Genomic DNA, 144,179 nt, shown 5'->3' with positions numbered 1-144,179 from the left:
ATAACTAATTAAAGGCTCAGCTGGCCTCACAACAAAGTTTTTAAATTTCTACTTTAGTTATTTGTTCCACTATTACCACTCAAATAATCTGTTGATTTTTTAATGTTAGTTGCAGAAATATTTATGCAAAGAAAAAAAATTAACTTTTTATTCATTATTTATCTTGAACATAATATTCAAATAATGAAAAATTTAAAATCCATTAATAGTGATTAAAGAGAATTATATTAAACAAAATTTATTTATACAACGCTTACTTATTTTGTAACTTAATTACAAAGAACACAATCAAGAATCAGGATACTTAAAAATACTGCTGTTCAGATAATAAAAGAAATGTCATAAAGCCTATACACTAATCATATTTACCTTCTTTACTCATAAGATATTATTACACATTTAATCAGAGTCTGTTTATGACTCTGTTTTGTTTTTAATCTGTTTGTCACCAGTTTGGAGGATCGTACAATTTCTGCCTGCCCAACATCTCCCTTAAGGAGACTTCCCTCCTGTTTTCATTCCATGTGATTCCTTTGTTTTCAAGAATGAAGTTGAGACCCAGCCCTGACAAATCAGAGCTCCACATATGCCCATAGCCGCATGGACCAGTTCAAAAGTGGTGTGTGACTCAAATCCATCCTATCCAGCTTTTGACGTTTTTCCAACCTAGAAAATGCTTAAAGAGTGGGTTCATGATGCAAGTTAGGCCATTTTAGGACTGGTGCCAAACCTTCTAAATAAAGATGCTTTATTCTCTTTGAATTTAAAATTGAGAAGTTGGACCTATAGCTGGTGAAAGCAACTTTGTCACTAAGCAGATCCTGAGAATAAAGTCAAATTGAAGGAGAATAGAGCCAAGAAGTAGAAGGAAATTGGGACCTTACAAAGTAATTTGGTTTCTACATCAACCTGTGACTGAAGTCTGGGTTACATAAATCTGATAAATTCTCCTCAAGCCAATTTGATGTTGATTTCCTATCATGGGCAACTGTAACATTTCTAACTAATGTACTTGGTTATCTGAGTTTCTCAATCCACACTAGATTAAAAGGATAAAGGAGAGAGAGAGAGAGAGTGAGAGAGAGAGAACAGTAAAGAGATATCACTTAAATAAATCCTTCCTTAACATCATTGATAGGTTCTGAGACTTTAAGCAACACAATATATAACAAAACTAATTTTAGCATATGCTAATTGGTATAAGTAAGAATTAAGTTCCTACAGCATCTCACCAAAGTTATAACAAAATGACATTATTCAAGGATCTGCTGTACTTCGGATAAACTAATAGCTTATAGCTTTAAAGTGAAGATGAAGACAGGTAACATGTAAAAAGAAAATAATTTTCAAATTTTTCAAGAATTTGAAGTCTTTATGTCAACTCCACATGGCATTCTGGGAAACCTCTCAGTCACAGGGAAACTAGAACAGTTGATCATGCTGCTTGGGGGTATGAGAATTTTGCAATAATTTGCATAAACAAGAAGATAGGAGTCATAGGTCATGGAGGACTCAAGGCAGGTGGTGTTGCTGTAGTTGTAGGGGCGAGGGTGGTAAGGGACTAGCAAGAAGCACACTGAATTCTTAGGTTCTCCACTGAGGTGTGCTGATGAAAATGGAATCCACTGAGAAACATCTGACTCCAAGTAATAAGAGCAAGGAGAGTGAAAATAGATGGGTCAAAGTATTGGCCATCCTAATGAACAAGTGTAGGTGCAAATATTTGGATTGATGTTAAAAAAAATTATTTTAGGATGCTATGATAAGAGAGTTTCTGAACTTAACATTTAAAAAGGAGTAATTTCACATGTTAGCAAGCCCAGGATATAGCTACAGAAGTGGTTGGGTGGGGAGTAAAAAAGGTTACTGCCTGAGTTGTGGAGGTCAAAAACTGATAGGTTGTGGTGCTGGATGTAGATATACAGTCATCCAGGTTAAGGACAGGAGATGACTGAATATCAGTTGCTGGAGTGTTCAGTGAAGGAGGGGTTTGTTCAGGTGGTGAGTTGATAATAGGAATGAGCAATGGTAGAGGATAATGTAGCCAGATGGCTCAAAGAAACAGGGGTAAGTAAGATGGTGGAGAAATAATGGTCTAGAGATGGGATATAGGAGTATGAAGGGCATGTGACCCATCTCCCTATCCTGAGATCCACAAACAGTCTCTGAGAAGGGTCTCATGGGGAAGTGGTATACCCAGAGAAGAGTTAAGTTTCAGCTTAGGGGAGAAAAGGGGAGGTTAAGAAGAGTTTATTGTGATTAAGTAGGTGTTCCAGAGGGCATGATGGAATGATTTTGAAGGAAGACTAAAAAGCAGAGATTAGGTCAGAGAGAGGCAGCACAAAGCATAATAATATTTCAAGGCAGGGAGGGGGAAAAAGTACACACATGATAAAAACAGATTTTAAGCATTAGAAAATTATCTGTTTTGCAGGGCTAACAAAATGGTATGTTCCAAAACTGGTAATGTGGGAATTTAGGAAGAGCCAATAACTATGATGTGGAACATGGGATTCTTTTTACTTCTGGGGTGAGGTGTGAGTGACAGATGTGTATCAAGGCAGTTTAGGGAGGCGATCAAAGAGGCTGCAGCCAGGACAGCGTATGGGTGGAATGTCTGTGGGACCTCATAATGGTAGGGACAAGCTATGAGGATATTTGGCTACAAGGAGGTTCAGGGGTGAGGGGCCAAACATTTTATTTTAAATCAGTGGAGAAGGAATCAATTACAGAACAAGTGGATTTGAGACAAGACTAGTCATTTAAAAATAACAATAATTGAGATAAACCACAGAACTTATATGTATGTACACATAACCAATGGACATGGACAACAAAGCCGGGGATGGGGTGGGGTGGGGATGGGGAGGAGGGTGTCAATGGGGTAAAAAAGGAGAAACATCTGTAACAAAAATAAAATTTAAAAATAAGTAAATAAAAATAAAATAACAATAATTAAGTTAGATTCCCTACTAAAATAACTTCCAAAGGATAAAAATTTTAAATAAAAAAATAAAAGACACCAAAAGTACTATAAAAAGTATAGTTGGATATTTTTACAAGTGGGAAAGTCCTACTCAAGCTTAACAAAATGCGAGCAGTTTTGACAGCCATAAAATGTATGTATTCTACAAAGCAATGTTCACCAAATAGTTAATGGAAAAAAAATAAACTGATTCAAAAATTGCAACATAACAGATATACCGAGTTAATATCTTTATGAATAGAAAGCTCTTGAAACAAACAAACAAACAAAAAGTCTTAAAAATAGGCAAAGAACATAAAAATAAATCCAAACTATGTTAAACATGTTGGCCAACTAAAAATATTCAGCCTCACTAACAATCAAAGAAGTACAAATATAAACTTTCTTATCTCACTGATTTCTAAATTTAAAATTTTTGAAACAGTATTGATATGTTAAAAAAAATGTTATCTTGAGTAGAAATTGCTATAAGATTTCTGAAAAATAAACTTTGCAGAATGTATCAAAAATCTTTAAAAAGTGAATATGCTCTCACCTAGCAATTCTATGGAAATTTATTTAAATAGATGTGTACAGTATATAAAGATTATGAATAGAATTACCTACTATGATATTACTTATAAAACCAAATTTGGGGAAATTCTGCGTACTTACCGATTGGAATCACATTAGTTAAAAATTTAATAGAACACTATTCAGCCATTAAAAGTATGATTATTTTCTAGGAAAGATATATTAAGATAATTTAGTAAGTGAAAACTAGGGTATATTTATGATATATCGCTTTTGTTTTTAAAAAGCTACGTATAAGCAAACAATTTTATAAATAATGGTGAAAATAAATATAGGTGAACTTTATTTTCTTAATACTGTTCTGAAATTTCTGATTTTCATTGTAATGTATATTATCTAAAAAACACATTCAAAATTTTAAAGTTTAAAACTTGGTATTTTAAGTGGTAAAATTACCTGCAAGAAAATAACATGTAGGAAAACTCGTTATAATGTAATAACAGGCAGGTGACAAAGGATGAGCTTGAAAGAAAAAAAAAGTCACTTGACTATATTTTCACATCTGTGATTCTTGGTGAAGAAATTACAAAAGCAAACACATATTGGCCTTGGAAAAACTGAATTCTACATTTGAACATTATCAACACTTAAAGCGATATATAATAATGATTTTGGTATATTTTTCTTTTGTTTTCTCATTTCTGTTTTAAATCATTAATTACTACAGGGTGCAAGAAAATTAGAATGTAGCTTTTTGGCAAACTGAAAAATTCTGTTTGATACCTTTAAGACCTAAAATTTTATAAAGCCAAAAACTATTTCATGGGTCACTTTATATAATAAAAGAATATGCCAGTTTTTAAAATTTTGCTCATTTTTATTTTGGTAATGTCATTTTAAGAGGAAAAAAAGGTAGGATACAAACAATGCACCACTATTACATTAATATAAAAATACATTCTTACAAATGTACAAAGACTAGAAGATATTTAATATTGAAGTGATTATGATTGAATATTAGAACTGAAATTTTAAAATATTTAAGTGTTCTTAATAGTGTGATGGTTTTATGATAAAAATATCCTAAAGAAAGAAGTTAAAGCAAACCTTTAATACTCATTTTATAAGATAATTTGAGATGTCCGTAGATATATCCTAAAATGTTGTCATTAGACAAAAATCCATACTTCATTAATCCATATTTCAAGTGGATCATATTGAGACAAAACCTACAAAATGAAGAACTGACTCAACTGGCTTATGAGACCAGTAATACTTATTGACAGATAATGTGTAAGGGTTCAACAAACTAGAATAAATGGAGATACTTTTTTAAAGATTTGGTAAAAATAAACATGCATGAGTAAAAAAAATTCTTTGCTTCCTCCCATTTTGCAGTTAAAACTGAAAGGTTTATATTTCTTTTCAAACCTAGAACCCAAAACATGGACTCAGAGTTGTAACAATGTATGCTGGGTTTTACTTGAAGCTTAATATTATTTGGCAAAAGTCACCATCTCAGGGAGCTAACCCAGATCTAAGATGGAAGGAAAGTATTCCTCTAGCCCCTGAAAACATACTCCTACTGCTCTCTGAGAATGAATGAATAAAATCTGTGTCCCCACCCCATGTGGTAAGATGGCCCCATTTCCGCCCTGTCAAATCCATGTGGTACAATAGAATGGAAAACCTGTAATGACCTGGTTTAGACATGTACCTTGTTCTGTGGTATAGGACTTTGACCGTGTTTTAAAACTGAATTATGGTGATGGTTTTACAATTTGGTAAAATTTTTATTAAGAAATTATTGAAAGGGGTAACTTTCTAAAAATCTAAATTTTTAATTTAAAATTGACTAAGGGGAAGAAAATTTTTTAAACAAAGTAATATTTGACACATTTTTAAATATCCTGCATAAGGTATTCCATTAACCTTTGATCTTTTGTTGGAAAAGTTCTGGTAAAAATAAGACTAAAATGTCAATTATTTAAAATTTTTGCAAAACTATTTTTTCCACAAAGTATACTTTGTTTCTAAATTAAATCATTTGATCTTCCAAAACACCTATTTTGAAAATAAACTCCTTAAAGATAGTGTCAGCAGAGGGGTACTGACCAGCAGAGGACATACTAACAGAAACAAACAGGATTTTCAAAACGACAATTTTAACCAGCCTTGATTCAGAACCTACTCCATTACGTCTTGTGAGCTTATTGCCATCAAATCTCATTTTAATAATCCAAATTCGGAGCTTTTGAATATGAAATCTCAGAATAGTTTTTGTTTGTTTGTTTGTTTTTAATGTGTAGCAAGCAATGCCAATAAAGAAGAAAGGCATCTTGGGTTTTGAATGTACATGTATACAAAGAGAAATGCAATACTCAAAGTACATCTAATCCAATACTTTTTCAGTATCCAAACCTTTAATAGAAGTTTTCATTTTAAAAAATTTTTTCAGGTAAATGTTTAAGTAGTCATCAGCCTCGAATCTCCACTTTCCAGTCCTGTACGGACTCTGGCTAACATCACCACCTGCGGTTGTTTTTGGTTTCTTTCTTCATAGGTATTTTTTAAGTGTTTCCCGTTTGCCCCCACTCCTGCCAAGCGCTTTTCCAAAGGAACCGAGTTGGGCTGCGCTCCCTAGGACAAACTCTACGAAGATGGGACTGGCCGGTCTCTCTCATTCTCCCTCAGCAGGGACTTGCCAGCCCCCACCAGGACAGTTGGTAAAGAAGATTCATTCCCCACACTTCACCCCCAGCCGGAAGGCACTTTAGGAGCTTCCCCAGGGGGTAGTAGCAGCGGTCCGTATTCATACCCTCCACCCCCTGAACCCCTGCGACCACGTTACATTCGGGTGTCTCCCTGGTGCCAGCCGCAGTCCTAGGCTCCGGTAAAATCCAACAGCTGTCCGGGCCCAGTGGGATCGTCCGGTCTAATCATCCCCATATTTTATCAAGAATGGACGGAGACTGGTGAGGTGAGGCGACCCGGCCAAAGACACGCAGCTTGAGGCTGGCAGAGCCGGCGAGAACTCGGGTCTCTGCTACCGCAGTGGTCGCGAGCCACTGCCTGGGTTTCTGAACACGCAACCCAAGGAAAACGACGTGGCATTGCCTGCGTGAGAGGTGAAGGACTCAGCAACTTATGACAGGAGGTCACCAATGTCCACCTTCGGGTCAGCGTGGGCAAAAAGCAAGTGACCAGACCTCCCTTGTTCTGCTTCTTGACCAGAGCGCCTCCTTTCACTCAAAGAGCACCCTAGTTTGCATGTGAATGGTGTGGTCGCCCTAGCAAAAGGGGCATCCGCTTTGAATTCTTCCCCTGCCCCCGTGCTGGTGTCCCCCAGGCGCAAAATAGGAAAGTTGCACTTACCACAATTTCGCTGGCTCGATCTCCCCAACTCCCCAAGTCCTTTCCCTCCATCCTCGCACCAGTGACACCCACTCCCGCAGCCCCTCCACCAGGTACCTACCAGCCGCGCGCAGAGCTTCCCGCCGAGCCTGGGCCAGGTGTCCTCCTGCGCTGGGGCTCGCCCAGCCTCTGTGGCTGGGAGCTGCGACGCGGGACCCAGCTCGCTGCCGCCTCTACAGTCCAGGGGATGCGGCGGCGACTGAGCTGTGAGGTGCTGGCGACTCCAGGGGCGGAGGGAGCAGCCGCGGGACCCGCCCTCGAGCTCAGAGCGTGGTTTCCCACCCGGCGTCAGGGTCTGCGTGCAGCCCGGGTCGCCGCGGAGCTCTCGCGCCAGCGCGACGGTGGCTCTTCCCTTTTGGCGCCTGGGGCAGGGCTCTGTTTCCCCGCGAGCGCGTTAACAGAGAACTAACCATCGTTGCTCATCACAGAACCCGTGCCCTCCCCATTCGCCCGCCATTCCCAGTTTCCCAGGGTGACTGTTCAGGTTAAGAACTTGCTTGATGTGACTGCGGGCATTTCGCTTCTCTCCCTGCTCCCAGATGCTGCAACTTGACCGTCCGACCTATGTGTGAGCAGACCGATGTGTGTGCACCCCGAAGTTTTGTTCTCCAAGTGTCATAAGGTTGCCCTTTAATCGAACGGTGGCTGGCGAAGGTAGGAATTGATTGCATAGTTTCCTCATCTGCACCTGGAATCTGGGTTTTCACGTTTATTAACAGATTATTTTAACGGATGGGAAAACAACATGCAATGCTGACAACTTTGGGGCAAAGCAAAGCGGAAAACAATGCATATTAAGTTTCACTTTCAGGTTCTCACATGGAAAATGAGATCCTTACTACTAAGATCTATCTCATTGTGTCTTCAAAAACCCTTATAAAATGAATAAGATACTGATGCAAAAATTAAGGTACTCTTTTCTGCTTCCTGAGGTGGTTTGTCCTCTGAATTCCTGAGATCTCTGATTTCCTAAAAGTCATTATTAGTGGTCAAAGTCTTCTGAATACCAATTATAACTGTGCTCTGGCTTCCTATTCAGGGCCTACTATATCTGCAACTTCACTACTGACTACTACCATATTCTTTTTTAGGCAAAGGCTAAATGAGATATGAAAATATAATTAAGCAAATGTTTTATATAAAGTATTTACTAATGGTGCTACAATCAGGTGCTTTAAATTGGTTAATATGATTGACATGTTTTAACTACCACCGTGTTAATAAAGCTTGTGATTTTCCAAACGACGACCAGTACATTTTATTTTCTAAAAACAGTTGCTTGTGTTGTAATACAGATATTAATTAAATAAATTGAGAGTTACTTATATGTTTAGTGTCACTTCAAAACTTATTTGGCATTATCAAATATATTTCTAAGGCCTATTATTTTATTATATAATATGTAATATCATCTAAGGCAAACTATTCTAAGATCTATTTATTTTAGAGAACCTACAGAAAAGAGTGAAGATAAAATGTTTGGATTTATGAGTTACGCTACTGTGATTGGATTTTTATGATTCTGCAACTGTGTTCTTATGCACACAAAATTGGTTTTGTAAAACTTACATTTTGGGGTAAATTTGATAAAATCATTAGCCTTCAGTGATACACTCTTAATTTACATATTTGAAATCATTAGAACTATTTGAATGTATGCTCCATGAAGGCTTTCTGTTCAGTACCTTTAGTAGTACCTGGACAAAATAGGTGCTTACTAAGAAGTTTTTAAGTGAATAACTATAATCTCATATCCTTCAATCGAGACAAAATAATGACTTAAGAAAATACTATTTATAGAATACTTTTGTTAATTCATAGTGGATTGAAGAGTTTTGATTGCCTCTCATTTCTATTAGGAAAGTAAGGGAGATGATGCAATCAGGTTAGTAACCTGAAGGTTTGCAGTAGCTGCTACTGGGAATGGTAAAGAGACCCTGACCATAAGTCCAAAGAGGTACTTCTAAATCAATTGGTAGTAGCAGTAATTCCACACAATCATGTGTATTTTGAAAATATATGACTCTAAATCAGAAAATTTAACTAATCCAACTTTGGGGTTTTGCCAAGTCATTTGATGGAAATAAAAGGAGAAAGCTTGGCTGCCATTTTTAAGAAAGTGGTTGAAGGACATGGCTATCAAGTTAATTTAAGATTACATAGGAAATTAGCAAAGACATAAAAAGGAGAGAAAAAGAATTTAAAGAACTATAAATCTCACTCAAATGAGAGAGAAATATTAGAAGTTGCAGTTAAGGTGGGATAGTTTTCTTGAAAGTTTTAGTAGTAGAATAATGGCATGGTTTACGGAAGAACTGTGGATGGGACTGGCTAATATAAAATGAAGATCAAGCCCTGGCCAGTTTGGCTCAGTGGTTAGAGTCAACCTGCAGTCCAGAGAGACCCAGGTTTGGTTCCCAGGCTAAGGGCACATACTTCTGTTGCAGTTTGTCCCCAGACCTGGTTGGGTCATGCGAGTGGCAACCACTCGACGTGTCCCTTTCACGTCGATGTTCCTCTCTCTCCCTCCTACTCTATCTGAACAAAATATGAAAAAATGTCCTCGGGTGAGGATAAAAAAATAAATATAAATAAATAAAATGAATATCAAGAAACTGGAAACTAAGGTACTGAAAAGGCTATTCACATGGATACTGAAGCTACCAACAGTGAGGCCATGGGACAGAGAAACATTCAGTCAGATACTAAAGACTGCTATGAATCTGGTGGAATGATCTGGAACTGAGTGGATAGCTGTGCAGAGTTGGGGCAGAAGGTACATATCCAGGGATCAAGAGCCTAAATGGATCAAGGGTCTGTATATAAGAGGTGGTACAGCCCTGTCCAGTTTGGCTCAGTGGTTGAGCGTCGGCCTGCGGACCAGAAAGTCCTGGGTTCGGTTCCTGCTAGGGGCACGTACCACAAAAAAAAAAAAAAAAAAAAAGTGGTGGTGCACAGCTAAGAAATAACAATGGAGAGTTACTCTCATGGTCCTAGAATGAGAAAAGGAGCATTCTACACTGAGGGAGACCTAGGGGAAACTATTCTCAGGAGAAAGTTGATTTTCACTTAAAGCAAGAAACATAGTGTAAGTGGGCTATAAAGGTAGTGGGATATTTCAATACTGAATAAGAATTCTGTAAGGTCAGAGTGGATATATTTCAGAGGCAAACCAGCTTCATGGGTGTGCAAACCTGTGCAGTAGCACAAGGCTCAACTTTTAAGAAGTCTCCATGCTTGGCTTAATACTCTGCTGTCCCTGCCTTGAAATTGTAAATAATATTAAACAAGTGACGCTACATTTTAAACTTGCATTGGACCCCACAGATTACATAGCTCATCCTGTTTGGAGGAAGTGGAAAAATGTGAACGTGGTTGACGCAGGAGTGTGGCTGCAAGGTTTCAAATGGCATCACCTTTTGCTCTCTTTAGGGCCAGGCTAGCTGAGACCTGGGCAGGAAAGGCAGGCAACTGTCATCATTGGCCTACTCCATGTTTCTGTATGCTAGTATATTAGCTTTCCTAGGGTTGTGGTAACAAATGACCACAAACTTGGTGACTTGGACAAGTAGCATTTTGTTTTCTCACAGTTCTGGAAGCCAGAAGTTCAAAATCAAGGTGTTGGCAGGGCAGTGCTTCCTCTGAAGGCCCTAGGGGAGGATCTTATTTTGTCTCTTTAGCTTTTGGTGCCTACAGGTAATTGTTAGTACTCCATGGCTCTTGTAGTTGCATAACTCCAATCCCGCCTTCACCTTTACACATTCTCTGTGTTTCTTCCCTACTGCCTGTATTCTCCTCTTATAACAGCGGTTCTCAACCTGTGGGTCATGATCCCTTTGGGGGTCAAACGACCCTTTCACAGGGGTCGCCTAAGACCATCAGAAAACACATATTTCTGATGGCGATTTATAACAGTAGCAAAATTACAGTTATGGAGTAGCAACGAAAATAATTTTATGGTGGGGGGTCACCACAACATGAGGAACTGTATTAAAGGGTCGCAGCATTAGGAAGGTTGAGAACCACTATCTTTATAAGGACATTTGTTGGATTTTGGGTCCACCTGATAATTCAGTATGATCTCATCTGGACCTTCTGATCTTTATTGTATCTTCAAAGGTCCTTTTCTAAATAAGATCACATTCACAGATACCAAGGTTAGGACTTGGTAATATCTTTTTGGAAACCAGCATTTCGTCTACTATCATGAGGTTGGATGAGGCTACGGGAATAGCCAGACTGGATGATACTGGATGCTGATAGCTTTTCAGGTCTATTTGGCAAACTAAGATATCTATAATAAATATGAAGCTTATTGATGTTTCTAAAGCTTTCCAATCATGAAATTTAATAAATATTAAATTCAGAAGATTAAAGGTATCAGAGAGGCTTTACATCCCTAGGAGTGGCTATATGTCCTTGGGGACAAATGGTCCTGGAGAGAGGAGTCACATACCTGAGGCAATGCCAAGTCTGGTTACAGAGAAATGAGGAAATGGGATTCTTGACCCCTCCTCTTCAGCCATCCTCTATTCTAGAGAACATATGTGGTGTCCTGGTACTAAAAAAGAGTCTAAAGGATGACCATATTTTATCCCTCCTTGAAATATAAGATTTAGAAAGGTTGGAAGAGTGACCTTGTGAATTTGTGGCAGAGGTTGAGGTAGCTTCCCAAGCCATGCTTGATAGAGGACAACCTTTAAAATCCTTAGAGAAATAAGAAAGAAATGTTGAAACTGATTCTAACTAGGCTACCCCATTCTTCTCCTCCAGCTGACCAGTACTCTGAGAAATGGTTCAGTAGCTGCCAGAGTCAAATGCACTCTCCTTAGAAAATATCAGTCTTTGGTCCAAGCTCCCCCTTGTTCACAATAGAATAGGAGCCATTAATTCCATCAGAGCTTCCATCCATTATTTTCTGGGTGATGACAGTAAGAGGATCTCCATTGTGGCAATGGGACAGCAGCATAACTGGGCTGAGGGTTCCAGAAGATTAGAGGAGCATTTATCTTAAGGTGGCATTGAAGGAAGTTGCCCTGAAACCAAGTTTGGATGATATAGTGGCCTGTGCCAGAAGAGATTAGAGCCTGAGCTACCTGCTGGCGATCCTGCCCCTACTGTGTGGCAGAAACGATGCCACAGACCCATATCCACCAAGAAAGAGGCTGGGCAATGAAAAGGCTAGGGCATGATATGCCCCCCACTGGGGATCAGGCCCACAACCTGGGCATGTGCCCTGACCGGGAATCAAACTGGCAACCCCTTGGTGCATGGGTCAATGCTCAGCCACTGAGCCACACCGGCCGGGCTGCTTTCCTCGTATTAAAAGTAGACATTTCCTAACAAAGTACTCCAAATTATTATTGTACTCATATGTCTCTCCTGCTCCTGGTCAATGGACCATCATTTTGCAAAGTATCTGCAAAATGGGAATCTTGAGTTCTAATCCCAAGTGGCAATGCCAGTAAAGATGTATAATCTCAGTAGTCAGTGTTCTCTAAAGGAAGAGTATAAAACTAAAAGATTGTCCTGCTCTAAAATTCTATGAAACTCTGAATTGGCTTTCTTATTAAATCCAAACTCAGCAAGCCCAACATTTAGAACACTTTACCCACCCTCCTCCATATCACTTCAATTTTTGTAATTTCCCAACACAACTCTTTTTTTCCAGATAAGCTAATCAACTTGCCACTGTATGTGATGTCCTTATTCCAACATTCATAATTGTTGCAGGGGATATGCTTATTTTTACTACTTTCCAATCTTAAGCTATGTAACTTATTTTTTTCAAATTTCTATTTGCAAATAATCTATTTATGGAAGCCTATTGATGAATTTTTCTATGTCTGATCAACTCATTCAAACATATGCCAATTTGCTATCCAAATTTTATAGTTTCTTTCATGTGTTTGGAAAAGTATAGCAATTTTAAATTAAAGAAAAAATATTCTCTTAAGTTTTTGGCATGTCCTTAAAACTTTTTTTATGTATATTAAGCCTCTTAATTATTCTTATATTCCATAACAGTATCTTGTAACTTATTCCAGTAAATGAGATAACTCAGAATGTTTTAGGACCAATAAAAATATTTACTGACCATCTAGCCATCCACTGATACAGCATCAACAAAGTGCTTCGTCCAGAGTAGACATTTAATAAATATTTTTGTGTAACTATACAAGTAAAGTAATATACAACTTTCTACTAAACTATAATTACATTAAATACACATTAAAAACACCAAACATAAGATCTGAAAACAGCCCAAGTGTCCATCAGTAGATGAGTGGATTAAAAAGCTGTGGTACATATACACAATGAAATACTATGCAGCTGTAAGAAAGAAAGATCTCTTATCCTTTGAGATGACACGGAGGGACCTGGAAAGTATTATCCGAAGCGAAATAAGCCAAACCGAGAAAGAAAAGTATCATATGATCTCACTTATTTGTGGAATATAATGAACATAACAGTCTGAGGAATGGGGTAGTCCCAGACACGTGGAAGTGGGGTACAGACTGACAATCCCCAGAAGAGGGGGTGGTGTGGGAGAGATAAACCACAGAACATATATGCATGTATGCATAACCAATGGACATAGACAACAAATGTGGGGACCAGGCAGAGAGGGAGTGGGAGGAGGGTGTCAATGCGGGAAAAGGAGAAACATCTGTAACAAAAATAAATTAATAAAAATAATTTTTAAAAAATACACATCAAACATTCTCTCTTCTCTATATAACATGACTTTAACACCAGGCAAAACATCAAAAGAAATGAAAGACATCTAAAACTTAAATATATTTTTGTGATTTTTATCAGTATATAGTAATTTGTTTGCTCAAATAAGCTTTATCTTTAATAACAAAGATAAGAAATAGTTTAAAACATTTCAATATATTTGTATGAATTGCTTCTGTGTACAAATTCATAAAATCAGAGATGATACTTTAAAGATTAGATGATCATCATAATTAAAAAATTAACTTATAATTTCTAATGCATGGGATCTTGATGTCTAGAATTTCTATTATATTAGAAAATATACATTTTCATGATATTTATTATACTATCCATACAATATATTAATTATGTTCCCGAATTACTCAATAATTATAGATAATATAATGAATGCTAAACTGTCTTATGAAATGAGTTGTTTTTATTTTACTTCATTATTTTTTAACATAATTCAAGTATCACTGAGGGAACTTAGGGTGGGTGGAGTCTTCCAAAAAGGGAAATTTTTGAGATGTTCCTAGGGCATTGGCTTCTTATAAATTTTCTGAGGATTTAAACTTAACCCAATGGGGAAATTTTTTCCTTTTCTTTTTTTTAATTCTCCTTATACTGCATAAGAGTTAGAGATGTTGTAAAAATTAATACTAGCCCATAAATATTAGGCAAATAAAAAAAATATATTTCTTAAATCAAAGTATCCTAACAGTTGAAATGTAATCTTTAGCATTAACATTTCTCTGGGTTTCCTGGATTAGATGTATCTTTTTTTTTTTTTTTTTTTTATCCTCACCCAAGGACATTTTTCCATTTTTTGTTCAGATAGAGCGGAAGGGAGAGAGAGAAACAGCGACGTGAAAGGAACACATCGAGTGGCTGCCACCCGCGCGACCAACCAGGGCCGGGGACAAACTGCAACCGAGGTACGTGCCCTTAGCGGGAACCGAACCCGGGTCTCTCTGTACCGCAGCCCGACGCTCCAACCGCTGAGCCAAACCGGCCAGGACGGGTTAGATGTATCTTATCCATGATTCTCCTTACTCGTTGCGGGCCTAGACAAAATTTTAAAATAAGGAAAGCCTGTACCTATCTGCATCTTTTTTGTCTTCTTCCCAACAATGTGAGGTTCTCCTGTGAGCCATGAGGAGGTTTATAAACACACTGACCCTCTCAGTTGCTTTTTGTGTGACACCCTTTGGGGTTAGCAGTGGGGAAGTGAAGCAGAGTAACACACATTGCAGATGAGACCTTTATAATTAATTTCCAAAGGTTAGAGTTTAAGAACCACTTTGATACCTAGGAGTGGACATCTTTCTTTACAAATCAGACCTTAGTATTGCTGATTAATACATATGCGTAAGATAAATCTTCCCAACCTCATATTGATAAAGTAAGGAAGGGGGAGATGTGGAAGGAAAGAAGAGGGAGTGACAAGATTTGCCAGACAAAGCCATGCTTTCCTGACTGATTCTGACCTCTATAGTGAAGATTCCTTTTTTTGAGGAAAAAGAAGGACTTAAATACGGAATTCTAAGTTGAAAGGATTTTTGTACTTTAAAAAAGTAATTGTACTTCATCCTATGTACAAACTATGTCTTTTATCCTCTGTTAAGATTTTCTGTTATCAGTGATTTCAAGTAATTTTATTGTGCTTTGGGTAGCTCTCTTCATATTTCATGCAGTTGAGATCCACTGTACTTCAGTCACTTCTTCAAATAATTTTTCTGCCCAGTCTGCCTTGAAGATTCCAGTTAACATATATGCTTAAGCTGCTTCAAGATGTCCCACAAATCACTGATACTCTGTTCATTTGTTTTTGGTCTTTTTCCTTTCTGTGTTTTATTTTGAATAGTTCTATTGCTATATTGTCAAGCTCACTGGTTTGCTTTACTCTGTAGTGTTTAAGCTACTGTTAATTCTGTATAGTGTCCATCTCAGATATTGTGTTTTTCACCTCTAGAAGTTTGATCTGGGTTTTTTATATATCTTCCATGTCTCTACTTAATATGCTGACCCTTTCCTCTACTTTCATGAGCATATGAGATATAGATAGCTACAATAACTTTTATAATGTGATCACCTACTAATTCTATTGTCTGTGTCAATTTTGGATTGTTTCTATTGGTTGCTTTTTTTCCCTTTCACTACAGGTCATATTTCCCTGCTTCTTTATATGCCTGGTCAGTTTTGAATGGATGCCAGACATTATGATCTGGCTTTGTTGGGTGGGTAATGGATATTTTTGTGTTCCTATTAGTATTCTTGAACTTTATTCTTGGTCATAGTTAAGTTACTTGGAAAGAGTACATCCTTTTGAGGCTTTCCAATAAATTTTATGAGGTAGGATTACAGAGCAGTCATTAGTATAGGGCTTATTTTACTCCACTCCTACGGTAATAACTTTTTGAGTACTCTATCTAATGTATGTTAAATTATGCCTAAAATCCCACATACAGGAATATGAATAACTCTCAGCTCTGTGATTGGCCTTTGTCCTTTTTCAGGTGGTTCTTGTTTCCTTACATGAATAAACTGATCTGTACCTAACTGAAAACCTGAAGGGATCTTCTTGAGATTTCAGGAGCTCTTTCTTTGTGAAGTTGTTTCTGCCCAGGGACTCTGCCTGCTCTGTAGGTGCTCTGCAGATGACCAGTTTCATCTCTTCAACTCTGAGAGTTGACCAGATTTAGTCTTGGTTCCCCACCCTGTACTATTACTTGGAATCTCTCTTCAGACACTGGGCTGAGATAATCATAGTGCTTCCCTCATTTGTTTCTGGGATTACTATCCTGTGCTATTTGATGTTCAATATCTGCAAAACATTGTTCCATACATTTTCTCTGTTCCTATAGTTGTTTCAAGCAGGAGGGTCAATCTGGTCCCTATGACCCCATCTTGAATAGAAGCAGAAGTCCATTTAGTAATTTGTTTTTGCTATTTAGTTTTTGTTTTGTTTCATTTTTCATATAAAGGCTTTTCCAAAAAACACTTAGTAATAGTTCACAGCACACAATGGACATTTTGGATTTAATGAAGTAAATCTTAAAGAAAAAAGGGAAATTCTGTTCACTTAGATTTTCCTCAGAGGAAAATTTATCTGGAGTATTTAGTGGAGGAGCTCTGATCCTGACAATTTTTGCCACTTTAACTTTTTATGCCAATGTTTTCATATAAAAGGGTAATGGATGCTGATATTCTTCTCTAAAATTAAGAAACGTTTTTTACATTAGATCCAACAAGGACAACCTTAACTAGGATTACATTGAAATCTAACTATTTTGCTTTTGAAGTAATTTGACAATTGTGAATGTTATCTTTTATAAACTATTCATTATCGCCCTGGCCGGGTTGGCTCAGCGGTTAGAGCGTTGGCCTGCGGTCCAGAGAGACCCGGGTTTGGTTCCCGCTAAGGGCGCGTACCTCGGTTGCAGTTTGTCCCCGGCCCTGGTCGGTCGTGTGGGTGGCAGCCACTCTATGTGTTCCTTTCACTTCGATGTTTCTCTCTCTCTCTCTGTTCCTCTCTCTCCCTCCCACTCTACCTGAACAAAAAATGGAAAAATGTCCTCGGGTGAGGATAAAAAATAAAAAATAAACTATTCATTATCAAGAAGGGATCTAATACCAACTCATGCTCTGGAAATCATGTGATGAAGTGACATTAATAGCAACACTGAGGCTACATCTCAAAAAGAGGGACAAATAAAAAGTATTTCTTAGTTCAACAGTGATAATCTCAGCTTTTACATTAACTAAAATATTTAACTAATAAATGTCACCTTTTCCCCACAAAACAGTTATATGATAGTTATATATAAACAGCTTTTATAAATTTCTGTTTTATTTGACAAAAAACAATTTTTTTTGCTGCAGCTAAAACTCTTTTCCCACCCTGTCTCTAGTTCATTTCAAGCCATCTGAGGCATACAAAATATGTAAACAAAATTAAATTAAATAGCACAGATATGTGAAAGAATTCTGTCTTTACCTGAAAACCCATGTGCATAGATCTGTAGACACAGCTGGTCTGATGTACTGAAGATTCAGTTTCATTCCAGTAAACAAGTCCTCTCAGTAAAGAGACTAAAAGTTATGGATGAATATGCTAGCTTGGTACCACATACCTTCACCATCAATACTTTTAGTTTGTGAAAGTTGATGAGAACAGTGACCTCTAAATATTCTTAGATTTCAAATAAAAATTATTAACCTTACCTAACCCTAATTATCAGAATTATGTCCATCATTATGTGAGATTCCCCAGACCACAGAATTCGTACCATCTGGGAGCTTGTTAGAAATGTAAGATCTCAGGCCCCACCCCAGACCTAATTGAGTCACAGTGTGCATTTAACAAGGTTCCCAAGTTTTGTATACACTTTAGAGTTTGAGAAGCACTACTGTACATCACTTTGCATCCTTAACTTCATGCTTAAAGTTAATGTTTTGCTCTAAACTCTTCTCTTATTCTAAGAAAGTCCACACCTCTTGCCGTTATATAATGATCCCAGTGTTAAAGTAAATCTAATTTTTGTGATGACAAATGCAACTTTTTCCCTGAAAATCTGTCTCAGATTTCTTGATCTTGAAGTATCAGACACTGTATATAACTATGCAATATCAAAAATGTAGCCCCTTCATGATTCTGTCAATGATTAGAATTTTCCAGAACTTACCCGAAACGCTAATTTAAAATAAAACCAATTTTCATTCTTCTGATAGAAAGGTTAAATATAATTGTTCAAAACCCCATTCATAATAAATTTAGATCAAGAGAAATGCCAGGGGTTAGTCTCCTGTTTTATACCACTTCCTGTTGCATTTAATGGGAAGTAATTTGCAGTGAAAAAATGGCAGAACTCATTACGTATCGACATTATGTAACTGATACCCTGTCAGCTTCCAAAAGAAACTTATTATTACAAAGACTGTATAAATAAGACTGTTAGATTTGTTTGAAAAATGTATAACAGTATGAAATAAATATGTCAACCACATGACCTATGTTTACTGATACTAAACATTAAATTTGGTTCGCCCTTCCTGGAAATTAAGGCGAAAAAGGGAAACAAAACTGACTACATAGAAAGTTAGCAATTGCAATTTCATGAATGGAATGCACTTGAGGATATTAATTACCACATAGTTCATTTTTCTTTTTAAAACCTTCTATACAGATGATCAATTTTTTGAATCAGACTTTTATGTGAAGGGTTATATTTCTATAGTAAATGAAAGATGCTTAAATTGGGTTTAGTGTTATACTAATTGTTGAATAAGGACTAATATAAAAGAAATATCTAAATCTCATTAGCTAAATCCTAAGTAAATGAAACTGGTAAGAACAAAGATACAGTTTAATTTTTTTAAATTAAGAAATATAAATACTTTACTTGGTGTTTGATTCCATCTACCTGGTTGAAACCTTTTGGTTAGGTATCTATGGAACAACTAACTGTATTATGGAAATAAAGTCCTTTTGCCCAATAAAAATATTACTCCTTCCCCAGATGAAGACACTTTGAGAAGTAATAGTTTTCATGTACAGTACACTTGCATTGACTTATTTTGTGTCAATGTTGGTAGTAAGACCAGAAACATTATACTGAGTTTTTGACTTGAATTTCAACTACCACCTTGACAATTAACTTTAAGTTCAAATATTTGAGGAGTTATTTCACAAAGGGCGGTGAATGGATAATTTTCATTTCTAGTAACGAAAGCAATGGAGCCCTGGCCGGTTTGGCTCAGCGGCTGGAGCGTCGGCCTGCGGTACAGAGAGAGCTGGGCTCAGTTCCCGCTAAGGGCATGTATCTCGGTTGCAGTTTGTCCCCGGCCCTGGTTGGTCGTGCGGGTGGCAGCCACTCAATGTGTCCCTTCACATCGATGTTTTTTTTTCTCTCTCTCTCTCTCTCCCTCCCGCTCTATCTGAACAAAAAATGGAAAAATGTCCTCAGGTGAGGATAAAAAAAAAAAGAAAGCAATGGAATTCAGTCTATCAATGCAAAAATAATAACAATAAGCAATAATTTCCACTGGCCCTTAGTTATTCAGAGGAAAAGCATGTAGACAATGTACGTACACATTTTGGAAAGAAGGGCTGTGATATTTGTGTGTTGAGAAATAGAAATTAGATGAAAGAGAAACCTTCCCAATTATAGAATTATTAACAAGGAGAACCCATGAATTTCCTACCTTAGAGATAACTTTGAGAAGTGGATAAACCATAATCTGAGGGGTTTTTTTTTGTTTGTTGGTTGGTTTGTTTGTTTTAAGGTAAAGTTTGTGATAGGCCCATGAGGAAGTGGACAGTTCTAAAGGAACCACACAACTGTGTAGTAGTTTACCATTGGCAGATGTTTTCCACACTTTTATCTACTTCGATCTATTTTCTCCCCCAATTGTTGTCAATAAAAGTCAGTTATCATCTGTGAGCAAAGGACAGCCCTGTGGACAGAACACTGAGCACACATCATCTCCTTGCTATTACCTTTATCTCCAGACATTTCCCTGGTCATGTTCTAATTCATTTTCTTCCTCACCCAACCAAAAAAAATGTCTGATTGTTCTGCTTTTACCTAAAATCTGAAAAGCTTACTGTGGTGATTAGACTATCATATCTTTTGTGTCTTTATTTACCAGAATAACTAAACAACTAAATAATCTATACTTTGTCTTTAGAACACTAATAAAAGGCTATCATTTCATTGTTTGCCTATGTTTTTACACTTCCACCAGAGAAAGAATAAAGTAATTCTTCTTTAGTTTACTAAGCATGACTAAGCAAGTGCTTTTCTTTCACCACCTCATTTAGTACCTACTTAAAATAGTCTGTGAGGTATGCAGTATTATTTCTTTTAACAAAAGAGTAAACTGAGGCACAGATAGGTTGAATAACTTACCCTGGATCATACAACCTGTAAAAACTAGAATCAGGTTTCAAAACTTACACGGCTCAGCACTAAGCCTGTGATCTTAACCACCACACTACATAACTTCCCATAATAAACCTCACAAAGTTTCACTGTGAATCATATTCTATGTATACTAGAATTTATGAAGCTCTTCTTCCTAAATAAGGTTTCACTTTAAGATGACATATTTGCTCAGAGCTCAGAAAGATAAATATTTTAATGAGGTACCACTGGTCCTTAACACTAATTTATCATGTTTGTATATTTCACTGTTTCCCCTCAAGTATATGCCTAAATATCCCCCCCCTTTTTTTTTCTGATCCTACTTTTTACTCATTTCTTAAGTTTATATATTTCACCATTTCCCCCTAAGTATATGGCTAAATATCCCCCCCTTTTTGCTGATCCTGCTTTTTACTCATTTCTTCTGGTTTCCATTGATGTCAAAACATAAATGACAAGGTAACAAAAGATAAAATATTTTAGAACAGCCAAAGCCTGAAAATTATTATATTTTTTTCAGAGAATATCATATAGTAAATATTTGAGGGTCACTTATCTGGACTTGAAAAGGACTAGTTTATTATTAACTAAATTAATGCTTTGTTGATAAAACCATGATCAATTTTACTTTCCTTCATTATTGCCCTGTTATTCTTTACAATTTTTCTTTTTTCCTATGATAATTAAATAACAATAACTGATTTATATCTTCTTTATAGACTATGAGGTGGCATAGAATGACAACCTTCTCTTGCACATCTGCATATTCTCTCCCAGTCCCTAGTGTAAGGTAATGTCAAAATAGAAGCACTTTAAGTTTTTATTGGATAACGTGCTTCTTTTGTTTTTGCTTTTGTGCTCTTCTGACTGTACTTCAAGTTCTTTCCAAAACAAGGCCTTAGGAACTCTCTGGTTCAAGTATGCCTCTGCACTTGGTCCACTTCCATTTTGTATTCATGTTTAGGTATCCATTCATCATCATTAAACCTCTGGGTAGAAAATGTGACCAAGCAGGACCCCTCCACCATGGCATGAGTCCTTTGCTGATTTCAGAGGTGGTAGCAGTGGCCAACATGGAAAACACACTGGACTTTTCCTTTGGAACTGCCCTGTCATGAGAAGTGCCTGACAGAAACAGCACCATCTTTTCCCTGACCCTTCCTCTCCAGTTTCTAAAGATATAGCAAAAATAATAATAATAATAATCTTCTTTGAAGATACTGGATAATTCCAAAGAACAAAAACACATGCTTCCAATGCACTGGGCTTTCAGGTATTCTGTGTTTAGTTCTAGTTCAGTTGCCATATGAGCTGATTGATGCGTTCACCTCCATAACCAGATAAGTCAACCTCCTTGAGGAAGTCCACTCTTTTCTTGGTAGCCTGAGGGCCCAATGAGCAATGGAAAGGGCACAACAACCCTGAGATCACCTGGAAATTCTTCCCCAAGAAAGCAAGTTCATGAATGAGGTCTTCCAAGCAAATGACACCAAACTTACCCAGGTGCTCTTCAATCACTGTGTTGTCTGTCAAAGGGATGGTTTTATTCTTGACCTTGTCTTATCCACTTTCAAGATGAGTTCCCCGGCCGACTTCAGATTTGAAAATTCCCAGTTCACATAGGTTCCACTATAGGCAGTGTTGTTATGGCTGGGGGTGGGGGTGGGGGTGGGGGTAGGGGTGTCACTTTGACAGACACCACTTAAAATCTTCAGGCAAAGCCTTGCAATGGTCCCTCTGTACCATTAAACTCACTCCACGAATCCTTCGGCTGCATACAGCAAAGGTCAGGGAATGTTCACCTGGCACTTCCAAACCAAAAGGTTTCACTTCTAGGCGTCTGAGGCGCACGGTTACCTTGTTGCGGCCAGGCATCATGTAGGAACCATTCCAGCTGCTTAAACCTGACACCTTTTCCTTTCCTCTGCTCCTTCTTTCCCAAAAGTGCCTGCTGTGCCTGGGTGACTTTGAGAGCCTGATAAAACTTCCTCTTTTTCAGATTTTTCTGGAACTATAGGGATCTTTTTCTTTGCTCTTCCTCCGCCATCTTGCCGATGCGGCAACTACTGCACATGCGCAGTCCTACCCCGTGGGAGGACCCGCTCTGTTTACTTGCGCACAGAGACGTCTTCCAGCTCCCCAGGCGGGCGGCGAGCGCCCTCTTAGCCGCAGCCGACGGCTGAGGTCCTGCTAACCCCGACTCCTGTCGTCGGTTGCACAAAGCTTTCTTCGTAGTGCTCCTCAGCGTTTCAGAGCCCTGTAATCTTCAAAACCCAGCCCTTTTCAGGTAAGCTATATTTTCATAATGCTGGCGGCTGGGCAACAAAATGCTTCCCGGATGTCTGGATAACGTGCTTTAAGAAACATTGATTACATTACTCAAATTATTCTTGTCTACGTTCTATTTTTTTTTTCTTCTTTTTACAGATTTAAAACGTGGAGATGAAATCAAGCCACCTTTGAAAGCCACCTTCAACTTTTAGTCCTGCCATTCCTATAGGTAACTATTTCTGCTATAAATTTAACATATTTATTCCACACCCTTTGGTAATGCCTTTACATAAATGTCATATGGATCCAGAACTACTACATATATTGTTTTTTACACATCTATGTGTTTACATACTGTAGATACTTTATAACTTTCATTTCTTTTTCTACAGTGTCTTCGAATTATGTTGCTGTTACCAAACATATGTCTGACTCATTCTTTTGCATAGTATTTCATAGAATAAAAATATTAAGATGTATTTAACCACTCTTTATTCAGAAACATTTAGGTTCTTGCCAGGACTTTATTTTTAGATACGTTGCTGAAATGTTTGTTTTTATGAATCCTTATATATGTGTTTTATTCTAGTGTAGATACTGAAGTAGAATTGCTGGGTTATTACATATGTCTTACTCTAAGAGACATTTCTGTCTAGACAGTTACAGGGTCATAAAGGCTGAGGCACTAAAGTAATAACTTAATTCTAGAGTCCAGAGTTTTTAAAAGTTTATCAGTTTAGCAGCAGTTGCATTTTTCCAGTGGAAAACATATTGTAGTGGAAATCGAAGGAAATGGACACTAACCTGCTTCTGCTAATTAGAAATTATGCAACCTTTCCAGATTTTCATTTCCTCATTCTGTACAATTAGGGGACATGACTAGATTATTTATTTCTCAGAAATGTTTCAGATCTCCATGGTATATTTCTGTTCTTCTTTTATTCATTCATTCAACAAGCATAGACAAGGCAATACAATGTATAATGTTTCCATAAGGACTTAACAAGAAATAATGCCAGGAAACAAAGCAATGTATAAACAGATAGATATCATTTAAACAAATGTATCTAGGAAATAAAATGTGTGCTTCCTCCCTCCAAAATAAAGAAAGAGTACAAAAGATAAACACATCATTTGTTTAGTTTTCTGTGTCTGAATAAAGCAGCTGCTTGGTACAGCTTTATCTGCAAATAGTAAAATCCAGAGTTATTGCCCCCTCCCATCACTCCACTCAGGTGGAGGCATAGAGAGATTTGTTCTAACCTGTGCTTACACTGTGGCCCTAATGTGTCAATTGCCTGGAAGAGCTGTGGCCAACACTAAGACTTGGAGTTTCTTATGTTCTCAAGATTCTTAGCTCCCCAAATTCTGTCTCAAGACCTGTCTGATGGGTTGTTCTCCTAAATATATGTCCTTTCATTTGCTACATCATCAACTGTACATAGCATACACACACACTGAATCTAGAAAGGGTCAAGAAGGATGGACTTCCTAAATAAAAGACTTGTGAATATAATACTTGTTAAAGACCGAAAAGAAAAATACAACCATTTTATCCAAGTTTTTAAGATTCCTCTCTTTTAACACTGAGCCTGCATATCTCTTCATTTAGTTTAGCTTTTTTTTTTTTGAAGTTACAGTATCTTCAAAGACAAAAGGACTCTAGGAAGACACGAAAAGATAAATGAAAACATAGACAAGGTAAAGTAATTCAAAATGAATTATCAGTCTGTGGAGAGGACAGCCAGAAATAAATTATATAAAGTATAGTTATAGTAAAATGAGGGAAACACATGACAATATCAAAACTGCATTTAACAATTATAACACAAACAATGAAAAAGCTAACCTAGGACAGAAACATAAATAGGTTGCTGTTTGGCAATGCCATCCTTGGTCCAATAAATCAGTTTACTTTCAATTTAGACTGTGTCTATCCACACAAACTGGCAAAATTGAAATACTGTCTTAGAGGGTGATTTCACTAAGCCTTTGTCAATTCTGTAGATCTGGCTAAACTTAATTAAGTTCAGAGAACATTTATTATACACATCAGGTGACAAAATATGATCTCTATCCAAAAGAGTTTACATTTCATTGTATTTTAGAGTTCTCAAATCTCAAAACCAAATTAATTTTGAGTGTGTCATCTTTAAACAAAGAGGGTAAGAGAAAGGTAAAATATATAATTTGCAAGGCCTCAATATGATTAACATAATAAAAAAGTAATAGCTCTAAAAACATTAGAAATTACTGGTCTGGATAATTTAAGGGAATTTTTTTGGACCAATTTTAACATTTCATTAGAAATTGCTTGGGAGAAGTAGGATAGAAGCATGGAAAGAACACTGGACTAGAAGTGAAGAAACGAGGTTTTAGCTATTGCTTTTTCATTAACTTGCAGAGTACTTACATAATTTAATTTCACTTCTGTAGACTTAACTTTCTTCAGCTGAAAGAGAGGGAGAGAATTAGATCTATGACCCCTTTCAGCTCTAACCCAACAAATTAGTCAGCTATTAGGCTTCCAGTTGTTTGTGTAGAAAAACAGCAGATAAAGGCTGCCCACTTAGGTCAGTTCAACAAAAGCCAAGTGAAGTAGAAATGTGTTCAATTATTCAGTAGACCATATGCCGCTCTTTGTATAGTTTACCTCACTGTATTGGACAAATGCTTCTCCCTTGATCATAATACTTTGTGAATAAGTTATATAATGAATTTAATATTTTGGAACAACAGTGAGTTCATAGGACACCTTATATTTAAGTCTCAACCTTCCATTTTAAAATCATTTCCTAATAGACTGAGACCACGTCTCTCATAGTGAATAAATAATATGGTAAACATAATTTAACATTTCTTTGGTTCTGTTCATTGTTAAAACTATATTTAAATCTCTATGGTGTAAAAGTTAGTAATATCTTAGATAGAAGACATTTTTACATCTCTCTTCTAAATATCGAATGTAGAAAAAAATCCATTAGATTATTAATCAGTGTATCATAGGCCTACAACTTGCTGCTATGCTCTTTATTTATTGAATTAATTTATGCAAAAATAAAACACCTGGTTAGAATTCTATTTATGGTTGAGTTCATCTCAGATTTATTATACTTTTCAAATGATATTTCACTTTGATTTGGCATATTTAACCTCTGATATATAGATATAAATTTTAATTAACATATATTTGATATTCCCATGAGATAAGAAAATTATACTTATTTGGGAAAATATATAACAATAAGGTGAAAATACTGCCCTAACATCTTGAACATGTAACCATTCTTACATTCTTCTCATTCTTAATATATTTTCTTTCTGATTGGAATGTAAATGTTTTCATTGGATCTTCTTTTATACTTAGAGTAAACCTATACTTTAAATAGGCAGTTGTCTCATTCATAACCATTAATGGTGTATAAGATTTTATAGGCAAGATTAGGTCCATTCAGACATAATTCTGTATATACTTAGTATGCTAAGTGGTTCATTTACACCAGACTTAGAAAGAATTCTACTTAAATCATTCATCTCCATCTCTTCCAAGTCCAATGCAGGGCCCAGCATTGTACATTCAAATGAGTATTGTATACTTATCAGACAAAAGCTCATCTCAGGTAGACAAGTAAAAGTATCAAAGATAGTTCAAGGCATAAATTTAATCTAATGTCTGACAGGGGCAGGCGTGGTGGTAGCAGTGCTTTTTAAATCTATTCCAGCAGGACTGCCATCTCTTCTTTCATTTCTCAAACTTTAAAAGGATCCTCTGACAAAACAGTTCATTGGCTATGGAAAAGCTAAGAAAAGTGTCAACTTAGCTGGCACTCCTAGTGTCAGATCCCGTGCATTCATACACTTCACACACTTCAGAAGAGGGGGCAGGGTATCACACCACAAGAACAATAATAGGTAAGACCTTCCCTATTCCTCTACAATTTCCAAGTTCGTATCTCCCATGCTGCAAAGACATGAAGGACTCTAGCTCTCCATCCAGGTGAAACAACCAGGTCTCACATCTGCAAGTCTGATAAGCCTTCTCTGCTTTATTTAAAAAGCCTTTTGGCTTTTCTGCTCTATTCTCAGTGGTCTCAGAGGATCCTAAGGAACTGTTTACCTGTCAAGTCAAGAAAATAATTTAAACTTAAGTCTATGAAGGTAAATAAATTAATCCAGAATGGATTACTGTTAATACTATTATTATTATGATTAATGGTGTCCATTAGAATTGGTATTTGTGCCCAGGAGAAAACTGAAAGACATACTAGGATTATATCTACATAATGCATTTGTGTATTTTTGTGTGTGTGTGTGTGTGTATGTATTTTTTTTTTCTTTTTAGGTAAAGGGTAGGAAGGAGGTGGTGCTAAGATAGCATCCTAAAGTAATAGCAGATAAATTTTTAATGGAATAACCTGGTAAGCAAAGAAAACTATAAGAGGTATTTCAGAAAATTATTTGTGAATAATTGTATTCTACAAGATGAATTATATATCTTATCTTTAATGAGAGTTATATTGATTTATTACCCATGTCATCATTAGAATGAAAATTCTCAATTCTAGGAATAATTCAATTTACTATTAAGAAAGTATAAGTTTGCCCAGCCGATGTGGCTCAGTGGTTGAGCATTGACCCATGCTCCAAGAGGTTGCTGGTTAGATTCCCGGTCAGAACACGTGCCCAGGTTGTGGGCCAAATCCCCAGTGGAGAGCATGCTGGAGGTGGCCAGTCGATGTTCTCACTCATCAATGTTTCTATCTCTCTTTCCCTCTCCCTTCCTCTTTCTCTAAAAAATCAGTAAAGAAAAAACAATTTTTTTTAAAGAATGTATACGTTCTTCCATAAAAATGCTTTGGCACACCAGTCTAATCATTTGCTGTGCAATAGAGTATACTATTAATATTTGCTTTAAGGCTAGTAATAAAATATACTTCAGAAATATATTTTCAAATAAAATTATTAAATACTCTATTAAATTTGCTCAAAATACTATCCAGTACTATGGCACTAGCTTTTGAGAAAAGTAAGCTTTATTTGCGAGTCGACCGGCAAGAAGACAGGAGCAAAAGCTCAAATCCATCTCCCTGATCCAGGGTTCGTGTGGGATTTTAAGGGGTAGCAGTTAAGGGTTCACAAGAGTTATTCCTGAGTGATGGTTCACAAATGTTACTTGTAAGTGATGTATCCAAAATTTAAACTTTGGATCCAGGTCTTGTTAGAAACAAGATAGGACCAGTTTGAGTTGGTTCTGCAGTTACAGTAAGTTCGGCTTGGTGAAAAACAGCACTGGATTCTCGGGGAGAACGTTAGGTTCAAGGATGACCTGGATGAATTTAGGACTTTAATTTTCATTATTAGGATGTTAACTGTTATCGTATCAGTTCCATGGGGATGACAGAAAACATATTAGAGTCCTTTCATCTATTCGAGAGTCACAAACATTTTTTGAACAACTCCCATGTATGAACCATGACCCATACATTGAAGGCTTCACAGTGGGAAAAGACAATCCCTGCATTCAAAAATATACAACAAAAAAACCATATATATATATATTTTAACCACTATGAAAAATCTATGGCTCATGGTTCACACATATGTATTCATGTGTGTATGTATATTTGTGTATATGTGTGTATGTATGCTTATATAGACATACATATGTTTATATATACATGATATAAATGTAAAAGAAGGGCATAAATATTTTAAAAATAGAGTGATGTCACAGTCCACACTGATAATCCTCATTCAGACCACTCTTGCCCATGTAGATAGAAAGTTAGAATAAAAGTTTAATAATTATTATGTATAGAAAGATACCATTCTTGAAAACAGATCCTCATGGCTCAATCAACTAATATTTATTCAGTAGTCAGAGATATCTGGCACAATTAAAAGTTTTCAGTGGCCTGCCCACAAAGGAGACCACAATAAGAAAAATAGAACAAAAAAATTACAATAAGTTTAGATGCACATGGATAAATCATGAAATTATAAGAACAAAACACATTAAAGGAGAATTAATTTTGTGTAACAAAGAAAATGAATCTTTTAAAACTTTAATCTTGATCCTTGAAATTTTAAAGATCTGGTCATTGTTTTTCAACATTTATATGGCAAATTAATTAAATTTAAAGTAGTCTGGCATCTTCCATTCCAAATCTATTTAAGTTCTTGAGAGGCTCTCTGACCAAGTAATTTACACGTTTTTTTCTGTCCGGCTATTCATGCTCGACATTGCCTGGTTTTGATAATAACTAGCAATCATAAGTCAAGATAGAAAGGAAAATCTTACACTGTAAAAGAATTGTGATAATAAAAACAACTTTGGGATAACTGATAGAGGAGAGGAAGTTCTCTAAACAGAAATTTTCATTTCCTAGGAGATCTTAAATTTTAATACCAAGAAACTGCTTTTTAAAAAGTCTATTCTAGCCCTGGCCGGTTTGGCTCAGCGGTTGGAGCGTCGGCCTGCGGTAAAGAGAGACCCGGGTTCGGTTCCCGCTAAGGGCGTGTACCTCGGTTGCAGTTTGTCCCCGGCCCTGGTCGGTTGTGCTGGTGGCAGCCACTCGATGTGTTCCTTTCACGTCGATGTTTCTCTCTCTCTCTCTCTGTTCCTCTCTCTCCCTCCCACTCTACCTGAACAAAAAAATGGAAAAATGTCCTCAGGTGAGGATGACAAATAAATAAATAAAAAGTCTATTCTATTTTCTATATAGAAAAATTGTGATAGGATTATAATGCTTCCAAATTACAGTGTGATGAAGTAATTAACTTTTTATTTCTAAAAAATGTCTAGGGCTTTTTGAGGAATGAGTTGATATCCTGGATATGCAATTACCATATGTGATGCTAACTCATTTGCCAAATCCTCAAAAATGTCTTGGTTGAACACTGGCTTTATTTTTGTTCAGAGGTACCCAGTCTCATTTCACTTGCAGCTGAAGTACAATTGATCTTCCTGGCTCTTATTATTTCTATCCACATGTCATTCTCACTCAAACAACATTTGTTAATTTCACATCAATTCCATTTCTCTTTTCTTTTAACACCATCATAAAATAATTGCTGCCCACTAAGTTTTACCTCTTTATCCTAAATTTTACAATGAAATTATCTTTCCCCCAAACTATGTTCTTTTCTGATTCTCTCAAGCTAATGCACTTTTTTTTAACTTTTTTTTTCTCTTCATTGATTTTAGAGAGACAGGGAGGGAGAGATAGAAACATCGATGAGAGAGAACATTGATTGGCTGTCTCCTGCATGCTCCCCACTGGGGATTTGGCCCACAATTTGGGCATGTGCCCTGACTGGGAATTGAACCGGTGACCTCCTGGTGCATGCATTGACGCTCAACCACTGAGCCACATAGGTCAGGTCGAGAGTTTATTCTTGTATAATTATTTATTAATTATTGTATTAATTTCCACACAAACAACTTGTATACCTACTTTTGCTCCACCCTGTATTTACATAAATTATACTTTTTCATCATATTGCCTTTGTGACTTTTTATGATTATGAAAGTAATGCTCTTCATGGTAAAGATTTAGAAAACTCCAAAAAGCATAAAGACGGCATTCATAATTCTACAGTCTAGAAATACAAATATTAATTTGGGTGAATTTTCTGCATATATTTTAATATGTAGGATCATAATTTGTGTACAGCTTTTATCCTTGTCTAATTTTTTCCATTTAACATCATATTGTGAGTATATTCTTTGTCATTAGACATTTTTAGAAAATATCTTTAATAGCCATATACTGTTCCTTTTGAAAATAGTACCATAATATTTTTTGCCTCTCTCTCTGTATATTAAGCATTTGGATAACGTGTAAATTTTTAAGATGATATATACTGCTGTAAGAAATATTGCTATAATAAAATGACTATTGGGTAAATAACTGAATGTTTACCCTATTCTAAGTTCTTAATTACATTATTTAATTTAATCTTTATAGTTTTCTTTAAGGTAAATATAATTATCCACAGTTTATAGATGAGAAAATAGGTTCAGTAAGAAACAAAGTAACTTACTCTAAGTCCCATAACCAGTAAGAAGTAAAAGAGTACTTGAATCAAGACGGTCTCATGCTCCAGCTTCTCTCTGAATATGAAAACTATAGCTGTTAATGGACCTATACAAGAAAGCCCAAGAAGGCAGATTATTGAGACAAAGGGGCCAACTTTCTAAACTGCTATGAGCACATTTGAGAATGTGTGTGCCTCCTAATTGGCATTATGAGGAATTAAATTGTAAAGCTTTGAAATATTCAGAGATGAGAATTTAAACTCTTATTTATTGTGCTTTTGATTACTAATGAAGTTAACTAAAAACTGGTTAACTAGTTTCTTACATTTGTAGCCATTTTTGTCTCCTATTCGAGAATTGTCTGTTCATATATGCCTTTGCCATTTTTCTGTTAGGGCCTTTGTGTTTTCTTATTGTGTGACCTCTATATACTAAGAACATCATGTTTTTCATATTTGTTGTAGTATTATAGTTTAGAAAATTTTTGTTTAAATATTTTACATGCAAAAATTCACCTTTTATACATTTAATAGACTTTATTTTTTTAGAGTTCCCACAGCAAAGCTGATCAGAAGGTACAAAAATTTCCCATATGCCTTCTTTCCCCACAAATGCGTAGCCTCTTCCATCATCAGCATTCTCTTCCAGAGTGGTACATTTGTTACAACTGACGAGTCTACGTTGACACATCATAGTCAGCCATGTACCAAGATTTACTCTTGATGTTGTACATTCTAAGCGTTTAGACAAATGCATAATAACATGTATCCACAATTATAGTATCTTAAAAATCTACATTTTTTAAAATTAGACAATTGCAGGTCCTCCTAACAGATAAAGTCCATTGCTTTATTCAAGTGTTTGTACTTTCCAGCCAGGTAGTGGGGAGGGGATGAATGGTCAACGAAAGACACTGATATATTGGGGAAAAACGTACTATAAACCACTTTTTTCTTTGTTGGTTAAAGAATAAAAACTTCATAATCAATATTGCACTCATAAAAGTATGATACAGAACTTTGATTGGTGTGGATCTGCACTTATGTCCATCTTCTCATCTTGTATGTACAGTGTATGAGTGCTGCTGTCATAAATGGGAAGCAGCCCTCACAGTAAAAACAAGGGTCAAGAAGGAAAAAAGTATTAACAAGAGGAAGTGCAAGAAAGCATTTTCAGGAGGCACCAGCTGGCCACTCAGTAGAAGCAGATGGTGTGCAGGAAGGTTCGGCTGCTCTTCTCCTCAAACTCCTGCAGCAGTTCATCAATCTTGTTTTCATGACCTGCATGTGCTAGATGTACTGGCAGAGCTCAAAGATGGGGAATGCCCCCAGGTGTTCTGCATGGTTGACCTGGATGTCCACATTCGCCTCATGCACCGACTGGCGGCTCTCCTGGTCTCTGGAATTCAGATCTTTCATCATCTGGTCATATACTCTCTCCTTGTTGAACAGGTCTTTGAAGTTCTGGAACCTTTCTGGCCTGGGCTTGATTTGCTTATTTCTGTCCAACATGTGCAAAATGCTGTTCTACATGTAGAGTTCTTTTTTCTTTCCTAAGGAGATCATTGTACATCTGATCATATGTGGTTTTGAAATCATATACATTGGGTTTATCAGGTGCTGATTCTGGAAGCTTCACCTGAGTCCCTGTCCAAAAGAACCAGATATTGAATCCCCCTTTGCTGAGGATGTTGTGTACCTCCATGCTTAGGTATGGGTGCTCGAGCAGATCACTGCTACCCACAGCGGAGATGATGGCATGGGGGCGGCTGGGTAGTCCATGCTCCTGCTCTGGACTCCTATCCAGCCACAGCACTTATACACCAAAAATTTACATTTTTAAGAGTCATTTCATCAGACATTTTTTTTCCTCTTTAATACTTGTAAAGTTTTTTTTTTAATATTAGGTGAATATTTCTTTATAAATATTTGTTTTTTATATAGTTTAGGTAATTATTTTTATATTTCTGATACAAAAAGCATATGGAACAATATAACTACACCAAGCTACAATGCAGCTGAAAAGATAAATACAAGCGTAACTGAAGCCTTCTATGTAACTCTTCTAATAATATTCCTTTTCCTTCTGTCATCTTTTATGACAATTGGTTTGGTGGCATAAGGAGCCCACAGTGGCCAGTTGTCAGTCTCAGCAACCAGTTTAGTGAAACCATTACTGTGTTGCCTTGGAAATATTTCTTCCTTGGGACCTAAGACCTCCAAACCCACAGAAATAAGAAGCAAATGATGCCAATAAAAGACCCCTCCTATTTCTACCCTTTGAATCCTAGCTGTGAGAGAAATTGCACCATATATTGATTTCAGATTCAGGTGCTATGCCTAATCCTGGAAGACATTACTGCAGCCCCGAAAGGTGTTGCTATCTGGTTGGCACCACAACTGCGTTTTCAAAAGGACATTCCATTGTTTTATCAGACCAGATTCTTCAGTTAGCATGCCAAGATCAGTGAATTCTTTATAGGTAGGTAGGTAGGAAGGAAGATAGGTAAATAGATAAGTAGATAATTTTTTTAATTGTTGACAGTATTACAAATGTCCCCAATTTTCCCCCTCCTCCCAGGTCTGCCCCACCCCAGGCCTCCACCACACTAATATCTGTGTTCATGGGCTATGAATACATGCATATAAGTGCTTTTATAAGATCTCTTTGTGTCTTCCCATCCCTATCCACTCTGAGATCTGTCACTCTGTTCCATGCATCCATGCCTCTAGATCTATCTCATTGATCAGTTTATTAGATCCCACATATGTAAGTGAGAATATGTTATACTGTCTTTCTCTAACTAGCTTATTTCACTTAGCATAATATCCCCTAGGTCCATCCATGCTGTTGCAAGGGTAAGAAGAGATCCTTTCTTTTTACGGCTGCATAGTCTTCCATTGTGTAAATGTACCACAGGTTTTTTATCCACCCATCTACTGATGGGTATGTGGGCCGTTTCCAGACCTTAGCTATTGTAAATAATGCTGCTATGAACATAGGGATGCATATATTCTTTCAATTGGTGTTTCAAGAATCTTAGAATGTATTCCTAGAAGTGGGATAGCTGGGTCAAACGGCAGTTTCATTTTTAATTTTTTTAGTAAATTCCATACTGTTTTCCACAGTGGCTGCACCAGTCTGCATTCCCACCAGCAGTGTACTAGAGTCCCTTTTTCTCCATACCCTCGCCAACACTTGTTGTTTGATTTGTTGATGGCGGCCATTCTGACAGGTGTGAGGTGATACCTCATTGTTGTTTTAATTTGCATCTCTCTGATGGTTAGTGATGTTGAGCATTTTTTCATATATGTCTTGGCCATTTGTATGTCCTGTTTGGAGAGGTGTCTATTTAGGTCCTCTGCCCATTTTTTTTTTTTTTTTTTTTTTTTTTTTTTATCCTCACCCGAGGATATTTTTCCATTTTTTGTACAGATAGAGTGGGAGGGAGAGAGAGAGAGAAACATCGATGTGAAGGGACACATCGAGTGGCTGCCACCCGCACGACCAACCAGGGCCGGGGACAAACTGCAACCGAGGTACGCGCCCTTAGCGGGAACTGAACCCGGGTCTCTCCGGACCGCAGGCCGACGCTCTAACCGCTGAGCCAAACTGGCCAGCTCTGCCCATTTTTTAATTGGGTTCTTTGTCTTCCTTTTGTTGAGTTGCATGAGTACTCTATATATTTTGGAAATTAATCCTTATCTGATGTATCATTGGCAGTGATGCTCTTCCATATAGTGGGTTCCCTTTCCATTTTGATGGTTGTTTCTTTTGCTGTGCAGAAGCTTTTGAGTTTGATGTAGTCCTATTTATTTTTTTCCTTTATTTCTCTTGGCCTAGGAGATGTATTGGTGAAAATTCTGTTACATAAGATGTTTGAGATTTTGCTATGTTTTCTTCTAGGATTTTATGGTTTAGCAACTTATATTTAAGTCTTTTATCCATCTTGAGTTTATTATTGTGTATGGTGTAAGTTGGTGATCTAGTTTCAATTTTTTTACATGTACCTGTCCAGTCTTCCCAACCCCATTTACTGAAGAGACTGCCTTTACTCCATTTTATGTTCTTGTAGGGACCTGCGAAAGGTTCCAGACAGCATCCCTATGTACCTCTGGCACTTCAAGAACCATCATATCTGCTCAGTTATATGGCCTAAGTTGTGGAGCAGCTTGTATGGAAGCCTGTATCTGATGATACAGAGTCTTCTCTTCCTCTGGTCCTGCTTAAAACTAGCAGCCTTTGGAGATACTTGATAAATGGGTTGGAATCTCATGTCCAAATAAGATATATATTGTCCCCCAAAATCCAAAGAGGCCCATAGGTGTTTGCCTCTTTCTTAGTGTTAGATGGAGTGAGATATAGTAACTTGTCCATCATCTTTAAAAAGGTGTGCCACCTGGCTGGTGTGGCTCAATGGACTGAGTGTTGTCTCATGGACTGAGAGGTCCTGATTTGATTCCTGGTCAGGACACATGCCTGAGTTGCGGACTCAATTACCCATATAGGGTGTTCAGGAGGCAGCCGATTGATCTCTCTCACATTCATGTTTCTATCTCTCCCATCCTCTCTCTCTAAAAAATCGATAAAATATATTTTAAAAAAATAAATTAAAAGGTGTGTCAACATGCTCTAGACCACTAGACCTCTAAAAATGTCACCAAGGGGGAAAGCCCCTAAACGTATGTGTGGTATTTCTGTGTTATACACATCCTTACATTTCCAAAGTGGTAAGGTTTTCTCTTACATGTTATTATGAGACTACTCTCCTCAAAAGTATTATCACTAGTGAGGAAGAACCAAATGATAATGAACAGGATCTTTAAACAAGTTATGAGTAGTGTTCTGAAAGAAAGCAGAGCACTAAGATAAGAAATAGAATCAGAAGCTAAAATCCTAATGGCAAATTGAAAGGAAAAGGCCTGAAGGATAGGAAACCATAAAATTAGTACATGAAATTACTCCCCATCCCGTACCCCAACACCCATCAAAAGGAGAATGCCACATTCAGGGATAATTCTGCAGGTCTTTGGTCTTCTTTATCTTCCTCACTTTCAGCACTTGGTATCTCATGTACTCTCAACCTAAAGGCTGAGTTTTATCCATTACCTCTGCCACAATCTATCAGGTTCCAGTGGCTCACTGATGCCTACAAGATAGAAAACAAACAATTCATAACCAAAAGGCTCTTTCAAATATGACCCTGAAAACTCCTTCCAGCCTCAGGTCCCTATACAACCTGTTCTTGAGCCATGCTGAATTCCTCACCTTTCCTAGATGTGTCATATGTTTTAACAACTTCCAGTTTTGCACACACTGGTTCCTCTCCTAGGAATGACCTCCCTCCTCTTATTCTGAATCGCTCAGTTCATACTCAAGACTCAACTCAAATATCATTTCCTCTCTGATTCCCCCATACAAGTGGCTCAGTCTCATCTCTGGGTTACCCTCAGCATTTGACTCATAATTGTTAGAGAGGTCACCGCAAGAGATTGTTATTTTTCTATCCATATTTGCCACTCAGTGAATCAAATACAGGAAAAACATATTAAATATTTGTTCAATAAATGAATGGATGACTTTATTATCATCTGGTTTGCCCAGATTATTCACCATAGCATTCCATCTGTTCACCTGCAATTTGCTGTTGATTTTTTAAAAAATCTTTAGAAGGGAATTAATTTTTCCAAAGCAGCTATGTAAGCAATTATCTAAAATCACTAACAGAATGTTCTTTTCAATGGATTTGTTTAGCAGTCATTTAGAAAAGTCTGGTATTTAGTGTTTAATTCATTGATTTGGGGGTGGGTGGGTGGCATGAATCTCTATATAAGAAAAAGAAGGAAGTGACCAGTTAATTACAATGTTGATCTTCTTTTTATAGTTTACTCTGTCAAAGTTATCTGCTTATCCTGGAATAGTGGGCATAGCCCTTGATTAAAGTCCTGTCTTCCAATATACTGAGGGTGTGACCTTTGATAGATAACCCCTCTACTGCTCAATAATTTTCCCATTGGAAAATAAACATAATAATTCTTGACTACCTTACAGATTTCTTGAAAATGTCAGTTTTTTAAGTGAGTATAAACAATAGTCAAATGCAAGTATTAGGAGTATTTTGTGCACCTAATAAACACATCGGTACATTTAGTGAGTCATTCCCAAAATAAATTGTGTACTCTAAGATTCATTTAATATATATCTCTACCAATGTGCACAATGTTTGAACAAAATAGGAACCTAATTAACTCATATTTAAATATCTGTATTTCAAAAATGATCACTGAGACAGTACCTGGGAAACTCTGGAATCTTTGCTTCATAGCTGGAGTTATTTTTTTTCTGTTATTGTGGCTAATGTCTTACATCCACCAAAAGAATCAAATAGTTTGTCATCATAGCAGTCTCATGTAGCAGTCCTAATGTCTAGGTAAAATTCCAGCCCAAGTATATTCCAGGTCAGTACTATTGAATTTTAAATTGGCAAATTTAAAGAATTTATGACATGCTAAATTCTGAAACATTTTTTGAGAACTACAAAATCTCCATTACACCTATTGACCTATAAATGTAAATGTTCACCAGAATACTGCAATACACTGACAATTTGTTTTATCTAAATTAGAAGTGTCACTTTACTCCAGCTAAAATAGAAATGTCACTTTGCCTCAAACTTATGAGTTGTGAAAAACACCAAGCTCATGCTGGCCTGACAGCTGCTTTGAAATAGCAGGTAGTGCAGGTGTAATTGTGGAGGCAGCGTGGAAATAAGGCTACCCATCAAAGGAGCATCATCCTACCTTTCAACATTCCCCCTCTCCTAAAAAATCTCACCTTGATTTTGCTTTATATTCATAGTTCAATTCTCTATGGAAGAAACTGTAAATTAGATTCTTGAAAAATTAAACACATTCATTCATTTAACAAAGGTTATTGAATTCTTAATATATGACAAAAGTGCAAGTGCTAGGTCTGGTAACAGAAAAAAAAGATAATGGACTTACTGTTAATTCAGGGAGACAGACCAGTGAATGGCTTGTGCCCTAAGGGAGCAAGAGTTAAAACAACTAATTTGAAGAGAGAGAAGGGATTGGGGAGGCTTTTCAGAAATGGTGGCATTGAGCAATGCTGACAGATGACTATGCTGATGAGTTAAGCTATTTCTAGAGTGAGGAAACCATGCATTTAAGGCCCAGGAATATCAGTCTGCTTTGTAAAACCTGAAAACCACAGGACATTTAGTACTTTTGGAAAAAACAATGAGTGTTTAGAAATAGACAGCAGAGTGAACAGCAGTCATGATAGCCAGGGGAATAAATGGATAGATGGTTGAGGCAGATGGAGAAGAGTACTGCATACCACACTATTATCCTGTGGGTGACAACCTCCTTGGGCTTGAAATACAGGTTTAAAGGGACTGTAGCAGTCAGGTCTGAATCACAATAATTTGGACAGGGATAGTTTAATATAAAGAATTACTAACCTTAACAAGGAATTTCAATAACCAGGGAATAGCTAGCAAGAAAGTACAAAGAACTCTGTGAGATACAGGAATAATAGGTATACCAAGCAGCCACTACCTTAGAAGGAGAAGAAAGTTCAAATATTCTCAAAGAAATAAGAGATATAAAGGAACATCTGAGAGACAGAAGAACACGATAAAAAGCATGATGGCTGGGTCAAATGGCAGTTCAATTTTTTTTTCTTTTTTTCTTTTTTATTAATTAATTTTTGTTACAGATGTTTCTTTTTTTTTCCCCCGTGATTCCGCCCTCTCCCTCCCTCCCTGCTCTGTCCCCAGCTTTGTTGTCCATGTCCATTGTTCATGCATACATGCATATATGTTCTGTGGTTTATCTCTCCCCCACCACCCCTCTTCTGGGGTTTGTCAGTCTGTACCCCACTTCCACGTCTCTGGGACTACCCCATGTCTCACACTGTTATGTTCATTATATTCCACAAATAAGTGAGATCATATGATACTTGTCTTTCTCTGTTTGGCTTGTTTCACTTAGGATGATCCTTTCCAGGTCCCTCCATGCAGTCTCAAAGGATAAGAGATCTTTCTTTCTTACAGCTGCTAGTACTCCATTGTGTATATGTACCACTACTTTTTTATCCATTCGTCTACTGATGGACACTTGGGCTGTTTCCAGATCTTAGCTATTGTAAATAGTGCTGCTACAAACATGGGGGTACATATATTCTTTCTGATTGGTGTTTCAGGCTTCTTAGGGTATATTTCTAGAAGTGGGATCACTGGGTCAAATGGAAGTTCAATTTTTAATTTTTTTGAGGTAACACCATATTGTTTTCCATAGTGGCTGCACCAGTCTGCATTCCCACCAGCAGTGTACTAGAGTCCCCCTTTCTCCACACCCTCGCCAACACTTGTTTGATGATTTGTTGATGGTGGCCATTCTGACAGGTGTGAGGTGATACCTCATTGTTGTTCTAATTTGCATCTCTCTGATGGTTAGTGATGCTGAGCATTTCTTCGTATATGTCTTGGCCATTTGTATGTCCTGTTTGGAGAAGTGTCTATTTAGGTCCTCTGCCCATTTTTTTTTTTTTTTTTTAATCCTCACCCGAGGACATTTTTTGTTCAGATAGAGCGGGAGGGAGAGAGAGGAAGAGAGAGAGAGAGAAACATCGACGTGAAGGGACACATCGAGTGGCTGCCACCCGCACAACCAACCAGGGCCGGGGACAAACTGCAACCGAGGTACGTGCCCTTAGTGGGAACCGAACCCGGGTCTCTCTGTACCGCAGGCCGACGCTCCAACCGCTGAGCCAAACCGGCCAGGGCCTCTGCCCATTTTTTAATTGGGTTTTTTGTCTTCCTTTTGTTGAGTTGTATGAACACTCTATATATTTTGGAAATTAACCCCTTATCTAATGTATCATTGGCAATTATGCTCTCCCATATAGTGGGATTCCTTTCAGTTTTGATGGTTGTTTCTTTTGCTGTGCAGAAGCTTTTAAGTTTGATGTAGTCCCATGTGTTCATTTTTTCCTTTGTTTCTGTTGCCTTAGGAGACATATCAGTGAAAATTCTGCTACATATGATGTCTGAGATGTTGTTGCCTACATTTTCTTCTAGAATTTTCATGGATTCATGATCCCACTTTTAGGAATATACCCTAAGAAACCTGAAACACCAAACAGAAAGAATATATGTACCCCTATGTTCATAGCAGCACTATTTACAATAGCTAAGATCTGGAAACAACCCAAGTTTCCTCAGTAGATGAGTTGATTAAAAAGCTGTGGTACATGTACACAATGGAATATTTTGCAGCTGTAAGAAAGAAAGATCTCTTATCCTTTGAGATGGCATGGAAGGACCTGGAGAGTATCATGCTAAGCAAAACAAGCTAAGCAGAAAAAGACAGATATCACATGATCTCACTTATTTGTGGAATATAATAAACTAAACAAACTGCTGAACAAAATTAACCCAGAGACATAGACTGACAAGCCTCAGAGGAGGGGGAGTTGTGGGGAAGAGGTAAACCACAGAATTTACATGCTTGTATGCATGACCAATGAACATAGACAACAAAGCTGGGGATGGGCCAGGGGGGAAGGGAAGGAGGGTGTCAATGGGGGAAAAATGAGAAACATCTGTAACAAAAACATATTAATAAAAAAAAAAACATGATGGAAACTTAATGTCACTTGATTGTGGAAATTGGAAAGGAAGTAGAGATGGAAGATTTAAGGAGATAAATCCTAATCACCATATTAGAAAGTCAATGGGTAACACAAAATTGAATAAAAATATAGGAATATATGCATAGTATTGAGAAATATGGACACCTATGAAGAAGAAATCTCTAAAAAAGTCAAAAGTTATTGCCTCTGGGGAAAGGAATTGGAGTTTGACAGAAATTACAGTACTTTGTTATATAAATATATATTTGACATAAACTAAGTGTATTACTTTTCCAAAAAATAAAATGAATTTTTAAATGAGTAAAATAATATTTTAATTATATATTAGTTATATATGTGTGCCTGGTTCACTGCTCTGAACTGGGAAAAAAAATTAAAGACAGTGTTAGTACACTTAGAGAGCTCACAAGGTTAGAAATTGACATAAGGATGGTAAGAGAAATATGAAACAAAGAAATTATAAGACATTACCACTAAATGCTGGATGTAGAGTATGAACTGTAGCACAGGGAATTCAGTTGTCTAAAATAAATAAAAAGAAAATGTTTTTTGAAAATAAATGTATTTATAGTTTAAAAGAGGTTAGTGCATTGGCTTATTAGTAATAACAGCAGTGCCCTTGCCAGTTTGCTCAGTGGTTAGAACATCGGCCCAAGGACCAAAGTGTCTTGGGTTCAGTTCTGGTCAAGGGCACGTTGTGGTTAGATCCCTGGCCTTGGTCAGGGTCGTGTAGGAGGCAACCAATCAATGTGTCTCTCTCACATCAGTGTTTTTCTCTCTCTCTAACCCTTTCTCCCTTCCACTCTATCTGAAAATAAATGGAAAAATATCCTCGGGTGAGGATTTAAAAATAATAATAATAACTAATAATAGCTGCTAGCTATTTTTTTCTTTTTACTTTCTCATATGTATAAGACATACATTCTAGGTCTTTTACCTACATCCTTTGATTTAAGTCTAACTTTAATGAGGCATATCTTATTAGCCTCATTTTACAAATGAGCGAATCATAGTAGCTTTAAGAATAGACCAGCTTTATATCTATGCAGATGGCTAACTGCACAGGGAGGGAATGAACTAAATTGTCTTCTTGTCTTACTTCAAGTAGTGTGTATTTACAGTGTATTTTTTATTGTAGGTTGTAGTCAAGAAAGTTGAAAAGACACTGCTGTAGGTTGCCAGAACCTCACAATAATGTTGAAATAGACCTGTGTGCTAGGACATGATGTCTTTTTCATGTAAAACAAAAAATTCAATGTAACTATTGATCACTACAAATATATGTGTAGTTACCAAAGGATTTATTTTTTCTCTTTAAATAAACTTCTTAGAATTTCCATGTAAATAATTTCAAAGCATAATCAAAATATGCTTGTGTTCTCTTCTTTTGTAGTTCCTAAAATGCTAACATGGTTCATTGTACTCAATATATTCTGAATAAAGTAATTTAAAATTTCGCTACTTAACTCCATTTTCCTGTCAATTTACATTGTTCACCTGCCATAGTTGTCTCTCTTTATAATCTAAAATAAAGGATGAAAACTGAATAAAATAAATGCTTAATTCTATTGTGTAATCATTCTCTCATCTTATTATTGAAACACTTTGAATACAATCTACATGTGACCTGTAAAACTATCAGAAAACTATTCTAAATTGAAATGAAATGATAAATACTATAAATATTTGATGTTATCTCTCCTATTATTTTCTATGTATACTTTCTATCTTGATGTCAGATGAGATTTCATATTTGTTAAGAGATGTATTTTTTTAATGCTTCAGAAATGTTCAGGAAGTCAAGAGTTCAGCCAGTGAAAGTCTACAAACCATTGCATAAATTATAGAAGCTTTTAAAATCCTTATCATAAGTCTTATAAAAGGTTATTTTCATATTTAAAATGCACTGTGAATTTATTTTTGATGAGGAAATTAATTGAAAGTTGTCTTTAAGCCACTATAATTCCCAGGTGTGTTTCTAATTAATTATAGAGTCATGTCAGAACAGGTCTGTTGAAATTAAATTACCTTCATCTTCCATTACAACACATTTCCAAATCTGGGAGAAAAGAGATTCAATAAAGCACCAGCAACAAGGTTCCTATTCTCTAAAATATCAATGGTAAATAAAATGTTCTAAAGGTAGCCACAGATCTATTTTATGGATTTAGCTTTTTTATTCACTGGTCTAAAGCCAACCTTTATGCATAAAAAGTAAATAAAAAATAATGCAAGGCAGTAGTCATAATCACTTCTTTTCTACATCTGTACAATACTTATCTGAGCCCTTCTACAACACTCACTACATCCTACGATGTATCGTGTAAGTCTCATCTCCCCTGCTACAACTAGAAGAGAAAGGCATTTCTCTTATTTATCTTTCTATTCCCAGTGCACATAGCTCTGACTTTGCACATATTTATTACTCATTATTTTATTATAGTGTTTTTTAAATAATATCTGTCCACTAAAGAATATTTCAAGAACAAAGTTTTTGTTTTTTTTTTAAATTCACATGAACCACAGTTTCTTCATCTAAATATACCAGAGACAATGTTTTGAAGTATTACCTGTCCTCTACTTTTTTCCTGTTTGTGGCCATTTTTATATAGTTATAAGCATAATGTCTGCATAATTTGTATATGAAGTTAGACATCATAACATGATCCGTCTCCATGTTATTTTAAAATCAGTAAAAAGTGAAGTGGCTATATGACATTTCTTTTAGAGGATATTAAAACATAAAATTATTCATCACTCTTCTGTTGTGGGGCATAATGATTGTTGCAAACTACAATGAGCCTCGAAATCCCCAGTGTTTTTGAAATGCTGTCAGTCATTTTGAGGATGAAGTGTGGCCAGCAATCTCTTAAGACCAGATCTCAAAATGTAGTGTTAGGATGTATTGTACCCAAGTAAGGGATCTTTGTGTTATCCACAGCTCTGAAATGTGAGATGCTGGGGTTCATCAGATATTATTAGTGGTTTTATTCCCCTAGTTTTCTACTTTTACCACTCAAAAAACTGACCTTCTCAAAAAGAGGAAGCAATTTGCCGCTTTTAGCAGATGAAGACCGACACTGTCTCAGTTCATTTTTAATAGACACTAAGTCACCCCATAGTTACACTGTTCATTGGGATGCTTTCATTAAAAAGAAATGAGCAAGCCTTTAAGAGAAGACCTCATTCCTGGGACTTCTTCACCATAGACAATACCCCTTAACTGTATACAAGGGCACCCACGGTGATCTCTCTAGGCGAAATGCCTACAGAGGTAGCCTTATACAAAATGTTAGGATGCATTTCTTATCATTCCTATTAATGGAAATATTTTCTAGAACTCATACCAGAGCTGATTACCAATTATACCTGATAATTAAGTAGAAGAATTTCATACATTTTTAAAAGTAATGCCATGTTTTAATAACATAATTTCCCACTGAATTGTATCTACAAAAACAACTTTTAAGGCAATATAAAAGAAATTATGGTTCAAGACATTAGGGCATCAAAATCAAAAACCTTTTGAAGCCTGTCAGTTGACTCAAAGTGCCAAGTGCAGTACTAGTGCTTTATAGATATTAGTTTAGTTACCTTTCAGATTAAAAACTGGACTGATATCATGAGTCTTCTTTTGAAGATGAGGAAACCAAGGCTTAGACTAGTTAGGAAAGTTTCTCAAAATGCCACCACTAATGGGTTAGAGCAAGGGCTTAAATTTAGATATGCCTTAATTTCCAAGACTTGATGCTTACCTTCTTGTCCATTTGCCTCTCCTATGTCCAGACAGTACAGCTATTTTGAAAAGAACAACAGTCAGCAGGTACAAGCAGGAGTAATAGAAGCATCTGAAAAAAGGAAGAAAGCATCATATTGCAAGGTGTGTGGACTTTTTAACCACACAAATTGTGGTTAGAATACAGGCTCTGCCATCATTACATATATGAACATCTAAGACTATGGAATAAAAATTTGGAGTTGCCATTTTAATAATTAATTGCACAATCAAATCAAACTTTACTAATAAAAAACTAGTAAAGAACAAAAGCAAATACTGTTTGACTGAATAGTGATTATAAAAGATAAACTCATAATTGAACTTTTTTTAGGGAAGATAGAAAAAGGAAGTAGTCAATGATAAACAAGGGATGTTTAAAAAACTAAATTTTAGCCCTGGCTGGTTTGGCTCAGCAGTAGAGCACTGGCCCATGGACCAATGAGTCACAGGTTTGATTCAGGCTAAGGGCACATACCTTAGTTGTGGTTAGTCCCCGGCCCTTGTCGGGGTTGTGTGGGAGGCAACCAGTAGATGTGACCCTCTTACGTTGATGTTTCTCTCTCTCTTTCTCTCCCTCTCTCTCCTTCCCACTCTATCTGAAGATAAATAGAAAAATATCCTCGGGTGAGGATAAAAAAGAAAAAACAAACTAAATTTTAAATTGGGTACTAGTACGTCAAAATTACTTGAAGAGTTTGTATCTGGTAGGTGAACATCCTACCTAGATTATAAAGTCCCTAAAGACAAAGTTAATTAAAATTTCATTTTACAAAGACCAAACTGGTTCTGCAGACATAGCTTAATTAAAAACAGATATCTAAATCTTCCAAACACTTATGGAGTTAAAAAAAAAAAAAAACACATCACACACACACACACACACACACATCTGACTGAGTCTTTTAAATGTAGAAGGGAAAAAAAGGAGCTTATTGAGGGTATTACAGTTGGCTCTCATTATCATGGTTAATCAGTCCCATACTCTACCGTGATAAATGAATTTCCAAGAATTAGGATTCTTTATTTATATACAGTCGTCCCTCACCATTTTGCACTTCGACTTTCATGGCTTCACTCTATATAAATGATTACTGGAGCTGAAGATGCATCTATTTCCACAAAAGAAGAGCTAACCATTTGAATGCATTACAGCCATTATGTAAATTCTGAATGAGGTAATGTATGTGTTGAAGGAGTGGGTATCACTAATCTGGAGAAACTATGGAAGAATATTCTCTGGAACTTTTTTGTTGGCATTGCTATTAATCTCACATGTATAAAAAAGGATCTGTATTTTTAGTTGACAGTTACACTTTCTGAATTTATTCCCTCATTTAAAAAGGGCTACAATAATATCGATCAGGGTAGCTGCAGGGATGAGCTGTGATATATATATTCCAGAACCTGGGCATCAATTAGCTTATTAGTGAATGTTATTACTTTTGTTAACAGAACAGAAATTGTTTGAAAACAAGAAATCAGATCACAGGAGAAATTCATATACAATGGTGAGATTATCAGTGAATATTATTATTGTTGTTTTTGTCAAGAGGAAATAGATTACTTGAGAAGAAGAAACTAGATCCCAGGTGACACATATATTGGCAGTTGGAAGAGAGCAGGTGAGTGGCCAGAAGGCTGCAAACACAAGACATGACAAGCATGAAAGGAGAACAGAGAAGACAGTTGATAGAGGAAACAAGACTTGAGAAATAGAAAGAAGACCTAGAGAAGGGGTAAGCACTAGAAGGTGTGAGGGTCATACATTATGACTGAGACAAGATTTTAAGATAAATCGATTGAAAGAGGTGGTAGACATACAAGAAAGAAAGCAGGAATCAGATATTATCTTAATAAGATCAGGCAATGTTTTCCTGAGTTAGTTTTATGGTTGTAAATTGTTCTTGTTACTTGAATAATCAAATTCAAAACAAGCTCACCTTAAAATATAATTGTTGTTATCCCAGGATTTTAAAACACAAGACTAAATATTCTACAAATGGGACAGTACATGAAGTCTCTTATGCTCTGAAATTAAAATGCATTTTAATGTGAAAAGATACAGAAAAACATTTTTTTACTTATATTTACAAAGTATTTAGATAATAAATTGGTATTGATGGTGGAAATTTAAAAATTAAATAAATTTCTATTTCTGACTATAACAGATAAATTAATTCTGGATGTGCCCTCCCACAATAAACAAATAGAAAATTTGTTAAAATATATAAATGCCTTCAAACACTGGTTAACATGAAGTCTATGATCCCTGTAAGAACTGAGACTATTCAGCTCTGCTTCACAATCACCCTGTTTATCTCTGTGGTAGCCTTATTTATATCACAGATTGGAGAGGAGGACCCAAACATAGCATGATGATCTCTCTGGTTGTGAAGACACATATTGGAATCCGGTTCGTCTGAGGCAACTGTGCTGAATGCTCAGTTATGCATGAATAATGTAAAACTTTATGAAGCTAAAAATAATTGGTCATTGGTAAGCTAAACAATTTCCAGAGTTCACATAGAGTGGACAGATTTCAAGTTCCTACGACCAGAGTAAAGAGACCTCATTGAATACCAAGGCATATGGGGTAGAGCCTGGGAGCATAACATCATAGTAGTGGGGCTAAACTAGCACAAGCACGGAGGCTACTCAAGGCCCACCTTATCAATGCTGAAAAACAAGTCTCAGAAGTCTCAAGCTGACTCAAACAACTTTATCTATCAGGTACAATACCCTCACTTAGAAGGAAAATATTCATACATAAATTAATATAACTTATGACTGCAGCATCAAATAAAATATATTAAACATGTGAAGCAGCAATAAAATGAGGTCCATAGAAAGATTTAAAAAAAGTCAAAAGAAAGAGATTCAGACTGATAGAGATGATGAAATGATCAGACAAGGACTTTAAAACAACCATTATTAAAAGAATATTTAGAAAGAACTCAGGAAAAGTAGGTAAACTATAGGATTAACAGGTAACTTTGAGATTATGTAGCCATAAATTAAACATGAGAAAAAGTCTACAGGTATAGTTATGGATTAGGCAAATATTGGATATAAGCAGGATAAAGACCTCACCAATTTCATCAGACTACTGTAACAAGAAAATCAGAAAAATTGCTAACTCAAATTTATATCCTTTAAGACACAAAAATATATGTCTTGAAATGGATGATTGCATAATCTAACACAAGCCACATGCATGAGTTTATAAAGTTGCAGTTTGTGCAGCATAATTGACCCTGATGCATTGTTAGGATCAAAGGATGCATGAGAAGTGTTTTAGAAGTCACCACGACAAGAATGATGATAGCATTGATAATTACAAAGTAGAAACTCAAGAGAAAAGGATCTATTTATGAGGCACAACCAATATCAAAATGGCAGTAAATACGTACCTATCAATAATCACTTAAATGAAAATGGCTTTAATGCTACAATCAAAAGACATAGGGTAGATGAATGGATAAAAAAACAAGATCCACATATATGCTGTCTACAAGAGACCCACCTCAGAACAAAGGATACACACAGACCAACAGTAAAGGAATGGAAAAAGATATTTTATACAAAGAGAAAGGGAAAAAAAATAGACTTTAAAACTGCTGGGACAAAAAACTTCTATTACGTCAGAGTAGAAGTAATAAAAGCCATATTCTCTATCTACAATATAGTATACCTGTACTTTAATGACAATAGCTTAAACAAAAAGGATCACCATTGTGCATGTGGAAAACATGTCCTAAATAATTGTTGGGTTAAAAGAAAACCAAAGCTACTAGTAAAGAATATTGGGAAAAAATGTTTAAATAAGAACTCTTTGTATTAAAATGTATACAATCAGAGAAACATCTGTAACAAAAAAATTTAAAAATAAAATGTATACGATATGGCAAAGCTAAATGCAGACAAACTCATAACCTCTTATACTTAAATTATTTAATAGAGAAAAATAAATTTAAAAATAAGCAATTAACAAAACACAAGCCAAGCTGTTAGAACAATGAAAATAGTAAAGGTAAAACTAGAAATTGAAAGAAAAAATGTAGTTTGATCTATGAAAGCAAAAACCAGTTCTTTAGGAGTAAATTTTATCTGAAAGAATATCTCTGATGGTCTAGTTTCATTTTTTTTTTTTTTTTTTCATGTAGCTGTCCAATTTTCCCAACACCATTTATTAAAGAGGCTGTCTACTCCATTGTATGCTCTTGACTCCTGTGTCAAATATTAATTGAGCATAATGTCCTGGGTCCATTTCTGGGTTCTCTGTTCTGTTCCAATGGTCTATATGCCTGTTCTTGTGCCAGTACCAGGCCGTTTTGATTACAGTAGTTTTGTAGTATAACCTGATATCTGGTATTGTGATCCCACCTACTTTGTCCTTCTTTTTTAAGATTGCTGTGGCTATTCAGGGTCTTTTTTGGTTCCATATGAACTTTTGAAGTATTTGTTATAGTTCTGTGAAGTATGTCATTGGTATTTTGATGGGGATTGCATTGAATCTATAGATTGCTTTGGGTAATATGGACATTTTAATGATGTTAATTCTTCCAATCCATGAACAAGGTATGTGCTTCCACTTTTTTATATCTTCTCTATTTCTTTTTTCAATGTCCTATAGTTTTCTGCAAATAGATCCTTTAATTCTTTGGTTAAGTTTATTCCTAGGTATCTTAATTTTTTTGCCATGATGGTGAATGGGATTGTTTTTTTCAGTTTCTCTTTCTGTGAGTTCATCATTGGTATATAAGAATGCCGTCGATTTCTTGATGTTAATTTTGTATCCTGCTATTTTTCCAAATTCATTTATTAAGTCTAGTAGATTTTTGATGGAGTCTTTAGGATTTTCTATGTATAATATCATGTCATCTGCAAATAGTGACAGTTTCACTTCCTCCATCAACTTACACCATACACAAAAATAAGCTCAAAATGGATAAAAGACTTAAATGTGACCCGTGAATCCATAAAAATCCTAGAAGAAAATGTAGGCAACAAAATTTTGGATATTATATGCAGCAGAATTTTCACTGATACATCACCTAAGGCAACAGAAACAAAGGAAAAAATAAACACATGGGACTACATCAAACTCAAAAGCTTCTGCACAGCAAAACATACAACCATCAAAATGGAAAGGCAACCCACTGTATGGGAGAGCATCATTGCCAATGATACATCAGATAAGGGTTAATTTCCAAAATATATAGAGTGTTATACAACTCAACAAAAGGAAGACAAAGAACCCAATTAAAAAATGGGCAGAGGACCTAAATAGACACCTCTCCAAACAGGACATACAAATGGCCAAGAGACATATGAAGAAATGCTCAACATCACTCACCATCAGAGAGATGCAAATTAAAACAACAATGAGGTATCACCTCACACCTGTCAGATGGCTGCCATCAACAAATCATCAAACAAGTGTTGGTGAGGGTGTGGAGAAAAGGGGAACTCTAATACACTGCTGGTGGGAATGCAGACTGGTGCGGCCACTATGGAAAACAATATAATGTTACCTCAAAAAATTAAAAATTGAACTTCCATTTGACCCAGTAATCTCACTTCTAGAAATATACCCTAAGAAGCCTGGAACACCAATCAGAAAGAATATATGTACCCCCATGTTTGTAGCAGCATTATTGACAATAGCTAAGATCTGGAAACAGCCCAAGGGTCCATCAGTAGACGAATGGATGAAAAAGCAGTGGTACATATACACAATGGAGTATTATGCAGCTGTAAGAAAGTAAGATCTCTTATTCTTTGAGATGACATGGAGGGACCTGGAAAGTATTATCCTAAGCAAAACAAGCCTAGCAGAAAAAGACAAATACCACATGATCTCACTTATTTGTGGAATATAATGAACATAACAGTCTGAGGAATAGGGTAGACCCAGAGACGTGGAAGTAGGGTACAGACTTACAACCCTCCGAAAAGGGGGTGGTGGGGGGAGGGAAGAGATAAACCATAGAACTTATATGCATATACACATAACCAATAGACATGGACAACAAAGCCGAGGACAGGGTGGGGGGGATGGGGAGGTGGGTGTCAATGGGGTAAAAAAAGGAGAAACATCTGTAACAAAAATTTTTTAAAAATAATAATAATAAAAGAATATCTCTGAAATCCCTTATTCTGGTCTAGGAGTTATTGTAAAAGATAAATCTATTTCTGGAAAAGTTACTAAAGATTTCTTTGGTCCCATACAGTTTCCTGGGAACTCAATGATAATGCTGATTTAGAGTCCAGATGTGGTCCTAGGTCATGTATCCAAAGTACACACTCCATACTTTCCTATAACTTGGATTCTATTTGCTTTTCCTCTATTTAGAGTTTGTGTTCCATGAGCACTACATATGAACAACTGGTGATTCTCCCAGTAAGCTTATAACTGATTCTTCTTAACCTAAGCATCAGGTAAATCTATTTATCTATCTGGATCTCCAACAGCAAGCTAGAATCAGCACCCTTGTCCTGCACCTCTCCTCACTGTTCCAGTGGCCCTTTTCTGCCTCCTCTTGGTTCTATGCAGTACTCTCTCAAGTACTGGGACAAATAGTTTAAAGCTTCTGAATAAACCTCAAAGTATTTCATAAGTAGCTGTGTAACCAATACATATTTGGTGGGTCTTTGCTTTAAGTAATATGAGAAAATTATAAAGGGTTCTCATTTCTCATAGTCCTCACATATAACTAAAGGAAATTTGCCAAATGTAAAAACAGAATATTTTTTACTAAGTCATTTCAGAAATTTAGTTCAAAGCTTTCTAGATTAACTTCGATTTTTCTAGATCAAAATAGTTAAGGTACAGACATAATAAACTTTCCCAATAATTCAGTGATTCTTTACATTTCTGAGTCATGAACAGCTTTGAAATCAAATGAAGACTATAGCCCGAAAGTACACATTCAGAGGGCGTCCACTAGGACTGCGATGAATTTCCATGATCCATGTTCAAGGAAAGACTTGTTGCACCAGCTATGCCAAGTGTTGTCTACAGATAGCCTTCAGAGATCAGCCCCTTCAGGAAAGCTTGGCTTGCCAAAGCCTTCATGGTCTTCTGAAGGCCTATATCAACAACTGATCAATGTCAGAGTATAAAGGCCTAGACTTCTTAGTCCCACTCAGGCAACTCTAAAGGGTCATTCTAGTTTCAGAGCTTCGCCATGGAGCCAACTGAAGCTGCAGGTGGGCCTGCATCACAGCACAATTTCTCCCTCTGCCCCCTCTTATTTCCTTCCCCTCCTTGCTGCCAGTATTAATCCCAAGGGCATTACTGAATGAATATCCTCATGCTAAACTCCATCTCAGAGTCTATCTCCTGTAGAACACAATATGTGATAACTTGGAAATATGTATAACTCCCAGATTCCACTTCATATCAAACACTGCCAAAACCAGATGACATTTATTGGGAATACCATGGAAACAAGAATTCCTAGAGAGAAATATCAAGAGCAGGGGCCCCGTGATATTAGATCTCAAAATGCCCCACCAAAAATATACTTCCCAAAGATAGTGGTACATTCTAAAGTAAAAAATATTATTTCTAGTTTGTAATCCTTTGTAGAAGGACTAGATAAATTGAGTTTGGACATCTTTATTACTAAGAAGAGGTAGGGTGCTATTAAAAGAATTATACAGAAAAGTCATATTTGCAGGAAGCAGCATGACTATGTAACAGAAGAAAAAGCCTTTGCTCTATAAAAACTAACAAGCCTGAAACTCTACCTTGTCCTCTTCCTCCAAAAGGAACCTCTTACTAATGACCAGACCAAAACAAATATAACTGATTCAATGATGAATAACACTTTAGAAGGACATAATTTATCTTTTTTATTTGTTTTGTTTTTTTTTTTATCCTCATCCGAGGACATTTTTCCATTTTTTTGTACAGACAGAGTGGGAGGGAGAGAGAGAGAGAGAGAGGGAAACATCGATGTGAAAGGGACACATCGAGTGGCTGCCACCTGCACGACCAACCAGGGCCGGGGACAAACTGCAACCGAGGTACATGCCCTTAGCGGGAACCGAACCTGGGTCTCTCTGGACCACAGGCCGACGCTCTAACCGCTGAGCCAAACTGGCCAGGGCTAATTTATCTTTTTTAAATACCATTTTTAAAAAGGCTCTTCCTCTTCTTCCTTCCATTCTTTAAAAATGTTTATTGATTCCTTTCACTTCCTTTACCTTGAGGCAACCAAGACCAATGAAACCTGTAGAGCCCAGGAGAATATCAGGGCTACTGAAGTGGGCAGGACATAAAAGCAAAAAGCTGGGTCTGTAGTTTATTACATACAGGAGGAATAAGCAAATATGTAAATAAACTGAGAATAAGGGGAACCAAATTTCTTCTTATTAGAAAAAGGAGTTACAAATATGAAAAGGCCAAAGGCCAGAATCAACCCTGTAGTACCGAAGTGTAATTTGAGTTATCACTGTGAATGCCTGATATTTGATAGAGAAAAAGATATAAATGTTTGTGAGTGTGGATGGATGAATGGTGGGTAGATAGACAAATGGATGGATGGATGGATGGATGGATGGATGGATGGATGGACGGATAGATGGATATTTCCTCTGCCTGGTGGGAAAAGAAAATCTAGAAGCAACTGCCTCCCAGGAGCAGTGATCAGACCTAATGTTCAGATCTTGGTTTCTAAATAGAATTCTTCATTACATAGAATGACAGCTCCTTGAAGGAAACAAAAGAACATTTTAAACCTGGGAGATCTTTTGCCAGAAAATAACAAAGAGATGAAAAGAATATGATGGGGAAAAGTTTAAATGACATAGGTTCCAACTTTGAGGGAGGGAGATCCCATTTGCCAATATGTAGCAAACTGAGTATCAAAATAAATAATTATAGCAATAAATTATCAACCCATCAAGTAAATAGGATTCTATAAGTGAGTATGTGTGTATGCACAAACATAAATAAAAGGGGAGAGAAAGCTATTACTTCCATCAGAATGCAAATAAAATGTAGAAAGGATGATGGAATTAGAAAATAACAATTTGACAACCTGCACAGTAAGAATATTTTGAGGAAATAACCTTCAATGGATGCTGAAATGAGTGGATAAACAATTATTGAGTAACAAAATGTTTATATAATCTCAAAATATATCTCTTCAAAATACTAAATACAATGAGAAAAGTGAAAACTTTACAATGGAGAAACTTGACTAATGTCACTTTAAACACTGGTAATGGGAGAAATCAACTTCATATACTTACTGATATGGTACAATGAGAACACAACATCACTTCTGTTATATCCTTGTCCCAAAAGTACAAGCTGAATCTGATTTAATGAAATATCAGACAAATCCAAACATGAAAGCCACTCTACGGATTAACGGGCCTGCATTCTTCAAAAAAATAATTGGGTCATGAAAGAAAAGGAAAGACTGGAGATGGGTTCCAGATTGCAGGATCAGATTTTACAAATCTATCTGTCTATCTATCTATCATCTATCATCTATCTATCTGCTATAAAAATATTATTGGGACAATTAGATAAATTCAAATGTGTTCTATAGAGAATAGTATTCTGCAAACTAATTTTTATTTGGTGGTTGTATTATAGTTATATAGTATAAACTGTCTTTATATATTTTTATTAATTTTTTTAGAGAGAAAGGGACAGAGAGAAGCATTGATGTGAGAGATACATTGATCAGCTGCCTCCATTACGCCCCCTACTGAGTATCGAGCTCCCAACCCAGCCATGAGCCCTGTCAGGGAATCAACCTGGGACCTCTCAGTCCATGGGATGACACTCAATCCACTGAGCCATACCAGCCAGGAAAATTGTCCTTATATTTTAATAAATATATGTAAATGTAGTTATGTGAGAGGGGCATTATGTCCACAACTTATTCTCAATTGATACAGTATAAATAGTAATTAGGTAGGAAGGAAGGGAGGGAGGAAGGGAAAAGAAAAAAAGAAAGAAGGAGGAAGGAAGGTGGAATGAAGAAAGGGAGGGAAGAAAAGAAAGAAAGCAAATATGGTAAAATGTTAACATTGGGGGAACCTGAATAAAGGATATATATAATTCTTTATAGTATTGTTATCACTTTTCTGTGCATTTGAAATGATTTCAACTAAGAAGATTTTAAATGCACTTTTAAAAAGCAAAATATACAAGTAAGCTGTTGTTATGGTGCAGATTAATACTGTGATCAGACATTCTGCAAAAATTTTTAAAACTTACCAAAATAAATCCTTCTAATTAGAAGACCACAAAGCAGTAATGCCAGAACTTGGAAATAAAATGGTAAGACAATAGGAGATAAAACATGAGTGGAAAAACTAAAAAGAAACAAAAAGTAGGAAAAGATTTTTTAAAATCACACAAAAAATAAATAAGAAAAATGGAAGATACATAATGAAAGTTAAACTGCTACAATATAGAAGGTAGAACTAAAAATATTAAATAAACCAGTTAAACAGAAATAAAGTCAAAAGATAACAAAATTATAGAAGATGAAAAGTCTGGATCAAGCAACTGTAAATGGAATCTTCAAAGAAAACATTAACATAATGAAACAGAACAAATAATTACATAATTTAAAAAATGTTCTACTTGCTATTCTAGAATGGACATAACAATTACTTAATTGAACCTGGCTATGGGGGACTAATGACTGCAGGACTTTTTAATATCTAATATGACCCAAAGTGATGAAATCAGATTCAAGATATCTTTCATTGTCAAAGGAAGAAGTAGCTTCGTGAGTTTAAAAGGACAGTGGTAGACAAAAATAAAGTTACTTTAATTTTACGTTTATGTGTTCAACTTATCAGTTATACCTTAATGTATGTCTTTGAATATATTCTCTAGAAGGAAGCAATAAACTGACAGCAGACGTTGCATCTGGGATTTGGAGGACAAAGTGGAAGAGAAGTTTAAATTTGGTGACCAAAAATTACTGCCATGAAAAAAAGACAAAGGGCAAGATGTAGGACAATATTCAAAGTTATACTGAATCAAACCACAATACTGAAGCAACCTCATTCATGATAAAGAAGACATTAACATTAACAGTTAAGAATTTAATCCTCAAGCACTCTTCAGTCTGCTGAAGATTTCTATCACCGTCTTTCAGGTCACAAACCTCCTGAACTTCATTTTCTGCTCTAACACTGCCTTTGATGTTTCTGCTGATACACTAGCCATCCATAACCATCTGCTCTCCTCTAGCTTTGACTTGGAATGAGTTAACCACTCATTACTTTATCCTCTTTTGCTATGTGTGATTTCCTTAGATCCTAATTTCTGTATCCCTGTCATAAACTACTGATTTTATCTGGACTCTTAATTATTCCACAGAATGTAATGTTGTTTTTATTGCGGATACCTCTAACTTTAACCTAGAGAATGATGCTACTTTAACATATTAGTTTGCTCTAATGTTTTAATCCAAACCCCCAAAATAAATACTTTACGGATAACTATCTATTCTATTTTAAACAACAGATTCTAATTTTCCTTTGGGAAATAATTTCAGGGTATAAATTCTTACTCAAACTCTTATATATCCCATGTAATAGATTAATCCAGTTTTCCCACTTTGTCTCATTTTATTCTCAATGGAAATAGAGACCATCGTGTTACCAACAGGTATATTTTAACAGTGTTTACCTAAGTATGATCCATGGGATGTGACATATGTTAATTGTTTTGTTTTGTTTCAGGAGAAAGTCCTGAGGTCATATTACTTTGAGAAACACTTGCTTAATAGGTTTACTACAGGATTTCTCAAAACCTTTAAAAAGAAATGTGTGCTATTAACATCTAATAGGGAAAATGTCAACCTTATTTAAAAAAGATCTTTTTTCTTTACCTACCACCCTTTATTTCAGGATTCAGCTTCTTCTTCTTCTTCTTCTTCTTCTTCTTCTTCTTCTTCTTCTTCTTCTTCTTCTTCTTTTTTAAAAAATCTTTATTGTTGAATGTAGAATGTATTACAGATGTTCCTCATTTTTCCCCCATTGACCCCCTCCTCCTCACTCTCGCCCCCCTCCCGCCTTTTCCCACACTATTGTCTGTGTCCATTGGTTATGCATATAAGTTCTTTGGTTTATTTCTTCCCACCCCAAACCCCTTTCCCTTTGAGGTTTGTCAGTCTAGCAATGAATTTGTACTTCTTAATCCCTTCACCTTTTCACCCATTCCCCCAACCCCCCTCCCATCTGGCAACCAACAAAATGTTCTCTGTATCTATGAGAATGTTTCTGTTGTACCTGTTCATTTTGTTTGTAGATTCCATTGTTGATAGATATGTATTCATTGCCATTTTGTTTGTTCATATATTTTATCTTTTTCTTCAAAAAGACCCTTCATCATTTCATATAATAACGGTTTGGTGGTGATGAACTCCTTTAACTTTTCCTTGTCTGGGAAACTCTTTCTTTTCTGGGAAACTCTTTCTTTGGCCATCAATTCTAAATGACAGCTTTGCAGGATAGAGTAATCTTGGCCGTAGGTTCTTGCTTTTCATCACTCTGAATATTTCTTGCCACTCCCTTCTGGCCTGCAAAGTTTCTTTTGAAAAATCAGCTGATAGCCTTATGGGAACTCCCTTGTAGGTAACTAGCTGCCTTTCTCTTGCTGCTTTTAAGATTCTCTCTTTGTCTTGAACCTTTTGCATTTTGATGATGATGTGTCTTGGTGTGGGCCTCTTGAGGTTCATCTTGTTTGGGACTCTCTGTGCTTCCTGGACTTGTATGTCTGTTTCCTTCACCAAATAAGGAAAGTTTTCTGCCATTATTGTTTCAAACAGGTTTTCGATTTCTTGTTCTCTCTCTTCTCCTTCTGGCACTCCCAAGATGCGAATGTTGGCACACTTGAAGTTGTCCCAGAGGCTCCTTACACTATCCTCATTTTTTTTTTTATTCTTTTTTTTGTTGTTGTTCTGATTGGGCGTTTTTTGCTTCCTTATATTCCAAATCGATGGTTTGCTTCTTGGCTTTACCTACCCTACTATTGAATCTGTGTAAATTATTCTTTATTTCAGTTAATGCCTCCTTCGCTCCTGACTGGCCCTTTTTTATGCTCGTGAGGCCCTCACTAAGCTCACTGAGGTTCTCACTGAGTTCATTGAGCATCCTTATAAGCAGTATTTTGAATTCAGCATCTGTTAGGTTGCTTATCTCCATTTCGCTTAGTTCTTTTCTTGGGGTTTTGTTCTGTTCTTTCATTTAGGACCTGTTTCTTTGGAGCTGCCTGGGGCTCCAGCCGCCTCAGCCTCCCTGAGCCTCAGTTCCCACTGGTTTTTCCAGCCAAAATTATGGGGACTTCTCCTCCTGGCACTGGAACCCTGAGCAGGGCACCTGGTGTGGGACGGGGACCCCTCAGTCCTCAGGAAGGACCTTCCCAGCTGAGGTGTCCTCCTGATTTTTATCCACCACACATGGGTGTGGGACCAGCCCATCTCGCCGCTGCCCCTCGCGCCTCTGCCCCTCCTACCAGTCTGGATGTGGCTGCTGCTTTAATTCCGTAGTTGTAGGACTTCCATCAGCTTGATTTCAGGTGATTTTGAATAATAGTTGTTCTGTAGTTTAGTTGTAATTTTGATGTGGTTGTGGGAGGACGCGATACTGCGTTTACCTACTCCGCCATCTTGACCGGAAGTCCTGGATTCAGCTTCTTTTAACAGGGCTAAATAATCCCTCCTCCTATAACAATATATTTTCCAAAAATTAAATCACACTTATTCTTTGCAGTTGTTCATATTCAAAGTTTGCGGGAATGATTCTCTGTTGAAATATAAAATGGGCTCTGACTTCTAAGGCACAATCCCCCATCTTTTAACAAATACATAAACTGAGCATGTAAAATTATTTTATATACTTTAGTTTGTGTTTGCAACAATTTCTTCCTATTAGCTCTCAGATATTTGATAAAGGCATTTTTACCTCAGAAAAGTATTGAAGAGAATATGAACATGTTTGCTGCAAGAACACCATGTGAAAAACATGAAAGGCACAAGCAAATGAATTAATTCATTCGATAATTGTTCACTGAACCCCTCCTGAGAGTGCACTAAGCTAGATGATGGTAGTAAAACTGTATAGGGAGGATTAAGTGTGCCTCTGAGAGAACTAGCATGAGGCAAGGCAGGGGATGTTAGAGAGAAATTGTGAGTAATAGTACTGGCACCTTAACCATCATTTATTTAAATCTTAAATATTTAAATATTTAGGCCTAGCAATATCCACTAGATCCTTTTACCTTTAGATACTAGATGTCTGAAGAACTGAAAACTCCTTGAAGGTAGGGACAATCTTGTAATCATTGCTAATAGTCTAAGCACCTAATCTTCTTGGCATATTAATGTATATCTATGAGTAGAGGTCACTTACAATTATGAATATCCAAGTTAATCATACATATAATAAGTCTGATACAAATATAGTCACTGAACACTACTGAATCATATGACAGCAGATAAAGTTAAGATCAAAAATTTAAAATCATAACACAGGGTTTATTATCAGGCAGTATTTATCAGTAGTTACCTGAAGTTCTGCCACTTACTGGCTGGGTAGCCTTGGGCAAGTCACTTGACTTCTTCAGGCTTCGAATTCCACATCTGTAAAATAGTAATACTATAACATTTTTCTTATTGAGTTTTGATGAGGATTAAACAAGTTAATGCACGTAAATACTTATTATAATAGCTTCAATATTGTACAGGTTTTTGGATTTATTATTATTATCATTATTAATGATGATGCGTCATGTAGAGGAAAAGCAGCCAGGTGAGTGATTACTTTTCCTGACCTGGAATAAATGTCAGTGCCTCAAACTAAATATAAAACTGAGGGACTAACTTAGAAAATGGATAAATAGTCAACTAAAATATTCTTGTTGGCTTTTACTTTTAAAATGAAATACCATTCAGGAATGTCAGGTCTCTTTTTTATTAAATCCTCACCCAAGGATATTTTTCCATTGATTTTCAGATAGAGTGGGAGGGAGAGAGGGAAAGAGAAAGAGAGAGAGAAAGATGTGAGAGTGACACATTCATTGGTTGTCTCCCACACGACCAGGGCCAGGGATCAAACTGCAATGGAGGTACATGCCCTTTACCAGAATCAAACTCACAACCCTTTGGTCCACGGGCCGACACATTAACTCCTGAGCCAAACGGGCCAGGGCAGGTCTTTTTATTTGATATTCATATTTTAAAGGATATGTATTACAAAAATATCTGTCACAAATGGACAAAAATTTACCTCAATAATTCAAGCATTACTTAGAGTTAAGAAGAAAACAAATCTAATTATAATTTAAAACCATGCTTCATGTCAAATTGTAAGGTTTTCAAAGTGCATCTATCCTAGAGTACTCCATTACCTTGCCTTGCGTAGAACTAAACTTTTTTACTGTAAAGAGACAATATACACAATATCTTAAATTGCTGGCATTTGGTACTCCATATATTTCTCCCCTACCCCAGGACATAATCAATAACCTTATAAATTAAGTCAGATTCTCAATCTTAAACATTCTGACCCAAGTTGCAAGTGTCTTAACATGTAGGTTCAAAGTAAATTTTAAACATCTATATAGAATAAAATTCTTATTTGAAATTGAAATACTAATTCAAATATTAATATATATAAAATCAACAACCATTTTTTAGGATAGTCAGCTGTTTACTTTCTCAGACAGAACATTGGTTTTATTTATATAAAAGCTAGCACAGTTATTGGTTGGCATATATAATGCCCACACAAATCTCTCAAGAATAATGCCTGCTTTTTATGAAACCTACATTCTGACTTTAAATACAGAAGGAAGGTCAAGCTGTGAAAGTCAAAGGAATTATGACATTGTTCCACTACCAGGGTCTACAGAAGAGGGTATTATTGTTGAAGACCTGAAAAACTCTTAAAGAATCAAAAATCAATCCATCTGCAACAACTAACACTGGCTGCATGCATTTTGGGAAGGAGTAAATGCACTTGGAAACCTGATTTTACTTGTAAGTAAATATCAAATTAAAAATCCCCTGGGAGTTTTGAGAACAAATGACAGATAAGATGTACCTATAATGATGGAATTGTTGGTAATCACACTGTGGGTGAAGTGTTTTGTCATTCACTTGCATAATACAATCAAGCTTTATACTTTCAGTTGTTTATTTTTCTGCTTCTCTTATCAATGACTGAAAGCAGCATCTCATGGGTTTTGCTGTCAAAAAGCAACCCCACTTTCTGCAAGACATGCTTCCTTTACCACATCTCTTTAATCCCAAATTTCTAAATCAAGACTTCTAGAAGAGAGGATGATTTGAATGTCGTGAATCTTTAAATTGGCTTGATATTTCCATAAGCTAAGAAGAAAAGTTTTAAAATTTTTTCAACTCATGTTTCTGCTTTCTAAAAGTTACAATTCATGGCAACCCATATTTCTGGCTTTCTAAATTAAATTCCAAAATAAGCCATAGATTCGAGTTTTGTGCCCAAGAAAGTCACTTGCTCTACCCAAGCACATATATTTTCAGATCGCATTCAGTAGAGAAGCAAAAATTTTGTTGAGATATTTCATCATCATACACCACATATTACCCTTTTATCACTGAGGAAGAACACAGTAGAAAATGAAATTTTGCTTTGTGAGCTAGAGTTCAACTTAATATTGTTTTGCATTAAAGCCCTTCTATTTTACTGGCATTTGGGGAATGGGATAAGAGGTAGGAAGGAAACCCTAATAGATTTTTCTCAATAGATAATGTCATAGATTGCTTTCCTCTACATTTGTTAATATTACAAGGTTTAGCAACACCTATTCATTTAGGGCTGTCAACACACTTGGTTTTTCTTAATGGAAAATAATAAATCAACATGGGAACAAAATAAATATGATTTCCAGATTTTGATATTTTAGATTATTTCCAATAAAATAATTCCCAAAGCCTGGCTAGTGTGGCTCAGTGGTTGAGCGTCGACCCATACACCAAGAGGTTGCCAGTTCGAAGCACATGCCCAAGTTGTGGGCCCGATCCCCAGTGGGGGGCATGCAGGAAGCAGCCAATCAATGTTCTCTCTCATCGACATTTCTATCTCTCTCTCCCTCTCCCTTCCTCTCTCTCTAAAATCAATAAAGAAAAAAAAATTAAGGAAAAAATTCTCAAAGACATCAGAAATGTTTATCCTCCTAAAGAAATTTTCATCACATTTTCAAGAAAACGCAAAAAGGGACCCTAAGTAACTCAGTGTCATCCAAATCTCATTTCCCCCTGCCATCAAGTTCACTCTTAAATTTATTCATTTATAAATATTTATTGAATGTATATTATGTGCAAAGGCGCGCCCAGTACTATTCAAGCATATAAAATAATCTATGACTTGCCCTCGCTGGTATGGCTCAGTTCGTTGGAGCATCATCTTGTACACCAGAAGGCGACAGATTTGATTCCAGGTTAGGGCACATACCTGGGTTGCAGGTTTGATAGCCGGTCAGAGAGCAACCGATTGATGTTTCTCTCTCTCTCTCAAATCAATAAAAACATATCCTCAGCTGAGGATTAAAAATAATAATAATCTATGACTTTATGGGTTTTATACTTTATTTTATTTTTATTTTTTAAATTTTTTTTCCTAACCTGAGGACATTTTTCCATTTTTTGTTCAGATAGAATGGGAGGGAGGGAGAGAGAGAGGGAAATATCGATGTGAAAGGGACACATCGAGTAGCTGCCACCCACATGACCCATCCAGGGCCAGGGACAAACTGTAACCGAGGTACGCGCTCTTAGCGGGAACTGAACCAGGGTCTCTCTGGACCGCGGGCCGACACTCCAACCACTGAGCCAAAGCGGCCAGGGCTGGGTTTTATACTTTAGTGAGGCATTCAAGCAGAAATGATTCATGGAAACAGAAATAAAAGAAACTGTCAAGTTCATTTTACACCAGCTCCATAATGCATTAATAAATTTAACAAGTATTTATTTAAAAACACCTACTATGTACAGGGGATGTTTTCATTTTGTAAATACAGTAAATTGCATAGGTATTATGTGATTAAATGTTCAATACAGTATTTGGGGAACAGTGAAGACCACACATTACGTACTTAAATGTGGTAGCAGTATGCATCTCCAGAAAAGACTTAAACAAACCAGAAGCTTCATTCAAGTTTTCATGTAAATACTTTTCCATGTGTTATTTATTATGAATAACATTGAAATAGTTTCTTAAAAGATGAAGTTATTTTCCACAGACAAAATTATAAAAAGATTAAGGAGAATACAGAACCCAATACCCAAGAAATAGGGGGTCAATGGGAAATAATGGGGGACATCTGTAATACTTTTAACAATTAAAAAAAAACAAAAACAAAAACAAGCAATGAAACAATGAAACACTCTACAGTTATTGCCCAAATCATAGCACCTGTGGTAGGCTGAATACTGGTTCTCCAAAGAAGGCCACACCTGTGGATATGTTACCTCGCAAGACAAAGGGGACTTTTCAGGTATGATTAAATTAAGGGTCTAGAAAGGGGAAATTAGCCTCAATTATCTAGGTTGGCTCAATGTAATTACAAAGGTCCTTATAAGATGAAGAGGGAGGCAGGAGAGCTAGAGTAAAAGATGACAACATAAGCAGAGTGATTAGGGACTGCAAGCCAAGGAAAGTGTGCAACCTCTAGAAGCTAGAAAAGGCAAGGAAATGGATTGTCCCCAAAGCTTCCAGAAAGAATGTAGTCCCACCAACACCTTAATTTTAGCCCAATGAGATCTAAATGGTGATAGAAAAAATATTTCTCTTATACTGCAGGATGAGAATTGTCAGCTAAGATCCAACTGCAAAAATTATTATTGATTAGGAGGCAAAAGACAGAAATAGTACTACCTGCTGACAGATGACAAGTGGAATGTGAATTACTGAAAGCAACAAAAACCACATTTCTACTTGAACAGTAAACTTGCTATGAAGAGCTTTGAGATATAAATAGATCTGTTCCCTGTAGTATTATTCACACAAATATATATTTTCAAAATGGAATTGCTAACTTTTATAGTTGTATCTATACAATTATTCATCAAACTTTCTAAAAACCTTAAATTCTAAATGAGTAATTCTTTTATGATTAAGAATGTAATGTTACTGATCACATATCAGTATACCAGTATTTTGAGTTTTTTCTCTCTAAAGAATATTTTTATTTATTAATTCAACTGGCTTCATTGATTGGCTATCACAGGATACAAAAATGCCTAAGACAGTCACTGTCATCAAAAAGCCTAGTATGGCCTGGGAGATTAATATAATAAAGCAGAGTAACAATACAATGAAGTAAACGTAGTCATGTAAAACTGCACAGGTTACATAGAGAGTAGTTAAGTCATCACACTTAATGTTAGGGATTAGCCAAGGGAAAGAGGGGAGGCTGTCCAGGAAATTTCTGTAGCATAATAAATAACATTTTTGGTAAATAAATGCTTGATTTTAATAGAAGTTCTTCAATATATGATAACACTGTATTTTATCAAGTCCTATGTGAGGTCAATAAATTCTAAACATATTCTGGCTAACTGCCCTTGAGATGCAAAATGGTGTATAAATGCCATTAGCATTTCTTCAAGTAGTCACTCTAAATAACTATAAACTAGTATATTAAACATTAGAAACATCTGCATTCTCTACCCACTTCATTAATTTACATGATGAATAGTTCCTTTTTTTCCCTCTAAATTTATATACATTCTTCCTGAAATAAATATATTTTTGTAGTCATCTACTTCACTGGTATAAACATATCTAGTTGTCATGGGAATTACTGGCTCAGATTTGAGCAAAAATAAGAAAATCTGTGTGGAAAGAAAACTGTTCACTTTCTATTTTAATTATTAAGGAAATAATTTAGGAGAGTGTTTGTACCTTTAACATTATATCTTGTTTATTATTTTTAAATAAATACCAAAATCTGTCATCACTGACAAAAGCAGGCCTTTAATCACGATATGCTCTTCCAATTCTAAGTTTATACTGACCCCTATAGGGGTAATTATGTTCTAACTTATTTCTGGCTTATTCTTACAGAACATATGGTGAACAATATTTAAACATGTTTACATTTAGGATTTAATTATTTTAGGAGTAAAGCCATAAAACACTTTTCTTAGGCCCTTTCTCTCCTTTTACCATACAACATAAACTATGCACAAATTTCAGCCATCCTTTAGGACAATTTATTTTTTAGACCCAAGATGTTTTAGACCTCATTAGTTTCAATGTTGGTTTACTGAGGACAGGGGAACTAAACAGCATAATTTCTAATTAACAGCAAAAACATGCCCTGATTATTTTCCTCAAAATCTGTTATATTTTCACACTTTTCATAGATACAATCCATTAAAAATTAACTTTAAAGTCTATGCAGAGATGTGAATAAAGGCAGAAAGGACTTGGGACCAAAGATTTGGGCTAACCTTGGTGGAGGGACACTGATTCTAGGTCAAACTGAGCACTTTTAATGTGATGTGCAAGATTCTAAACCATTTCCTTATGAATATGAATGAAGAATTACAGAAGGGTGAAAAGCTACAGACTACTCACCTCTGGACACTGGCATCTCCAGAACAAGCAATAGAGAAGGAATTGTCTGGACAATACAGAAAGGAGCATGACAGTAGCAACCAGCCAAGGGATCAGTGAAGATTGTTCTATGAGTAATCACTGACAATCTGCAACAGGAACTCTATACATACCATATGCTTTCTAAAATTGTCAATCTTGCATGAGATACGGAACTGATTTCTTCCCAGTCTATGCTTTGCAGAGTTTGTACAAAAGGAAAAAATTTAACCTAAGAAAAGTTTTAACAGTGCTAATTTTCAAGGAGGAGAAAGTAGAGTAGCTCAGGAGTAAGTGTGGGGTAGCTCCAAAAGGTACAATGCCATGAAATCCTGAATGTTGGTACCATATTAATTTATAATAATAAACTCTTAATAAGGACTAGAGCATTATTATGAGGTATTTGTAACCAACTTTGAACAAGGTTTTCATTATTTACACTTGTTCTGGAGAAAAACATCAGTTGTGGACTATGGTATATGAATTCTGTAAGAAGCCCAGGCTACTCTTGTTTTTCTTAAACTTGTACTTTACTATAATCTGAGAACTGAGGATAATAGGAATGATCTCCTTACTGATCAGATAGTAATTTCCAGAGTATTTTAAAGCAGATGTGTTTTGATCCTTCTTGAAGCCAGGCATAGATTGCCATAGAAAATATAAGGCTAAATATTTTCTTGTACACTGTAGGTATAGTTTTATTGCCATATGGATCAATTTTGAAACCAAAATTATTATTTGGGGGTAGATATTCTCATAATACTATGAGAGTGATAGTCAAGTTTATTTTCTTTTTCTTTTTTTTTTTTTTTTTATCATCCTCACCCGAGGATATTTTTCCATTTTTTGTACAGATAGAGTGGGAGGGAGAGAGAGGAAGGGAGAGAGAGAGAGAAACATCGACGTGAAGGGACACATCGAGTGGCTGCCACCCGCACGACCAACCAGGGCCGGGGACAAACTGCAACCGAAGTACGTGCCCTTAGTGGGAACCGAACCCGGGTCTCTCCAGACCGCAGGCCAACGCTCTAACCGCTGAGCCAAACTGGCCAGGGCAGTCAGGTTTATTTTCAAAGTAACTTATTTAGTTTCATAAGGTTACATTTTGTGGCCTAGATCATCCTGGGGATTATATTGGCCTAAATTTACTTTTATGAATGCATTATTGAATTTTTTACTATTACCAGAATAAGCTTGATAACCTTGCATTACATTTTTCTCAGGCTAAAATGACCATAATCATGCTCTACTTGGGAGCTTCGATTCATGTTTATCCATATATGAGAATGAACCCAAAGTGTTTTCTGAGGAAAACTGTAAGCCTGAGCATCGTACTCCAGAATTCTCTCAGCCCACTCTGTGCATGTCTATTCTGACTTGTGTCTTGGTCGTATTCATTAATTTCCCTAAGGTAATATTAATTTTACATTCCATTTATATTTATTTGTTATACTAGTTTACTGTTTAGTTTGCCACTGAATCCTTAGCATCTGAGGCCTAAGCACTAAACAATCAGAAGGTAATTTTCTTTTGCAATAGATGCTGTGAAATTAAAAATATATTGTAGTAATTTATAAGTATTGAACATGCAATCTTTTTTTTAAACATCTTAAAGAACAAGAAATTAAAATGTGGGTCAATAGCAAACAGAAGTGATTCACCCAAATGAATAGAAATATTATAACAAAACTTGTCCCAGGAACGGGGTGTGGGGGGGTGTGGGGGTGGCAAAAGTGGAAAAAAATGAGAAATAAGTGAAGGTATGAGGGATGAACATGGAGAAAGAGAAAGCAAAGAAAGGTTTCTCTAACTGAGGAGGGCAAAACAACAACCACGACCTCAGTGCTACCCTCTACTAATACTCAAATAAAAAGTAAAGGTGTGTTAAAACAATAATGAGGTATCACCTCGCACCTGTCAGAATGGCCACCATCAACAAACAAGTGTTGGCTAGGGTGTAGAGAAAAGGGCACTCTAATACACTGCTAGTGGGAATGCAGACTGGTGCAGCCACTATGGAAAACAATATGGTGTTACCTCAAAAAATTAAAAATTGAACTGCCATTCAACCCAGTGATCCCACTTCTAGGAATATACCCTACGAAGCCTGAAACACCAATCAGAAAGAATATATGTACCTCCTATTTGTAGCAGCGCTGTTTACAATAGCTAAGATCTGGAAACAGCCCAAGTGTCCATCAGTAGACGAATGGATAAAAAAGCAGTGGTACATATACACAATGGAGTACTATGCAGCTGTAAGAAAGATCTCTTATCCTTTGAGACTGCATGGAGGGACCTGGAAAGTATTATCCTAAGCGAAACAAGCCAAACAGAGAAAGGCAAGTATCATATGATCTCACTTATTTGTGGAATATAATGAACATAACAATCTGAGGAATGGGGTAGTCCCAGAGATGTGGAAGTGGGGTACAGACTGACAATCCTCAGAAGGGGGGTGGTGTGGGAGAGATAAACCATAGAACTTAGATGTATGACCAATGAACATGGACAACAAAGCTGGGAACCGGGCGGGGAGGGAGGGGGAGGGGGAATCAGTGTGTGGGGGGAAACAACTGTAACAAAAATAAATTAATAAAAAAGAAAAAGAAAAAAGTAAAGGTGTGTTTTTCTCACTTCGTTTTCTTCTCTTGGCAAACTACTGTCAGCCCTGCATTAGCCAGACGCTGTGGACCCGCAACATTAGAACATTTCCCTTGGAAGGGATTACCGGGGGTGGGGGTGTGTGTGGGTGCGTGCGCGTGTGTTTCCACAGTTGCACATGCGCCGTCTCGGCGCGTCGCTACTCCCCGTCCCACCGCACCCAGGCCGCAGAGGACGTGACGCAAGGCTGAGGGGCGGGCGAGGCTCTGCGCCGGAAGTGGCCTGTAGATCGTAAATAAGCCAGAAAAGGCAGTAGAGGCGCTGTCTCCATTTTGGTAGCGTTTGCTGCTTCTGCGACGTTTTGGAGATGGGGAGCGTCTTGGGGCTGTGCTCCATGGCGAGCTGGGTAAGGTGGTGTAGGACAGCTTTCGGGATGCTAGCGTGGGAGGCGGAAGAGAAAGGGACTTGGGTGGGCTGGGCGAAGACCGGCGGGAACGTGGCACCCCACCCAACAGGGAGTGCTTCGGTCCCCATTTTCTCCCTCTCTCCCTCTGTCTTTCCCTTTCACTCTCCCTTTCTCTCTCTCCCTCCCTCGCCCCCCCTCCCCCTCCGGGATTCAGCTTCGGGGCTGAGAGCTGACCGGGTGGCCTGGGGAACCGGAGATGGAAAGATGACTCCAATGGGAACCGGAGATGGAAAGATGGAAAGGCGAAGAAGGCAGATAGTCTCTTGCCCCACCCGTCGTTCTTCAAAGCATCTCCCATTCTTTCAGGCCCCCTTTCGTTGTTGCTTTTTCCTGTCGGCCTGAGCCATTTATACAAAGGTCTTAGGCCCTTACCTTCTAGGGAGTGTTCCATCTTTTCTCTTCGCGGCGACCTCAGACTGCAGCACTGTCGTCCCTGGAGGGTCGTCGGTTCTTTGTTCTGCCGCTCAGACTATATTAAGTGCCGGTTATTTGGGACAACCTGACAGTAATATTGATGTAGTAATACGTAGTAATATCGTTTTGAAATAAATAGTCCTATCCTGTGACTAGGTCCTCGACATGGTATGAAGAAATTACTGTACAGTACTTCCAAGTAATTTATGTATCTGGAAAAGCCGATCAGTTCTGCCGTATTAAGTATCTTGTGTCTTTCGACATAGAGTAATCTTATGTAATCTGAAATTTCATGTTTAATTATTCGTGCTTTGCGTTTTGATTAGAAAGCGTTGTTAGAGGGAAACCATTTTTCTTTTAGAGGCAAGATTTTTTTATTTAGGTGGTACAGATAACCACACTCCTCCCAAATAAAAGTAGACAAAACATTGATATTACAGTTAATAAAAATATTTGTAATTTTGGGCGAGATAATTTGAATTCAAATCTTATTTCTTTATGAGTTCTAAATTCCTCTAACAGTTGCTTGTCTGACTTCCTAAATGACTTAATTATATACGTTAGCCAGCATTTTGATTATTTTATATACTTGTCCTTTTGTTCAAAAAGTTCTTGATACGGCTTGAATTATAAATGTTAAATTGTAATAAAATAATACGTGGAGGTGTTACTCAAACCCAGGTCATTCTAGCTGGGCAAGGAATCCTGGCTTTTTTGTTTTTGTTTTGTTTTTTTTTACTTGAAAAAAATTTTTTTGTTGTTGACAATATTATAGATGTTCTCCCTTTTTCCCCATTGACCCCCTCCTTCCGCTCCCCCCGCCCCCACAGCCTTCCCCAGCCTAGTGTCTGGGTCATTGGTTGTGCATATATGCATATAAGTTTCTTTGGTTTATCTCTTTGCACTCCTCCCCCCCCCCCCCCCATCCCTCTAAGATTTGTCATTTTGTTCCCTATTTACATGATTCCGGATCTCTTTTGGTTGACAGCTTATTTTGTACATTATGTTCCACAAGTAAGTGAGATCATGTGGTAATTGTTTTTCTCTGACTGGCTTGTTTCACTTAGCATAATACTCTCCAGGTCCCTCTATGTCCTCTCAAAGGGTAAGAGATCTCTCTTACCAGAGAAGTAGAGAATTTACTTGGGTCTGTTGATTTTTATACAAAAGAGGCATATTTAGTGTAATTAATAAATAAAATGTATTACAAAATAACAAATGATTATTATAAGATTATTTTCATTGGTTTTTTGAGGGGGATAATATTGCATAATTTGGTGAAATTAGGTTTTGTCCAGTTATCAAATGGGCATTTCTTTGTATAAAGGAAAGATTTAAAAGGAGGGATACAAGTTTTTCATTTTGTTCTCATCTCCAGATCAGTGATGAGCAAACTTTTTTACCTCAAGGACAAGTACAGTTTTTTTAAAAAGTTATATATATATGTTTTAAATCAGGAAGATAATATAGCTTTAGGGAATAATAGGGGAATAATGATATTCCTATATATGGTTTTAAAACTTAATTCTCCACCTTTATTGATTACAAAACTGTTATGGAATTGACACTGCCTTTCCAGGGTACATTGGAAAGATAGTAACAAAGAGGCAGTTTTCTTATCTTTTAGTAATTAGATCTCTGGCAGATACAGAGGCTAAGTGGCCAGAGTTATTCATGGTTGTAGATTATTGTGGCCAGACTAAGAATTGATTCTATAGTATGCAATTCAGACTATCTTTTTCCATTTTCTTCCTGGTGCCTTTATCATTTTATTCCTGAAGTATTCCTATATAGTGCAGTTCCACAGCAATTGAAGGGAAATTTACATTTTAATATATAAATTCATTTCTTCCACAGTCATAACAGTCAGTATTCTCATTTACTTGGAAATTTTGACAGATTTAAAATTCATTCAACATTTTTAAAGTATACATGTCATTAAAATCAGTTAAGTCAGAATTGAATAAACCTCATTCTTTGCTCAAGTTTCTTTAGGCTAATTTTTGTAAAAGTTTTTACAAATTAATAAAGCAATTGTAGAAAATTTCTGAACTATGGAAAAAGTGTAAAAGGAAAGTTATATGCAATACTGTGTAGAGATTGGAATGTTAATTTTTTTTACATTTCTTTTTTTTTTAATCCTCACCCGAGGACATTTTTCCATTCTTTATTCAGATAGAGCTGGAGGGAGAGAGAGGAAGAGAGAGCGAGAGCGAGAGAGAGAGAGAGAGAGAGAGAGAAACATCGATGTGAAAGGGACACATCGAGTGGCTGCCACCCGCACGACCCAACCACAGCCGGGGACAAACTGCAACCGAAGTACATGCCCCTAGCAGGAACCGAACCCGCACCTCTGTGGACCACAGGCCGGCGCTCTAACCCCTGAGCCAAACTGGCCAGGGCGGAATGTTAAATTTTTTAAATTTCATTTTGATTTCTTTCTTTTTTTCTGTTAAGGGTCCTAAAATTAGATGATTCATATACTTGATTCACGCATGACTCTTTGGTGATGACTTGAAACACCATCAAGCATCTTTGGACATCCTGCTTAATCCTATAACTACAACACTACCAGTAATTTATATCTGCTTAGTGTTTATATACACCCCAATTTCAACAATGGTGTCAATGAATAAAATTGGTTTTTTGGATGACTACATCTTGTATACAACACCTATCATTTTTTTGGGATCAAAAACATTTAATGTAGTTGAGTGATTAATAAGAAAGAGCTAGTGATTGATTACTGATTGCCTATTTTGTGCCAGCTTCTGCTAGATTGTTATTTTTTGGTACAGTGGTTTGTTTTGTAGACATGATTCTTAGTTGCTACAGATAGTCAAGCAATACAGGGTATACAGTTAAAATATCATATAAAGAAATCCCATAACCGATAATAATTCTTCTGTCTCAGTGCATGTATATAAAATGGATTAATGAATAGCCCTGGCCGGTTTGGCTCAGCGGTTAGAGCATCGGCCTGCGGTCCGGAGAGACCCGGGTTCGGTTCCCGCTAAGGGCACGTACCTCCGTTGCAGTTTGTCCCCGGCCCTGGTTGGTCGTGCCGGTGGCAGCCACTTGATGTGTCCCTTTCACATCGATGTTTCTCTCTCTCTCTCTCTCTTCCTCTCTCTCCCTCCCACTCTACCTGTGCAAAAAATGGAAAAATGTCCTCGGGTGAGGATAAAAAATAAATAAATAAGTAAAATGGATTAATGAATAGACAAAAGTACATTTTTGGGAATGGTAGCATGCTAAACATGTATTTTTAAACAAAGCATTAAATCTAATTTTTCCTAAATGTAACAAAAAGAAAAGTAAAGGAATTCTTAAATTGTAAGTAAACATTTCTTCACTAGGAGAGTTTCTTAAAAAGCCTTTTTAGGCAATGTTTTTATAGCAGTGGTTTTCATCTAGACACAGTTTTGCAGAAATATCTACAGACTTTTGTTGTTGTTAATTCTCATCCGAGGACATTTTTCTATTAGTTTTTTACATAAAGTGGTAGGGAGAGAGAGAGAAACCTTTGTATGAAAGAGACACATTGATTGGTTGCCTCCAGTGGAGTCGAGGATTGAACCTTTACCCAGGCACATGCCCTTGAGTGCGAATTGCACCTGTGACTCATTGGCCCACAGGCCAATGCTCTAACTGCTGAGCAAAACCAGCCAGGGCTCTGCAGATGTTTTTCATTTTCACAATTTGAGGTAAACAGTGCTAATATCATCTAGTGGGTGATAGAAGCCAGAGATACTGCCAAACTTTCTACAGTGCACAGGACAGCCCCTACTGCAACAAATAATTATTGCCCCAAAATACCACTGTTGCCAATTCTACTTTATCTTCTTCATTTGGCCAGAACAAAAAATGAAATGAAATCTGGGGTCTTTTTTTTTCCAAATGGGAGAACTTTTTAATTATTAATTAATTTATCTTTGTTACAGATGTTTCTCCTTTTTCCCCCATGGACACCCTCCTCCGGACCCTGGGGCTGCTGGGCCCCCTCCCCCATCCCCCCGAAATCTGGTGTCTTAAACTGCTCTTTAAAAAGACATTCAACCAATGCTGTTTTCAGCCTCACTTATAGAAGTATGTGTTGCCACCAATTCCCGATCTATTTGGAGATTCTGCTATAAATTTTATTGCTTTTTAATTTTTCCTTTGATGGCCTGTAACTCAACTTTCTTTTCCTGTTAAGTCAGTTATTATACTCCATCTTCCCGACTTAATCTCCTGTTCTTTTGGCCTTTAAGTTTATTCTTTTAAAAATCACTCTTTCATTCTACTGGTGTTTCTAAAGGGAACGTGAGTAAATTAATATATTCAGTCTGCCATCTTTAACTAGAATCCCTTTGTATTATTTTTCTACATGTAGCCATTCTGTTTTATAACCATAATTGCCACAGTTGCTTGTAGCATTAGCACACTAGGAAACTTATTTGGAAACACTGACTAGAGCTTAGTATTCTGTTTTAATAAGCCCTCCACTTTAGTGGATTCAAAGCTAAAAGCATGCCTTACTACCATGGGTTCTCCCAAAATTTAAAAAATCTTAATATCATCTCCTAATTAACCAAATTTAGTCATTTAATAGATTTTTCAGAAAGGGTTTATGGATACTAAAATCCCTGAATTCTTTCATATTTAAAAATGTCTATTAAACATTTTTAATTAACTATATAATGATACAATTGACCCTTGAACAAGGGGAGATGACTAGAGGCACTGAATTCCATGCAGTCGAAAATCCAAGTATAACTTTTGACTCTTCTAAAACTTAAGTACCCTTGGTATCCAAAGGGTTTAGTTTCCAGGACTCCTGCAGATACCAAAATCCATGGATGCTCATGTACCCTATATTAAATGACATAAATCAGTGCATACAGTCAGTCCTTTGCGTCCTTGGACTCCCAGATGCAGATTGAAAACAGTAATAAGTGCACCCACACAGATCAAACCCATGTTGTTCAAGGCTCCACTGTATACCCATTTCCTTCAACTTTGTAGTTATTTCTGTGGATTGTGTTCTGTCTTAATACCACCTTACCAACACATCTCACATGGGCAGTTGACTTGTTTCTTCTGCCTGGGTAACTGAAGAGTTTTTACATATTTGAAATTAATTAACCAAATATGTCAGACTTTAAATCATTAATCGCTTTTCTTTTTCCTTTGGAAAATAGTGTTCTTTAGAAAATACAGATTAATTTTTTTGTCTAAGGAAATTTTTCTTGTATTATTTCTTTGTTTCTTTTCCTTTGTTTTATTTAGAGGATTCTCTATTTTAAGGATACCAGTTACCTTGATGTTTTCCTTCCAGGTTATTAATTTCTGTAAATACAGAAATTTTGTTATTTTTTAGTTGATATAATTTACATTAAAAATTCATGCTTTGTTGTGTATACAATTCTGTGAGTTTTGGCAAGTCATGTACTCATGTAACTACTACAGAACAGTTACCACCTTAAAAAATTCTTCTGTCCTTGTCTTTGGCAACTCCTGTTTTTCCTGTCTTCAGAATTCTGCCTTTCCAGATGTCATATAAATAGAATCATACAGTATATAGATTTTTGAGTCTGGCTTCTTAGTGTAATTCATTTGAAATTCATTCATATTATTGTACTTTTTAAATTATTCTTGTATGGTATTCCATTGCTTGCATGTACCACAGTTTATTCACTCATCAGTTTAAGGGCATTTCTAGATTTTGGTGATAAAGTAGCTATAAGAATTCCCATAAAAGTTTTTTGTGTGACTAAGTTATTTTGTTTAGGTGAATATCTAGCAGTGGAATTGCTAGGTCATATAGTAAGCATATGTTTGACTTACAAGAAACTGCCAAACAAGTTTCCAATATGGCTATACTATTTTTCATTCCCACAAGCAAAGAAAGAGCATTCTAGTTGCTCTGCATTCTTGTCAGTACTTAGTATTTGATTTTAGCCATTCTTATATGTGGGTAGTGATATCTTCCTTATAACTAATGATATTGAGTACTTTTTCATGTGCTTATTTGCTGTCATACTCTCTTTTGAAAAATATTTGTTCAAATGTTTTGGCCATTTTTAAAATTTTCTGATTGTTTTAATCCCTTTTATATTATGGATGCAAATGATTTATCAGATAACTGATTTGCAAATGTTGTCTTTAAGTCTGTGGCTATCTTTTCATTCTCTTAATGCTATCTTTCAAAGAGAAGTTTTTCAAATTAATTGATTTTCATTTTTTGTGGGTCACACTTTTCATATTGTATCTAAGAAATCTTAATTTTGATATATGATTTGATTATGGCTTATGGTAGTTTTCTGTATTTAAAAAATATGATCTTGTATCATAGGAATCTACACCTGAAGTCTATATGATGGTATTAACCAAAGTCACCCCAATAAATTTAATTTAAAAAATAAAATTGTTCTTTTTCAACATTCTTCGGATTATTCTAGTTTCTTTGCCTTTCTATATAAATTTTGGAAGCAGCTGACTTATTTCTACCAAATTCTGCTGGGATTGTGATTGTGATTGTGATTGGGTTGAATCTATCAATCAGTTTGGAAAGAATTGACATCTTTTCAATAGTGAGTGTCTTCCAGTCAGTAAGCCGTTTATTGTTCCTTTTATTTAGGGTTTTGATTTCTTCCATCAGTGTTTTCTAAGTTTTATCATTAGGGATCTAGTATTTACTTTGTTAAATTTATACCTAAGTGTTTCTGTTTGTTTAATTTCAGTTTCCAATTGTTGTTTTTTTTTGTTAGTATGTGGGAATATGATTGATATGTGTACATTGACCTTATACTCTATGACCTTTTTAAGCTCACTCATAGTTATAGTAGCATTTTTTAAGTTCTTTGGGATTTTCCATTTAGACAATTATGTGTGAGTGGAGGCAGTTTTATTTCTTTTTTTCCAATGTATATACCTTTTCTTTTTTGTTCTTGCCTTGTTATATTGGCCAGGACCTTTAGCATGAAGTTGAATACAAGTGGTAAGAGCTGATATCCTTTCCTTGTTTCATATCTTAGGGGAAATCATTCAGACTTCACCATGAAGCTTGGATGGCAGCTATCGATTTTTCGTAAATCCCCTTTAATCAAGTTGAGGATATGTTATTCCTTGTTTGAAGAAAACTGTTTTTGTTTATTTTATCATGGGAATTCAGATTTGTCAAATGATTTTTCTATATCCATTGAGATGATCATAGTGTTTTAATTTTTATTTTTTTAGTCTGTTAATGTAAATTGCATTGGTTGATTTTCAAATGCTTACTCAGCTTTGTTTTCTTTCCCCTACTAAATCGTACCCGATCAGTGTTTTATCCTTTTTTTATATACTTTTTGAAAGACTATGTTTATACAGAAATATTGAGAGGAGGATACAGAGATTTTCCGTATATTCCCTGTCCCCACACATGCATAGCCTCACTGATTATCAACATTCTCCACCAGGGTGGTACATTTGTTACAATTACTGAACTTACAAGGACACAACATAATCATCCAAAGTCTATAGTTTATATAAGGGTTAACTATATAACCCTTTTGCTGTTGGACCTTCTGTGTGTTTGGGCAAATGTATAATGACATGTATCCACTATTACAGGAGTATACAAAATATATTCACTGCCCTAAAAATCCTCCTTGCCTTGCCTATTCATCCCTCCACACACTCTCAACACCTGATCTTTTTACTGTCTCCAGTTTTACCTTTTCCAAAACATACAGTCGTAGTCATATAGTATGTAGTTTTTTCAGATTGGCTTCTTTCATTTAGTAATATCCTTTTAAGGTTTCTTCGTGTCTTTTCATGGCTTGATAGTGCTTTTTTGGGGGTACTAATTAATAATAAAAATATTCCATTGTCTGGATGTACCACATTTCATTTGTTTATTCACCAAGGAAGACCATCTCAGTTACTTTCAAGATTGGGCAATTATGAATAAAGCTGCTGTAAACATAGGTATGAGAGGCTGGTTCAACAATCAAAACCCAATATAATTCATTACATCAATAGTCTTTAAAAATCACATGATCACATCAGTAGATGCAGAAAATACATTTTACAAAATTCAATACTTATTCATGAGAAAAACTCACAATAAACTAGGAATAGAGGGAATTTCTTCAACTTGATAAAGAATATCAACCAAACACCTACAGCCAACATCATACTTAATGGTGAGAAACTCAAAGCTTTCTCACTAAAATCGGATACAAAGCAAGTGTTTCCTCTCACTACTTCTTTTTAACATTTTCCTGGAAGTTCCAGCTAGTGCAATAAGACAGGAAAAGGAAATAAAAGGTACACATATTCACAGATGACTTCATCTATGTAGAAAATCTGAAAGAATCAAGAGAAAAACTCCTGAATCTACTAAGCACTTATAGCAAGGTTGCAGTATACAAGGATAATATATAAAAGTAAACCACTTTTCTGTATACCAGCAATTAAAAAGTGGAATTTGAAATTAAAAACACAATACCATTTATATTAGCAACCTAAAACAAAAACCACAAAATACTTAGGTATAAATCTAACAAAATACAAGATCCATATGAGGAAAACTAAAAAACTCTGATGAGCAAAGTCTAAATGGACAGATATTGCATGTTCATAGACTAATAAGAACCACTGTTGTAAAATGTCAGTTTCTTAAATATAATCTGTAGGTTCAATGTAATTCCAATAAAAAACCCAGGAAGTTATTGTATGGATATTGACTAACTGATTCTAAAGTTTATATGGAGATACAAAAGACAGACTAACCAACTCAATATTAAAGAAGCAAAGTTGGAGGATTGACATTATCCAACTGCATAACTTAGTATAAAGCTATAGTAGTAATCAAGACTGTGGTGTTGGCAAAAGAAAAGACAAATAGATCAGTGGAACCCAATAGAGAGCCCAGAAATAGACCCAGATAAATATAGTCAACTGATATTTGACAAAGTTGCAAAATTTACCTTGATGGGTTGTGGGTGTATTTCTGTATTTCTATTTTTTAAAAGTATTCTTGGGCTTTGTTTTTAGACGTAGGTGAATTATTTGAAGAGAATTTGATCTTTTTGGTGCTTGCTTTTAGACTTTGTTAAGTGATATTGGAGTGGCCTTTAGTCTTATGGCTGATTTCCCCCCAACCCCCGGTAATGAGTAAACCCTTATAACTCTACTCAGTGCCTCATGGATTACAAGGATTTTTGATTCTGGCTGTCGCAATATCAATTCCTCCTGCCCCCTTCCCATTGTAATTTATTCAAATGTATGCACCAATCAGTGCTTTCCTGAAGACTCAAGTTGAATCCTCTGCAGATCTTCGGAGCTTATTTTTTCTAGAATTCTGCCCATTGAAACTATCTTTACTTCCCTGAACTCTCAACTCTGAATGCTGGTCTTGGCCTAGAACATTCTTCTTGCACTGGAAACTTCCTCCAGGCAGCAAGATGGGCCAATCATAGAGCTCACATTGTTTCCTCTCTTAGAAATTACTGTCCTGCATTGCCTGTTGTTAATTGTCTGAAAATCATTGTTTCATTAATTTTTTTTCCATTGATTAAGGCAATAGGGTAAGTGTAGTCATTGTTGCTCTATCTTGGCCTGAGTTTATGTGCAGTTCTATTAGAGAAAGTTAGCTGGCCTCAGTTGTTCATTCATCCTATTTTGCCTAATTCTAGTAGTAATTTTCACTGTTGTCACACTACCACCAAGTCACAAGAGGGAAAAGATAAGGATAACAATTCACTTCTTTTCTCTGAAGTATTTGAGAATTCTCAGAATTTTGTAAATTCACCAGTATGATTTCTGGGGGCTGAAGGACAGGAGGTGGAGATGAACTTGTAATCATGAATATTTCATTACTTTTTTTTTTTTTTAAGTTGAACATTGATTGCTGCTGGCTGGTGTTTTTTTCCTTTGTTGTTTTAACCTATTCATTTTGTTTGATATAGGAGCAAGCACTTTTATGTTTGACTTTGCTGCATATTTACCCAGAACTTACTAAGTTTTATTATTTACAGATAATGTATGTGAGCCAAATACCTTTTATCCCTTGGTAATTACTTTAACTTAAGTTCCTTCTCATTTTTGAATAGATAGAATGTAAATTTTCACTGTATCATTTTAAACTTTACTTATTTTTCATATTCTTTTCTCAGGTACCATGTTTGTGTGGCAGTGCCCCATGTTTGCTGTGCCGATGCTGTCCCAGTGGAAACAACTCCACTGTAACCAGGCTGATCTATGCATTTTTCTTGTTTGTTGGAGTGTGTGTAGCTTGTGTAATGTTAATACCAGGAATGGAAGAACAACTGAATAAGGTTAGTCTTTTTTTTTAAATTGATTAACTGAAGCTATAGTGTGTGTATGCATGAAACTGATTTTTGTGTGTTGTAAACAATAATGTGCTAAGTAGGATAATACATAATTCCAATTTTAGTAGCTCATAATCTTTTAGGAAAGACAGACAATATAAGGCAAATTCTGTGATGGTGGTACAGAAAATGTGCTGTGGTTATAAGAGAAAATAAGTAATTCTAATCAAGTAAGATTCAATCGCAGTGCTTCTTATGGAAAAAGGGATGTTGTAGAAATGAGTAGAACTTCTGTATTTAAAGATTGAAAAGAGGAAGCCAAATGAAGATAAACAATGAATGCTAGGATACTTTCAATAGTAAAGATAAAAACAATTAATTAAAATAAATAAAATAAACAAAAAATATCCTTGGGTGAGGATTTTAAAAAAAAATAGAAAAAGAAAAGTGAATAGTCTGAATTTCTAATGAAATTCTTCAAGTCAGGGGGGAAAAAAAAAAGAATGAGTTGAGTTCTGGGGCCTAGAGGGGAGTGGGAGGGGAATTAGCAGGCCATGAGGAAATGTATCCAGTGGGAATAAACTACTGATTTGAGGTGTTTTATAATGAACATGGTGGTCTGAGCAAGAAACTGAGTTAAGGAAAGGATTTCTTAGAATGGGGAGATTTAATCATGTGTATTTTTAAATTTTTATTGATATTAGAGAGAGAGAGGAAAGGAGAGGGAGAGATAGAAACATCAATGAGAGAGGACATCAATTAGCCGCCTCCTGCATGCCCCCCACTGGGGATTGGGCCCACAACCTGGGCTTGTGCCCTGACCGGGAATCAAACCAGCTACCTCTTGGTGCATGGGTTGATGCTCAACCACTGAGCCACACTGGCTGGGCTGATCATTTGTATTTTGAGAGTAGTCAAAGATAAGAAATCTCATCTGTGTGTGAGAGAGAGAGAAAGAAGGAAAGGGAGAAGAAGGTGATCAAGAGAAGGGATACAGTCGGCCCTCGTTTATTGCAGTTAATCTGTTCTAGACTCTACTGCGATAAATGAATTTCCGCAAAGTAGGATTTTTTATTTTTTTAAAAAATCGCGATAGAGTAGCCGTGATAGTAGAAGCACGAAGTGGCGAGGGACGACTGTATAGAAGTTAGCTGTCCTCCAAGGCAAGATGAATGATAAAAAAATTTTGAGGTTTGTCTGCTTGGGGCTGGCTTTGTGGTAAGAAAAAATGATGCAAGTTTGGGAAATTAGATTATGATGATTTTGAAAGGAGGTAGCATTGTACATGGCATATCTGGGTGCTCAGTTAATGTTATTTCTGAGTATAAGCAAAAGCATGCCAAGAGGTGTTCATATGGTATTGTCATGGATTCAGTTGACCATGGTTATAATAGTTTAGTTGGTCAGTGTTAGTCCTTATCACCAAATATTTCTACTTCTCTGCTTTCCAAAGGTCATCAACAATTTATATTTCCTAGAATACTTGTGACAAGTAAGGTCATGTCCCTAGAACTGGTCAGTGAGTTGTAAGTGGATATGATACACCTCAGCTTCTACTTGGTGATGCAAGATCTCCTTTCTTTTCTACTACAACCTGTACATCATTTGAGATGGTGGCTTCTCCAGCGCCTGGGTTCTTGAGTTGATTACTCAGGATCAGTTATGTACATGTACATGTACATGAGCAAGAAATATACCTTTGCTGTTTTAAGCTGATATTTTGGGGTTGTTACTGTACCTGCTTAACCTGATGAATATAGATGACTGAATTAGCTTAAGGATGGAAAGTGGCCAGGTGGTGTGCTGCTCTAAAGGAGTGGGATGATTAAGGGTGCTAGTGAGTACATGTTGCAAGTGATTATGGGTAAATACATATTGCCATAAGGTTTAAACTAGATTAGAAAGGTAGGATTTAAGTCAGACCAAGAAAGGGTTTATTGATTATGTAGAAACTAGCAAAAGGAAGTAGCGCTCTCTTAGCTTAAATGTAATTTTAAATTCTCACACATACAAATAGTGTATATAGCTCTGAGGACTACTCCCATTTATTTCACTTAAAAATTGTTTTTCCGGCCCTGGCCAGTTTGGCTCAGAGGTTAAAGCGTCGGCCTGTGGTCCGGAGAGACCCTGGTTTGGTTCCCGCTAAGGGCATGTACTTCCGTTGCAGTTTGTCCCCGGCCCTGGTTGGTCGTACGGGTGGCAGCCACTCGATGTGTCCCTTCACGTCGATGTTTCTCTCTCTCTCTCCCTTCCTCTCTCTCCCTCCCACTCTATCTGTACAAAAAATGGAAAAATATCCTCGGGTGAGGATAAAAAAAAAAAAAAAAAAATTTTTTCCGGTATTCTGATACCAATGTGACTTTCTGAAATGCTTATCAGTCTTTTTCAAGATTCTAAGTTAAAAAAATAAAGTCAGTGCCAGTGATGATGTTAATCCAAATTTATTCATTATCAGAAATAACACTTGTAGGATGAAGGACAAAAACTCAAAATGAATTTAAGTAGCATTGGTTTTGAAAAGCCATCATTGTTCTCTTTAGGGCTTAAAAACTGACTTAGTTATGTTATAATTTTTTAAATTTTTATTGATTGTATTTTTCTCTTTTCCTATATAGGTAATTCGGTATATCACAGTAGAATGAAAGTTTAAAAAAAATTCAGAATAAGGCTGCAAGTCAAAATAAATATTCCCTTTAGTATTTGCATTTGTAGTTTATCATGTGCTCACGTCAAATGAAAAAAAAAAGAATTAAACTTCTGTGTATAAAAATATTCCAGATTAGATATTCAGCATAAACTGAAAAGCAAACTTTAATTTTCCAAATCTTTACTTTATTATACAGAATTTTTATTTTTACTTGGAAAAATTCTAGATCACAAACTCTTATTTTGTTATATTAGATTCCTGGATTTTGTGAGAATGAGAAAGGTGTCGTCCCTTGTAATATTCTGGTTGGCTACAAAGCTGTATACCGTTTGTGCTTTGGCTTGGCTATGTTCTACCTTCTCCTCTCTCTATTAATGATCAAAGTGAAGAGCAGCAGTGATCCCAGAGCTGCAGTGCACAATGGGTAAGTTTTTGAATACACTCATATGCTGTTTAGTGATGGGGATACATTTTGAGACATGTATTGTTAGGCTATTTTGTCCTGCAAGCATCATAGAGTGCACTTACAGAAACCTAGGTGGAATAGCCTGCAACACAACTAGGCTTTGTGGTGTAGCCTATTACCCCTAGGCTACAAACCTATATAGCATGTTACTGTACTTAATACTGTAGGTGGTTATAACAAAATGTTAAATATTTATGTATCTAGCAGTTGTAACACAGTGTTAAATATTTGTGTGTCTAAACATAGAAATGGTACAGTAAAAATACGGCATAAAAAATAAATGGTACATCTGTGAGGGCATGAATGGAGCTTGCAGGACTGGGAGTCAGTCTGGGTGAGTCAGAGAGTGAGAATGAGTGAATGTGAAGGCCTACGACAGTACTGTAGATAGACTTTATGAACACTGTACATTAGGCTACACTGAATATATAAAACAACATGAGCTTAAATCAAACAGGAGAGAAAATGATGCAATCAAGAGACATGGTGAACACGAGATACGTAACACAACATACCATTTTTTAAAAAGTTTAGTATAATAAATACATAAACCAGTAACAGTTCTTATTAGCACTATCTAGTTTATATACTGTACATAATTGTATGTGCTGTACTTTTATATGACTGACAGCGCAGTAGGTTTTTAACTACTATAAAAACAGTAGTATTTTACACAAACAGTAGTATTTACACAAACACGAGTAATATATTGCACCATGATATTACATCAGCTACAGTGTTACCAGGTAATAGGAATTTTCAGCTCCGTTATGATCTTATGGGGCCACTGTCCTATAGTGGTCAGCCTGTTGACCAAAATGTTATGTGGTGCAAGACTGTAAACTTCAATATAAAAGTCTGGATAGCCTCTTTTCAGTAATTTTGAATCTGTCTAAATAAACATTAAAGTTAAATTAAATGTACACAATTTTTTTGTTATTTGCAAAATTTTTATTTGCAGAATTATTTTATTATTCATGAATGATAAGGTAAGAAAATCCTCTTGTGTCTACTTGAGAATGTCAGACTTTGGAAATATAAATGTTAAATATAAGCCTTTGGTCATTTATTGGTATAATCTCTGATACATCATATTTTATATTTTCTTCCTAAAAAAAGAATCTACCAAATCTGTGACTAGTAATGAGGAACTTACTTCTCTTTTCTTAGCTTTTGGTAGACCAATCTAACTGCATGAAACAGAACTTAGTTCCTTAGACATATAATGTAGCCAAAATGAAAAACTTTATTCCTAAACAGAGTGTGATTGATTTTCTAAATATTTGGTTGTACTGGACAACCTAGAAGGAAACTTCAGGGTCCCTTTTATTAATCTATCTTAATATAGAGCACCATTTCTGGTACTGTGTTTGAAATGTGAAATTTTATGTCTTTTTTTTCCCCCTATAAATTAAAAAAAAAAAAGTTGGAGGTATCTGTTCCTGCTTACTTTTTATTATGTTACCAAAGACAGGAAAAATGAACCAATGAAATATAAATAATAGTAAAAAATGTGCTGTGATTGGTTTATTTTTATTTTGTCCTTTTAATCATTGGTTTTACTTTATTTTTATTTTTTTAGCACTCTATAACCATCTTTATTAAATGTGTTTTTTCTCAAAGTGAATTACAGAATGGAAATCACAGCCATTCCCATTCTTCTCAAAGTGACATGCATATAGCACTCCTACAATTATCTTTGTTACATGTGCTTTTTTAAAAATTGAGATACTGATATGGCATTACATAGGTTTAAGGGGTACAAAGTGTTAATTTTATACATTTATACATTGCAGTATATTAAACATCATAGTGTTAGCTAACACCTGTATTAATTTGTGTCTGTGTGTGATAAGGAAAATTAAGAGCAAGTCTTTCAGCAACCTTAAAGTCTCCAATACAGTATTGGTGCTTATAATCACTATGCTGTGCAGTAGATCTCCAGAACTTACTTATTTACTGGTTGCAACTTTGTACCCTTAAACTGCATCTCCCAATTCCCCCTCCCCCCCAGACCCTGGTAACCACCATTCTGTTCTTTTGTTTTACAAGTTCAGCTTTTTTAGATACTATATATTAGTGATATCATACAGTATATGTCTTTCTTTGTCTGACTTATTTCACTTAGCGTAATGCCCTCAAGGGTCCATCCACGTTGTTGCAAATGGCAGGATTTCCTTCTTTCTTGTGGCTGTATAATATTCTGTTATGAATATATATTACAGTATATTTATTCATGCATCCATTGACAAGACTTTTAGGTCGTTTTCCTATCTTGCCTATCATGAATAATGCTGCAGTAAACATGGGAGTACAGATATCTTTCTGGCATCTTGTTTTTATTTTCTTTAGATACACACCTAGAAGTAGAATTGCGGGATCATATGGTAGTTCTATTTTTAGTTTTTTGAGGAACCTTTATACTGTTTTTCATAGTGGCTGAACTAGTTTACATTCATACCAGCAGTTCACACAGGGTTACCTTTTTACTACATTCTCACCAACACTTAGTATTTCTTGCCTTGATGATGGCCTTTCTAACAGGTATGAAGTGATATAATGGTTTTGATTTACATTTTCCTGATGATTAGTGATGTCAAGCACCTCTTCATATATCTGTTGGCTATTTGTATTTCTTCACTGGAAAAAAGTTTTTCTGTCCATTTTCTAATCGATTGTTTATTAACTTGTATGAGTTCTTGATATATATTGGATATTCACACCTTATCCAATATATGGTTTGCAGTTATTTTCTTCTGTTTTGTGGTTGCCTTTTCATTTTGTTGATTGTTTCTTTTGCTGTGCAGAAGCTTTTTAGTTTGATGTAGTTTTTGTTTGATTTTACTTTTGTTACTGTGCTTTAGGTGTCTCATCCAAAGACTGATGTCGAGGATCTTCTTCCCTGTTTTACTCTTTTTAGTATTAGTATCTTTGTAGTAATATTTTATGGTGATTGGCCTTATGTTTAAGTCTTTATTTCTAGTTAATTTTTGTGAGTAGTGTAAGATAGTCCAGTTTCATTTTCTGCATATGGCTATCCAGTTTTCCCAATATTGTTAAAAATCATATATGTAAGGGCTTAATTCTAGGCTCTCTATTCTGTTCCATTGGTCTATCTATTTTTACACCAGTATTTTAGAATTATTTTTTCTATTTCTGTGAAAAATGCTATTGGAGATGTTATAGGGATTATATCAAATCTATAGATGACTTGGATATATGGTATGGACATTTTAACAATCTTAAGTTTTCAGATCCATGAAAACGGGATATCTTTCCATTTGTATCTTCATTAATTTCTTTCATCATAGTCTTGTAGTTTTTATTGTACAGCTTCCTTGGCTGAATTTATTCCTAAGTATTTTATTGGCTTTGGTGCTTTTGTGAATTGGGATAGTTTTTTAAATTTCTTTTTCAGATATTTTGTTGTTAGTGTATAGAAACTAAACTGATTTTCATATGGTGATTTTATATCCTGTAACTTGACTGAATTTATTGATTAGTTCCAATAGTTTTTTGGTTGAGTCTTTAGGATTTTTTATATACAAGACCATATTATTTGCAGATAACAAATTTACTTTTTTTCATTAACAATTTGGCTACCTTTTATTTCTTTATTTTACATATTTGCTGTGGCTAGGACTTCTGGTATGATGTTGAATAAGAGTGGGAACCCTTGTCTTCTTCCTGGTGGTGGAGGAAAAGCTTTTGTTCTTGCACCATTGAGTATGATGTTAGCTGTAAGTTTTGTATATATGGCCTTTATTATGTTGAGATATATTCCATTTATACCCAATTTGTTGAGTGTTTTTATCATGGAAGAATGTTGTATTTTGAGAAATACTTTTTCTACATCTATTGAGATGGTCATTATGATTTTTATCTTTCATTTAATTATCACATTTACTGGTTTATATATATCCCTGTATACCAAGAATTTATGCCACTTGGTCATATTGTTGAATTTGCTTTGTTGATTTTTTGTTGAGAGTTTTCGCATCTCCATGCATCAGATAAATTAGTCTATAGTTTTCTTGACTTGAGGCTAGGGTGGTGTGCAGGCAATGACATGACCTGGCTGGGCCTTGAATTGGTGGTGAGCTCGTTGTGGCCTCAGCGACAAGGCTTTCCCTATGCCAATTGGGGTTCTGTGGAGCAGAACAGAGGCTGGGCCCTGACTGCCCGTGGGGTAGGAGGCCTTATGGACTCACTTGCTCCATGCAGGATGGATTCTGCCAAAATGAAAACGGATGTCCTAGAGGAAGAAAGCTTTGCACTTTCTCTTCTGCCCCTGATGCAGAATTTGATGCTGTGGTTGAATATTTAGAGGACATTATCATGGAGCTCCAGTTATGACAGAGAAATTTTACGGGCAAGTACTACCAGGAATTTGAAGACACAGAAGAGAATAAAGTCAACTACACACCTTTTTTTTTTTTCTTTTTCTGCATTCATCTTCAGATAGAGAGGGAGGAAGAGAGAGAGAAACATCGATGTGAGAGACAAACTGCAACCAGGGTACGTGCCCTTAGTGGGAACCAAACTCGGGACTCTCTGGTCCGCAGACAACGCTCTAACCATTGACCAAAACCAGGCAGGGCTACACACCTATTTTTAACTAATATATTTCTTTGGTAGAAAAGTATATTGAAGAATACCTCCTGGAGCAGATTTCTGGATTTAACATGGCAGCTTTCACAACAACTTTACAGCACCTTAAAGATGAAGTGGCTGGTGACGTATTCAACATGCTACCGATGTTTCCCCATATTTTGGCTTTTAAAGAAATGTTTCTGGACTACAGAGCAGAAGAAGAAGGCTGGGGAGTGGACTTACTCAATGGCTTAGTGGTAACTTCATTGTGCAGAGCTTTGCTGGCTTCCTAGAACAATCTGTGACCCTAGGTCCCACCACCAGGAAATGAGATTGTTCTAGATAGCAGCCGCCAAATATATTGGCCTCTGCTTTGGCTAACGACAGAAAAATACATCTTGGAGAGACTGGCTCTGTTTTACAACTCTTCACTAATGTTAAGTATTGATGGGTCAAAAAAATTACCTGACTCTCCTGGGACCTAGTTCTGAAAACCCTTGTGTGTTCAGTAACGCTAATACTCTTCCCCAAGTAGACACCTCTCAGGGGCTTTTCAGTCAGGCTGCTTTGGAGCAAACCCACAACCAGCATTGCACCTGGGGGGCCTTTCCCAGCATAAATGTTTTTGGTGTGTCAGCAGCCAAAAACATTTGTTCCAGTAAGATTTGCATGTGTCTTGTGCACTCATAGCTTTATACATGCATTAAAATTTCAATTCTCAGTGGGGTTTTTGACTGTTGACTGTTTATCTGGGTGTTATTGAAGCCAGATGCCTGTCTTAAGATTTCTGGAGCTTCTGTTACCACAGCTAGTCTTGGCTGGGAATCAACTACGAAGAGATGTTCTTGACCTAAATAAGCTACATGTGAAAATAAATTCCTAGTCTTAACATATACAGTCCTTTTGTACTGTGAGTTAAAAAAACAAACAAACAAAAATACAAAGGCCCTGGCTGGGTAGCTCAGTTGGTTAGAGCACTGTCCTGATACACCAAGGTTGGGGGTTTGCTCTCTAGTCAGGGCACATACAAGAAGCAACTAATGGATGCATAAATAAGTGGAACAAGAAATTTGTGTGTGTGTTTCTCTCTCTCTCCTCCTCTCTCTCTGTCAAAAATCAATCAATTAAAAAAACCAAGAACAGCTCGGCTGATGTGGCTCAGTGTTTGAGCACCAACCCATGCACCAAGAGGTCAGCAGTTTGATTTCCGGTCAGAGCACATGCCCAGGTTGTGGGCCTGATCCCCAGTGCTGGGTATGCAGGAGGCGGCCAGTTGATGTTCTCTGTCATTGATGTCTCTGTCTTTATCCCTCTTCCTGTCTCTCTCAAATCAATAAAGAAAAATTGTTATTAAAAAACCAGCAACAAAAAACAACCTGTTTAGTTGTACAGTGTACTTTACTTACATTTTCACATATTATTGCACTCATTACATAAAATAAGCCTGTGAAATGGAACTGATAGTCTCATTTTATTATAATGAATTAATGGCAAAAATTGTTTCTTTAAAATTGTTCTAAAACAGTTTACCTGGCAGTCTTCACTTCTCATTTCCAGGATATCATCAGAAAAAAAATACAATAGTCATATGAAGTGTAGCTATTCATTAAGGTGCTTTTAAAAGATTTTAATATGAAATTATTTATTGAATGAGTGTTTATTAATAAAAAATCATATTTCTTGTTTTAGATTCTGGTTCTTTAAATTTGCTGTAGCAATAGCAATTATTATTGGGGCTTTCTTCATTCCAGAAGGAACTTTTACAACTGGTAAGAAATAGATTTTTCTTAATTGTGTGATGTTTATATTTTTTAATGAAACAATTGCCTGGGACTGTAACTGTTTATTTCTTTGCTTTATTTTCTTCCAGTTGACAAAATCAAAGCATTTATGTGACATTTTATTTTCCTTTTTGTGTATTAATGAAATAATGAAATAATTTTATTGACAATGAAATAATGAAAACTGAACCAGCCACTCATTTGTATTTGGTTCTTTATTTTCCAGTGTGGTTTTATGTAGGCATGGCAGGTGCCTTCTGCTTCATCCTCATTCAACTTGTCTTACTTATTGATTTTGCCCATTCGTGGAATGAATCATGGGTTGAAAAAATGGAAGAAGGAAACTCAAGATGTTGGTATGCAGGTAAGTTTTTGTCATATATCTTAAAGATATCTTAAAGAATATCTTTAAGATAGTTGAGTTTTGAAGATGGGAGCAGATATGTAGACTAGGGAAATCATGATATATATATATATATATATATTTTTTTTTTAATCGTTACCCGAGGACAGTTTTCCATTTTTTGTTCAGAAAGAGTGGGACATAGAGTTGGAGGGGGAGAAAGAGAGAGAAACATCGACGTGAAAGGGACACATCGAGTGGTTGTCACCTGGACGACCCCACCAGGGCCGGGGACAAACTGCAACTAAGGTACATGCCTTTAGCGGAAACTGAACTCAGGTCTCTCTGGACCGCAGGCCGACACTCTAACCGTTGAGCCAAACCAGCCAGGGCGGAAATCATGATTTTTATGAGGTTAATTTTCTGTGAAGGTGTTTATATATATCAGTAACACTAGAAGAATTCTTATATTGTTGTAATTAATGCTTTTTTTTTCATTTTTATTTATTGTTTTAAATATATTTTTATTGATTTTTCTTTTTTAGAGAGAGAGAGGAAGGGGGTGAGAAATAGAAACATCGATGTGAGAAACATCAATTGGCTGCCTTCTGCATGCCCCCCTACTGAGCCATGATAGGAAGAACTGACGACGTTAAAGTATCCATACTACCCAAAGCAATCTGTAGATTCCACAGAATTCCTATCAAGATACCAATGGTGTATTTCACAGAACTAGAACAAATATTCCAAAAATGTATATGGAATACCACAAAAGACCCCGAATAGCAATAGCGATCTTGAGAAAGAACAAAATTGGGAGGACTCATGCTATCTGATATCAACCTATTTTACAAGTCCATAGTAATTAAAACAGCATAGTACTGGCATAAAATCAGACATATATAGATCAGTGGAACAGAATAGAGAACAGAAATAAACCCACACCTTTATAGTCGGTTAATATTTGACAAAGGAGGCAAAAACATACAGTGGGCTAAAAGATAGCCTATTCAATAAAGGGTGTTGGGAAAATTGGACAGATATGTGCAAAAAATGAAATAGACCACCTTCTTACATTGCACACAAAAATAAACTCAAAATGGATTAAAGACTAAATGTTAGACTCGAAACCATAAAAATCCTAGAAGGAAACATAGACAGTAAAGTCTTGGACGTTTCTCGTAGTCTTTTTTTCTTATATAATGCCTCAGGCAATGGAAACAAAAGAAAAAATAAATGATACGTTTGCACAGAAAAGGAAACCATGAGCAAAATGAAAAGATAACCCACTGAATTGGAGAACATATTTGGCAATACATCTGATAAGGGGTTAATATCCAAAATTTATAAAGAAGTTACAAAACTCAAAAATAAAAAATAAAACAGTCCAGTTAAAAAATGGGCCAAGGACCTGAATAGACACTCCTCCAAAGAGGACATAACAAATAGCCAATAGGCATATGAAAAGATGCTCAACATCTCTAATCGTCACAGAAATACAAATTAAAACCACAGTGAACTATCACCACATTTGTCAGAGTGGCTGTCATCAATAAATCATCAAACAGGTGTTGGTGAAGATGTGGAGAAAAGGGAAGCCTTATACACTGTTGAAAAGGGAATGCATATTGGTGTAGCCACTGTGGAAAGCAGTATGGAGTTACCTCAAAAAATTAAAAGTAGAACTGCCTAATGCCCCAGCAGTTCCACTTCTGAGCAATTATCTGAAGAAATCCGAAACACTAATTCGAAAGAATATATGCACCTCTGTGTTCATTGCTGTGTTATTTACAATAGCCAAGATTTGGAAGCAGCCCAAGTGTCCATCAGTAGATGAACAGATAAAAAAACTATGGTACAGTTACACAATGGAATACTACTTGGCTGTAAAAAGGGAGAAAATTTTACCCTTTGAATGGACCTGGAGAATATTACCTGAAATAAGCCAGTCAGAGAAGGACAGATACCATATGGTTTTACTCATATGTGGAATTTAATGAACAAACAGAACTATCAAGCTAAATAGAGACAGATTAACAGATAGAAAGCTCGGGGTGGTGGGGTGGTGGAGGAGAGTGTGGATGTTAGACAGGGAGAGGGATTGAGCAAAAAGAACTCATGGGCACAGTCAACAGTGTGGTGATTGCTGGAGGGGAGGGAGGGTGGAGGTGGAAGAGGCTATAGGGGAGATAAATAGTGATAGAAAAAAGTAAAGATTAAAAAAAAAAACCTTAAGAAATATTCTAGTTATTTTTCTGTACTTTGAAAATAATGTTTAGTCTATATGGATGTGTTTTATAAGCTCTGTGATATAGTTATTACTATTAATAACAATCATATTAGTATGTTACTAACTTGAAAACACAATAATAGTGAGCTATGTGTAAAAGACTCTAAAATTATTCTGTAATAAAGTTCAGAATTAATATTTTTCTCCTTTTATAGCCTGCATAATGCTGATAATATTAATTGCTTAAATATATTTTGAGTAAAACAAGATTATTTTTAAGACCTATGCCTAATTTCTAATATTTGTGATCAAATCTAATTGTCCATTTATATTTCTTTCACAGCTTTGTTATCAGCTACAGCTCTGAATTATCTGCTGTCTTTAGTTGCTATCGTCCTGTTCTTTGTTTACTATACTCATCCAGCCAGTTGTTCAGAAAATAAAACATTCATCAGTGTCAACATGCTCCTCTGCCTTGGTGCTTCTGTAATGTCTATACTGCCAAAAATCCAAGTATGCTCTTTATATCATTAGTTTGTATGAAGCTTCTACTTTTCTGAGTTTTCCTAAATCTTGAATGATGTTAAAACATTGATCTCCATTGTTTATTTATTGTAGGAATCACAACCGAGATCTGGTTTGTTACAGTCTTCAGTAATTACAGTCTACACAATGTATTTGACGTGGTCTGCTATGACCAATGAACCAGGTATGTTTTTGCTTGGGTTTATTTCTTTTTAATCAATCCTGCAACTTTTCTTTTTTCAAAGCTGGTCATTTTGTGAAATTAAGCTATTTAAAAATTAAGAAAGACAAATGCATTATTTCACGTGGAATATAAAAACAAAAAAAGAACAAACTCTTAGAGATAGACAACAGATTGGTGGTTACCAGAGGGCAAGGGGTGCTAGAGAGAGGGCGGGACTAATTGTGTAGAGGGGATCAACTGTATGGTGACAGACGACAGTTGTATTCCTAGAGGAATAAGGCATATGGAAATAATACCATTTCCATGTTTGATGTATTGCTATTTTTTAGTTTCCTTCACTAATAAAATTGTAAGAAAGTATATGAAAATTATAAGAAATATACCTAATTTGAACAGGTTATATGATAAATAGGAAGAAATAAAAGTGGTTCAAGTGCTTATTGATTCAGTTGTAGACAGTACAGTTTTTTTCACTGAAGTTATTCCTTTAGTCTGTTAATACCTTGCAAATGAATATAATTGGGTTTTGTAATGAATCTGTTTATCAGTTACATTGCTTTTCATGGGAATAGAAGCCAGTATTAGTATTTGTCATTAGAGGTGACAAAAATTGAGGAATGAACTATTTTTGGAAAAGGAAGAAAATGGTCTTTTTTCCTTTAAAATAATTATAAAATATGTTATCTGAATCTCTTTTCATTGAGTTTAAAAACCCTGTAGGTGCTTTATCACTAGATGGAGAAAAGGTATTTTGTTTGTTTGTTTTCGTATATTAAAGAAAGATTTGTTACTACTTTCGTCTAGGTAAGTGGTTAGAAAAAGGTAATTTGATTTTGAGATTATCCTTATCTGAATGGCTTTAAGATAAGAATCATTTTCATTAATAAGATGGTGATTGACATATTCTGCTTTGTGAGAAAAACAAAACAAAACAATATATTTTGGAAACTAGACTGAATACCTTACCAACCCTACTTTCTTTCTTAGAAGAGTTAAGAAACTGAAAACTGAATAAGCATAAAGTATAATGGCTTATAATGGTTATGTCCACGAAGCATTTGCTAGACTTCTAATAACTGTTATTATGTGTAAGCTATCTTGCTTTTATAACAGTGTACTTTGACAGGTTGGTAAACTTCATAAAGTCACTAGTCACTATTGGTATATCACAATATAAAGTACAAAGCCAATGCATTTTGGTTTAGAACACCTGCATTTTATTCCTAAGTTGGCTAGAGATTTATTATACTTTAGAGAGCTTAATAATATTTCTCGGCTCTGCATGAGGTTGAAAATGAAATTAACTTTTTCAAGCACTTCTTTAAAATTAGCAGTATAAAACTTGAAAGACTTAATTTAAATATAAGTTGTTTTAAAATGCTTTTTGTTATATTTGTGCCCTTTTCCAGAAAAACTTTTTGAATTTGTATGGGTATAAAGAGTTAAAAAGAACTACAGTTACACCTTGAAAAATACATTGTTTTACTATTCTAACATTCAAATTTGACCTTAATTAACATTGCAGAAACCAATTGCAACCCAAGTCTACTAAGCATAATAGGATACAATACAACAAGGACTCTGCCAAAGGATGGGCAGTCTGTCCAGTGGTGGCATGCTCAAGGAATTATAGGACTAATCCTCTTTTTATTGTGTGTGTTTTATTCAAGGTAAGAAAAATTGTAGATTTTTTTTAAACAAAAAGTCTAGATACTTATTTATAAATAATTTCTTAATGCCCCTTTTCTTCTCTCTTCCTAAACTGTCTTGCATTCAGCATTCGTACTTCAAACAATAGTCAGGTTAATAAACTAACTCTAACAAGTGATGAATCAACATTGATAGAAGATGGTGGAGCCAGAAGTGACGGATCACTTGAGGATGGAGATGATGTTCACCGAGCTGTAGATAACGAAAGGGATGGTGTCACTTACAGTTACTCCTTCTTCCACTTCATGCTTTTCCTGGCTTCCCTTTATATCATGATGACCCTTACCAACTGGTACAGGTACTTACATTTTATGAAAACTTTGCATGTGGAAATTCTGATATTTTTTTCTTAATTGCATTGAAGAATATTGTGTGAAGTACTTTTTATCCTTCAGTACATTTAAAAATGTAAAGCTAAATGAATGTTGAGATCAGTGTGTGAATCGTAGACTTCACTTCCTTGCTTTTGCGATAACAAACATTGAAATATTTCCAAATCTTATAGAGATTAAAATAGAAATTTTCATGAAACTAACATTTCGTACAGAAATACATGTTAATAGTTGATCCAGTAGTTTATTTTTTATTTTTTTAATTCTGTGACTAATTCCTGACAGAATACAGTAAAAGATACGTCTTCTGTTTTGTTCAAATCTTGTCATTAAGACTTTAAAATTGAAGTGTGAATACATTAATGTAGATGGGTCCATTAAACTCTTCAAAGATAATTTACGCTATTTATTACTTCAAAACTAATCCATAAATCTTTTTCTGATAAGAGGAAGGTAGCAATTTATATTGTTTTGTTACTGAAAATTCTAATTTTATCTAAATGATTACTGAAAGATTTGAGATTCAAGGTGAACTGTATGTTTTGGACAGTTCTGTTTTTAATAATGTTTAAGGCACAGTACCTTTAACTTGTAATAAGACCAGCAAAAGATTTAGAAAAAAAGTTACCTTATTTCTTTAAGAAGAGACTTTATTGGCATTTACTACTGAAAAAGAAACACTTCGTAAAATTCCTGCATTGAAACATAGTAAGCTGTAAGAATCCACATAGTCTTCAATAATTCACAGCTCTGGCTCTCAGGTAATAAGAATAAATGTTAAAACATTAGATCAAAAATATATTTGTTATGTTTCATTAACACAAAAATCAGCTACATTTGGGATATATTTCCTTCCCAGTCTTAAATCTGAGATGGGGCTGCAGGGTTGGGGCTCCCCCCCCCCCCCCCCGCAAATGAAGTAGCTTGATAGTTGATAATTCAACACCTCTGCTTTTTATTTTCTTCAAATTTCAGGTATGAGCCTTCTCGTGAGATGAAAAGTCAGTGGACAGCTGTCTGGGTGAAAATCTCTTCCAGTTGGATCGGCATCGTGCTATATGTTTGGACACTGGTGGCGCCACTTGTTCTTACAAATCGTGATTTTGACTGAACAGGACTTCTGGCATGAAAGTCCAAATTTGACCATTACATATTTAAAATTGACAGTATTTCCAACTTTTGTAAAGTTGTGTATGTGTGTGCTTCCCATGAAACTTCTCCAGTGTTTTGGCATGAATTAGATTTTACTGCTTACCATGTTATTCATTATATTCTTGCCAAGCGCATTGATAGATGTGTTAGAATGAATCACAAACATTTTATGAGTATGGCAGTGAGTTAGGAAATGTGGACATTTTTAGGTTTATCCTCTGTTCTGTACCTGTGAAAATAATAGTAAAAATAAAACTACTTGACTATTTGCTTTTTAAATTGTGTTAGAACTTAAGCTGTCTTGGAAAGTATAAAAGGAAGTGTATGGCTGCCTTTTGAAATACTTGATGCCTTGCCCTACGGGAGATTGCAAAGAATATAGCTATTTAAGGTTATATAAACAAGTCACTTAAATATCAATTGTCTGAAAAGTCTTTCCGGGTTTTTCTCTTGATATAAGGATAGGAAGAAACTTACACAGGTAGGAAGTGTTCAGTGGACAACAGTATAGGTTATGATGTATATTGAGAGACTTAAAGAAACTCAGATTGGTGTTGGGTGCTACATTGAATATTCTATTAGGCTATATGCTTCCTTGAGTAAGGATGGCCTTCAGTACTAACATAGTGAACTTTGTTTTGGTCATTATAAACATATGCAAAAGTATGGGTTCCATGGATATGTTAGGAACTCTGAAGGATTTAGACAAAGGTTTTGAAAAGGATAATCATGAATTAGAAGGAAGTTCTTGAAAATCACTTCGAAAATTTGTTTTGAAAATCAAAGGTGGTAAACTTTGACAGGTCAGCAAGAAACTGCAATATACTGGGCTTCAGTAGCTACTTAGACGAAATCTAGTCCAGTCCTCCCATTTTAAAAATGAAGCAACTGAACCACAGACTTAAACAACTCAGGTAGCTAATTAGTGTCAAATCTTTAAAGTCCTAAGACTGCCCCAAATAGCGGACATTCTTTCTGGCATTCAAAACTAATTTTTATTCAAAATATATGCATAATAGATTGTACACTTGAGTAGTGGTGGGTAATTTATGTGATGTGGATTGCTGGTGTCCAGCTTGCCGTCTACCTGGAGGTCATGAGAATGATGGAATGCTGTAGAATAAACTGCTTATAGTACACTATACAGTTCAAAAGATATTTAAATGCTTTTGTATCTGCTGCCACCTAATTAATATATATAGGTTATTGTACTCGTAAAAATCAAGCAGTATAACACCTTAGAAACTTAGTTGTGTCATTAGTGTTTTAATCTTAAAAGTCTACATTTGCTGCTTTTAATATATTAATTTAAATGAAAGGTAACAATTCAGCTTAATTCTTCCACTTTATTCTGTATTGATATTGTGTTCCATGATTTGAATGACTGTATTCTATCTCTAAATAAATGAATTCAGTAAAAGTGTGCAGTGGATTCATTCTTTATCAACTCAAATTTAGGTGGCTGTAATACTCAGACCTACTTTCCTCCTGTGTTTAATAAAAGAACCTGGCGCCCTGGCTGGTTTGGCTCAGCGGTTAGAGCGTTGGCCCGCAGACCAGAGAAGCACAGAGGCCCGGATTCGGTTCCCGCTGGGGGCACATACCTCAGTTGCAGTTTGTCCCTGGCCCAATTGGGGTTGTGTGGGTGGCGGCCAGTCGGTGTGTCTCTCTCACATTGATGTTTCTCTTTTGCTCTCCCTCCCGCTCTGAAGATGAATGCAAAAATGTCCTCAGGTGAGGATTAAAAAACAAAAAAACTGGCACTAGAGGGTTAACTGACCATTTTCTGTCCTGAAATATTGAATTGTTTAAAGGTGATATTTACCCTTTTTGTCCTCTGAAGGTAACCCCTGAAGTTGGATCTCAAAGGTAATTTAAGTGGTGTTCTAAAGAATCTTTAGGTGCACTAGTTTAGTTTGAGGAATTTTAATTCACTTGATAGTTAAGTCTATACTTGCTATGTCCTCCAGGCATTTTTTTCCTAAGTTGCCATTTGATGCTTCCTTCTCTAACTCCTAGGATATTATTTTTTAAATCCCTTACTTAAAAAGGTGGGGGAGGGGTGGCCTGGCCGGTTTGGCGCAGCAGTTAGAATGTCGGCCCGCGGACCAGAGAGTCCTGGGTTTGGTTTCCGCTAAGGGCACGTAGCTCAGCTGCAGTTTGTCCCCAGCCCCGGTTGGGGTCGTCTGGGTGGCAACCACTCGTGTCTCACATCGATGTTTCTTTCCCTCCCGCTCTACCTGAAGATAAATGCAAAAGTGTCCTTGGGTGAGGATAAAAGGGGGGGGGGGGATAATTTAATAAAATGTTCTGTTCCATTTGAATGAAGTTGTATTACCTTTTATTCAATAACTTTTGAAATGATCTGAGTTTCTCTAATATACACAAGACTGTCCACAAAACTCTTGGGTATTTATCCAGAGATCTAATTGTATACACACACAAAAAAAATACATAAATATTCATAGCAGCTTTATTTGTTAACAATAGCCCAAACTGAAAGAACCCAGATGTCCTTCAACGGGTGAAGGTTTACATACAGTGGTATGTCCATATCATGGAATACTACTCAACTATATAAATGTGTGAACTATTGGTACAACTTGAATGGATCTCCAGGGCAGTATGCTTGGTTAAAAAAGGCTAATCTCAAAAGGTAACATCCTTGTAATGATAAAATTATAGGAATGGAGAACAGATTAGTGGTTTCCCAGAGTCAGGGATGAAGGGACAGAGGACTCCTTGTCCGATGGGTTGAATGTTTAGTTTTACAAGAGTGACAGTAGCATTTCATCGATGTGTGAGTTCAGTTTCTTTCTATTTTTGCCAGCATTTGACATCATAAAAATTTACTGAAAGTATTCCAGATGTCCCTTTCCCCACACTATTGTTTGTGTCCATTGGTTCTGCATATATGAAAATATAAGTTCTTTGGTTTCTCTCTTCCTACCCCCCTGAGGTTTGTTAGTCTGTTCCCTGCTTCCATGTTTCTATTTTGTTCTTCAGTTTATTTTGTTCATTAGATTCCACATAAAAATGAGATCATGTGATACTTGTCTTTCTCTGACTGCATTATTTTGCTTAGCATAATACTCCAGGTCCTGATAGAAGTGTGATATGTCATTGAGGTTTTAATTTGCCCTTCCCAAATAGCTAATGTCTAATAACTTTTCACGTGCATATTTGCCACCCATGTGTCCTTTTCATTGAAATGTCTATTCATGTCTTTTGGCCATTTTTATAATTGGATTTTTTAAATTTCTGTTGAGTTTTGAGAGTTCTTTATATATTCTAGACACTTGTTCTTTATCAGATATATAGTTTGTAAATATTTTCTCCCAGTCTGTAGCTTTGTCTTTCCGTCCTCTTAATAGGGTCTTTTGCAGAGCAAAAGTGTTTAATTTTGATTAGATTCAATTTTTTAAAGACCTTACATGTTTCAATTATCTCTGTTATGCTGTCTATGTTTGACTTGTCAGTACTTGACCAGTGTTACACCTTTTAGTGACATGTCTGAAAGCATCCCCATTTACTAGGCAAAAGTTCCATTCCTTTGCCCTTGATTTTCAAATATATATATATATAGCACAAAGAGAGCTGTTCATTTTTTAGTTAGTGTATTAGAACCAACAGGATATATACAGAACTGGCTAATTGATTATAAAAGGACTGACGAGTCCAAAATCTGCAGCTGGCAGACAAAAACAAAAAAGATTGATGTGTGTAAGGCAGTGACACCATGGGCCACTTGGGTGGTTTTTAGACAGCATGGGAGGTTATCAGAACATCTGGGCTCATAGAAATGTTCCCTTTGACATTCTAAGTCAAGGTTAACAATGAAAAGTCAGGTTGATAGCTAGCATGTACCCTTTGACATATGTTGAAAACAGCACTTCACCTCTGTGTTCTTTCCCAAAACCTATATAACCCCAATCTAATGAAAGAAGCATTAGGTAATGCCAACTTGAGGAACACTACAAAATAGCAGGCAATATTCCTCAAAACTGGCAAGGTCTAGCTTATTTGTATTATAGTCTGAAACCAATTCCTTGAAATAATATAGATTTGCTTTATAGGCTAATATGCAACCAGTTCTCAAAAAATATTTCATGTATGGCCTGGCCGGTGTGGCTCAGAGGTTGAGAATCAACCCATACACCAAGAGGTTGCCGGTTCAATTCATGCCCAGGTTGTGGGCTGAATCCCTAGTTGGGGGCATGCAGGAGATGGCCAATAGATGTTCTCTCTCATCGATGTTTCTCTTCCCCTTCCTCTCTCTCTAAAATCAATTTAAAAAAAAATTCTTATAAAACTACATATATATCCCATGTATGCTTGAAACAAAGGTCTAGGTGTTAATTCTTCAACAGCATTCTACATATATGTACATCATGCATGCCATTTGGTCATTTTCCCAGTCTGCAGACCTTTTCTTCTCCTATTTCAGCTTCTAAACTTCTGAGTATATATATCATCTGTATGAAACACACAGAGTTAAGTCCTCACTTAACATCACTCATAGGTTCTTGGAAACGGACTTGAGGCAAAATGACATACAACAAAACCAGCTTGACCATAGGGTAAATTAAATAAACAATAGTTGAGTTCCTCCAGCATATTTCTATCACAAAACTTCTAAATAAAGACCCAAAACACTTCCAATATTATACATTGAAATGTTCTATACATAAATTTAAGCAAGATGAATGAAAACAAGAGCTGATCCCAGCAGCTCAGGGAGCAAAGTGGGAACCAAACCTAGACAGGACACCCTTCCATCGCAGGGTACACTCACCCTCACTCCCTCTACTGGGATAATTTAGACATGGTGATTCACCTCAAATGCACAACTCTGGGATGTGGGAGGAAGAGTCCTGGAGAAAATCCATGCAGATATGATGGAGAGAACATGCCATACATAGTATAATGTTTTGGTCTACCATGTATTTATAATTAGAGATTTTTTAATGCTTAGAATCTTAAGGGGTCAGCAAACAATTTCAAATTTAGATGTAGAGAAGTGTGACAATCTTTAATGTATGACTTTCATGAATGATGAAAACAGGATAAAACTCTTTGGAAAAGTGGAATGATGATGTTTATCAAATCACTATGGTATTTAGATTCTTTTAGTTACATTTAAAACACCTAATAATTGTATTTAAAACAGTAGCTATTAACATACTAAATTCATTTGAACTATCAGACTTAAGATGAAAAATCTTAAAATGTCAACTTAAAATTACTATGGGATATAGTTTTTCAAAATCATTTTTACAATACTTCTACAGCTCCAAAATGTCCCCAAGGAGAAGAAACTTGATTATATCCCAGTGAGGAAGGGAAGGGAAAAAATGTTTCTAAAGTTACCTCAACTCTTTTCAACTGAAAAACTCTACAAATGCTTATGCAGAAAACTGTTCTGAGATCTTTAATTAGTTCACCAAGATCCCAGTGTCTGACCCAAATATTTTAGAATCTGGTAAGAAAGGGTTTCCTATCCCTCTGTGTTAGGCTTTCCTTTGAATTTTTATATCCCAGTTAAGAGAAATTTCAAGATACCAAGAGACAGAATATGGCCAAGAGGGCAGCCATTGTGTACTCATCAAATAGCCCTATAAAATATTCAGACATTAACTGTATTGCTTCCAGCCACCGGCCTGAATCTTCAAGTGATAAAGAGGTGGCCTTGTCTCTATTAAGTCTCTCTAATCCTCTGAGCACCTGTTCTAAAGGAGGAAGTGATTTGACTTCCTCTAACCTTCTCAGGACAGAAGTTATAGGCCCTAAGTGGCATCCAGTGATAATGTTCTTTACTCATTTGCAACGAGAGTCATATTTCTCTCGGTTCTTTATTAGAAACAGAAAGCAAGCCACTAACATTTTTAAACAAAAAAACTACAAAACATATTAAGTTTAGAGACTCTGTATTCCTCCATTATTGCAATACACACTCTATCTTTTGAGATGAGGCACAAAAATCATATTCACAATGGGAATAGACACAGTTACAGTTTAAGTCTATTTCTTGTGAAAAGGAAAAAAAAAATGGTACATGTGGGTGTCACCTCCAAAGAAGACACAACAGACACTAGTATGCAACATTCATTATATTTATTTTACTAAATATTATGGTTCAAAAAAACAAACCAACAAAACTTTTACTTAAAACTAGTCCAACTAGGTGGATTGGGCTGACATCATCCCATCCCCTTCTATGTATACAGAACTGGAACCATATCAGACAGCAAGCACTCATGTATACATTGCCTTTCCTGTTGAACATGAATGAACTTCTCTGAACCAAGAGAGACAAGTGAAGTTTTACAAGATACAGGCACTTTTATGTTCCCAGTTTTAGAAATAAGCCAAGTGAAAAATACTTAGTAAAAGTAACTGGAACAGAGAAAGCTTTAGTAGTTCTACCATTAATTTTAGTAACTTACACTCAATTCAAACAAACAGCATCAAACAAGTAAAACAAAAGTTTAACTGGGGTTAATGGGCATATATATAAAAAATAATTCAAATTTACTACAATTGGAAAAAAATGCCCATCTGAATCCAACTTAAATATATGACAATAATGTGCATTAAATCTTGTTTACCTACATAGCTGAGTAACATCTGAAAGCTTTGCAAGTGTGGTTAGTGAGTAAAGCAAAAGGTGCTTTTGATTCCACAGTATCCAGTTAAACAAAACAAAGCAATTTACAAAAAACAAAAGGTACCAAATAATACTTTAAAATAAATAGTTCATCATTTTGATGAATATATACATGTAGAGTCCACTTCTTGGGAATTTAGCTATCTAATAGTGGCATATCACTATCCAGAGGTGCAGGAGCAAGTTCACATAAATAGAACAGTGTGGCTTCACTAGCTTCGGCTTCAGTCAACGGCTCCAGGCGAACAAGCTTACTTTGGGTTGGTTCTGGATCCAGGCTGCTATCCAGGAGCTCATCAACTTCTATAGGTTTATCTACAGAGGACATAACTTCTGATGAAGCCGTGCTTCCCTGTTCAACAGCAGAAGCAGGGTTCCCATCAAGGAATGCAAGAAGTGGAAAGGCAGTGTACTGGATAAGCTGTTTATCTATAACAAAGATTAGAAAAAAGTACTTTTATCACCAGCTTATACAGAGTTCAAGATGAAAGCGGAAATTACAAAAAGAGATGCGCTTGCTTACATGCAATCACTAACTCAAGAAAACAAGAAATAAGATATTTTGTCAGTAAATTAAAAAATGTTCAAGTCAGAAAAGTTAGTCTTTTATTCAACAATTAAGAACTGAAGGTTCTTTCAGTCCTCCTAAATTTAAATAGAAAAAAAAACCTGTAACACCCTCAACTTATATTTTAAGAACTATTATTACCTCACCAATTCAATTTTCTCCATGCTGGAACCTCGAAAAATTATGCATAGAACCATTCTGTGTTCAATTGTTAAGTATGGCAAGAATTTCATTGGCATGCATTAGTTTCTATATAGGTCTCCTAATTTTAAAATTATACAGAAACTAGTACAACGTTTATACCTACCTGTTTTGGGTTTAGATTTTCTTCCCTCTTCTGAAACTGGCTGAACTACATTGTTCTTGGTAGTTTCCAATCCTTTATTCTCAGACTAAAAGAGAAAAAAATAACAAAAAATACTTTTTCGTATTTTACATGTTCCTGAAAATAGCAAAAAGAAAAGAAAAACCTGGTACATGAATATTGTGAATACTGGTATATTATCTGGCATATACAGGAAGGGGGAGCATCAGAAAAGATGGACTAGAAAGAGAAAAAGATTTGAGTAGAGGTAACAAGATTGGTTAAGAAAAGTATTGCTGTCATCAAGTGAATGAAACAAAGATCCTGAACAGGATAATAAGTATAAAAAGGAGGGGGCATTTCAACAGCAGAATAAACAATTTGTCAAGGATGAAAGATGGGAATAAGTCAAAGATGGCTGGTTTCAAACCTCTAATTAAGAGAATATTCTTTAAGCAAACTAATTTTCAAGGTTTCACTAAAAATGTATTACACATTTCTCTTCATTCACAAACCGAGTAAATAAACACATTTCGAATAGTTGAAGATAACATGATGATAACCTAAAACTATTTATCCCTCTATCTGGAAGCCTCAAAGTTGAGGTGGTTCTTCATTTCCTTTATGTGGCTCTTTCAGTTCTTTTCTGTCATTTAAATTGCTTCTTTCAGTCAATATCTTTTCTTCTCTCCTTACATCTGATTGTAAGGGAATTAAATCTCTAATGCTGTTAAATTCTTCAGTGCTCTTTCAACGATGTTTAAAGTGAGGTGCAGAGGTTCACAATTTCTCCTCAACAGCTGTAAGTCCCAGGTAGCTGCATGTTCGTTAGGTATATATGTGGTGTTAACAAACATACTAATTCCTGTAATTCCCTGATATTCATTATAAAATAAAGCAGTACAGGATTCAGAGAGAATAACAATGCCAAGATATAATAAAAACTTATACCTTTCCAAAAATTTACATAAAAATATGTCTCAGCATTCACAATAAACATTAAAGCACTAATACCATTTCTATTTTTATACTTCCTTAAGTATAAAACTTATTAAATAATTCCTTAAACAGGTATTTTCCAAGGATACCACTAAAACATGAGAACCAGGATCACAAATGGGTTTCAGCTCCCATGCCAACTCTTATTCATTAATAGTGACCACTTAGATTCTGTATCGAGGAGTATAAGTGATCCTGATTTATTAGAAAAGAGTGTTGTAATCCATGTCACATAATACCTGTCATGAGCAAGGGAATAACAGTTGATGTGCCAATTATTTGAACATGTTAATCCAGATTCTACAACTATAATGAAAAAGCAACTCTCAGATTTAATTTTTCTCTAGTATTTTGGAGCAATATGCAATTTGCTGTTTAACTGCTATTTCTGGAAACAATATGCAAGCTATTGCTTTTTGGAATAAGGAGATCCAAGAATAAAGAATGACTCAGTGTGTAGAAAAAATAAACAGTATATCACATTCACTAAATAAATGCATGATATAGATTCATTCAACTGGAGGTCTAACACTCAATAATATTTACTGAAGCAGTCCTGAGATAATCTACAGAATCTTGTAACATAAATCTAGGCAAACAATGGTCCACATACCAAAATCAGCATGCTGCCTGCTTTTGTAAAGTTTTATTGGAGCACGGCCACACTCGTTCTTTTATGTACTGTCTACAGCTACTTTTATACTAAAATTACGGAGTTGAGTAGTTGTGACAGAGAACTCATGGCTTGCAAAAACAAAAATATTTACTAACTGGATTTTACATAAAAAGTATGTCAACCCCCTAACATCAATCATCCAAAATTTAATGTATAATCAACTTTCTGGTTCAAAGCTCACAAATTCTTTCAACTCTTACCTAGGCTATAACTTTGAATATGTAAGATATACAGTTAGACTATCCTCACACATAATAGTCAGAAAAATTGCACGCCCTCACTATAATCACTCATTTTTATTTGATGTGTGTTCATTTTTGGACTATAATATTTGATTCTACTAATCTAGAATTTGTACAAATTTCAGATGACTTGATTTACCTCTGTAATCCATAAAAAACAGAGACCACCAAACAATATGATATAAATACAAGATAAACGGAATATATGCCTATTCAAGACAATAAGCAGTACAAAGTAAAATAGTAATTTCTAAAAGTCTGTCCTAACAACTTCAAATTGTCCCTATTATTCATAAAAAAAAAAGTGTTTCGAAGAATTTCTTAACATGTGCTAATTCCAACTGGAGTTCCTATCTCTTTAAGATAATAACAAAAAACATTACTCATGAAGTCTAAAAAAGCCATACTTGTTTCAATTTGCCTTATCTAACAGTACAAATCCCTGAGCTTTTAGTATAATCTAATAAAGTGGAGAAACTTAAGAATATGGGTACTAGTAAATTCTCAATAAAAAATGCTGAGAAGTTTATAGAAGAAATAAGAATGTAAAATGAAGCACATAAAACATAAAGAAGTAACATTTTAATAATTTATTTCAGTGACATTCCCGAATATGTCAAGTTTAATCAATTGATCTCCCAGCACTTTTAGGGCTGATTTCATATTGGTAGTTAATTGCACGAGTACCAGTAAAACTGGGCAATGATTTACCCCATAACCAAAAGCTACTTTTTCATCTAGAATTTTACTGTCTTCATTACACATATTAGGTAATATAAAATGCTTTGTAACTGGGAGTGGTATTTGCTCTCTGCTTACTAGGACTTTTAAAAAAACTCTTACAGCTGTGGGTCCTGAGCAACATGAATTAAAACTTACTTTTGTATTATTGATGTAATCTGTGGGATTCATCTGCACAGAACTAGTGAAAAGCTGAAAGACCAAAGAAGAAAAATGATAAGTTTAAAAAATATTTTAAAAACTGACTGTGTTCAAAATTTTTATACACCCATGTTGGGTGAAGAGATGTAGTTCCTGCACTAGCAAGTTTCCATACAGTAAAATAAGTCTGAAAGAGGAAAGCAGGAAAGTAGAAAGAAAAACAAACAAAAGCAGAGTAAGCTAGCCCATGCATTAGATGTAAGAATTTCTCTATAAAACTATGAAGTAAATTCACTTGAGACAAATGGTAGTTTTCCACAGCTCCCCTCTCCTTCATTTTCTTTATTTTTCCCCCTCCCTAAATGCCTGGGGACTTGAGTGGCAATCAGGACTGAGTTCCTTGCCCTGACACTAAGTCTTCACTGACTATTTACTAATTATGTGATGAATTTATAGAATCTGCTCTATGATAGTGGCTCTCATATTACAAATGGCATACCTCCTTGTTGGGTTCTTTTCACCTCACCTAGCAAGGGAAGCTGTAAATGCTAAGACCACTGCTTACTGCACTCCTCAGTCCAGCCAGTTTACAGACATAACTTTTGTGTAAGTCCTAAGTTTCAAAGTCATTCATTCCATAGGGATTTATTAACCATATAAGAAATAATTGACATCATAAAGAATATAAAACAAAGACACCATTCCTGCTCTTCAGGAGCTTACAATCTAAAAGACAAGATAAGAACAACATCAAATAGCAACCTATGATCAGATACAATCCAGTATAATAAAAATGGATGGCGGAGCTCAAAAGTAAAAGGAGTTAAGAGAAAGAAAAAAGAAAAACACACAGACACAAACATACACATACATACACAGAATAAACAAAAGGTCTGGATGAAGCTATGCAACATGTATCAGTCAGTCCCTGGGGACTGGTTAATGACTTGAAAAGGAAGGATGGAGGGAAAAATACATTATTACAGCACTAGCAACAACAGAAAAGAAAGAATAAGATGACCAGTCCAAACAACACAGAAGCTCTGAGTTGAACAGTAAGTTATATATACATAAGATTCAAAAACTAAAGCAAGGCCAAAAGAGAATGAGCACGCCAAATGGTTCACAGGATAGAATGAAATGCAGAAGCCAGAGGCAGATTCCTCCTCAATTCTGTCTAGACATTAATTCCTCTCAAAGTTCGACATTCATGGTAAACCTAAATATCCCCAGCTTTTTTTTTTTAATCCTCACCTGAGGATATTTTTCTATTTATCTTCAGAGTGGGAGGGAGGGAGAGAGAGAGAAATGCCAACGTGAGAGGGACACATTGACTGGTTGCCAAGGTACGTGCCCTTGACCGAAATCAAACCCGCGACCCATGGTCATGGGCTATGGGCCAATGCGCTACCCGTTGAGTCAAACCACCCAGGACCCCAGCTCTTTCTTTTATTTCATTAACTTTCCCCTTTCATATCACCTACTGATCTAAGGGGAAGAGGCTAGTTTCTTAAGAGTAGACAGCAATACATGACTGCCAATCTCTGCTGGTTCAGCTTATAGTGCCTTAGAGGCCTGACCAGATATTATCCCTCCTGAGAGTGGCATCTAAAGAGGGTCAACAGTGTAAGGTCCCCACTCATTCTTTTCTCCACTTCCACTACACATTGACTCAGGATTACCTTCAGGTATTTCCAGCAGATGGATGCTATGAACTAGAAAAAAGTAGATCACAGATGAGGAGCTGACATAGATGGCTGAATTCTATGGCCAGGCCCCTCCTGCTCACTCCACATGGGGTCACTCAGTACTGAACTATGTAGCGAGAACCCATGAACTCTTCAGCTTACTTATTCATGTCCTTATTATCTTTGCCATCTCAGAGAACAGGCCAACCTATGGGTGGATTTTTTATTTATGACAATACAACATAATTCAAAGATGAGATAATGAAGGTCTTGGATAAGAGAGGCAACAGTGAAAACAGAAAGAGATGGCTTGTGAATGCTATTTTGGAAAATACACAGAACTTGGTGAACGATGAGATAAAGATCAGAAAGCCAAGAAGATGCCTCTGTGATTACTATTCTGGGTGAGTCAACTGAAGTTTGATACCACTACAGAAAATAAAAAAGCTGAAAGGGTATCCAGTTTAGAGACTAAAGAAAAGTTTGGTGCTAAATACAATCTAAGGCAAGATCTGATGATTCTCAAAGGCATGGAATTAGAATCCCAGCAAAGTTTACTTTAAAAAATATTAAGAGCTGGATATATACATTTGAGAGTAATTCTACAAGCACAAATCCCTTCAGAGAGGAAGGACAGAAAAAGAAGAGGTAGAGAAAATAAAAGAGGATAAAAGACTGAGTACTTTGGAGAATAACCAAGGAGAAGTAGAAGACAGCAGGAAAAAAGAAGTTTTTAGAGGAAATGGAGAATGTTTAGGGAGGCAGGAAGAGAAGAAAGGTCCCAGAGCTTCTAAAATCAACACAAGTTTGGCTCTGGAAAATCAATAGTATTAACAATAATACTGTTAATCACTTGTAATTCTTACAACAGCCCTTCTGGGCATTAGTTACATTTTACAGATGGGGAAACTGGGAAAGAGAGGTTAACTTTCCCAAGGTTATTAATAACATAGCTCATATAGTAAGTAACATGAGCCAAAAATGAAACTCAAATCTGATTCAAAACAAAACAACAACAAAAATCACAGCCTACTTACTATGGATAAACCAAGGCACCCCAGGCTTAGAGTAAATAAGACAATACAGGGTTTCAAAAGAAATACAGAGAAAAAATAAGTAACAAATATAGCCACTCATTTCTAAATGAGTGAAAGGATTAGAAAAGCAGAATGGTGATTAGCAGAGTAACATGTCAAAATGTTTTTTAAGATGAGGAAGATCCAGGACAGAGATAGAAAAACAGAGGTACAGGGCAGGTGTACAAATTGGCTTTAAAGAGGAAGTAAGCACTTCCTCTAAGATGAGATTCCACATCTTATGAGGACCAGGGCAGGTGAATTATCTTCTGTGAATGGGAAACCGTTGGCTGGACAAGGTCTTGAGGACAAACGAGTGTGATAAATGTTCCAAAGTTGAATGAAAATAAACTAGCTGAAGACTGCAAGAATTCATAGAGGGTCTGAATTATGAGCTTCTATTTCTTTCTTAGTGATGTAAGGGACAGATATTCTAAAAGGTCCCTGGATTCAGAGTGGGGACTAAGACTGATAAAATCAAGAAGGGCAGTCAAGTTACTGTTAACAAGTTGAAGTAGGTCATTAACATGGGTGTTGAATTCATTTAAAATGGTAACACAGGCCCTGGCTGGTGTGGCTTAGCTGGTTGGGCATTGTCCAGTGCACTGAAGGGGTTGTCAGTTCAATTTCAAGTTGGGGCACATGCCCAGGTTGCAGGCTTGATCCCTGGTAGAGGGCGTGCAGAAGGTAACTGCTCAATGTTTCACTCTCACATTGATGTTTCTCTCTCTCAAAAAAAATCAATAAAGCCCTGGCCGATTTGGTTCAGCGGTTAGAGCATCAGCCTGAGGTCCAGAGAGACCTGGGTTCGGTTCCCACTAAGGGCATGTACCTCAGTTGCAGTTTGTCCCCGGCCGCAGTTGAGGTTTTGGGAGGCAGCCACTCAATGTGTCCCTTTTGCATCCATGTTTCTCTCTCTCTCTCTCTCTTCCTCTCTCACTCTATCTGAACAAAAATGGAAAATTGTCCTTGGGTGACATGTGGCTCAGTGGACTGAGTATTATACCATGGACTGAGAGGTCCTGGTTCGATTCCTGGTCAGGGTACATGCCTGGGTTGTGGGCTCGAACCCCAGTGGGGGGCATGCAGGAGATCGCAATCGATGTTTCTCTCTCACATTGATGTTTCTTTCTTTCCTTTCCTCTCTCTCTCAAAAATTTTTTTAAAAAATGTTAAAAAAAAAAAAAGGTAACATAGCCTTGGCCAATTTGGCTCAGTGGTTAGAGTGTCGGCCAACAGACCAAAGGGTTATGGGTTTGATTCCTGGCCCCAGTTGGGGTCATGCAGGAGGCAACCAATCAATGTGTCTCTCTCACATTGATGTTTCTCTCTCTCTACCTCCCTCTCCCTCTATCTAAAAATCCATGAAAAAAAATATATATCCTCAGGTGAGAATTAACAATAACAACACAAAAATGGTAACACAGGTCAGCATGAAAAATAAGTCTTCAAAGAAGATGAAATCCATCCTGTGAGGGCTGCTTATTTGGAAAAGAGGATAAAGTCTTGTGACACGACACAAAGACTGATGAGAAGCAGAGGGTTAGGGTGATAAATAAAAATTGAAGAGTAAGAAAGGACTAATTCCCCTTAGCCTCACTGGGAAACTCTTAAAAGGACAACACTGTATACATTCTTGATGTGAGAGAAGTTGCATTTTAAGAAAAATAAATGCCAAAAAAGGAGAAACAACACTTTCAAAAGACAGAAACATGTTCATAAACAGAAATGAAAATGGGGAGAGAATCAGATTCATCTGGATGGGACTAGGCCAGGAAGGAAGCTTTAGGTAAGGAAAAGAGGAGTGACAGGAACACAAAAGAAGAGAGTAAGAAAGGTGGTTAGTGTCAGAAATGGTAGATAAGGATTTACAGACCAGATAACAATGAAGTCAAGTCAAGAGGTGATGGTGGGGACTGGAGCAGAAAAATCTTACCAGAGAGGACATAAAAATTTTAAAAATATAGCAAGTATAATACATTTGAATGGAAAACATTATTCAGAAGTTAATGTGTCTTTCATGCTGTTTCCTGGCTACATATCTCTGCTACTAACTTCCACAAATTTCTATTCAGTGACAATGTATTCTAGAGTAAAACATAATAATACAACAAGTCCAGACAAGACCTGGACTTAATAGTACTGTTCAATTGAGCTGATATGTTGTTACAGGGAGATTAACTGAACTGCTACTCACAGATGGGTAGTGATTACCCTCCTTCACCGTCCTGAACCCATCTGCTCAATCTTTCTTATAAACAAAACCATTCATTAAAAAAAAAAAAAATGCAAAAACAAGTGTAGAATACAAGAAAATGATGTACTGATTTATAAATAATATTACATAGACACACAAACTGCCAATACAACAAAGATTATTCAAAGTACCTACATCAACCAGGAGATCTGGGTCTATGCTAAACTGTCTTCCTGACAGCATGGCTTGGAAGTCCTCTAAACTGCAGTCAATACTGTCAAGATAATCCAACAGCTCAACCCTAAGGGAAAAATAATTGGAAAAAAAAATCAATTAGGTTTTCTTGTTTTTATGTTTAAATTACATTGCAATCTAGCGAGGCAAAACATTTCCAGCAACTACTGAATCCTTACCAATTCTTAATCTTAAGAGATCCTATTCAATATTTGGGATTCCTGAAAATTCAGTTAACTGAAAACTCATAGCCTATACACAAAACGTGAGTGTTTACAGAAAAAAGGTTCTGTAACAACATAGTTTGACTTATCTTTCCTCTATATCATAAATTATTAAATGTCTAACCTCTTATTACTGGTCATTGCTACTAATTTCTGGTTTTCTTATGCTAAAAAACAAGTCCCTTAATAGAGATATGTTATTTCATTGTCCTGATATAAACACAAATATAATCACACATACTTTATAGACATTCAAAACAAGTATTTCATCGAAAGAAAAAAATCTGAGGAAGTGCCAAAAAAAACCCCAAGACTGCTCTTGGAATGATTAACTCCTTCTCAAAACAGCATTTGTGGACTTCAGCCCTGACCAAAACAGAGAAAAGGTAGACTACATGGGTTCCTACTGTGAAACAAAGATCAATCAAAGAGAAATAGAATATGTAAAGTAAACAAAGCAAGCAAATAAATTTAGACAACATCTAGATTAGCACTCACTTGCCCAAAAGATTGATGTTATCATTTAAAATGGAATCCATCATGGTCACAGGATCATCTGTGGTTAGACTGGATGAGCCATTTAGCTGGACAGCACTAGACATGAGAGGGCTGGTGCCATCACTGCCTGAACTTAGGGATTCTCTGGCTGGTTCATTCTGATCTCCACTCTGAATGACAGGTGCATACTCATCTTCATTGTCATCTTCAACAATGACAATATCAGGGTACTGGCTACAGCTAGATCAGCAATACGAGAAAGAACCAATTACACACCAATTCAATAAATTAATTCTATCTATTCATTCTTCTTGGAAATTCTCTCCCCAAACCACATATCAAAAGGCTTAAATTTCTTGGGAGCATGTGTGTGTGTGTGTGTGTGTGTGTGTGTGTGTGTGTGTATATATATATATATATATATATATATATCACAAATATTAACAGTACATACGATAAAAGACCACAAAGAATCAATTAAAGGCATTTAACTACAAAGTTTTAAAAAATCAGAATTCTCATTAGTTTTTTGTTGGGAGTCTTTTTGCTGGAGGTGGGACAGGGAGTATCTGGTTGAATAATTTGGCTTAATTTTTCAGTTTAACAACCCAAACATGAGTTAGATATTAGTTCCTCAAAGAATAAAGTGGGTTTAAATTTAGCTCTTAAGTAACCAATATTTTCAAAATCTTATTTCACAATCTTCTTACTTGGAGGGATCAGATATAACATCCTCATTAGTTTCTGGAATAACTGGGATATTTTCTTCATCTGCATTATCATCCGTAACGTCATAAATAATGATGTCATCTGAAATCCGTTCCCTTGGTTTTAAACCTTCAGTCCTACTGTGTGGAACCTAAAAAATCAGGGAGAAAATGTATTTAAAAAAATAAAATTACAGTAACTATTTTTAAAATGCTGATTGGGAATCTACTATTTACTAAATGTTGAGAATACAAAAGTAAGCAAAACAGGTTATGTTCTCTGCCCTTCTTGGACTTATACACTAATTAGTAGTAGTACAGATATATGAGGTATATTCTCTGCATCAAACTTAACTTATACATTTTTCAACTATAAGGGACCTTGCAGATAACATGCCTCAGAATGCTTATAAGAAAAGACTTTCAAAAATAAAAAAGAAAAGAGCTTCAAATTTTAAAGTATTTTTCTATACCCAAAGGATAAAAAGTCAGGATTTCACCAGAAATTTCAAGCATAACCAGATGGGCACTGTGCAGATGGGGACTATTTCATCTCAAACTACTCTGTTTGATACATATTTTATTTTTACTCATTAAATGGTTTCAAAAATAGGGAAAACAAACAAACAAACAAACAAAAAACAACTATTGCACTATTAAATGTTAGCCTGGCATTTCAGTAATGATTTTTTAAAATTTAGCTATATTCAGACCATAGGTACACATTAACAAAAAAATCATTCAAATATTTAAAACAAAGTGAAGTCATTAGATAATGCAAAAATCTATCACTTTTAACACTAGTAAAATACAAGGTAGAAGATATATTTAAAAACATATAAATCCAACTAAATTGAAAATCTTCATTCTTTTACATGAATCTTCAATCCTAACAATGAAAAATATTAAGTATGCTTGATTTGAAACAGTGGTGCTAAGATGTTAGATTAACTCTAATTTTCCTGAGAACAAAAATCTTGAAACTCAAATAATAAATATCTAACAGTATTCAAAATTCTAACATTTGAAAGTAACAATGATTATTAGATTCTAAAAAAGTCTGGACTTTGGACTGGACTAATTTGTATTGGATATTAAGTTGGACAAATTATCCCAGAGAGCCTGTGACATAAAGGTAAACAAAAATATTTTTTGAAACTGCTATAGTAAAAACAGTCTAGTCTATGTATATTTATAACAAAAGTCAGAAACAATTTAAAATAACCAATGGATGAAATGCATGATTACATTGTCATAATATTCAAATAGCATACAGTAATTGAGATAAACTAATTCTCAGTTTAATAAATCTCAAAAGCAATACCAAGTGAAAAAAACCCACAAGGCAAAATAATATGTACAAAATGTTATTTATATGAAGTTTATATATTTGTAAAATAATAACAAATATTGTTCATGGATTCACATATGTAAGACTATGGAAACAATAAATACTAATTCAAAACAGTGATTATCTCTAGGTGACGTGAGACTGGAAAGGGGGAGAAAAACAAACTTGGAAACAGACAACAAAAACAACTATATTTATAATGGTTTATTTCTTAAAATAAGGCAAATAATGAAAAATGTTATTAATAAAGCTGGAGGATGAGCACTTAATTACTCATTAAACTTCTTTGAATGCATGAAATAATACTGTAATAAATATAGTTGGAGACAATAAATATAAAATAGAATTTAAAAAATTACTTTATGATGGTGATTATCAGCTGGTTCTTTGACTATGTGCTGAAACAGATTCTTCTTTTGAGCACCATTAGTGTTCAGAAGTAGAGGCCTGAAAATCAGAAGATATCCATGAAGTTCAGTGAAGTAAATATATAAGGAATTTAAGCTGCTTTTAATAACTTACCCACATACAAACACATTCATTTTAATCAATAAAACATTTTAGTAAGAATACAAAAGAAACTCTTAAAAATGATTATATGTTAGAAATGGAAACTGGGGGATGAGTGTGCCTAAAACTTTTATTTCTCCATTCATCTGCACTATTGTTGTTATAATAAATGTAATAAATTACTCTCTCCAGATATACTTCATTGCTGACTGAACTATATAATTCTTTAAGAACTATGCTTCCATGGTAAAAAATAAATAGGTAATATCATAAAACCTAGTTAGTGGAAACAGTTAATTAAGGCCATAGCATAAGCTGTGAGCCTAACAAAACTTTGCTAAAAATCTTAGTCTTACAAGATAATCTTTTTCTCCTTCCAAATATTCCTTTGTCTACTATTCTTCTTATGTATTAGTTGTATAATTCTTATGTATAATTAGACAATTTTAGTTACCGACAATTACAGGTATTACAACCCACGGTTGACATACAGGCTTTTAAGCACCCTTATGAGTAGATTAAACATAAGATCAGGTAAAACATATTTGATTTTTTTAAAGATAGAGGCTTTTTAAAAAAACTTCCCTCAGGTTTTCTAATAATACATTAAATTAAATTTCTAATGTGAATAAAATATGGGTTCTTTATTAACTGTATGTGTCTGTAAAGTGACCATTTAGGCTATCCTTATCTCTCAAAAACATCAGCAGAATGACAGCACAAGGAAATAACACACTCTTGAAATGTGAGTGTAATGTAAGAAAGGAGGATTGTTTATCCTGGACATCAAGCATACACTCAGCAACTGTAGGCCATTCACGGTTAAATACTAAAATTTTTGATTGTCCATGCACAGGTCAAAATGTTTTATTATAAAAACTTACCTTTTACGTTTTAAACTCACAAGCTGATTATTCTGAACCAATGTAACAATAAACTGGACAATCTAAAAGGAAAATATAAATAAAATTTTCTCCATCATAAACTTCTAGATGTTTAAGTCCACATTACAAGTCTTACAAAATGAATTCAAATACTGTATGTCCTCTATTCTAAATCACATAATTTCTCATATATTAATAAATTTGGATACATCTTAAAATTGATCATCTAAAGAAACATTCCAGCTTCCAAGCAGAAGAATAACCTGTGATCAAGTTGCTATTACCTAGAATAAATAGATGCCTAACACACCCATCCATACATCCATCCATTTACCTATCCAATATGCAGTTGTTATTTGTTTTGGTGATAAGTATCAAGAATGCCTGAATACAGATCCCAACATTTAAAATTCTTTCAATATCTTGATGCAAAAAAACAAATTGGCGTTAGCCCTGGCCGGTTTGGCTCAGTGATTAGAGCGTTGGCCCGCGGACCAAGAGTCCTGGGTTTGGCTCCCACTAAGGACACTTACCTCGGTTGCAGTTTGTCCCTGGCCCCGGTTGGGGTTGTGTGGGTGGCAAACACTCGATGTGTCTCTCACATCAATGTTTCTGTCTCTCTCCCTCCCTTCCTCCCTCCCACTCTATCTGAAGATAAATGGAAAAAAAAAAATGTCCTTAGGTGAGGATAAAAAAAAAATACTGGTGTTTAATAGGCAACATTTTTCTTAAATCAAGAAATACAATTAGAGGTAAAAAAAAAAAAAAAAAAAAAAAAAAAAAGCCAACTCTTTCAGAATAACAATTATAAAATTTTCAGGTTAGAAAGTTTACTGGCTGATTCTAGAAAAATTATTGTTGAGACATTAAATATCTGTCAACGCTTCCTGCTGACAATCGAGCATCTGGTTTAACCTTCAAAGTCTGATTAAATTTAGAGAAAAACTGTTAAACAGAGTAAGACATGCCATATTCCTTCATATTTTATGACAGTATTTCTTAAAGTGTGGTCCATGGAGCAGCAGCATTGGCCTAGAAACCTGTTAGACATGCAAATTCTTAGCCTCACTCCAGAACTGCTGAAATATGAAATTCTGAGGATGGAGCCCAGCAATGTGTGTTTAGCAAGACCTCCAGATGGTATTAATGTGAATATGAGAACCATATATGGTATGGTATGCCTTGAAATTGTACTACAACTTTCTAAAGGAGCTAAAAAAGTGAGTAGCACATGGTGAACTATGGAGGCTATGAATAAAGAAAAAAGAGACTGGAGGTGGGGGGGGGGGGAATGTAGACTCTGTGCAGAAAAGTTCCTTGTAAGCTTTGTGAAATATAATTACATGATTAAAATGAAGAATTGTCAATTAAACATGCATATTGTATAGCTTTGAATATTTTGTGTTCTCACCAAAAGAGGCTACAAAGTAGTCTGCCTTACAATCAATATAAACTTTTCCATGGAAAAGGACACAACATTTTAGTTTTTATAATTTATTGAGGTGACAATAGTTAATAAAATTAAAAAACGTTTCATAATACACATTAAAAAACAATTCTATAATACACCATCTGTATACTGTATTGTGTGTTCACCACCACAAGTCAAGTTTCCTTTTATCACCATTTTTCCTCTTACTACTCCCAACCCCCTTTCCCTCTAGTAATCTCCATACTATTGTCTAAGTATGAGGGTTTTTTCCCCTTAATCCCTTCAAAATATAAACATTTTAACTGAAGAGTCAGACAACATTAGAGTATATGAAAGAGCCATTAAACTGCTTATTCAAAAGTAAATGGTGAAAGCTGATTAAAAGACAACATTTACCATTAAAGGTATATTTGAAATCATTCAACTTCAATTATTCTTGTTAATATATAAAAGCTGTTATGGGAAAATTCTAAAAACTTCAGTAATTAAATTTATAGCAACATGAATCACTGGCTAAATTTCTTTTGAAATTGTTTTATATCTCAGTTCTCTTTTTACACTTCTGCATCACACTGTAGAGTTTATAACCTGAAGATGAGCCATCTAACTTCTGCACCTGACAAGTCCTCTAACAGGTACCTCACATACATTATTTCCAATCAATCCAAGGCCAAAGAGTAAATGGCAGAGTTAAAAACCAATTCCAGAAATAGAGAGAAAATTATTAGCTATCATCAGATGCAAACTTAAACCTGAGCAGACAGAATGTTAGCTTTCATGAAAAACTAAAATGTTATATAAGTATTTTATAAAATATTCTTGCCATCAAGAGAAAAAACCACCCAACAAATTATGGAGTAGTGTAAGTTAATAAATATTTAACCAAATATTTTTCTCTGAAAAATGAGGAACAAATTTTAAAAATAAAGGTTAAGGTACATTATCATTTTAAATCAGGTATTCTTAACACGACTGCATATTGACATTAGCTAAGGAAGTTTTGACAATATATGTACTTAGAACTGAATTCTACCTTCAACCTTCACTTGTATAATAATTAAAAAAAAAAACAAAACAAAACAAAACCCCTATTTTGACTATAGACCAAAGGTTGGAACTACCATTCATCTCTCTTCTAAGCCGGTTCCACTAGATTTCAATCCTGTCAGTCATAACCCTATTTTTAGCTAAAGTCCTCTGAGCATGAATAAACTGAACTCTTCCACTTCTCCCCACACCTCCCAAAAAAACAGTTGTTTAAACTGAGTCCAGTTTAACTCAGGAGCAAAAAACAACTACCTTAATTACTTTTGTTTTACCTCTCATTAACATATGAAAGCTTATATAAACAGATTAAATCACAAAGATACAATACAACTGAGATTTTCGGTTCCCCCTGAGAATCTGTGCTGAGTAATTTTCAGTTCAGGTACTAAAATTTATGTTTTTACAACACTGTAATATGTTTTTCTGCACAGACTAATAATGACATACACTGATAATTCATTTTTTTAAACTAATGATCTGATCCACTGATCTGAAAATATTAGTCATTTATCTTCTGAACCTGTATCTGTGCCTTTTAGAGTAAAATTTTAAAAAAAGTAAAAATAACAAAACAAACAAATGAACAAAAAATCCCACACAGTAAGTAAGGCTTTATTGTTGTTTTTTTATCCTCACCTGAGGACATTTTTGCATTTATCTTCAGAAAGAGCAGGAGGGGGAGAGGGGTGAAGAGAGAGAGAGAAACACTAATGTGAGAGAGACCCACTGACTGGCTGCCACCCAAACGGGTACAACCCCAAACGGGGCCGGGGACAAACTGCAACCAGGGTACATGCCCTTAGCGGAAACCGAACCCGGGACTCTCTGGTCCGCGGGCTGACTAACCACTGAGCCAAACCAGCCAGAGCAATTGTTATTGTTGTTGGTTTAAAAAATTTTTTTTTCTTTACTGATTTTAGAGAGAGAGGAAGGGAGAGGGAGAGACAGAAACATCAATGAGAAAGAACATCAACTGGCTACCCCCTGCATGACCCCCAGTGGGTATGTTGTCCACAACCTGGGCATGTGGTCTGACAAGAATCAAACCAGCGACTTCTTGGTGCAAGAGTTGACGCTCAACCACTGAGCCACACTGGCCAGGCAAGGCTTTGTTTTTTTTATAGTAAAAATTATGTAAGAAATTGGTACTGCATTATGTTTCTGAGAATAACAAATTTTAAACTTGTTCTATCAGGCAAAAGGTCCTTTATTAAAAGGTAATGACATTAACTGGGAATATGGAATGACCCTAGTTTTTATTAAAAAGAATAATTAACATTTGGCCGAATTTGTTTGATTTTATAGTTTTACTTCTATCTGTGCACCCAATATATAAGAAATTAAAATCAATCACTCACTATTCAATAGAGAATTCTTTGGGTCATAAATGGTACTCATTAAACAAATGCAATTATGGTCATGGGGGGAAAAAAAGCTTACCTTTCGAATAACTTGCTGCTGTTGTGCATGTTTTGCTCGCAATTCTGATACCTCCTTCCAAAGGGACTCATTCTCACTATATTATCATTTATTTAAAAACAACAAAGAAACAAAAAAATTCAGTCAGAAAGCCAGGCCTCGTTATCTTTAATTAAGCATACCAGAGAATACCATAGATATAGAGAAACATGGGAATACAAAATTTTTTAAAATTAAAAATAAAGATAAAATTTAATTAGTTTTTATTATATATTTTTATGAGACTAAAATACTCTTTGGTTCAATTGTAGAGATGGCAACTATCTTGACACAAATCCAGAATCATTCCTTCCTAACTGTAGTAGCTTCTACTCAAGGCACTATATACACAAAAACTTAAGACTCATGCCTACATCCTATAGTAGGCAATTTATTCCTCTGACAATCTGGCCCATTACTTCTTATTTAAGCTAACCTTTCAACTATGGTTACCAAGTGAATTCAGTACTCTTGCTTAGAAAACAATTCTTAAGGGGAAGTGACATTTACCTAGCACTTGCTATGCTCCAGGCACCATGCTAAGCATTTTGTATGTGCTGGTTATTTACACTTCTCTCATCCATCAGGAAGGGAATTATTATCTCTATTTTATAGATGAGAATACAGAGACTCATGCACGATCACACATATAATTTGCTAAGTGTTAAAGTCAAACTAAAGTCTTTCAGACTCTAAAATTGTCTATCTTAAGATTTGTCTCAAACACAATATGAAAACACTAAAAAAATATTTGTTTTTTAAAAGCATATTCAAATATATAATAAATCAATAACTGGACCAGTAGTAAAAGTTTCTTTTCCTTCATTCAACATTTATTTAAATTGCATTGTTATTTGTTAGCAGCAATGATAATGCTGAAAAAGACATAAAAGATAATTTACCTATTAGTTAATTTTCATTATTTTGTTAATTTCCACAAAACCCACCTCCCTCTATCCAAACTATTACAAAAAGAATTGGATTTACAGATAGAGAGTACTGAAAATGAGACTTTAATACTTACCAAAAAAATACCGTACTTTTACTGACTCAGAAATTTAAAGATACTGTCATCTGCCTACCAGTAGAACAGTTACCTCTAAGACTTAAAGATTGAATTTGAGATCCCATTCCTTAAGGACTAAACCTGAGATTCAAGGAACAGGGTCCAAAGGGCAACTCAGTAGACACAAGATACATATAATAAACCACCATAAGTGATTAAATAAAATAGGCAAAATGAGGAAACTTATAATTAAGGCTTAGTCTAAAAGGGAATAAAACGCCAATGTTACTATTTTAACAAAGATACTTAAAAATAGTTAAACTAATGTCCCATACTTAAAATGAGAGAGAGAATACACAAAATAACCACTCTTGAGACTTGGACATATATTAGGATAAGCAAACTCCCAGCTACTTACTAAAAAAACAAGTACACAGCTACATAAACTGTCAACTGTGGCAACTTAGAATAATGGTGCCAAGAACTGTAGTAAAACAAATCAAAGCATCTTTCTATAGATAAAAGGTTTGAATAATACTTTCTCCAGTGTATCTAAAATAAGCATCAAGTAGGGCAAGTTTCTTGTGTCTTTTTCCCCCCGATATTTTTATGTTCTACTTTTCCCTAAGAGATAGATCACATAGAAAAGTCTTTAAAAACCATCATAAAAGGAAGAATGGGTAACACATGTAGTACTTTGTGTGCCCTATTACGTGTATGGCCATATAAAGGTTAACCTATGTAGAATCGTATTTCCTATTAACAGTTAATTTAAAGATCGACTTTTTCATCAGTAAGGCATGTGCATCATACTGTTTTGAACACCCAAGTTTTTATATTCCTTCGACTACCAACATGAAAATACAATATTGGGGTAAAGCTATGGCTACAAATGAAAATTAAAGGGAATCGATACTTACAGAAAAATGGTCTTTGATCCTGGTGTCAACAACATGATCTAAAAGTACTTAATGCACCAACCTCCAACTCCAACACACACACACACACCAACCCACATATTAGAATCATATTTGGAAATAATACTTTACCTTTTTAACTCAGAAAGCCTGGACTCAATAGTCTCTTGTTTTATTTGAACCTTCTGAGCACTACTTATAATTTTTGTTAAATCTTCCTGGCGAATTTTGTTTTCTTCTGGTTTTGAAGATGAAACCTTTCAAAAAACAAATTTAGGACATCAAACAAATACTAAATGCCATGATTGTAATTCAAAGCTTCCCTATTAAAGAGGTTTTGTAGCCTGTTCAGGAAGTGAGATCTAGTTCCAAAAAGCCTGGGACAGGATTCTAGGGAAAGAATACACTTCATAGCTCAAAGATAAGGAATAATCAGTCTTTTTTTTTTAATGTGGTAAGTTTCCACAAGCAGGAACACCTTAAGGGCTTTTTTTCCCCCCATTTCCTTCTATCAAACTCCTTGTAATTTTCCCCAAGCCCTTTTATTATCACATTCCACATTTAATTAAATTTATGTAGTAATAGCTTCATGCTTGACCATTTTCTTTCATGATCTACTACCCCCTCCCCTCCAAAAACCGTTTTGTGGATTTAGTAAAAATATCTTGTTTCAGCAAAAAAAATTAATTCAAAAATGTATTGTTAAATGTGTATTATATGAAAGGAACTTAATTCTGGGCATTCGAATTAAGCAGTGAACTACATAAAACACCCTCCAGGGAGCTTACATTCTAGCAGAAGCTTACATTTTTTTAAGCTATCCCAATATGAATGACTCCTCACCATTAGTCAGACTATAACCATTTTCCTTCCCTTTAAAGGTATTTGAGCCCTCAGTATAGTTCAGCACCAGGAAAAAAAATAGGGGGAAATAATTAAAACTTTATTAAGTCTAAGTCATTCCAACAAAGAACAAAGAATACCAATGTATTCTATACATTCTTAATTTCAACATTGAAATATAAGTCTTGACCAAATGAATAACATGGTAATGCCTGAATTAAAATCATGTTAACAACAGCTCACCTTCCTTTTAATGTTCTCCAACAAGTCATCTTGGCCTTGTTTGAAGTAAGGATGCTGAAATTCAACAGGACCATCTCGTTCCTGCTTTACAATTCCAGAGTCAATATGCACTACTTTACGGAAACCATCTGAAAAAGATTCAAAATTTAGATGATTAAAGTAGAGGAAAGTAAAAAATTAATAGTGCTTCTATGCAGTATATTTTCCTCTTTATCATCCTAATGGGAAAAAAATGATTTAATCAGTGGCTGATGACAATACTTCAGATAAACTGCTGTCCATACTCACACATATTCAGTTGCCTCACAAAGCTTGCCATGTTATTGTGCTTGAAGTATTTGGGAAGAATTTCTTTTGCAAATCTTTGTTCATCCAAAACCAGAAAACTTTGACCATTCTGAAAAAATAAAAAAGTCAGTTAGTTAACTGTGTCATCTTCTGACACTAGATGGTATATATGAATTCCCAAATTGGGCAATCCTTTTATGATAACCTCAGACCAATAGTTTATATCATTAATGGCACAAGAAACAAACTTCAATTAAGTGACAAACTGCAATTAAGCTCTTTTATGTCAACTTCAAAAGCTTAGGAGTATATCTCAAACCAAAACCTGCATCATACTCCATGATAAAATATTAGAAAAGTTTCCATTAAATTAGAAACTAGAAAAATACAGTATGTAGACAGCATAATTATGCAATATTGTGTTAAAGCCAACACAATTAAACAAAAATAAGATAAATGTGAGGGAAGTATTATCATTTTGCAATACACATCATTATATCTTTGTACAGTTGAAAACTAAAATAATTTAGTAAAATACCGGGTTACTAAGTAATATTTAAAGTTACCAGCATTCATCCATACAAAAAATAAATAAATAAATAAATAATTTGAGACTTACTAGAAAAATACAGCAATCAAAACGGCATGGTACTAGCATAGAGACAGACCAACAGAACTGAATAGAGAGCCCAAAAATAAATTCTTACATATATAGGCAAAGGACTTTTGATAAGGGTGCCAAGACCATTTAATGAGGAAAGGAGTCTTTTCAACAAATGATGCTGGGAAAACTGAATACTAACATGCAAAAGAATGAAGTTTGAACCCTTATCTTACATTATATACAAAAATTAGCTCAAATGTATGAAACACCTAAACTTATAAAAATTTTAGAAGAAACCTTAAGGAGAAGCTTCATGACTGGATTTGGCAATGATTCTTTTGGATAACACCAAAAGTACAGGCAACAAAAGCAAAAATTTAAAAAATGGGGTTACCTCAGACATAAACACATTTGTGTAAAGAACACTATCAGAAGAGTGAAAAGGCAGCCCACAAAATCAGAGATAATATTTGGAACTTATATATCTTATAAGGGGTTAATATCCCTAATATATAAGGACTCCTACAACTCAATAATGGCAAAAACAAACAACCTGATTAGTAATGGGCAAAGAACTTGAATAAACATTTTCCCAAAGATATACATATGCCAATAAACACATGAAAATATGCCTAAAATCATTAATCATTAGGGAAATGAAAACCAAAACCATAATATACTACTTTGTAGAATGGTCATTACTAAAACACACACGTGGGGAGGGGGAGCAAAACAGAAAATATGTGTTGGTGAGGATGTAGAAAAATTAGAATCCCTGTGCATTGCTGGTGGAAAGGTAAAATTGTGCAGCCACGGTGGAAAACAGTATAGTGATTCCTCAAAAAACTGAACACAGAATTACCATAATATTCCATTTCTATGTATATACTCAAAAGAACTGAGAGCAGAGATTCGAAAGGATATTTGTACACCCATGTTCACAGTAGTATTAATCACAGTAGCCGAAAGGTGGAAGCAACCCAAATGTCTACTGACAGATAAGTGGATAAAGAAAATATGGTATATACATACAATAGAATATTATCTATCCTTAAAGAGGAAGAAAATTGAGATAGGTTACAACATGGATGAACCTTGAAGACATTATGCTAAGTGAAATAAACTAGTCACAAAGGACAAATCCTGTATGATTCTACTTTTATGAGGTATTTAGAATAGCTGAATTCATAGATATAGTAGTCATTAAGCTAGGAGGAAGGAGGGAATTAGATGTTATTGTCTACTGAGTATGAAGTTTCAGTTTGGAAAGATGAAAAACATTTTAGACATGGATGGTAGAGATGGTTGCATAACAATATGAATGTACTTAATGGCAGTGAACTATATACTTAAAAGTAGTTTGCCCTGGACAAGTGGTTCATTTGGTTGGAGCACTGTACCATACACCAAAAGTTTGCAGGTTCAATTCCCTGTCAAGGTACATAGCTAGGTTGCTGGTTTGATCCCCGGATGGGGCATGTAGAGGGGACAACCAATCACTGTTTCTTTCCTCTTTCTCTTTCTAAAAAGCAATAAAAACATATCCTAGGGTGAGGATTTAAAAGATGGCTAATACTATGTTATAAATATATATATACACACACATACACACACACACACACATATATATATATAACATAAACACACATACATATACATATTAATGATTTTAGAGAGAGAGGAAGGGGGGAGAGAGAGAGAGACATCGATGAGAGAGAACATTGATGAGAGAGAACATCGACTGGCCGCCTCCTGCATGTCCCCCATTGGGGATCAAGCCCACAACCTGGGCATATGCCCTGACTGGGAATCGAATCGGTGACCTCTTGGTGATGGGTCGACACTCAACCACTGAGCCACAGCAACCAGGCCCATGTTATGTATATTTTATCACAACAAAATTAAAACTAAAATGGAATGAAAAATTCCAATAACAGAAAAGTGTCAAGTATCTAAAAATAAAATTTAAAAATATACAACACCTTTCAGAAAACACTAAACTACTGATGGACAAACACACGGTTGTAAAACTGTCCATTTTCCTTAACTAATACATTAAATTATCTTTCAGTCACACACACAAAAAAAGAAAAAAATCTTGGAGGCAGGGTAAAGAGCTGCTAACACAAGGAAATACTAAGTACTGAAGTTCATTGTAAAAATAATTATTTAACAGTAGGCAAGAAAATACTAAAAATAATGGGGAGAGAGGTGTTCATCTTATCTTACACAGATGGTAGAATCATAGTACTTACAAAAGTTTGGTATTAAAGAAAGGATAGACTAGAAAAGACAGAATAAGCAAATCTATCTGAGAATTTAATAAAGAATAAGCATGGGTAGCATTCAAATCAGAGGATAAAATCAAAAGGGAAAAGGATTCATTAGTAAACTTTCCATTTGGAAGGAAAAAACAAAAGCTCAATGCTAATTCACTGCTACCTCACTCTTTACAACCAAGTTTTTGGAAGCAGGACATACATAATAAACCTAGAAGCCATACAGGTAAAAAGTAATAAATTTATTCATGGAGACTGCTCCCTGTATCTCCAGATTCCTCTATTTTTTAAATTTATTTTATTTTTTAAAACTAAAGTTGTATATAGTTAAGTCATACAACATGATTTGATATATATATATATACACACAGTGAAATGACTACTGGTCAAGCTAATTAACATATCATCTACATCAAACTAAAAAGCTTCTGCATAGCAAAGGAATCAAGAAAATAAAATAAGCCAACAAAATGAGAGAAGGTATTTGCAATGATATATCTGATAAAGGATTAAGACCCAAAACATATAGGTAGAGCATACACATCAACAGTAGAAAACAAACAACAACAAACCAACAACAACAACACAATTAAAAAATGGGCAAAGGACCTAAACAGACATTTCTCCCAAAAAGACATACAAATAGCTAACAGGTATATGAAAAGGTGCTAAACATTACGGACATGCAAATCAAAACCAAAATGAGGTATCACCTCACACTTGTTAAGATGGTTAATTATTAAAACCTAAAGGTTAATGGGCTGGTAAGGATGTGGAAGAAAGGGAACCCTTGTACACTGTTGGTGGGAATATACAATGGTATAGCCATTATAGAAAACAGTATGAAGCTTCCTCAAAAAATAAATAAAACTACAATATGATTCAGCAACCCCCTCCTTCGGGGTATATACCTAAAGGAAATGGAATCAGTATCTCAAAGAGATATCTGCACTCCCATGTTCGTTCCAGCACTATTCACAGTAGCCAAGATAGAGAAACATCCTAAGTGTCCATCCACTGGCAAATTGGATTAAAATATGATTGTGTGTGTAGCACTTAGTTTCATTCATAACTGAATGTAGAGCAAAACAAATTATTTTCACTTATTAGATTGACAAAATTTAAAAAGTTTGATAAGTAGTGTTGATTATTAGCTAATAACTTACAAATGCATACATTTTTTCCTATCTTCAAAGGATTTCCCCTCTACTTTAATTCCCTCCCAATCTACCCAACCCATTTGTCTTTTCCTTCACTGCAAAATGTAACAAACAGATATTTTAATTCTCTTTCTCCAATTCAGGACCAATTACTAACTTTCACTAAAAATTGGTTTGTCTCCCTCACTCTACTAAACCTGTTTTTTCTAAAATGTCAAATGCCAAATTCAATGCCCTTTTCATTCCTGATCATCCTACACCTCTTTGTGTCATTTCATTTGGCATTATTGATAATCCCCTTTAAATGTTACTCTTGGCTTTGAAACTATACACTATTGGCTCTCCTATTTCTTAGATTTCCCTTCAACTGCCTTCCACTACCAAGAAGTAGTGTATTTTTGGTTTCTATCCTTGATCATAGCACCTAATACACTCTTTCCTTAGGCAATCTCATGCACACCAGTATATCTAATTACTAATTTTATTGTGTGTGATGATTATCACATCTACACCTCTGCCCCTGAATATCTGAAATTTCACACTTGGATTTCCTATTGTCAACATTTTTGCACAATGCTCTTTAACTCACTATGTTCTCACCCTATTGTCTATTGCAAACCTATTTCTTCCTATCCTCCAAAGTCAAGTTTATCCTGTATCCTCCATCCTAGCATGCCTCACTCCCCTTTAAGTTACCCAATATAGTTGGACAAAATTAAAACTCTCAGTTAGCACTTAACAGATAAATATTAAAAATGTTCCCTTTTAAACATAAGGAAAAGGGATCCCATGATCACTGACTGCTTCTATCTGACACTCTTACTGAGGTCTTAGCCACTGCAAAAGAAAACAAATCGAAGGTATAAGTTTCTAAAAGAATGAACAAAATTGTCATTTATAGATGTTATTGAAGTACACTTAAAAGAACCCAAGTCAGTACAATGATTAGCTCACTGGTATATTATCAATATACAAATGGTACTTGTATTTCTAAGTCACAATAAGTTAGAAAAATATTTTTAACCAAAGGATACCACTTACAAAATACCTAGGAAGAAATCTAACAAAGATGTGTAAAACATAATTGCCCAAAATTACAAAACTATATTAATAAAATGAATAGAAATATGCCTTTTTCATGGGAATAGTCAGCAATGTAAAGGCATCTATGTATCTAATCTGATTTATAGGTTAAATGCAATTCCAATAAAAACCCCAATAGTATTTTAATAGAACTTGAAAAAACATATATGGAAGCTCAAAGACCAATAATAGTTAGGGCACTTCTGAAGAATAAGTTGCCCTCCCAAACGCAAGATTTTTTATAAAGCTATGATAATTAAGACATGTGATAAGGGCATGTGACATGTGAATGTCTGATGGAACAGAACAGAGAACCTAGAAACAAAACCACAATATATAATTTTGCTATAAGACAGAAGTAGCAATGCGTATTTCTGAAGAAAGAATTCTTGAAACTATTCAATAAATATTAAAAATAATGAACTGGACCCTCATATGACACAAAGATCAATTCCAGATGATCGAGATATTAAATGTAAACCTTTAAAACTTACAGAACAGAATGTTTTCTCTTCCAAAACAGAAGGTAAGGGAAAACATTCTGAAGGGGAAAAAAAGCATAAATCACACACACACAAAATATTGAATTACACTAAATTATGAACTTCTGCTCATCAAAAAAAATGTCAAAATATAAGCCACAAAACTGAGAGAAGATATAGGCAGCACATATATCCAAATAATGAATATACAGAATATACAAGGAATCCCTACAGAAAATAAAAGATAAACCATCCAATAGAAAAATGATCAAATTATTCATGGAATAGGAAACATAAATGGTCCATAAATACGAAAAGATGTTTAAAATTAAAAGTAATCAGGGAATTATAAATTAAGACTTTGTTGAGATAACACTTGACATCCATTAGATTGGTAAAAATGATCAAATCAAATTTTAAAGATGTGTGTTAATGAAAAATCTCATATATGGCTAAGAGTATAAACTGGTTTGATCACTTTGGAAAACAATTTGAACTATCTTGAGATTGAACATTTCATACCCTATTTTCCAGCTATTCTACCCTTCAATGTAGGTGTGTATACCTTAGAAAAATTTTTGCTCATGTATTCCAGGAAAGGTGTACAAGAATATTCATAACAGCATATGACAGTGATCATCTTTTCTTGAACCATTTTCTTCCACTAACTTTTAAGACCTTAGTCCCTGTTTATCTTCTCTCATTGTTCCTTTTCAGTCTCTTCTGCTGGATTCTTCCTTCTCTTCATACCCTCTCAATGTTGGAATACCCTATCTTTCAGTTCCTTCTATCTTCATTTGTCTCCTTGGATGATTTCATCCAGTCCCATGGCTTTACCACTCACAAGCTCCAAACTATACCCTGAATGCCAGTCTTATATCCAAACATCCTATTCAACATTACCACATGGATGTCTTGGAGTGAAGTCATTCAGGCTATTCAGAAATATTCATTCTCATTCCTAACACTGCACTTTCCCATCTCTTTTAAAATTAGGTATGGCCAGCCCTGGCTGGGTGGCTCAGTTGGTTGGAATATTGTCCCATACACCAAAAGATGCACGTTCAACTCTCGATCAGGGCACATACCTAGGTTCATGTTTGATCCCCAGTCAGGGTGCATAAAGGAGATAACTGATCGATGTTTCTCTCTCTCTCTCTCTAAAAAGCAATAAAAAATATATCCTAGGATGAAGACTAAAATAAAAAAATTAGGTGTGGCTATATGAGTAAGTGTAGTCAATGAAAACGTAAGCAAAATAAAATAATTTTCAAATATTACTAGTAATCCATCTGTAATCTCCAAGTTAATATGGTCAAAGTTAATATGGCCCCACGTGCATTTCTCCAAATCTTCTCACACCTTACCAAATGGTGCCATCATTTATCCTGCTGCTCAAGCCAAATCTAATTCTTCTCTGTCCCTCCTCCAACTCCAGCCAATTTATCAGTAAGTTATGCAGCTTTGCCTTCAAAGTAGGTATCAAATCCGACTATTGACTGCTTTCACTGTTACTACCCTAGTCTCAGCCACACTATAATATTCAACACCATAGTGGAAAACTGTGATAATCTTCTAAATAGTTCCCTCATTTCCAATCTCCTCACCAAGTTGTAAGGCCCTATACCATCTGCTCCTGCCTATCTTTCTGACCTCACGTTCTCGAAAAACAGTCTAATTACATGGGCCTCTTCTAATCACATGAAAATGCCATGTTCAATGCTATTCCCCTTTGGTCCACCCTTTCTAATCATTCAGATCTTGTCTCATAAGTCAACTGTTCAGAGAAGCTTTCTTCATTACCTAAAATACCCACAACTCTGTCACTTTACATGCTAGTTAACAAATTATTGCTCCAAATTAATTCTTCCTTGTCTGCTCTGCAAACATGGAGCTGGTTCCCATAAATATCTTTCCTTTTCTCGTTGGCATGGTATTAAGCTTTGTCAATGGAAGATACTAGAGAGATATTAAAAAAGGAAAAGATTCTCCTTCCTGATTCCAGTGTGTCCTTAACAAGTTCCTTCAGGGAAGGCAGGTTCTCTAGCACCTAGCTCTTGCAGTGTATGAAGGTCAGTAGCACCACAAGGCTAGCAGCTTCCCAGGACACTCCCTCTCCCTGGGTTTCAAATTCAAGTATCTCTAACAAGACTTTTCCCCATGAACAGCTTTCTAGGCTACTCTAGACCAAGGGCTGATAAGCATTTTCTTAAAGAGCTAGACAGTAAATATTTTAAACTTATAGATCACAGGCTCATAACTCTGCTCTTGTATCAAGAAAGCAACTATACAGACAATATGTAATAAACTAAGCATGGCTATGTTCCAATTAAACTTTATTTGCAAAACAGATGGCAGCCTCAGGGCCATTGTCAACCTCTACCCTAAAGGTTATATTTCCCAGCAAATTCTGAAGGATGAATTTTCCATAAGTTCCACCAATGTGGCACCAGTAACTTCTTTACCATTCAGTGAGACACAGTCATTCTCTCTCCAACAAGGACAGTATCTTAAACTTGAGGAGAGGATTCTTTGGCACTCTATGTTAGCCCTAGCAGTGATGGCTGCTTCTTATAACTGCTATTCCTATATTTTAGAGTTTTCTTTACTCCAACACCTTAGCAATTCTATTAAACTTTTCTTGTTCAAAAAACTGACTTCTGTCTATTTGAACCCTAAATTGATACACTCTCTTTTTAATTTGCTTTATTTACTATTATATTTTTGTGTTTGCATACTTTTAAATTATCAGTATCCTTCACTAGAATGTAAAGCTCTATGAAGCCAGACACTATATTCAATACTGAATGAATTTCTAGTACTAACATACTCTCTGACCACAACAGAGTCACAAAAAATATTTGTGAGTGACTGAATAAATGAATTTGTGGTCATAGTAGAGCAAATTTTATTTTCAGAATTTCAACTCTTGGATTATATCAAATGAAGAGATGAATGGCTCTTGGTTATTTCTGCTCTCTCAAACACAAACCTCGTTCACACATATCATTCTGTGTCTCCACTTATGGTATTCCTTCAGTCTCCACTCTAAAATTAGTAAATAACCTCTCTGAGTGCAAACATTCCACCTTACCGCTATTTAGATCTGTGAGGCTCAAGCAATACAACCCAGAACTCGCCCTAGACACTTTACAAGGGTGAATTCGGTGGGAGAAATGGGTTGTTTCTATTTATGCCTTACCCATAAATGTTGACAAGCTTCTGAAGAGTAGTAACAGTTGTTACTGCTCAAATCGGTCCTCTTGGTTAAAAACATCTAAAAACTCTTACTAATATCTAATACTTCAGCCCCATTACTTTAAAATGTTTTTTTAGAATAAAATTTGAATTTCTTTTAACAACCAGTCCACAACTTCTTAATGTTCAACAACCATTCCTTTTGAATCTTGAGCTCATTCTCTCATGTGCATACAAACTAAAAACACTTATTAATGAATCAACTTTTCTGTAGGCCCATCTGAGATGGATTTCTGCCACACTTATGGCCTTTCATGTTTTCAGGTGGGAATACTGTAATAACTCAATGACTGCTGAGAAGTTCAAAACGATCCCGAAACACAGAGGTTTAAGAGTTTACAGAACAAACTTATCCAAGAAAGTTAGACAAAGTCTGTTTTTGCACTCTTTCCATCATATTTTCAGATTTGTCTCTGCTGATTTGAGAGGGAATATGGAAATACAGAATACCAAAGGACACAAATGGTAGATACAAGGTCTTCAGTAGAAATCACTTCGTGGTCTTCTCAAGCAATCTGAAGAACAGAGACAAAGGTAATAACACTGGCAAAACAATGATTTTCCTTTTTTTTTTTTTTCCCTTTTTTTATACTGCTTCACTTCAACATACACGAGTATCAAATAGCAGCAGTGGTAAAGGCTGTTTCTCACTATCAATGGCAAGAACTTCCATTCAACTCCCACAACCTCATCTCTGAGTATCAAGTTTCCTCAGTTGCTTCCAAGTTAAACCTGTGTCCTCTGTTTAGGACTCTTTTACAATTGAAACAGCTTTAGGTTGTCCAATATTACTATCTGCCCTTGATTCAGTAATAGACTATGTACCAGAGCCAAAATAGCTACACAAAGTTTTGAAGTCACAGGAACTGAAAGAACAAAAAGAGTAAAAAGAAACTTCCATGAAGAGATTATGGGAAAAATAAAACATGTACAATATGTTTTACACTCTGGATATAAATATATTTCTATTATTTGAATCAATAATACACTTAGTATAATTTTGATTGCTAAGAATACATTTCTATAATTGAGAATGGAGATATTTTATTTTTAATTTTTGTCATATTACAAGTTTCAAAGGAAACTAAAGTTTTATATTTTTAGGAATATTAAGCCAAGCTTTTCAAACTATAGTTGGTAGGAATTTTCTCCCCTTGCTTACACTCAAGCTAGAGGAGTAAATTATTTTCCCTTGGGAGGTGGGGGGGGTGGGGCTACCTTCCCAAACATCAGCTGCTTCTATAAGGTCTTAATATGATTTTCACTGAAACAGTATAAATGCTAAATTACCTCAACAAAAGTTCTGCAAAACAAGTTTGAGGGAAACCAGAAAGAACTTTCAAAAATAGTAACTTTTTTTCAAAAAATAGCAACTTCAAAAAGACTAGAGTAACTTATTTTTGTTTTCCCACCTAACATCATTGTTTGTTGCAAGTTTTACCTCTCATTGTCACTGCTTTTGGAAAAATCTGTGGCAGAGATAACTTCCCTAAACCACTAAGCTTTAGCCCTAGACAATATTAATCAAGAACTGTCCACTGACTTGTAAAGAGGTAACACTTTGGTAACTAAATATTGTGCCAACTGGTATTAAGTGTAGTGGTATTGCAGGAACACTGATCTAGAAGGTCAGAAAACCGTGTTAGATTCCCACCTCAAATAATGGCTAGCTTTGTAATTATGAATAACTAATCTAACCTAAGACTCAAATCCTCATCCACACAATGATAAGGCTAAACTAGATGATTTCTAAGATTCTTTTCAAGCATTATTCTATCTTTATTATTCTTACTACTCTCATATATTTCAAAAATTTCATTGATTCATCAAACATTTATTAAGTACCTACTGTGACCTTGGTATAAATATTATCCCTGCCCTCACTGAATTTATATTTTAATCATCCCATTATGTATTAGAAAATGTGTTTAAACTTTGCCTTAATAATGGGATAAACAAGAATCATTTTAAGTTGTTTATTTACCTTAGAATTCATAAAATGATGCATTTATGGATTAGTATGAAACTCTCCACATTTGATACTGTTCATAAAACAAGAATGTTATTAAAATATTTTGGCTGAGAATTTATTAGACCTGCCACCAACATAATGCTCTTTAATTAAAACCAATTATCAATATATTTATGTGTCATTTTTAGGCAATAAAAACAAGAAGGCCCATGCAAGCCAAAAGGAATAAGGTCAGCTTGGGGGGGGGGGGGGGCCTCAGTCCAATCTCCAACATGAATACAAGGCTGAGTAACAGCAGGCTGTGCTGATCCATCCTTGTCAACTTTTAATCCTTCTGACTGATGAAAGCATGAGACATCTGTTTATTTTTAAGTATATGCAGGCAGCTGGCTTCCCTATTTTCACCTTTCTTTGTACAACGGTACAGAATTCATCAAATGCTTAATACCACCCAGCTGATGATACCAACCTTCAAGAAAATTAAGTCCTAGAAGGAAAATAAGAAAATGAACAAGTAACAGTAATGTAAGGCAGACTATGGTGTTACAGTAGTCAAAACTTCAAGTACTCAACACAGTGCTCCCTGTTACACAAAAGTACGTAATAAAACAGAGCTATGGAAAGGCACAGAAAAGAACGAACGAACGAGGGGAGACCCCCTTCACTCATCAGTTAACAGGTGCCAGGTACTGTGCAGGTAGTTTTCACTGCTTGTCCAGAGCACGAAACAAGAACAGATCCCAAAGAGATGACCATCTACAAAAGGGGAAATCCACCCCTCTTCACAAAAACGATTCCAACAGCCCGAGAGTGAATTCTAACGCAACACACAGTTCAGATAAAAACGATTCTGCTTAAAATCTTTGTCTGGTAGGTGGCAAGGATCTCGGCTCACCGAGGCCACCCATTCATTGCACCAACGTTGACGCACAGGCCAGACAAGGTAAGGAGCTTGACTAAGGTCATCCCTGCTTAGTGGCAGAGTTGGGATCAAACCAACAATCAAGGCATTTCATCTGCTCTCTGAAGCAACTGTTAGCGAAATTTAGTGATTCATTTCAGCTCCTCACTAAGTTACTGAACTGTTAAAATAATCATAAATATCCGTTTACACAAATGGCTCGGAGCCTCCACATGGTAATGTGCTATTTTCTACATAATACTTTAAAACCCAGTAACAAGCAGTAACCCGCTCTGGAACATCAGCCTGCTCCCGCCTGCTGTCCTCATAAAGAGGGAAGGCGCGGCGTGCGTGGTTTAGTGGGGACCAGGTCGGTGAGGCCGATTTCTCGGGTAAACCTGGCGTGGGGGCCCGGCCCGCTGCCGGCTCTCCACCCGCGAGCCCGGCGGGAGGACCGAGGATGAGTGCGCAGTAACGTGGCCCCCTCCCCCGCGGCTCACCCGCCGCTCCCGCTCTGCCCCGCCGGTTCCGAACGCCGACCCCGCGGAACCGTTACGAGGCCTCCCAGGCCGCGGCGCCCCGCGCGGGCCGCCCCTCCCCCACCGCGGCCTGGGCGCGCGGCGCCGACCAGGACCCCGCAGCTCCCCGCAACTCCCCCAGCGAACAGTAATACTAGGGGGCCCCCGCGAGGCCGAACGCCGAGGCCCGCGCCGCCTCGCCACCCCACGGGCCTCGCACAGGGCGTCGAGCCACAGGCCGCGAGGGACAACCCCGCGGGAGAGCGCGAGAGAAGAGGCGGTTAGTCAGGGGGGTTCGGAGGCCGCCGTACCCTGGCCCGTACCTGGCTCCAAGTGATAAACTCGTTGGTGTGGGCTTCCTCCACAAGCGTCCACAGCTTGCTGAGGAAAGCTGGCACGTTCGAACTCTGCTTCATTGTTAACGAGGCGCAGGGATTCCAGATTCTACACCCGAACGCAACAGTGGCGTTGGCGGCGACGGCAGCTGCTCCCCGAGAACGCCCACAACGCAGGCGCAGCAGCTCCCGAGCCCCGCCCCCCAGCCTCGCCAGGCGCGCAGCGAGGAGGGGAGGCCCCCAGGCCGCACGTGATGGACAAGTCTCTGCGCTCCTCCCCTACGCACTGGTCCCGCGCCCGTCTCGTTCTCGGCCAATCCCGGGCGCCGACCACACGACAGAGAAAAGCGATTGGACACTACGGGCGAGGAGGAGAATAAGAGCAGAAGGGGGCGCTGCCTTCTCATTCGCCTTTTATACCAGAGCCTTCACTGTAGCGGACCTTTGGCTTAGGGACCGTGTTTAGCCGGTTCACGTGGGAACAGTTTTGGGTTCCTGGGCCGTGGCTGAGAAGCTACGAAAAGTCCTCACAAGCCTGAGTCATAAGTCTGGCAGGCATGTATGGTTTGCGCCAGTTAGCAGGAAAGAGTATAATTCAGATGGGAGAGGGGAGCAGCTTTCAAGTACAATCTGTTAGGCCCTAAATTGAAACAATCTTAAAAATAATAAATATTGTCCTGAAGTTCTAATTAGGAGAAAATAGACCCTGTAAAATACGTTTATCAAAAAGAGGAATTTAAATATTTCACTAAGTAGCTAAGCATGTACCTACTTACTGTGAACCAGGGTCTGAAAAAGGCTCTTTGCACGTGCTGTTTTTAATTTAACAGACATTGAATGCCCACTATATGCTCAATATAAAAATAGTCATACACTCTTTTAACAAACTAAAATAATTGTTCCTACACGTTCATTACAGGTATAGTCTTATTTGCTGAAGATAGTTTGGTTATAGTGGAGGGAAAAAAAACATTGGACAAGAAGTCTGCATGTCTCAGTTTAGACCCAGCATCAAGGACACTTCAGTGGATATTAAATTGTACTGGTACCTTATAATTTAGAGTAATCCTTTAATCTGTCGGTGCCATTCTTCCTCATTGGGAATAAGAATATCTATTTTCACCAATGTAAAGTATTATTAATAACACAGTAGGTGTGAAAATGCTTTGAAAATTAAAAAAAAAAGAGCTAATAAGTCCGACCAGTGTGGCTCAGTGGTTGAGTGTGGACCCATGCACCGAGAGGTCGCCAGTTCCATCCCTGTTCAGGGTACATACCCAGGTTGTGGGCCCAATCCCCAGTGGGGGACATGCAGGAGGCGACCAATCGATGTTCTCTCTCAGTGATGTTTCTATCTCTCTCCTGCTCACTTCCTCTCTCTCTAAAATCAATAAAAAAATTGTTTTAAGAAAGAGCTAGTAACAATACAAAATTCAATATAGGATTGGCTTACTTTCTGTTACATGTAAAATAACACGTTAAAAAATGCATTCAATTTCCAATGAGCAAATACTTATTGAATACTGACTTTTCTGTTCAGCACTGGTTTGTCTGCTGAAGCAATTCAGATGTATAGTGGGATACATCTGATAAAGAAACTAATATTTGATGAATATATATACATATATACTTTACATATATTATCTCATGTAGTACTCATAAACACCAAATCAAATAAGTCTTACTATCCCATTTTTCCAATGGAGATTCTGAGGCTCAATATGAATTAATGTGTCTCATCACAATTAGTAAATAAGACAGGGTATTTATACCCAGTCCTCAATAACCTATGCTCTTTCTATTGTATGATGATAGCACCATCTCGATGCTTAAGATGCTTATATTCTAACTCAAGAAACAACATGAACACAATGATCAGCAATCATTAATATTTAAAAATAAAAGCTAAATTTACAGTATAAAACAAGTACTTGAAAAGTTTAGAAAGAAAAGAGTTAAATGAGTTAGGTGTAAGAGAAGATTTCATGGAGGATGAGGACTTTAAGTTGGTCTTGAAATACAAACACACATATCTGAAAGGAAGGCAGACAACAGTGGGCAAAAATGGGGAGGCTAATGAGCATGGTCTACCTGTGAAGAGAGACAACTCAGGTGGTAAGATTGGTGGTGTCTGAGGGGGAAATGTGCCCTACTTTCATGGCATTGTATTATTTTCATTTTTTTTTTTTTAAAGGTGTGATTAGATACAAGTAGAATCTCCTCTTTGGGCATTGGCGTGTGTTTAATGGGGCCCCTTCCTTGTTTAATGCTCTACCATCGCCATCTTGAAATTCTTAATTTTTGAACAAGTGATGCTGCATTTTGCGCTGGACCCCTCAGGTTATGTAGCTGGTGTGTTTCCACTATGTTACATTTTATAGCCAGTAGTTCTCAAAATTCAGCACGCGTCCAAATCACTTGGAGAGAGAAGACTGCCAATATAACTCGTGGATAAGAATAACTTAGGTAGTATTTACAATACTAATAAGGCCAACTAAGGGGCTAAGTTACTAACCAAATAATCCAATGATGGCACCAGGAAATAGATAATGTGTCTAAAATTCCATGGCTGGGTTAGACTGAAATCATGTTCTTTGTAGTCGGAAACATGATTTTTTTTTTTCCTTCACACCAGAGGGCTTCTATAAAAACAGATTGCTGTTTCTCCCATCACTCCACTCAGCAGGTGTGGGGTTTGGGCTAAGAATTTGTATTTCTAACAAGTTTACAGGTGACACAGATACTTCTGGCCCTGGGACCACACTTTAAGAACCACTGTTACAAAGAAAAAGTTAATCTGACCTTCCCTCGAAAACATATACAGACTTGTCACCCTTCATCTCAAGAAATTCCAGACATTCCAGGAATAATTGAAACTACTGTATTTTCTTTTTCTATGAACTTAATCCTTAATATTGATTGTAATTAATAAGCTTTTTGAAAACTTTATTGACTAGAAACAGTGGGGGGGGGGCAGAGAAGAAATCATTATTGGCTCATTTGCACTTATTTATAAAACTGAAAAGCAAAACCAATCCAGCTTTTTAATTCACAGTTACTTGCCATCCCCAGTATCGCACAAATGTCAGAAGAAATAAGTTTGAGCCAGTGTCAACAATTTTGAAATGTTTACAGTATTATAGAATACAAATATTACTTTCTTAACATGAACTCCCTGGAATGCAAGATTTAGAACATTAGAAAATATGAATGACCCAGACCTTTGCTTAGGAAAGAGAAAAGAGTATTGTAGAGCACCTTGATGCTTCAAAGCATCTGATTCAGATTGTACAAATTCTGTCTAATCAATTATGCAAAAATAGTTGGAATTATCAGTGCAAACAGAACTTTTAAAGATTATTTTCAAGAATAACATGAGTGAAGTCAAAAGTAAATGGCATAGAGGTTTCCACCTACATTCCTGTCTGGACAGTGTTGGTTTTGTTCAACTTTGGAATGGCCTAGGGGACCTTTGGCAAATCACTTGACACCTAGCTATTTCTTTATAAAATATGAGTGAAAATACATGCTGTAACCAACTTTACAGAGTGTTTTTGAGGATCAAATAAATTCCTTTAGTCCACCCTCACAATCTTTATAGATATCTTTCTAAAATACAAATCTGAAAAGGCACCACATAACTTAAAGCCATACAGTGACTTCCCATTATTTTCAGAATAAATCCAAACCCCTTAAGATGACATAAAAATCTTTCTGTGGTCTTCTGCCACCTACCATTCCAGTCCTTGTCTGCCACTCCTCATGAACACATTACCCTTAGCCACACCCAACTTCATGTATTTTTCTTACTGGCCATGTTCTTTAACACCTCTACATATTTCTGGAAGCTGTTGCCGCTGTCTGGAGAGCCCTTCTTCTCCATTATCTTTTCCTCCTTAACCTTCAACAAGGTCAAGTACAATTCTATGTAGAAGTCACCTTTTTTGTGAGACCTTCCTTGAAGATCTTTATTGCAACCCTTATTAAATCATATTGTAATTATTCATTTTTATATTAGACTATGAAAGTGACATAAAGACTATGTCATATTTACATTCATTGTCATCTATAATGGCTATCACAGTACTTTGTACACATTAGATTCTCAATAATTATTTGTTGAATTAATCAATGAATACATTAACCTGAGTGCTAACCATTCATTTAGCTTTCGGAACCCTCAAATTTGATTAGTTGTTTTTTTCCGTATGCTCCCATAGCACGTGGAACTTGACCTTTACGTATTCACCTCACTGCTATTACTCATTTACTTCTCAGCATCCCTCAGTAGCCTGACAGATTGTGCTTGCATCATTCATTCTTGTATCTTTAGCAGTAAACACAGTGCTAATAATATGTTCAATGAATAATTAGTTTTAGTTTTTGAAACCCTTTGGATAACCTCTACCTAGTAAGGAAACTCCTTACAATTTATTAAGTCTCAATCAATATAAACTTTTTAGTTAATAAGATAAAATGAAGGCAAGGAGAGTGTAAGGATAGCTTAACAAAGAGGCATATGGTTGAGGAGCTATTAGTGGAGCAAATATGAGAATCCTGACATTAATGCCAGACATTAATGGAATATCATAGAGTTCCAGGCTTGAGATCATTTGTCTTTGAAACAAACAAATCTTTGGTGACAGTAGCAAAATGATTAAAGACTCTATGGTCGGCTTTTGAAAAAGTAAAGAGTTAGAAGACTGTTAAAGTTAATTTCTTAAAATTTTCAAGAAGGTCAAAGTACTTTTTGTTGTTGTTCTAAGGCTACAATTTGGGTGCAAAAGGCACTATCTAGAAGATCCTTTTAAGTGAGGAAATGTGTTAGTGCCACTTGTACTAGACTTGCACTGGGACTGCTTTACATGAAAGCTCCATTGTATGCCAAATTTGCTTGAATCCAACCAGTCACCCATTAAGGATAAGAAAAAGTCCAGGTTTGCACAGGACAGTCTGGTTTAGTACTGAAAGTTCTCTGCCCCAGGTACTACCTCAGCCTGGGCAAACCAGGGTGATTGATCACACAACCTCCAGCCTCTTCCAGTTATTGATGTTGGACAGGAAGTAGGGACTCATTAAGTTGAGCCAGGTAACTTGTATAGCAGCTAGTGTATCTGAGGGATCTAAAACTTTAATGCAGCTCTCAGTCCTCCTGGAAGCAAGGTGGAGGTACTCTTTCACATATGATAAGTGGAAAGAACCTATGTACTCCCAAATCAAGATCTTGGTAGCGGCCCAAACCCATGCAAAGAGATGTTGATAAGAAAGAAAACTCAAAACCAGAAAAATTAAAAGGACTGTAATCATTAGAAAAAAATGTAGATTATCAAAATGGCCTGTGATATAAACCTTCTGTTATTTCCACTAAAATAGCATCATGCTAGGGTGCCAGTTTCCATTTCGCTGGGACTGGTCTTGTTCCAGATGGAGGCGGTGGCCAAAATAGATGGTGTTTGGACTTCATCTTTCTTTTCTTTTTCTTTTTTTTTTTTTTTTTTTTACTTCATCTTTCTATATTGTGGGGTTAAATGATTATTTTATTCAAATCATTTAATGGTAAATATTGGAGCATCCCTCAAAGATTAAATGAACTGGGTCATATAGCTTAAGTACAGAAATCTACCCATATCTTAAATATAAAATTGAATGGGAGAAATTGTTTTGATTGAGGAAACAAATGTGTGCCGTGATCTGAGAGGTGAGAGGTGACAATAATTGAAACAATTCTGACCTCTTTAAACTTTAGCCAAGTACTGTGAGCAACATTTAGGGACCAGTTGGAAAGGGAGATGTCCTTTCTACTCTGTGTGCTCCAAATCCAGTTCGGTACAGCAGAGATCAAATAGAGGCATCTTCAGGTAAAATTGATGACTTCTGACCTTTCAAAGAGCAGCTTGGCATCCTTTGAATTAAAGATCTGCAAGAACACCTGAAAGAACTGCTTGCTAAGGCTTTATTTTTAAAACCCTTATATATGGTGATTGATACATTTGTTATAATTTACTTTCAAATACAGCTATTTAAACAGCGGTATATGGCGTGCCAATTCATTTTTTTTTTTTTTTAGTTTACACCCAACGGGTAGTTAGTTAACATTTGAAACACCCTAATTAGAAATGCTCTATCCAGGAGTGGTTAGTCAGCATTTGGAAAACGAATAAAAAGTTTACTCTATGAAGGCTTTATCTTAGAAGTTTTGTTAGGAGGATAACAGAAATGGAAAGTGTTTCTTTGGTGAGATGAATGAAGTTCATGATAATGTGTATTGACTGGAAACTGTGTATTGATTCTCTCACTCTTCCTCCTACTGGCCTTAAGATATCTTGAGCCTAGTAGCCTATACCTTTCTTTAGGTACCCTAACCTTAGATTCTCATAGGTCCTTTATTCAAAGCGCTTTCCAGGACAGCACAGAACATTTGGGTAGCCTGGTTCAAAAGTAAAAGTAGAGGCCTATGTACATATTGTAGAATGTTTGAAGATCACTAATCAGGTTAACAAGTTATTAAATAAAATGTTGTATTTTCTAACTTGACAAATACATATTCATAATAACAAATTTGAAAGATATGTGTAAAATTATAGTTTTTATAAGACACTAAGTTGGCAAAATATTGAAAAATATGAAATTAATTATTGTCTGGTGTCCTGTTGATTGTGAAGTCGTGTTTTAGATGACCAATAAAATAAAAACACAATAAATTCATAAATCATATTTTTATCCTATAAAATTGTTTTTTCTTGCCTTTATTTCAGCAAAACTATTAGGTTGTCATGAAGATTTTCACATAATCTGTGTCTTATTGATGGTAATGATCGACATATTAAATTATGTAATTGTATTCAAAGCATAATTATATTTAAAATCCAAATTGAATATATTTTATAAAATGTTAGTGAAAATAATTGTAAAAATTTGAAAGAGTAAATTTATATGCATGTTTTGAAGTTATAAATTATTCAGAATTACACAATAAAATTTAAATTAAGTATAAATTATAATTAAATGTGTCCACTTTTTGCCTATTGTAAATAATGCTGCTATGAATGTTGCTGTATACATATAATTTTACACATTTTGCTTTCCTCACTTGACAATGCATGGTGGAAATTCTTTCAAGTCAATTAGCATAGCTATAATTTACTTCATTTAATGACTTCATGGTATTCTGTGGCATGGTGCAGCACAAAATATTCAGCCATTCTGCTACTGGTGGGAACCTGATTTTTTCAAGGCTTTTATTTATCTTAATTTTTTGCTACAAAAGATGCGGCAAAAAAATAAAAATCCTTAAACATAAGTCTTTAAATATAGGTGCTTTTATTTTTCTGGATTAGTGAATTAAGATTTTCATGTATAATTTGCATGGCAAATTGATATTTTCCGTTATTGTATTGGCATATGAAAAAAAAAGTCCAACTAATTAAAAGGCCCCATATTTGAACCAGCCAAATGCGATTGTATGCATGTCCAATGCTGTGATGCTCCTAGCAACCAGAAATATCAACATCATGCTTCTATGTCAATAGCAAATGTTTCAGCTTGATAGAAAAGAATCTAATGTTTAGTGCTCAGGGAAATTTTAAAGGATAGAAATTAGAGGAGATGGCTTTATTTTTCAAAAATATTTTCATAGCATATTAATGCAAAGCCAAGACACTGTAGATTTTATTGCATGTGACTTTGAGTGCACTGGTGGCTGAAGATATATATATATATATATATATATATATATATACACACACATATATCTTCATGTTGCTTCTGGCTTTATTAGTTCTGGTGTACTTTCACTGGATTAAACTTATTTGTCAGTAATTAGCTCCTCTAGTTCTACTCGGCTGAGTGCCAAGAATAAAGAAAAGGAACTAGTGTTACAGAGATATTAATTTAAATTGAAACATTGTCATTCTCAGAAAATTCAATTAGATTACATTCTCATAGATTTACAACCATTATGATACTTAGTTTTTTGATTTGGAACTTTTTCACTTTAAAGCCCATGTCTTCCCATCACTTGTTTAGGATTTACCCTCCAAGGACCCTAAAGGAATCTGAACCACACCAGCTTTCCAAAGTCTTATATCTGATGTGCCTGGAGTGAGTGCGTAGTATTTCCAGTCCACAATGGTAGCCTTTTCTTTAGTCTCTCTTTACTCCTTTGGACCCTATAGTTTTAGTTTTCTGATTTTCACTTCAATTTCCATGCTAGGTCCAGAGCTCTGGATCAAGTACCCATCCATCCACTTGGCTGGGCTGTTCCCTTAGCTTTAGAGTTGGCCATAGGCCAGGTAAGACTATTAGAGGCCAATTAATAAAACTATTATAGTAAGTATAAGAAAGAGCAGTAAGCCCTGGCCGGTTTGGCTCAGCGGTTAGAGCGTCGGCCTGCGGTCCGGAGAGACCCGGGTTCGGTTCCCGCTAAGGGCACGCACTTCGGTTGCAGTTTGTCCCCGGCCCTGGTTGGTCGTGCGGGTGGCAGCCACTCGATGTGTCCCTTCACGTCGATGTTTCTCTCTCTCTCTCCCTTCCTCTCCCTCCCTCCCTCTCTATCTGTACAAAAAATGGAAAAATATCCTCGGGGAGGATAAAAAAAAAAAAAAGAAAGAAAAAAAAAAGAAAGAGCAGTAAAGTTCTGCTTTTTTCATGATGACTTCTTTGATGCTTTTTGAAAATATAAAAATAATCAATGAACAACAACAAAACCAAAGGAATACATATAAAAACATGTTTGGGGGCTTCTGCTTTGCCTAATGCTTAGTTTGGTGCTCCAGTCCTGAGTCTTGCTTCAACCTGATAGATCACTCAGATACTGTTGCTAAGTGTTATGGGCTGGATTGTGTTCAAACTCATACGTTGAAATTCTAACTCTTAGGACCTCAGAATGTGACTGTTTGGAGATAGAGACCTTAAAGAAGTAATGAGATCAGATAGAAGGGCCCTAATCCAGTAAAACTAGCGTCCTTATAGGAAAAGATTAGACACAGACAACACACGGACGGAGGGCATAGTGAGAAGGCAGCCATCTACAACTCAAGGAGAGAGGTCTCAGAAGAAACTAAACCTACTGACACATTGATCTTAAACTTCTAACCTCCAGAACTGTGAGCAATAACTTTCTCTTGTTTAAAACACCTTGTCTTTGATACTTTGTTATGGCAGCCTTGGAAAACTAGTATCCTAGGAGCATTGCAGCAACCCATTTATTCTTTGGCTTCTTTATCAGAGGGTTTCAATACTGGCCCAGGGAGGGAAGAAGCTCTCCATACCCATCGAATACTGTGATAAGATCTGTTGGGCATGTACTGCCAGCTGGCCTGTACCCAGGTCCCTCTCCTACTCAAGTACTCTCTGCAGGAGGTCTAAGACCTTGGATTACACCAAAACCTCAGCTCATCTCAAAACTTGAACCATTCTGCCAATTAAAGCAATTTTAATAAAAATATTGACTAACCTAGTTGATTTACAATGACTGGATAAACCGACAAACACATTTTTAATGGCTATTAATATTTTTATTTTAATAATCAAAAATTGATAAGTTAGTAAGTAAGGCAATATTCTAAGTTTAGGTGAATAATTTTTCTCTATATTAAAATTAAATTTAAATTATTGTTCTCTGTGATATTTGTCATTAACTAGAAAATACTTAAGGAATATGTAATACTTAATACCTAAGATAAAAATAACTTCACCATCAATATTTTGAATGTAGTCCAACTATTTTTTCCCCTTTCCTAGCCTCCTGCTTTTATTTTTATTTTAAAATATGTTTCTGTTGAATTTTTAGAGAGAGAGGAAGACAGAGGGAGAGAGAAAAACATTGATCGGCTGCCTCCTATAGGCCCCCTACTATAGATCAAGCCTGCAATCTGGGCATATGCCCTGACCTGGAATTGAACTGGTGCAAGGGACCATGCTCAATCTACTGAACCAC

At 35.9% G+C, this 144,179-nt stretch overlaps 2 protein-coding genes and 2 pseudogenes across 4 annotated transcripts; 1 reads left to right on the top strand and 3 right to left on the bottom strand.

Moving 5' to 3' along the window:
- Positions 1-21,855: 21,855 nt before the first annotated feature.
- On the bottom strand, positions 21,856-22,639 carry LOC118621992 (annotated as a pseudogene).
- Positions 22,640-32,071: 9,432 nt separating this feature from the next.
- On the bottom strand, positions 32,072-32,637 carry LOC118621999 (annotated as a pseudogene).
- A 35,205-nt stretch (positions 32,638-67,842) lies between these two features.
- On the top strand, positions 67,843-95,229 carry SERINC1 (serine incorporator 1). 2 transcript variants are annotated; one of them, XM_036248157.1, is made up of 10 exons: positions 67,843-67,971; positions 78,591-78,752; positions 81,648-81,817; positions 88,142-88,221; positions 88,460-88,597; positions 91,150-91,319; positions 91,425-91,515; positions 93,041-93,185; positions 93,293-93,523; positions 94,533-95,229. In XM_036248157.1, exons 1-10 carry the CDS (start codon positions 67,933-67,935, stop codon positions 94,666-94,668), a joined length of 1,362 nt encoding a protein of 453 aa, XP_036104050.1. In that variant the 5' UTR covers positions 67,843-67,932; the 3' UTR covers positions 94,669-95,229. The 2 variants fall into 2 exon arrangements, with proteins under 2 accessions (XP_036104050.1, XP_036104051.1); XM_036248158.1 differs by having other exon boundaries at positions 67,847-67,976.
- A 5,579-nt stretch (positions 95,230-100,808) lies between these two features.
- Positions 100,809-134,500, bottom strand: HSF2 (heat shock transcription factor 2). Of its 2 annotated transcripts, XM_036249011.1 has the most exons (13): positions 134,231-134,404; positions 121,651-121,759; positions 121,363-121,490; positions 120,409-120,533; positions 118,336-118,411; positions 114,417-114,478; positions 113,382-113,469; positions 111,675-111,823; positions 110,965-111,204; positions 110,204-110,309; positions 105,045-105,098; positions 102,252-102,336; positions 100,809-101,805 (listed from the first exon to the last, which is right to left on the bottom strand). In XM_036249011.1, the coding sequence occupies exons 1-13, from the start codon at positions 134,321-134,323 to the stop codon at positions 101,513-101,515; spliced, it is 1,608 nt and encodes a 535-aa protein (XP_036104904.1). In that variant the 5' UTR covers positions 134,324-134,404; the 3' UTR covers positions 100,809-101,512. The 2 variants fall into 2 exon arrangements, with proteins under 2 accessions (XP_036104904.1, XP_036104905.1); XM_036249012.1 differs by lacking the exon at positions 105,045-105,098 and having other exon boundaries at positions 134,231-134,500.
- Positions 134,501-144,179: the final 9,679 nt, after the last annotated feature.

This window comes from Molossus molossus, unplaced genomic scaffold, assembly GCF_014108415.1.
Source record: "Molossus molossus isolate mMolMol1 unplaced genomic scaffold, mMolMol1.p scaffold_m16_p_8, whole genome shotgun sequence".
Classification (NCBI taxonomy): Eukaryota; Metazoa; Chordata; class Mammalia; order Chiroptera; family Molossidae; genus Molossus; species Molossus molossus.
Note: the sequence above shows the minus strand (reverse complement) of the source record. Positions and strands in the feature narration are given on the sequence as shown.

What these genes read in the sequence shown, in the direction of transcription:
- SERINC1 (XM_036248157.1), top strand. Translation starts at nt 67,933, where the DNA reads ATGGGGAGCGTCTTGGGGCTGTGCTCCATGGCGAGCTGG. An exon ending in CTATACTGCCAAAAATCCAA is followed by an intron (nt 91,320 to 91,424) that starts GTATGCTCTTTA and finishes TATTTATTGTAG; the next exon opens with GAATCACAACCGAGATCTGG. An exon ending in TTGTGTGTGTTTTATTCAAG is followed by an intron (nt 93,186 to 93,292) that starts GTAAGAAAAATT and finishes TCTTGCATTCAG; the next exon opens with CATTCGTACTTCAAACAATA.
- HSF2 (XM_036249011.1), bottom strand. Translation starts at nt 134,323, where the DNA reads ATGAAGCAGAGTTCGAACGTGCCAGCTTTCCTCAGCAAGCTGTGGACG. An exon ending in TGTGAGGCAACTGAATATGT is followed by an intron (nt 121,491 to 121,650) that starts GTGAGTATGGAC and finishes AATCTTTTTCAG; the next exon opens with ATGGTTTCCGTAAAGTAGTG. An exon ending in AACATCAATCTTTTGGGCAA is followed by an intron (nt 110,310 to 110,964) that starts GTGAGTGCTAAT and finishes TTTTTCCCTTAG; the next exon opens with GGTTGAGCTGTTGGATTATC.